Raw genomic sequence first — 144,179 nt, 5'->3', positions numbered from 1 at the left:
TAAAGGTGCTTATACATCTAACCATATATGGGCAAATTTGACCAAGAGACAGTAAAGGCTCGTACACATGCTTGATAGTCTGGAATGACGGGTCCGTCGGACCCTCCCGCTGGGTGGGCGTTCCAGCGATAGTAGAGCGTGTGTACAGTCTGTCAGCAGACTGATAAGGCTGTTTCTGAGCGATCCGCCTTAAGAGATCTGTTCACTGCTTATACACTGCAGACTGATTACCGATCCGATCGATTTCAGCATTAACCACTTGAGGATTGCGGTGATAACCACCCCCCCCCCTCCCAAGTCCGCAGCGATGTACATAGTTATTAGATGGCGGTTTTGCCGTCTAACAATCTCCGACCGGTGATCGCCATTAGGAGACTTAAGGCGGAGCTCCGTCAGAGCAGAGATCCTGCAAGCCCCGCAGGAAGCCAATCACACCAATCGGCGTGGAGTGGTCCTGGGGCTGCCGCCGCGTTCACGCCGATTGGCGTGGATCAGTCAGCAGTTAGTTACATTTCTCGGGAATCGGCCTTGTGGTGATGCATCATCAGTCGCTGCCCCCTAATGTAAATGTGCATCCATGCACATGCATTAAAATACTTTACCTGCCCACTGTTGCCCCGCCACGGTGTCCATCCGTCTTCTGCTTCCACATTGCTACTGGCATATAGCACTAGGGATGCGTGATGTCACACACTCTCCATGTGCTATACACCTGCAGGCACAAATCCGGAAGTGTCCAAGATTTCTCATCATGTGCGATCTATACATTCGATGATTGAGCTGACACCGATTGCCATCCAATTCGATAATTATAGAAACTGACAGTCGATCGGCCACCAAATCGCCAGATGTATGGCCACTTTAACTGACCAGATTAGTTGGAGGGCAGTTTAGGTCCCTTCACATATTTCATCTTACCTACAAAATACCTTTTCAGCACCTAAGGAAGTACTAAGTAGCTAAAAAAACAAAAAAAAACCCTAAATTAATTTGTTACAGCTTATTTCGAGTACTTTTATAGTTTGGTGGAATCTAAAAAAACATTTACTGGTAAAGCGTAGAAAAAGAAAGCATATGCTTTAATGTAAGAGCTGGCTCATAGTAAATGCGTAGTTTTAGGCAGAAAACAATAGCGTCATTTGAAAGGGATCTACCACCATTCCATTCAATTGAATGTAAGCAGGTTTTAAACGACAGTGACAGCTGTTGGACTTGTCCGGGTAAATGATGTAGTAGATCTTGACCTCTTGGATGCTACCTGTACCGTCCAGTGTTGACTGCCTTTCGGAGTTTCCGTGTCCCCTGTAGGGCTTAAAATGTGGCGTGATGGTGGAACTCTAGGAACCGATGCCCAAATTATTTTATTTTTTTACTCTGTAGCAGAAATTATTTTGTATCGGCTAAGTGAGCCGCTGCCAGCCATCCCACAGAAGCCTGGGTGAACCAGTCCTCATATAGCCGATGCAAATGTTAGGGGCCAACTCTGCCAGGAAACTAGCGTATGTACAGTTGTAGCACACAGGGTCTTTTAATGTTGAGAGAAGAATGAGCATATTGTTCTTCTCCTTATCCCGCCTACCATCATCCCTTCTTCATAGCAACAGTACATGACGCTCAGCTGTAGCTGATGCCATAGTAATCTGTTGCCATGGGGATTGGGCCCCGATCCCTATAGCGCCCAATCCCCATAGGCAACAGTTATTGTCCAACTTAAAGAGGAACTCCAGTGAAAATAATCTAATAAAAAAAAAAGTGCTGCGTTTTTACAATTGTAAAATCTTACCTCTCCCTGATTTACATTCTGACCTTTATCACGTGGTGACATTTTTACTGCTGGCAGGTGATGTCACTGGAAGGAGATGCTGCTTGCTTTTTTGGCAGTTAGAAACAGCAGTTATTTCTCACAATGCAACAAGGCTTCCACAGTGTGATGTCAGAACCATGGGCCTGACATCACACTGTGTGTGTGTGTGTGTGGGGGGGGGGGGGGGTTCACCACAATATCAGCCATACAGAGCCACCTGATGATCCTTTTGTGAAAAGGAAAAGATTTCTCATGGGAAAGGGGGTATCGGCTACTGATTGGGATGAAGCTCAATTCTTGGTTACGGTTTCTCTTTAAGGAGAAGAATTGATTGACTCAGGACCATGGCATTCTTTATTTGTTGTTGCTTCTTCTACAGCAAAACGTTTTGCTGTTACGTTTAAAGTGAGTATTGAAGTAAACTTGAGCAATATGAACAAAGTGCATTGTGATAAACTACATAATGAGAATTTAACTATAATCAAAAGTACTTCACAAAACAATATATTTTGTTGTGGAGCTACACCCTGGAAAAGTACTTATCAAGAGCGAGTACCACTCCCTTCGACCTCTGAAGCTTCCTTATTGGTAGTTGGTTATGATAAATGGCTTTATTGAATAACATGGAAGCTCAGCTTATTCTCCTCTGATTTTCCACTTGCATCTGTTTAAATCCCTGAAAATGTAGCCATGCAGTTCTCCCTCAAGGTATACGCCGATTATCTAGTGTTCCATCACATGCTCTTTTTACATTGCCCAAGTCTACTTCTGATTCACTTTAAGGGTGTGTGTGAAATTGTTTCAACTGCTAATTTTTCCATTTTTGCATGCTCATTATGTAAACACCACATAAAAAGAATATTTAAAGGAAACCTAAACTAATTCAAAAAAGCCAGTTAAACTTACCTGGGGCTTCTACAAGCCCCCTGCAGCTGCCCTGTGCCCGTGCCAAACCGATCCTTCGGTCCCCCACAGCGTCCCACTTTAGTTTTCAGTGACTCAGCCACTGGATGGGCACTGGCTGCGTGGGTCCTCGATCATGCTCCTGTTGCTGGGAGCGTCCTGCGCATGCACAATACGCTCCTGTCAACGGGAGCGTGAACGAGGAATGCGTGTTGCCAGGGCTTACTCGGCCACAGTTGCCATCGACTGACTGAGTCACTGAAAACGAAAGTGGGTTGCTGCGGGGGACCGGAGGAACGGTTTGTCCTGGTGTGAGCTCAGGGCGGCTGCATGGGCCGGTAGAAGCCCCAGGTAAGTTAAACTGTCTTTTTTTTTAAATTGGTTTAGGATTCCTTTAACCTCCTTAGCGATAATCCCGAGTCAGGCTCAGAACGGAAACTCGCGACTCAGAGCGGTAATCGTGTGCCTGAGTGAGTTATATGCAGGAGCTGCTGCAGATCTCTGTGGTATATTTGTATTCTTGTTTTTAGAGTCTAAAAGCTTGTGAAAAAATTGCACGGCTTTTACACTAAGTCTGGAAATAATCATAACGCCAAGGAGGTTAAACTATGCCTGTCAAAAGAGAACCACTGAGTCTACCATTGCGAACGACCTCCTACACAATGCTAGTCTTCTGTCTCTGGATACCTAGTTACATGTAACTCTCTTACCAGTAGCATAGCAATAAGGGATGCAGAGGTTGCAACTGCACTGGGGGCCCCTGGGATAGAGGGGGCCCAGTAGAGGCTCATTTTCATCCATCGTGTTAAATTTGAATTGGTGCTATGCTGGTAATGAACACCTCTATGTGCTGTATATAGCGGTAATCCTTAACTGTTTCCTCACACTGATTACACCTCCCTGACGCTGCAGTTGTCCTTGGTAGATTTCTAGGCTCCATATCAATAGAGTGCTTGGGGTACCATGTAAAACTCGCACTTGGGCCCCATGCTCTTTAGTTTTTTTTTTTTTAATAGTAATGTTTTTTGTTTTTTTTTATTAAACATTTTATGTGGGCATTTTTGGGAGGGTGGGATATAAATAGTGTTTTATTTGGGGAAATATTTGTGTATTGTACTGTTTTTTTACTTTTACTTGTAGTTTTACTTTTTGGCCACAAGATGGCAATCTTGATTTTGTTTACATGACGTCACTCTATAGAGGGACATAGCTTCAGAAAAAGCGTAGCTTTCGAGAGAAGCTGTCGCTTTTTCAGCGGGGGAGAGGAATCCGTGATCGGGCACCATAGCCCGATACATTGATTCCTGGGCTAACGAATCCGCGGCCGGGAGTGCGCATGCACACGCGCGATCGGCTGCGGGAGCGCGCCTGTCCTCCTTGACATTTTTATACGTCAAGGAGGACAAAGTGGATAAGAACACAAAATCCTTAGGTTAATGTGTTGTTATTAGTGTGAACTGCAATGGAGACTGGCCATAGACTTCAATACAAAGCCTGCGTGCAGCCAGTTAGAGTAACACGATCATTCACAACACAGTACTCTGAACAGGCCCATAGAATTGTATGGGCAGTGTGTTGACATGCAGAAATATTCTGCAACACAACTGACCACTGCAAACAGGGCCTCAGCCTACAAATTTACACACACAAAAAAGTTTAAATTAAATTAGACACACAAAGAGCAATCAAACTGGCCTTTTAGAATATTGATGCCCTTCAATTTGTTGCCACTATACAAACTGGCATTCACTAATATTCTAGACAGACACACAAAGGCTAATCCATATGGCCAATTTTATTTATTTTTTCTATAGAAAATGTTTAGGTTAAAGCTTTTTGTTTTGTTTTTTTCTTAAGTGTTTTAAAATCTCATTTCTCACACAATTGGGGGGGACGATGACCCTCTTTTAAAGTAACGGGCAGCCATGATGTGATCAGTGAGGAAGTATACAGTTGGTCTCAGTACCATTAATTTTTGTAATGAGTGCAAAATCTGTCACGTCCTTTAGATCCACTGCAGGGTGAGTGGGACTAGTCTGAAGCCTCCTAAAATGCCCATTTTTTTAGCCAGTCTTAATAAGCATTAATGGATTAGCTGAAACGCCACCCACTGGAAAAAGTGGCTTTAATCACCCTTAAATACTGGAGCAAAAATACACGACTTTCAAAAGTTGTGGATTTTGCTGCCCGGGGAGGCAGAGCTTTGAGCTGTAGCTCTACCTCCATTACCGTCAATCTCCCCCGGATCTCAGCCTCCTCCCGCCCCTCTCAGTGAAAGAAGACTGGGAGGAGGCGGAGATCCGCGGGAGATTGACTGGAATGGAGGCAGAGCTACAGCTCAATGCTCTGCCCCAACAGGAAGGAGCCCCGCAATTTGCCACAGGCATTTCGGGGTGATTAAAACCTCCTTTTGCTGCGGGATAGCGGCGGTTCAGCTAATCTAATGCTTAAGAAGCCTGTCTGAAAAAAGGGGCATTTTAGGAGGCTACAGATTTTTTTTTTATGGGGATTACAGTGGAAATAGTCACCAGACATAAATGATACAGGACCATATGCAATTCATTTTTTTTTTCTCCTAAGTTTTCTCCTGGGGGATCATTTTTAATCGTCTCTTTAAACTTTTCAGCAATTAAAAAAAAAAGTATCAAAGTATCTTGAAAGGCATTTTGACAAGTTGAGAAAATATCACCTAGCAGAAAACTCAGGAGAAAAAGTGAATTGCATATGGGCCACAGTGTCTACAGCGAACACCCTGGATCTGGAACAATGTCCAAACTCCCTGTATTCCCAGTACCATTTATACAACATTTTAAAATGAAAATCAAACTGATGAGAAAAGCAGTCTCTATAGAACTCATCCTTTGTACAACTTGTCAAGTCTCATTAATAGTTCGGTTTGAAGCTTTAAAGATCTAGGTAGGAAGAGTAAAGCAGATTGACCGTCTCACGGACATGCTTTTAACTAACAGATATACAGTCCATGTTTATTAACCATTACGGTGTGACTGTGATGGGTTCAAAGTGCATCAGAAATGCAGCTTTAATGAAAAAAATCAGGTCAGTTTGCATTAACCTTTAGTTAGTGCAGTGGTTGGGGTAAGATTAGGCTGGGTTTACACTCAATCAAATGAGAAGGAATTTTACATGTTTCCCTACGGGTCAGTTTACATCTGTTATAATGCACAGACAGTAACTGGTTGAGTGTAAATCCAGTGTTCGTGCTATTGGGTTAGGTTAGTTTACAGCTTTCGAAGGGGATTAAGGCCAGGTTTAGCATTGCTTTAAGGGGAAGGGTAAAAGGTGTTTTTTTTGTTTGTTTGTTTGTTTGTTTTTTGTTTGTTTAGCTAAACTGGAGTTGAAGGGCCAATATGTCGGATTAAAGCTGGCATAATCCGGGTAAGTGGTTATGCTTGGGCTTCAGGCAGGGATGAAAACTAATACTGAACATGATCCCAGCCACCCTTAACAAATCAACAGTATAGTAAGATTTAATTTGAGCTGCATAAATATGAAATGTTTATTGCACCCCATCTGCATTCCCTAAATGAGTAAGAATCTTAGCAGAAACTGTGCATTCCAAGCTTCACAAACCTGGAATTTGACATCAGTTTTTCAAGTACTGCATACAACCTCCTCCCCTGCAGAAAATAAGAATGTGATCTGATCAGTCATATTTCACCCTATTTCATGCAATTGGATGTTTGCATATAGGCAAAGTATACCTTTATCCCACAATGTCTGTTGGAAATGGTCAGGAATTCATAATGGATTGGAAGTCCTAAGGTCCAGTAGCATGCTGTTTGTGGTTGCATTGCCCCGCAGAGTATACTGCAAACCCCAATGGGTGCTGTGTTTTGTGTGTTGGTGGCCACAGCTGGTGCTGAATGGTAAACCCTAGCCTCCTTCTGTAATCCCCTGCAAGGCCTATATGTGGTAAGGCCCAACACTGCTGGAGTCTCAGTATTCCAGCAGGGAAATTCCAATACTGGTTCTTTATGCCCTCTTACTGGTGAGAAGAATGAAATGTAAATTATACCGAGACACAGAAACTTGAGGACACAGGTACGTGAAATATTAGTAACTATTCTAGTTAATCAAACGGTCCAGGTAGACAATAAAACACTGAGCAAATACATTTTGCAGGAGTCCTCCTTCAATGTAGAGTTGTACAGAGAAACTTGAAAGAAAAGTCCATTGTGAATTGAACAATGGCATTTTTCTTGCCAATGAATTGTGTGAACTGGAGGTATGGCAGATGGCATGGCTAGTGGCACTAGTAAGTCCATGGGTCTGTTTTGGCCAAATATTCTCATTTAAAAAGGTATTCCATTATTTCAAGCTGGAAAATTGTGAGGCATGTTGAAGAAAGACCAGCATATTTTGTTTGTGAACATGGAGTGATTTTCTTGAGAAATTGGCCTCAACTCACTAAGCTTTATCAAACGTTTGATAATTTACCTCATGGGTAAAATCTAATTTTGAATTCACTAAGGTGTTCTAGATTTATTGAAAGTTTTATCGATAAAACATTCGATAACTATATGACACCTTAGTGAATTCAAAATTAGATTTTACCCATGAGGTAAATTCTCAAACGTTTGATAAAGCTTAGTAAATTGAGGCAAAATGTGTGCAGTGCAATGTCATACATTTCCACTGTTAAGGCTTAAATAATTTTATCAGTTGTATATCATTTAAAATGATTTATGATGTTTTGCGGCAATATGACTAGGCAGCAGTTCCTACATGGTGTTGCTATATGAGCATACATTTCCTGCCCTGCATTCCACCAGCAATTTACAGTGATCCTGCTGCAAGGCTAGGCACCCATCTGCCCACCTGTCTCTTTTGGAAGCTCTGCCTGTACAGGACGTATGCTGTGATGTCATTATACCAGAGCCCTTGGTCCCAGATCTTTGCACAGATGGCTAAATGTATAGATTTGACCCTTGAGAGAAGCATACTGACACGTTCTTCCCACAGAGCAGGAGAGATGTGTAGGAGAATGTCTGGTCCTGAAGTAGGCCAAGCAGCATACATTGGTGTGAGAAGGCTGTACAGCCATATGATATTAGGGGATTGGTGCACAGTGATATTTCAACTGAAGGAAGAGTGTCACTTCAATTCCCAGCTAAACCCCACTTTTTGGTCTGTTTTAGATAAGTGGGATATAGTTAGACACCTTGTTGAGAAGGGGTGGAGTGTTATCTGTGTCACAAATGGGGAGCTTTTCTCTCTTTTATGATACTCTAGAGTGGCTCTGGAAGTGTGTAAAATGTATCCAACAGGGTCACAGATGGCAATAAATATGCAACAAAGTTCCAAACCCATACACATTGTAAAGAAAAAAAAAATGTTTTCGTCCTGTCAAAGGCCTGTTCTTACTTCCCGTTTGATACTTGTTAGAAAAGGGCCTGGTTCACACAGGTGACTGTCAAGGGTGTGGTTAGCCAAAGCTAAACACTTTTCTGCAGCCAAGCAGAAAAGTGTTTGGCATTGGCTCCCCTTGTTCCAGTTTGAGACTCCAGGGGGACATGGAACTGCTCAACGCAACAGCTTTCTCATTTTTTTTTGTTTTTGTTTTTTTTTATGTGTTGGTGTAAACACTTCCTTGTTTTACTGAATCCGGAAAAAACGTTTGGGATTTAAATACAACAATAAGAACCTCTTTGTTCCTGATTGGCTGGCTGGGGGATGAGAAATGCTAAATTGATAATCTCTGCACACTACCTATGGAGGCACAACCCAACAGTCTTTCCATGGTTATGTTTAGATGTTCCACCATTTTTATTTTCTATATAATACAAACAAGGACTTGAGCTTGTTGAGCCTCTTGCCTGTTTAATAAAAGTAGGGCAGGGCATGTAACCAGACTTTCTAAAAACTGTTTATAAAATGGTTGACAGTCATTGTCACTACTAATACTACATATACACAGCACAGATTAATAATTTTACTGCAGAGCAGCCCATAGTCTGTCTTTGAATTTCTCAAGGTCGCATCTTTTCATCAGGAAAGCTTTATGTGGCTTCTTCCACTTATGTTCTCTGTCCAGAACCATCATTCCCCTGGCATATCTACCATGAAGTTCCACACTCACAGCACATTCAAGGTACTCTGTTACAATGCTTTCGTCAATCGCTGCAGCCATAGCATAAGAGTCATAAGAGACAAAACCGTGTTTCTGTAGCCACCTGGCTGTGATCTTCTTCATAAACTTGGCTTTGGCAGTGTCTTGGTCTACCCACTTTTTGAAATATTCCTAAAACAAGGGAAAATGTACAAGATAATTAGCAAATAAAAGACAAGACGCAGAACATTTATAACATGCCTTTCTCCTGGTGGACTCAAAGTGCCAGTGCTGCATCCACTAAGATGTGCTCTATAGGTAGTAGCAGTGTTAAGTCGTCTTGCCCAAGGTCTCCTACTAAAATAGGTGCTGACTTACTGAACAGGAAGAGCTGAAATTTGAACCCAGGTCTCCTGATTCAGAGCCCTTAAAGGGAACCTAAACTGAGAAGGATATGGATTTTTTCCTTTAAAAATAATACCAGTTGCCTGATCCTGTGTCTCTAATACTTTTAGCCATAGCCCCTGAACAAGCATGCAGATCAGGTGTTCTGACTGAAGTCAGACTGGATTAGCTGCATGCTTGTTTCTGGTGTGTGATTCAGCCACTGCTGCAGCCACAGAGATCAGCAGTGCTGCCAGGCAACTGGTATTGTTTAAAAGGAAACATTCATATCCCTCTCAGTTAAGGTTCCCTTTAACCACTTGAGGACCTAGGGCTTTCTACCCCTTAAGGACCGGCCACTTTTTTTCCATTCAGACCACTGCAGCTTTCACGGTTTATTGCTCGCTCATACAACCTACCACCTAAATGAATTTTGGCTCCTTTTCTTGTCACTAATACAGCTTTCTTTTGGGGCTATTTGATTGCTCCTGCGATTTTTACTTTTTATTATATTCATCAAAAAAGACATGAATTTTGGCAAAAAAATGATTTTTTTAACTTTCTGTGCTGACATTTTTCAAATAAAGTAAAATTTCTGTATACATGCAGCGCGAAAAATGTGGACAAACATGTTTTTGATTAAAAAAAACCCATTCAGTGTATATTTATTGGTTTGGGTAAAAGTTATAGCGTTTACAAACTATGGTGCAAAAAGTGAATTTTCCCATTTTCAAGCATCTCTGACTTTTCTGACCCCCTGTCATGTTTCATGAGGGGCTAGAATTCCAGGATAGTATAAATACCCCCCAAATGACCCCATTTTGGAAAGAAGACATCCCAAAGTATTCACTGAGAGGCATAGTGAGTTCATAGAAGATATTATTTTTTGTCACAAGTAAGCGGAAAATGACACTTTGTGAGAAAAAAAAAAAAAAAAAAAAGTTTTCATTTCTTCTAACTTGCGACAAAAAAAAAATGAAATCTGCCACGGACTCACCATGCCCCTCTCTGAATACCTTGAAGGGTCTACTTTCCAAAATGGGATCATTTGTGGGGTGTGTTTACTGTCCTGACATTTTGGGGGGTGCTAAATTGTAAGCACCCCTGTAAAGCCTAAAGGTGCTCATTGGACTTTGGACCCCTTAGCGCAGTTAGGCTGCAAAAAAGTGCCACACATGTGGTATTGCCATACTCAGGAGAAGTAGTATAATGTGTTTTGGGGTGTATTTTTACACATACCCATGCTGGGTGGGAGAAATATCTCTGTAAATGACAATTTGTTAATTTTTTTTACACACAATTGTCCATTTACAGAGATATTTCTCCCACTCAGCATGGGTATGTGTAAAAATACACCACAAAACACATTATACTACTTCTCCTGAGTACGGCGATACCACATGTGTGGCACTTTTTTGCACCCTAACTGCGCTAAAGGGCCCAAAGTCCAATGAGTACCTTTAAGATTTCACAGGTCATTTTGAGAAATTTCGTTTCAAGACTACTCCTCACGGTTTAGGGCCCCTAAAATGCCAGGGCAGTATAGGAACCCCACAAATGACCCCATTTTAGAAAGAAGACACCCCAAGGTATTCCGTTAGTAGTATGGCGAGTTCATAGAAGATTTTATTTTTTGTCACAAGTTAGCGGAAAATGACACTTTGTGAAAAAACACAATTAAAATCAATTTCCGCTAACTTTTGACAAAAAATAAAAACTTCTATGAACTCACCATACTCCTAACGGAATACCTTGGGGTGTCTTCTTTCTAAAATGGGGTCATTTGTGGGGTTCCTATACTGCCCTGGCATTTTAGGGGCCCTAAACCGTGAGGAGTAGTCTTGAAACGAAATTTCTCAAAATGACCTGTGAAATCCTAAAGGTACTCATTGGACTTTGGGCCCTTTAGCGCAGTTAGGGTGCAAAAAAGTGCCACACATGTGGTATCGCCATACTCGGGAGAAGCAGTACAATGTGTTTTGAGGTGTATTTTTACACATACCCATGCTGGGTGGGAGAAATACCTCTGTAAATGGACAATTGTGTGTAAAAAAATCAAAAGATTGTCATTTACAGAGGTATTCCTCCCACCCAGCATGGGTATGTGTAAAAATACACCTCAAAACACATTGTACTACTTCTCCCGAGTACGGCGATACCACATGTGTGGCACTTTTTTGCACCCTAACTGCACTAAGGGGCATAAAGTCCAATGAGTACCTTTAGGATTTCACAGGTCATTTTTGTTTCAAGACTACTCCTCACGGTTTAGGGCCCCTAAAATGCCAGGGCAGTATAGGAACCCCACTAATGACCCCATTTTAGAAAGAAGACACCCCAAGGTATTCCGTTAGGAGTATGGTGAGTTCATAGAAGTTTTTATTTTTTTGTCACAAGTTAGCGGAAATTGATTTTAATAGTTTTTTTTCACAAAGTGTCATTTTCCGCTAACTTGTGACAAAAAATAAAATCTTCTATGAACTCACCATACTCCTAACGGAATACCTTGGGGTGTCTTCTTTCTAAAATGGGGTCATTTGTGGGGTTCCTATACTGCCCTGGCATTTTAGGGGCCCTAAACCGTGAGGAGTAGTCTTGAAACGAAATTTCTCAAAATGACCTGTGAAATCCTAAAGGTACTCATTGGACTTTGGGCCCTTTAGCGCAGTTAGGGTGCAAAAAAGTGCCACACATGTGGTATCGCCATACTCGGGAGAAGCAGTACAATGTGTTTTGAGGTGTATTTTTACACATACCCATGCTGGGTGGGAGAAATACCTCTGTAAATGACAATTGTTTGATTTTTTTACACACAATTGTCCATTTACATAGAAATTTCTCCCACCCAGCATGGGTATGTGTAAAAATACACCCCAAAACACATTATACTACTTTTCCTGAGTACGGCGGTACCACATGTGTGACACTTTTTTGCAGCCTAGGTGCGCTAAGGGGCCCAACGTCCTATTCACAGGTCATTTTGAAGCATTTGTTTTCTAGACTACTCCTCGCGGTTTAGGGCCCCTAAAATGCCAGGGCAGTATAGGAACCCCACAAGTGACCCCATTTTAGAAAGAAGACACCCCAAGGTATTCTGTTAGGTGTATGGCAAGTTCATAGAAGATTTTATTTTTTGTCACAAGTTAGTGAAAAATGACACTTTGTGAAAAAAAAACAATAAAAATTATTTTCCGCTAACTTTTGACAAAAAATAAAATCTTCTATGAACTCGTCATACACCTAACATAATACCTTGGGGTGTCTTTTTTTTCTAAAATGGGGTCACTTGTGGGGTTCCTATACCGCCCTGGCATTTTACAGGCCCAAAACCGTGAGTAGTCTGGAAACCAAATGTCTCAAAATGACTGTTCAGGGGTATAAGCATCTGCAAATTTTGATGACAGGTGGTCTATGAGGGGGTGAATTTTGTGGAACCGGTCATAAGCAGGGTGGCCTTTTAGATGACAGGTTGTATTGGGCCTGATCTGATGGATAGGAGTGCTAGGGGGGTGACAGGAGGTGATTGATGGGTGTCTCAGGGGGTGGTTAGAGGGGAAAATAGATGCAATCAATGCACTGGGGAGGTGATCGGAAGGGGGTCTGAGGGTTTGGCCGAGTGATCAGGAGCCCACACGGGGCAAATTGGGGCCTGATCTGATGGGTAGGTGTGCTAGGGGGTGACAGGAGGTGATTGATGGGTGTCTCAAGGTGTGATTAGAGGGGAGAATAGATGCAAGCAATGCACTGGCGAGGTGATCAGGGCTGGGGTCTGAGGGCATTCTGAGGGTGTGGGCGGGTGATTGAGTGCCCTAGGGGCAGATAGGGGTCTAATCTGATAGGTAGCAGTGACAGGGGGTGATTGATGGGTAATTAGTGGGTGTTTAGGGTAGAGAATAGATGGAAACACTGCGCTTGGGTGGTGATCTGTTGTCGGATCTGCGGGCGATCTATTGGTGTGGGTGGGTGATCAGTTTGCCCACAAGGGGCAGGTTAGGGGCTGATTGATGGGTGTCAGTGACAGCGGGTGATTGATGGGTGTCAGTGACAGGGGGTGATTGATTGGTGATTGATAGGTGATTGACAGGTAATCAGTGGGTTATTACAGGGGAGAACAGATGTAAATATTGCACTGGCGAATTGATAAGGGGGGGTCTGAGGGCAATCTGAGATTGTAGGCGGGCGATTGGGTGCCCGCAAGGGGCAGATTAGGGTCTGATCTGATGGGTAACAGTGACAGGTGGTGATAGGGGGTGATTGATAGGTGATTGATGGGTAATTAGTGGGTGTTTAGAGGAGAGAATAGATGGAAACACTGCGCTTGGGTGGTGATCTGATGTCGGATCTGCGGGCGATCTATTGGTGTGGGTGGGTGATCAGTTTGCCCGCAAGGGGCAGGTTAGGGGCTGATTGTTGAGTGGCAGTGACAGGGGGTGATTGATGGGTGATAGGTGATTGGCAGGTGATTGACAGGTGATCAGTGGGTTATTACAGGGAAGGACAGATGTAATTAATGCACTGGCGAATTGATAAGGGGGGGGGGGGTCAGAGGGCAATCTGAGCGTGTGGGCGGGTGATTGGGTGCCCGCAAGGGGCAGATTAGGGTCTGATCTGATAGGTAACAGTGACAGGTGGTGATAGGGGGTGATTGATGGGTGATTGATGGGTAATTAGTGGGTGTTTAGAGAAGATAACAGATGTAAACGATACATTTGGGAGGTAATCTGACGGCGGGTTTGCGGGCGATCTAATGGTGTGGGTGGGTGATCAGATTGCCCGCAAGGGGCAGGTTAGGGGCTGATTGATGGGTGGCAGTGACAGGGGGTGATTGATGGGTGATAGGTGATTGGCAGGTGATTGACAGGTGATCAGTGGGTTATTACAGGGAAGAACAGATGTAATTAATGCACTGGCGAATTGATAAGGGGGGGTCTGAGGGCAATCTGAGCGTGTAGGCAGGTGATTGGGTGCCCGCAAGGGGCAGATTAGGGTCTGATCTGATAGGTAACAGTGACAGGTGGTGATAGGGGGTGATTGATGGGTAATTAGTGGGTGTTTAGAGGAGAGAATAGATGTAAACAATGGATTTGGGAGGTGATCTGATGTCGGATCTGTGGGCGATCTATTGGTGTGGGGGGTGATCAGATTGCCCGCAAGGGGCAGGTTAGGGGCTGATTGATGGGTGGCAGTGACAGGGGGTGATTGACGGGTGATTGACGGGTGATTGACAGGTGATTGACAGGTGATCAGGGGGATAGATGCATACAGTAAACAGGGGGGGGGGGTCTGGGGAGAATCTGAGGGGTGGGGGGTGATCAGGAGGGGGCAGGGAGCAGGGGGGGGGATAAAAAAAAAAATAGCGTTGACAGATAGTGACAGGGAGTGATTGATGGGTGATTAGGGGGGTGATTGGGTGCAAACAGGGGTCTGTGGGGTGGGCAGGGGGGGGTCTGATGGGTGCTGTGGGCGATCTGGGGCAGGGGAGGGAGAAATCAGTGTGCTTGGGTGCAGACTAGGGTGGCTGCAGCCTGCCCTGGTGGTCCCTCGGACACTGGGACCACCAGGGCAGGAGGCAGCCTGTATAATACACTTTGTAAACATTACAAAGTGTATTATACACTTTGTATGCGGCGATCGCGGGGTTAACATCCCGCCGGCGCTTCCGTATAGCCGGCGGGATGTTGCGGCGAGCGAGCGGTGACAGGCGCCGGCGGAGGATCGCGTCACGGATGACGCGATCGCTCCGCCCATGCCCTTAAATGGACCGCCGCCTCTGTGGGTGAGGCCGTCCTGCAGGGCTCCACTTCCCCGCCGCCCCTGTGTAGTGGGCGGTCGGGAAGTGGTTAATCAGTACACTAGTAGTATATTTTACACAAATTACATGGCAACCCACCACACATTACTTTGTGTCATACACATTGTGTGTGATATAATTTGAGGGTGAACACCCTAATCCTATTTTGGTTTAAAAAAAAATATATATATGGAAGAATAATCTGCACAAGAACATTGCACACATTATGCATGAATGTCATCGGTGCTGGACCCAGCAGCCATCAAATACAGTACTTCAAAGAATAGGCAGTACTCAGTTTGCAGGAACGCACAGGTTTATTGTTTCATTAGGCACACAACGTGCCATCTGACCGTGTTATCCAACAATCATTTCGGGGCCACTAAGGCCCGGTTCACATTAGCGGTCGCCGTCCGGAATCGCCGGACCGCATGCAGAACGGACGGAACGGACGCACGGCATAGCAATGAAGGCCTATGCGTCCGTTCACATGCGTCCGTTTCGTCCGGACCGGATCCGGACTCCGGCATAAGACCCAACATGCACTATTTTTTGGTCCGGCAGCCGTATCCGGAGCGGAGCCGGACTGCACCATCCGGACAATACAAACCAATGAGAACCGGAGAGCGCACAACACACTGGCTAAAAATCTGGATGTTCTACCCCACTTCCTATGCGTATTGTAGCGGCGATTTTGGATGGGGACACATGGGCAAGCATTTTGGAGTGGAGCAGCAGTGACTTTAAACGTGCTGGAGATGTTGGCAGTATGTCGGAGGTGGAGGTGAGTGCTAAACAGCGGAGGGCCTGATTCCACAGGTCCACCTTCTGCTGACCTCCCAGACCAACATTTTTATTCGGTTTCTACTATCTTTTGCCAAACTGATCCGGATCGCATCCTGATGAACACCTGATGCAACCTATCCGGATCAGAACCGTACGGTTCCGATCCGGTCAGGTCATCCGGTCCGTTTGGCAGGGAACCGCAAGTGTGAATCCGGCCCTAAGGGTCCACTCTGTCAAGGCACAGGACAGACTCGTGAGTTCCTGCATACTGTGCAGACCCTTCTTTGGAATATTGTATTTGACAGAGGATTGATCACAGGCCTAGATTAGTTGTTTTGACACAAAAGAACAGGTGAAGTTAATGAGATTGGTCAATGAAAAGCAAGAAATTGTGAGTTGATGCAGATTTATGCAAATTTTATGCAGCTTAGAAATGAATCGATTATGATAAATCTCGCAGAAACTTAATTCCATAGGTCTGTTTTCCAGCTGCATAAAATCTACATCAGCCTGAAATATTTTCATCTCACTGACTATTCCTAGCTGTTGATCTCCCACTCAGTGATTCTGTGTCTGCACAGCAATTGTTCCTAAATTATTAAAGGATACCCAAATTGACATGTGACATGATGAGATAGACATGTGTATGTACAGTGCCTAACACACACATAACTATGCTGTGTTCCTTTTTTTCTTTCTCTGTCTGAAAGAGTTAAATATCAGGTATGTAAGTGGCTGACTCAGTCCTTACACAGACAGGAAGTGACTACAGTGTGACCCTCACTGATAAGAAATTCCCCTTTTTATTTTTATCTTGCTCTCAGAAGCCATTTTCTGCTAGGAAAGTGTTTTATAGTTGGAATTTCTTATCAGTGAGGGTCACACTGTAGTCACTTCCTGTCTGAGTCAGGACTGAGTCAGCCACTTACATAGCTGATATTTAACTCTTTCAGAAAAAGAAAAAAAGGAACATAGCATAGTTATTTGTGTGTTAGGCACTGTACATACACATGTCTATCTCATCATGTCACTTCGGGTATCCTTTAACCAAAGCAATCGCCAAGAAGCATTTCAGTAGATAACAATTGAGTATCTGTATATGCCTTTAGGCTTCTTTCCCACTAAGACGTTGTGTTAGATGCCACGTTAAGGTCGCATAACGTGCCCCTAACACAATGCATAGTGGGGTTGAAGCTGGACGTTACATTGAGCCGAGTTCATATAAATCTCGCTTCAGAGCTCATAGTTTGCTAAACCGCCGCAATAGCGCCGCTAAACGGGGGTCCCTTGACCCCCAAACCCACCACTGCGACACTTGGTCGCTCCTGGAGGCAGGTCTAACGGCTGCAGCCCTGCCTCCAGTCGCGTCTGTCAGCGGCGCATCGCTGCCTTTCCCCTGCCCCTCTCAGTGAAGGAAGACAGGGGCGGGGGAGAGGCGGAGATACGCGCTGACACGCGCCTGGGGCAGGGCTGCGGCGGTTAGCCCTGCCCCAACCAGGCAGCGCTCCCCCGCATTACGGAGGGGATTTGGGGGGACAGAGACCCTCGTTTAGCCGCGGGATAGCGGCGGTTTAGCAGGGGCACACGTGCCCCTGCTATCTATGAGGTCTGAAGCGAGATTTATTCTCGCTTCAGACTCTTTAAGGCAGCCATACACTGGTCGATTGCCACCAGATCGACCAACAGATAGATCCCTCTCTGATCTAATCTGATCACAGAGGGATCTATTGGCTGTCCATACACTGCACACAGATTGTGAATCGATTTCAGCATGATGTCCGCACTGGGCATCTTCTCTTTACTTCCTGTCACGTGCTGTGACCAGCAGAAGTTCAAACAGTAGTGGGTGCTCTACTATTTGAACTTCCCCTGGCAGGACGGGGAGGGAGTGAAGAGAAGATACCCAGTGCAGACAGAAGGAACAGCGGGGACTCACGCCGGCAGGGAGGTAATGTATTGCTTTGTTGACCATCAGCCAATTGAACCCCTCTATCAACGCACTCCTGACCTGCCGGCGACCAAGAGAAATGTTCCGCCGGGACAGATCAATGGGGTTGATCGATGTCGGATGGAAATCAGCCGATCGGTCAGCGTTATCGATTTAACAGCAGATTCAATCACAGTGATCGAATCTGCTGTATATCGGCGGGAATTCAACGCAGTGTATGGGCACCTTTAAGGTCCATACACAATTAAACCTGCTAAGTGGAAACAGACGCTAGGATTCTGATTCAGTTAGTTAAAGTATCTCAAAACAAGATAGCGAAATAATGTGAAGAAAAATCTGTACCATTGTCAGACAGTTTTCCAGTGTGAATTCCAGGGCAGCTATGAAGATGGGGCAGGTGAATTCACTGGTTACAACAAAAGCAGCTTCTGGATCCAAGAAGAAGTTAAATTCTGCACATACAGTCCGATTTCCACTACCTGAAGAATAATAATAATAATGACAAATTTCTTCAGGAAAATCTTTATTTTGTATAAATATTTTGTTAAACATAATTAAAATTCTGGCACAACTGATTCAGAAAAGATACTGTATTTCAATTGATTGGTATATTCAGCTTTATATTTCACGTTTTATAGAGTACTTTGTTTAGGAACACTATTACATTTTGTAGAATTTTGATGCAGTACAGCATTTCTATTGCAGTGCAGATGCCATTCATTTGACTTAAAGGCAAAAAAAAAAGATTTAAACTTACCTGGGGCTTCTTTCAGTCCCCTGGACTCATCCTGTGCCCACGACTTCCCCCAGATCTTCTCCGGCCAGCAGGGACGACCCCCGCAAAGCTGGCCGGTCGCTGTCAGGCACTGTGCACACGCTGCCCTCAGCCACGCACATCCTGATCGTACTCCCACGGCTGTGAGCATTCTGCACATGCGCAGTAGTGATTTCCGTGTACTGTGGGTGCGCACGGCTCGGGACCGCACAAATGGAGGCGACAGGCCAGCTTTGCAGGGGTCGTCGTTGATGGCCGTAGAAGATCAGGAGCACGTTGTGGGCACAGTACGAGTCTCGGGGGCTGGAAGAAGCCCTGGGTAAGTTAAAATCATTTTTTTCCTTAAGGTTCCGTTTAAGGTGCCTATTAACGGTGCAATTTCCTGTTCTGGTCGATCTATCAATCAGATAATAGCAATTGGGAAGAAAGGATCGTAAATCATTGATCGTCCTCTTAAATGGGATTTAAACTAAAACCAATTTGAAAAATTTCAGATAGAATCGATCTGCAGATTGGATCGACAATTCAATCTATAATGAGTGTTTTGACAATCGACAACATCAGTGCCCTTGAATGTGAACCTATCCGATCGCAGTTATCGGGTCAGAAAGTTGATCTTTAACTAAGATTAAGTTAATGGGCCCTTTAGGTTGTGTCACATTATGCTGAAGCAGCTGATGCAGGTAGCCCACTATACGCTGTTCTCACGCCCACAGCCTGCTGGAGGTGCTTACACTAATTGTATGGCAGAAGCATGGCATATCTTCAGATATTGCACGTGTCCACTAATAGGGATGGTCAGTGAGATGCAAATAATCCCAAATTGATGCAGGATTAAGCAAAATGTGCATGCAAATGTATGCATCTTGAAAATGGACAAATGGAATTCCACCTTGGCCGGGATTCGATTGGTTAATTTGCATGCTGCAAAATACTGCATGTGCTCGGAAATATTTGTGTTTCATTGACCATTTTGTCCCAGTAATCATGCAGGTGGGTAATGTCTGTTGCCATATGGTGCAAATTAACTGTGTAAACTGGCCGATAGGAAAGCATGGATCCATTCAGCACTATGCTGCAGCCTGTTCCAGGAAACTGTCCTGCAGCAAAGCTAGTATGACCAGCTGAGACTAGCAGTGCATTTGCAGTCTACTAAAAAGCATAATTGTGTGTGATGCAGTGCAATGTGCATAGTTTGTATGGAGCATATGCTTTTTCATATGTGTACTAAGAAAAAAAAAAAAATTACCTTCCAAATTTCCTCCCATGATGTATAGCTTGTTTAGCTTCTCTGGCAAAGTTGGATCTATTTTCACTGCCAAAGCCAGATTGGTCAAGGGCCCCAATGCTACTACGCTGACCTTTTTTTATACAAAACATAAACATAAACAGAAAAAAGTAATGAATGGTTAAGGTTAGATTTGCATGCCTGTTATGTGTTCTTTCTACCCCAGTCAGGTATTTGTTGACACTTTGTAAATTAAAATAGGGTACTTTTCCATTAGCCGGGCACATCCAATAGGTGACGATAAAACTCCACCAGAATTACATTCCCTACTATCCATGGCGGGCTGGAGGGGGAATAGTAATTAAGCTACCTAGTGGATGCGCCCGGATAACGGAAAAGTACCGAAAATAGTTGCAGGTTAGGGATGGTGTGACAATCCAGCCCCGCGATCCCGTCGAGATCAGCTCCCGTTAGCGTACGCAGGAAGTACGGGTGCAGACGGACAACGAGACCGGTTGCTGGATCGTCAGAGGGAAGCAAGCAAAGGAAAAGGCGACAGAGCGTGCCAATCCCGTCTAATCTGCTCCCGTTAGCATACGCAGGAAGTACGGTGAACAGACAGACAAAGATTGGTCGCGCAGCTGCCGACAATATGTAATGGGACAAACATCCACCAATCCCGTATTACTAGGCCACTGTTGCCATGCAGGTCTCATGCACTAGAGACTGCTGGAGGCAAATTCACTGTGTGCGTAGTAAACGGTTAAGATCGGTTGGAGGTGCCCATACATGTACAATCCGGATTGCATATACAATCGGTAAACTAAAAATATCGATTTCGCGCTGGAAATCGGGTAAGTACACTGCCACCACTCTCTCACATTCTGTAGGGAGGAAAGAGACTCCCGCAGTCACAATACGGTAGCCAGCCCAATCACATTCAACACGCTCCAATCACCGTTCGGGGAATAGTCACTTCCGACGGCTTAAAGACTGTGAGCAATGTGACGTTAAAGAAAGGTTACTGGGTCCCTATATGCTGCAATCTCAAATTATGTTTACAATTGAGAAACTAAAGTTATCGATTTCGCACAGGAAATCTGGTACTAGCTAATCCTAGAAGGAAGAAAAGGTTATTTACAACCTAGCTAGCAAATCAACAATTTATAAGCAAATCATAAAACAATGCGGTAGTATGACTGACTCTTCAGAGGGCAGATTCGTTATAGCAGCAATCAGATGACCAGAAAAGGCACACAACTGAATGATAAAAATCGTTAGTTTATTTCTAAACTACATACACACAGCTTATTTTAGAACAGATTGATTGACAGAGAGAAGAGAGGAAAAGGAACAGAATGTCTTAATATACAGTTCAAATACCGTTATTGGTAGTCCATGCGGCAATCGCAAGTCTTTGGCGAAAGTCCCAAAATGGCGGTTGCCATGCGGCCAACAGGCCTTTGTTAGAAAGTTCCAAGATGGAGGTTTTGGCCCGTGTCCTTGCGGGCTGCCAGGATGTTACTAGGCATCAGATTGAAGGTAAAGGACGCAGAGCTTTCTGGGCTTTCTGTGGTTATAGCCCCCACTCCAGCAAGGAGGGGTTAGGGGGCATGGATCACACACCTCTTTGCAGCAGGAGGTCTCTGCCCCTCTCATGGAGACAAGAAATTACCTGAATCATGATAAGTGTGCTCATCTGCAAACCGTACAAGTTATGTTAAATCTAATAACATTTTTACGTTTGTCAGAATTAATCAAGAACGTTGATACCAAACTTGGGGGGTTTAGAGTGAACGGTGACCCCAAAATGCATATCTCTGCTTTGGCAGGGCTTACCTTGAATTCAGAAACATCCAATCGTGTGGTTGGTTCCGAATTTCAGAATAAGCGGGTTCTAAAGGCCTTTGCCTATTCGGGAAGTCATCTTTATGATAAAAGATGGATTTCATATTTGTGAGGTCACAGATAGGTTTCCTACTAGTCGCTGAGAAAGCCAGCTGTAGTCTCTAAGTGGCTTCTGCAGGATGTTAGCAGGACCTCCTGTGGCTGCTCTTTTCATGTACGGAGCTGAGAAGCCACCAAGTCTGGGTTAGGCAGTGGAGGTGTGAGATTTCCCTCTTTCTGCCTGGTTGGGGGTCCCTGAATGCCCAGGACCCTTGGTCACATGGAGGTGCGGAAAAACTAGGTAACGAGCATTTGCTACAGTTGACCAGGGAGAGGAACTGTTAACCCCTGGCTTTCCTGATCTTTTTGTAAACCAAGCCTTTCCCTCTGCTGTCACTTTTTAATAGTGGCGACAGGGAATATTTTATAAGGCTCTAACTACTTTTTTTAGGACGAATAAACGTTGATTCGTCACACCTCCCCCTTTTAAGAGATTCGCGGGGGAGGAGTCAGCAAGACTGAGTAAAGCAATTCACTGTCTGCTGGGTCTGGTATGCCACATCCGGAAAGGCTGGGTTGCGCCTGCCCTTGGGGGGTTGCCTTTTACCCATTGCATTGGTCAGTGGGTTAGTCAGGAGGCTACAGCCAGGGCTTAGCAAACGTCCTGTAGTATCCCGCTGTTCCCAGAGAGGCCTGTACCTCTGTCATGACAATCTGATCTGCGTCTGGTTCAACGGTCAGATTGTCAGCTGACAGCTGTCCTAGTACCAGGGACGAGTGATCGCAGTGTTGCTCCCAAGTCAGGGGGAACACAGGGATGTCATCCGGGTACGTGACTGTACAACCGTGCTTGCTCTTCCACAGGTCGTTCCACGCCTGGGGAAAGGTGGCTTGGGCATTCATCATACCAAAAGACATCCGCATCGAGGCGTTTAAGTCCAAGGGCAGGGTGAATGTGGATTCCAGGCGCGCCTCCGGCACGGTTGGAATCTGCCAGTATCCGTTGCTCCAATCCATGATCGTTAGGTAGTTGGCGGATGCCAGCCAATCCAACAGATCACCGAGGGGAGTCACAGGATACGCAACAGTTACTGGGATGTCGTCCGGCATCCTATAGGCCTCACAGAAACTGGTGGCCTGTGAGCTAGAGGATTTGCGGAGGACAGCCATCTGTAACATCTCCTCATACTTCATCTTTACTTTTGCTTGCACCTCCGGAGAGGCGCGGTAGGGGATCTGCCGTAAGGGCTTGTGAGTCCCCGGGTCCCTTCTGTGAGCTGTTGTATCCTGCCCAGGGTTTTTGCGAAGATTTCGCTGTGGGGGCGCAGTGCGCTTCAGCGAGGCCTTCTGGGAGTACGAGAGGTGGGGGGTGACTTTCACATCATCCGCCAATTCTCGTGTGGGAGCTATCAAGCCTGACAGGGGACCTGTGTCTTCCTGTTCTAAGTGGCCGTACTCTCCTAGAACTACCTGCGTTCTGTCTGACTGGGCTTCTAACAGATCCACATGGACCGTGCTTTCACTTGGGGTGTCGGTAACACGGGGAATGGGTTCACTGGAGTAGTTACCATTCTCCCTGTACACCCGTAGTGGAACTTCCGCTGCTGGTGGCTTAGTGGGCTGGCCACTAAGTACACGCAGGTTGGAGTCGCTCTGTAGTATCCTCACGGATGTGGGACTACAAATCTCAGCCAGCTGCCTAGTGCGATCTGAGGTCAGCTGCTGAAAATCAAACTCTCTGGGGTCAGAGCTGACAGGAATGCCTGCAGGCTCTGAGCTCAGGTTACCACCAGTACTGTGTGTGTCTGTCTGCACAGGTAAACCACAATAAACATCACCTTTTGTGTAAATTACATCAATATTGACATTGGTCTGGGGGTCAGAGATATCAGGGAAAGTCGAGACTTCTCCAGATAGTCCTGAGTCCAGACTACCGGTGACACTGAAGGCATCATCCAGCGTACTCTCACAAACATGCACAACATTATCAAACGCATTTGCATAACATGATATGTCATTTTTAGCATGAGTGTCACCCGCCTGAAAGTCAGAATTGTCAGAGGGAATCCCTGCTGTCAGCTCTGAGTTCATGCGGCTGGCCATAGAGCCTGTAATGGCCAAAGAATGTACAGCGTTTCTATCACAATTATCACTGACACATGCAATTTCATTAGTAATAACAGGTGCAGAAAGGGATAAAAGACAGTCAGTTGCTGGTACATATAAATCTGAGGGTACCTCCCGCCCAGTGGCGTTAGGTACAGTAGCAATAGCAGGTAAGGGGTTGACATCTCCCTGTTTTCCCAAAGGCTTGTACCGTACCTGGTGGTCAGGGAGTCCTGCTGGGAACTCCTGCATATCAGCAGAAAATTCCGAAGGGCACACAAGCGTGCCTAGATCAGTGCCAAGCACAGGAGGAGAGGGAAACTCAGCAACAGCCCACTCTGGAAAACCCACCCCCCATCCGGCCTTCTCGGGACCTGGGATAACAGGGTTGTGGTGGTTGGGCCTGACTTCAGTCAGGGTGGGGAGCTTTTGTGGGAGAATATCTTCCTCTGTGGCAAGGTCGGAACAGACCAAGGAAACATCTGCTTCTGGAGCACTGGAGCAAAAGATGATCTGGTCGTCCACTGGAGCACTGTGAAGATTTCCGGAACCGTAGAGCATCTCTGACACGCTGACAGGCAGTGCAGAGGGTGATGCAGGTGACGGATCAGGGTTGCTAGCCATCTTTGGGCTAGGGACGGTCGTTCTCTCCCTCTTGGGACAGAAGAACTTTATGTGGCCGGTTGCGCCACAAAGATTACACGTGCGAATGGCAGGTGTGTCAGACTGGGATGCAGTAATAGCAGCAGCTGCAGGTCTCAGTGGCACAAAGCTCACCGGACCAGGAGGAGCGAATGCAGTAGGCTTACCTCCCAAGTCTTGGGACAGTGTTCTGTGACTGTCCAGCACCAGGGTTCTCTGGCTGTCAGGTACAGGAACCTGATGGTACGCCCTCTCAGAGGTGCATACAGGAAAGTCTCGTTCCGTGCCCTCTTCCACGGCAGGAAGTTTTGCTGTGGGGGTCACGGGTAGAGGTTCGCATCTCTCCACCGAAACGCATAGTGAAGAGTGCAGATTCGATTGGGTTAGCTGGGCCAACTCCAATTCATGTGGGAGCCGTGGCTCTTTGATCTGAAGCTTGATCTGGCGCAGTCGCTCTTGGTGCTCTGCTTTTAGCCGGAGCATCTCTGCCTCATGCTGGAGTCGTCGCTCCTGACGTTTTCTCTGGAACTCCTGGTACATGCGCAGATCCTCGCCGGTCAGGTTTGCCAACCACTCCGGGGGTATCAGGACTGCAGGGAATAGAGGCATCAAGCAAGGTGGCGACAAGGATTCCATCTCTGGGGTAATGCCACCAGCTCAGCCTTGTTTGTGCTGCAAGCAGCAATGCCGTGCAATTTGCAGAGGGCTTGCAAGTCAGGAACAGACCAATTCTGGTGAACCTGAACTGAATCAGACATTCAGAAGAGAAGAGTACAAGAAAGAATAGGATATAGCAAAGAAAAAGTTAAGAAATGTAGACCAATCTATTCGCTATCAATGTGTACCGTTTTGTGCCCAGAACTTCGGTTCTGCAAGACAGGATACTTAGCGACCACTGTCTTATTATTCTGGTTGCAAAGACTGAGTCTGTCAGATCTTTGCGCTCTGATTTCCCAAAAGCTGGCTATGCCTGGTTTTGGGGTGTGCTATCACCACCACTGCCAACCAATGTGACAATCCAGCCCCGCGATCCCGTCGAGATCTGCTCCCGTTAGCGTATGCAGGAATTACGGGCGCAGACGGACAACGAGTCCGGTTGCTGGATCATCAGAGGTAAGAAAGCCAAGAGGAAAAGGCGACAGAGCGTGCCAATCCCGTCCAATCTGCTCCTGTTAGCATACGCAGGAAGTACAGTGAACAGACTGACAATAAAGATTGGTCGCGCAACTGCCGACAATATGTAATGGGACAAACATCCACCAATCCCGTATTACTAGGCCACTGTTGCCATGCAGGTCTCATGCACTAGAGACTGCTGGAGGCAAATTCACTGTGTGCGTAGTAAACGGTTAAGATCGGTTGGAGGTGCCCATACATGTACAATCCGGATTGTATATACAATCGGTAAACTAAAAATATCGATTTCGCGCTGGAAATCGGGTAAGTACACTGCCACCACTCTCTCACGTTCTGTAGGGAGGAAAGAGACTCCCGCAGTCACAATACGGTAGCCAGCCCAATCATGTTCAACACGCTCCAATCACCGTTCGGGGAATAGTCACTTCCGTCGGCTTAAAGACTGTGAGCAATGTGACGTTAAAGAAAGGTTACTGGGTCCCTATATGCTGCAATCTCGAATTGTGTTTACAATTGAGAAACGAAAGTTATCGATTTCGCACAGGAAATCTGGTACTAGCTAATCCTAAAAGGAAGAAACGGTTAATTACAACCTAGCTAGCAAATCAACAATTTATAAGCAAATCATAAAACAATGCGGTAGTATGACTGACTCTTCAGAGGGCAGATTCGTTATAGCAGCAATCAGATGACCAGAAAAGGCACACAACTGAACGATAAAAATCGTTAGTTTATTTCTAAACTACATACACACAGCTTATTTTAGAACAGATTGATTGACAGAGAGAAGAGAGGAAAAGGAACAGAATGTCTTAATATACAGTTCAAATACCGTTATTGGTAGTCCATGCGGCAATCGCAAGTCTTTGGCGAAAGTCCCAAAATGGCGGTTGCCATGCGGCCAACAGGCCTTTGTTAGAAAGTTCCAAGATGGAGGTTTTGGCCCGTGTCCTTGCGGGCTGCCAGGATGTTACTAGGCATCAGATTGAAGGTAAAGGACGCAGAGCTTTCTGGGCTCTCTGTGGTTATAGCCCCCACTCCAGCAAGGAGGGGTTAGGGGGCATGGATCACACACCTCTTTGCAGCAGGAGGTCTCTGCCCCTCTCATAGAGACAAGAATTTACCTGAATCATGATAAGTGTGCTCATCTGCAAACCGTACAAGTTATGTTAAATCTAATAACATTTTTAGGTTTGTCAGAATTAATCAAGAACGTTGATACCAAACTTGGGGGGTTTAGAGTAAACGGTGACCCCAAAATGCATATCTCTGCTTTGGCAGGGCTTACCTTGAATTCAGAAACATCCAATCGTGTGGTTGGTTCCGAATTTCAGAATAAGCGGGTTCTAAAGGCCGTTGCCTATTCGGGAAGTCATCTTTATGATAAAAGATGGATTTCATATTTGTGAGGTCACAGATAGGTTTCCTACTAGTCGCTGAGAAAGCCAGCTGTAGTCTCTAAGTGGCTTCTGCAGGATGTTAGAAGGACCTCCTGTGGCTGCTCTTTTCATGTACGGAGCTGAGAAGCCACCAAGTCTGGGTTAGGCAGTGGAGGTGTGAGATTTCCCTCTTTCTGCCTGGTTGGGGGTCCCTGAATGCCCAGGACCCTTGGTCACATGGAGGTGCGGAAAAACTAGGTAACAAGAGCATTTACTACAGTTGACCAGGGAGAGGAACTGTTAACCCCTGGCTTCCCTGATCTTTTTGTAAACCAAGCCTTTCCCTCTGCTGTCACTTTTTAATAGTGGCGACAGGGAATATTTTATAAGGCTCTAACTACTTTTTTAGGACGAATAAACGTTGATTCTTTACAGATGGTCAATGAAAAACACACATACACACACTCACTCACTCTTACATTGGAAAAGTGTTTTTGTGAAACAACGGTGATTGTCCACAATCTCAAAACACTGCCAAAATGCCCTAGCAGTGGGTTCCTAGCCTCAATCTGTAGTGTTTTTGACTAGTAAGGAACAGGTCACAGAAGGATATTAAGATTTAGGTAATAATAATTAAAGACTTAACCCTTTCTGTACCAGCACCCTCTGCCCCCTTAACCACTTGAGGACCTAGGGCTTTCTACCCCTTAAGGACCGGCCACTTTTTTTCCATTCAGACCACTGCAGCTTTCACGGTTTATTGCTCGCTCATACAACCTACCACCTAAATGAATTTTGGCTCCTTTTCTTGTCACTAATAAAGCTTTCTTTTGGTGCTATTTAATTGCTCCTGCGATTTTTACTTTTTATTATATTCAGCAAAAAAGACATGAATTTTGGCAAAAAAATGATTTTTTTAACTTTCTGTGCTGACAGTTTTCAAATAAAGTAAAATTTCTGTATACATGCAGCGCGAAAAATGTGGACAAACATGTTTTTGATTAAAAAAAAACCATTCAGCGTATATTTATTGGTTTGGGTAAAAGTTATAGCGTTTACAAACTATGGTGCAAAAAGTGAATTTTCCCATTTTCAAGCATCTCTGACTTTTCTGACCCCCTGTCATGTTTCATGAGGGGCTAGAATTCCAGGATAGTATAAATACCCCCCAAATTACCCCATTTTGGAAAGAAGACATCCCAAAGTATTCACTGAGAGGCATAGTGAGTTCATAGAAGATATTAATTTTTGTCACAAGTAAGCGGAAAATGACACTTTGTGACACGAAAAAAAAAAAAAAAAGTTTCCATTTCTTCTAACTTGCACCAAAAAAAAATGAAATCTGCCACGGACTCACCATGCCCCTCTCTGAATACCTTGAAGGGTCTACTTTCCAAAATGGGGTCATTTGTGGGGTGTGTTTACTGTCCTGACATTTTGGGGGGTGCTAAATTGTAAGCACCCCTGTAAAGCCTAAAGGTGCTCATTGGACTTTGGACCCCTTAGCGCAGTTAGGCTGCAAAAAAGTGCCACATATGTGGTATTGCCGTACTCAGGAGAAGTAGTATAATGTGTTTTGGGGTGTATTTTTACACATACCCATGCTGGGTGGGAGAAATATCTCTGTAAATGACAATTTGTTAATTTTTTTTACACACAATTGTCCATTTACAGAGTTATTTCTCCCACCCAGCATGGGTATGTGTAAAAATACACCCCAAAACACATTGTACTACTTCTCCTGAGTACGGCGATACCACATGTGTGGCACTTTTTTGCACCCTAACTGCGCTAAAGGGCCCAAAGTCCAATGAGTACCTTTAGGATTTCACAGGTCATTTTGCGGAATTTGATTTCCAGACTACTCCTCACGGTTTAGGGCCCCTAAAATGCCAGGGCAGTATAGGAACCCCACAAATGACCCCATTTTAGAAAGAAGACACCCCAATGTATTCCGTTAGTAGCATAGCGAGTTCATAGAAGATTTTATTTTTTGTCAAAAGTTAGCGGAAAATTGATTTTTATTGTTTTTTTCACAAAGTGTCATTTTCCACTAACTTTTGACAAAAAATAAAATCTTCTATGAACTCACTATACTCCTAACGGAATACCTTGGGGTGTCTTCTTTCTAAAATGGGGTCATTTGTGGGGTTCCTATACTGCCCTGGCATTTTAGGGGCCCTAAACCGCGAGGAGTAGTCTGGAAATCAAATTCCGCAAAATGACCTGTGAAAGCCTAAAGGTGCTCATTGGACTTTGGGCCCTTTAGCGCAGTTAGGGTGCAAAAAAGTGCCACACATGTGGTATCGCCGTACTCGGGAGAAGTAGTACAATGTGTTTTGGGGTGTATTTTTACACATACCCATGCTGCATGGGAGAAATATCTCTGTAAATGGACAATTGTGTGTAAAAAAATCAAAAGATTGTCATTTGCAGAGGTATTTCTCCCACCCAGCATGGGTATGTGTAAAAATACACCCCAAAACACATTGTACTACTTCTCCCGAGTACGGCAATACCACATGTGTGGCACTTTTTTACACCCTAACTGCGCTAAAGGGCCCAAAGTCCAATGAGCACCTTTAGGCTTTCACAGGTCATTTTGCGGAATTTGATTTCCAGACTACTCCTCACGGTTTAGGGCCCCTAAAATGCCAGGGCAGTATAGGAACCCCACAAATGACCCCATTTTAGAAAGAAGACACCCCAAGGTATTCCGTTAGGAGTATGGTGAGTTCATAGAAAATTTTATTTTTTGTCACAAGTTAGCGGAAAATGACACTTTGTGAAAAAAACAATACAAATCAATTTTCCGCTAACTTTTGACAAAAAATAAAATCTTCTATGAACTCACCATACTCCTAACGGAATACCTTGGGGTGTCTTCTTTCTAAAATGGGGTCATTTGTGGGGTTCCTATACTGCCCTGGCATTTTAGGGGCCCTAAACCGTGAGGAGGAGTCTGGAAATCAAATTCCGCAAAATGACCTGTGAAATCCTAAAGGTACTCATTGGACTTTGGGCCCTTTAGCGCAGTTAGGGTGCAAAAAAGTGCCACACATGTGGTATCGCCGTACTCGGGAGAAGTAGTACAATGTGTTTTGGGGTGTATTTTTACACATACCCATGCTGGGTGGGAGAAATATCTCTGTAAATGGACAATTGTGTGTAAAAAAATCAAAAGATTGTCATTTGCAGAGGTATTTCTCCCACCCAGCATGGGTATGTGTAAAAATACACCCCAAAACACATTGTACTACTTCTCCCGAGTACGGCAATACCACATGTGTGGCACTTTTTTGCACCCTAACTGCGCTAAAGGGCCCAAAGTCCAATGAGCACCTTTAGGCTTTCACAGGTCATTTTGCGGAATTTGATTTCCAGACTACTCCTCACGGTTTAGGGCCCCTAAAATGCCAGGGCAGTATAGGAACCCCACAAATGACCCCATTTTAGAAAGAAGACACCCCAAGGTATTCCGTTAGGAGTATGGTGAGTTCATAGAAGATTTTATTTTTTGTCACAAGTTAGCGGAAAATGACACTTTGTGAAAAAAACAATACAAATCAATTTTCCGCTAACTTTTGACAAAAAATAAAATCTTCTATGAACTCACCATACTCCTAACGGAATACCTTGGGGTGTCTTCTTTCTAAAATGGGGTCATTTGTGGGGTTCCTATACTGCCCTGGCATTTTAGGGGCCCTAAACCGTGAGGAGGAGTCTGGAAATCAAATTCCGCAAAATGACCTGTGAAAGCCTAAAGGTACTCATTGGACTTTGGGCCCTTTAGCGCAGTTAGGGTGCAAAAAAGTGCCACACATGTGGTATCGCCGTACTCGGGAGAAGTAGTACAATGTGTTTTGGGGTGTATTTTTACACATACCCATGCTGGGTGGGAGAAATAACTCTGTAAATGGACAATTGTGTGTAAAAAAATCAAAAGTTTGTCATTTACAGAGGTATTTCTCCCACCCAGCATGGGTATGTGTAAAAATACACCCCAAAACACATTGTACTACTTCTCCCGAGTACGGCGATACCACATGTGTGGCACCTTTTTGCACCCTAACTGCGCTAAGGGGTCCAGAGTCCAATGAGTACCTTTAGGCTTTACAGGGGTGCTCAAAATTTAGCACCCCGCCCACTTGCCAGGACAGTTAACAAACCCCACAAATGACTCCATTTTGGAAAGAATACACAACAAGGTATTCCATGAGGGGAATGGTGAGGTCATTGAAAATTTTATTTTTTGTCACAAGTTAACGGAAAATGACACTTTGTTAAAAAAAAAATAAAAAAAAAAATTCTGCTAACTTGTGACAAAAACTAAAATCTTTTATGAACTCACCGTGCACCTCACATAATACTTTAGGGTGTCCTCTTTCCAAAATGGGGTCATTTGTGGAGTCTGTCCTGGCATTTTAGGGTCTCTGCAATCATTACATGTATGGCCAGTATTAGGAGTTTCTGCTATACTCCTTATATTGGGTATACAAGTAATGCACTCTGGGCTGAAAGGAAAAATGAACGGCAAACATACCTTGCTCCACATCAATGGCAGATCTTCCTCCACATCAATGGCAGTGATAACCTCAGGAGAGAGACACCCCGTGCCACCCTGCACTCAGGGTGAGCCACCAACTTATGTGACTGGGCCTCAGAACTTTAGTATACAGCATTATGCCTGTAGGATACAGCAATATGCCTGCCAATAGAGATGACTCTGTGTGGCATTAAAGCATCATCATAGGCCCAAATCACATATAAACTGGGGGTGTCCACACTCAAGGGAAATTCAAACATGCCGTCTTATATCGCCAACCCAGGACAGATCAGCAATATCAAGCATGGAAACCGATCCTTCTTCCCATTTTTATGCTTACCCGTTTGGTCTTCAAGCTTACCTCTCCTCTCCCTGCGACAATGTGCGAAAGACCACTGAGTGTGTGCCTACTCCTGTGTCTGGAGTTCCCTAGGTTCTAATAGTGTACCTGCTCGTGGTACCTCTCAAAACACGGCCCTACGCATAGACCAGGCTGGTCAGGACAGCGGGGACAATAATAAACGGTGTCACTCCTTGTTCCAGCCCTGCTGCAGACACGGCAACGTTTTCTTCGGATGCGTTGACCTGGGGCACACGGAAGCTGATAGGCGTAATGCCTTCCATGCAGTCGGCTAGTTGCATCTGGGGGGGGGGGCCTGGCACCTCCTGGATACAGGATGTCCATAATGATCTCTTCCTGAAATTGGAGGAAAGATCCAGTTCTCCCAGCCTTACTGTAGAGAACAAAGCTGTTGTAAACTGCCAATTGAATCAGATAAAAAGACACTTTCTTATACCAGCGTCTTGTTTTCCGGGTAACTAAATAGGGCGCTAACCTCTGGTCATTGAAGTCCACCCCTCCCATGTTGACATTATATTCGTGGACGACAAGGGGCTTTTCAATGACCGCAGTTGCCCGTTGAATTTGGACTGTCGTGTCTGTGTGAATGGTGGACAGAAAGTAAACGTCCCTCTTGTCCCTCCATTTCACCGCGAGCAGGTCTTCAGTACGCAAGGCGACCCTCTGCCCCCGTAAAAGTCTGGTGGTAACGAGCCGTTGGGGGAAGCCCTGGCGACTAGGCCGCGCAGTGCCACAGCATCGGATTCCTTCTAACTTTAAGTGCTGAAAGAGGGCCACACTTGTGTAATAATTGTCCACAAAAAGATGGTACCCCTTCTGGAACAAGGGTGACACCAAGTCCCACACAACCTTTTCACTGCTCCCCAGGTAGTCAGGGCATCCGACCGGCTCCAATTTTGAGTCTTTTCCCTCATAGACCCTAAAACGACATGTATAGCCTGTGGCCCTTTCACAGAGCTTATACAGTTTCACCCCATACCGGGCGCGCTTGCTTGGGATGTACTGTTTGATGCCAAGGCGCCATATAAGCATCTGCAAATGTTGATGACTGGTGGTCTATGAGGGGCCGAATTTTGTGGAGCCGGTCATAAGCAGGGTGGCCCTTTTCATGACAGGTTTTGTCGTCGTTGAAGTGCAGGAAGCGCAGGATGGACTCAAATCGTGTCCTGGACATGGCAGCAGGGTACAAGGGAACATGATTTACTGGGTTCGTAGACCAATACGACCGCAGTACATTCTGTTTCATTAGTCCCAAGTGAAGGATAAGGGCCAAAAAGATTTTAATGTCGGAAACTTGGACTGGTTTCCACCCGAAAGGCTGGGCATACATGCTCTCCGGGTGCTCGGTGATGAATTGTGGGGCTTTACGGTTGGTCTCAACCACAATTAAGTCCAAGAGAACCTGGGTGATGAACAGCTGCAAAAAGTCTAGGGCCGTTCCTAGATGAGCTGTCGCCACCTGGACTCCAGACTGGGCGGTGAAAGGGGGCACTACGGGTGCGGCGGAATCAGGGGATTGCCAATCTGGTTGTGCCAGCACCTCTGGGAGTCTATGGGTACTACGGGCCCGTCTTCTTGTTGGTGGCTGCGACGGGGGTACTACTGCACTTGCCACCGTACCAGTTTCAACTTCCATGCTGACGCTCACCACTTCGTCAGGGTCTACGGAAGCACTGGCACTAAGTCCAGGAGATGCTGCGCTGCTGGTGCCTGCCTCACCAAGAAAACTATCAACAGCGCTAGCACCACCCTGCTGCCCTTGAGGCGGATCCTGCGCCACCTGCGGTCTAACGACTTGGGGTCTGGTACGCCTGGCTCTAGCCGGGACCATAGCCCCGTCATCAGTATCGGTCAGGGAACCACTGCTTTCTACAGGTTCAAAATCGGACCCGGAAGATTCGACGGATGATTCTTCCCAAAAGAACTCATCCGACTGGTCCATGTACCTGTATACCTCGTCATCGGAAAGCCCCCTTCTTGCCATTTTGGATTGCTAAATTTATGGGGTTTTCCTCCGAGACTACCCAGAAAAAAAGAGCACCTACCTAGCAAAAAGGGAGTATTTGAGAGGTATTGGGGTTGGTGGGGAGTGGGGTCTCAGAGGCAATCAAACAATCACGGGACAATCAAATCCAATTACAGCACAATCGACTCCAATCACAGCACAAGCAGATCTGATGCACTCGGAAGGTGATGGGGGGAGGGTGGGATTGGGTGTGGCGGGAAGTGGGGTCTCAGGCAATCAAACAATCACGGGGCAATCGAAGCCGATCACGGGACAATCAAATACAATTACAGCACAATCGACTCCAATCACAGCACAAGCAAATCTGATGCACTCGGAAGGTGGTGGTTGGAGGTGGTGGGGGGTGGGGGGGTGGGGTTGGGTGTGGTGGGGGGGAGGGTGGGGTTGGGTGTGGCGGGAAGTGGGGTCTCAGGCAATCAAACAATCACGGGGCAATCGAAGCCGATCACGGGACAATCAAATACAATTACAGCACAATCGACTCCAATCACAGCCCAATCAAATCTGATGCACTCGGAAGGTGATGGGGGAGGGTGGGATTGGGTGTGGTGGGAAGTGGGGTCTCAGGCAATCAAACAATCACGGGGCAATCGAAGTCGATCACGGGACAATCAAATACAATTACAGCACAATCGACTCCAATCACAGCACAAGCAAATCTGATGCACTCGGAAGGTGGTGGTTGGAGGTGGGGGGGGGGGGGGGGTTGGGTGTGGTGGGGGGGAGGGTGGGGTTGGGTGTGGCGGGAAGTGGGGTCTCAGGCAATCAAACAATCACGGGGCAATCGAAGCCGATCACGGGACAATCAAATACAATTACACCACAATTGAATACAAGCGCAGCACAATCGAATACAAGCGCAGCACAGTCAAATACAATGCACTTGGACGGTGATTAGGGGGGGGGTCTGAGGGCGATTTGAGGGGATGGGGGGTTGATCAGGAGCCTGCACGGGGCAGACTGAGTCCTGATCTGATGAGAGGCAGACACAGGGGGTTACTGATCAAAGATCAGTTAGTGATTGCTGGGGAGGACAGATGTAAACAAACAGCAGGGGATGTAATCAGAAGGGGGGTACGAGGGCAATCGAGGGCCTGGGCAGGTGATCGGTTACCCCCGCGGGGCAGTTAGGGTCTGCTCTGATGGGTGGGGGTGCTGAGGGCTGATGGACAGGTGATAGACAGGTGATCAGAGGGGGATCAGAGGGGGATCAGAGGGTAATGTAGCTGTATACAAATGTATACAGTATACAGGGGGGTAGTCTGGGATGGGGTGTGGGGGTGATCTAAAGGTAGGGAGGGGGGATCAGGGGTGACTAGGAGGCAGTTAGGGACCTAAACTAAGGGGCAGCGTCGCTAGTTAGTGGCAGGTGGGGGGGGTGGGGGTTTTGCAGGGGTGCAAGGGTGCTGGGCAGGGGTCTGCTGGGGTGATCAGGGGGGGTATGAGGCCTGGGGTGGGTGATCAGGGAGGCTGTGGGCAAAATCAAGCTGCGTGCAGTGTCACTTACAAAGTGCTTCCTCCTCGCTGGTGGTCTCTGGAACAATGAGACCACGAGGCGAGGAGGAAGCACGTATAAGGCACTTTGTTTACCTAACAAAGTGCCTTATACATCCTGATTGGTGGATCCTGCGGATTCCTCCGCTCGCCGGCTCTGCTAAGTGGCCGGCGAGCGGAGACAAAATGCCCGTGCTTCGATCCCGGGCGGAGGATCGCGTCACGGATGACGCGATCGCTCCGCCCATGCCCTTAAATGGACTGCCGCCTCTGTGGGTGAGGCCGTCCTGCAGGGCTCCACTTCCCCGCCGCCCCTGTGTAGTGGGCGGTCGGGAAGTGGTTAAGGACCAGAGGGTGCTGGTCCAGCAAACCGCCGCTTCCTGACGAATCGCTGCAAGTTACCGTCACTCCCGCCGGACACGCCGCTCTGTCCCCACCGCAGGCTGCTCTCTCTGCCGTCGCTATGATGGCAGAGCGCTGTGCGCCGGTCAGGAGCCGCTTTCATTGGCTCCTGACCCTGTCAATCCATGTTAGCAAATAAATAAATAAGTGCCATCACTCTGCAGGTTATGAAAAATAGAAAAACCCTTTATTTGTGAAATTGACACGAAATGGGAAACCTTAAAACCAATTAAAAACTCTGGAGCGCTCCAAAAACAGACATACCGCAAACCCACTCTCAAACTGCCAGCCTCACAGGGGTACCGGTACCACCACTGAATAACTACCCTGCGGGAGGGGGGAGCAGAGCGGGGATGCAGACCGTCTGTGAAGTGTCAACTTCCTGCTGTAGGGAATCAATATGGCTGTGTAATAAAAGGTACTGACAAAGGGCAAGTGTGTAATCTTCACCCGCTGCCGCGGGACTTACCACTCTTCATCCAAATGTCGTCCTATAATTGTTGCTGTGCGCACAGAGGACACTGTAGATTTTTCGCCGGGCCTCAATCCGTAAGGAGAGGTATCCGGCCACATGAATCCAAGGGCAAGCCAGCAATGCCTCTATCCATGTAAGCCAATGGGAAAGGCTTACATGAAAGACAGGGCCAGGAGCCAATGAAAACGGCTCCTGCCCGGCTCACAGTGCTCTGCCGTCATAGAGGCGGCAGGGCATCACATTGCGGCAGGGGCAGAGCGGACCGAGCGACGTGGACGGGCTGGGGCGCGCGGTCAATGGGACGTAGAGTTTACGTCCGGTCAGGACCGCAGCGCCCCCTGCCCGATGTAGATTCATACTCGCTCGGTCCGAAAGTAGTTAAGGACCACTATACATATTAAGCGTCCTGTTGGCCCCTATTAATGGCAAACTGGGGTTTTAATACGACACTCGCAGATGCTGCCACTGTACATGCACCTGCGCGCTCCTGCCGAGACTGACACATCTGTGATTGGCACAGGCTGGCTTCATACTGCAGATTGGTGGTGCGGCGCGGCCACTGCACCGCCAAAAACAGGGGATTGCTGTGTTAGTACGTGGTAATCCCCGCCAGGCATCCAGCCAAGCAGGAAGTGACGCTCACTTCCTGTTGGGCATTTGATGTGCACAAAAGCATTTTGTTAAAATACGCTTCTGTGCATGCATGACGCAGAAACTTGCGGTGGTTTTTTTAAATGCACACGTGTTACCATAGACTTACTTGAATTACGGTACGACACAGATCGCCGCAGAAGCTGTGCATGGGTAATGAAGGTATGGCGTGCGTTACGGCACTTCTGGCACAGCATACCGCAATGTGGTGAGTGTGAACTCCCATAAAGAATTTACTGCACCACCTCAGTGTGAAAGGGCCCCCAGGTAACACATGTTCCTGTTCACCAAACAAAGTTCCTGTGAGGGAATGATCATGGCTGCAATGAGAAGCCCATGATCTTTCTTGTAACAACTACACTGCCTGTGTACTTTGAACTTTGTTCAGAGCAGACAAAATATTGTGTGTGGGCATATATCTAGTGGTAACAAAAAAAAAAAAACCTTTTAAAATACACATTTTACACTATAAATACTTTATAAATTAAAATAGATGAATCCCTTCTCCTCCCCCCACCTCCCATAGTTGCTAAAATAAAATCCATGTAAAAAAAAATAAAGTGACAGCATTTTAAAAGAAATATGTAAATAGTAACATTAGGAACTCAATCTGGTGTTGGAGAGAGAGGAGAGATAGACCCATATTAGTTGTTTCAACATAAAACAATAGTCTTTTTAAAGACTGTATATAAACCAAAAAAGTCTTTTTAAAGACTGTGTGAGATAGTTAGATTGGTGTGAGCTATATTAGTAGTAGTAGTAGCTAGCTATGTGTATTTGTGAGAGAGTGACAGACAGATTGTAAGTGTGAGTGATAGAGTGTAGCGTAGTGTGTTAGTAGTTGCTGTGTGGAGAGAGGGTTAAGCTGGCCACTAACGGTCCAATTTCTAGCGAAAAATCATTTGAGCGATCAGAAATTCTGATCGGATTGGTTGTAAATAATCTCCATTGGTGGACACAATCGATTATGAACGAGTGAAAAAAATGTCGCCCGAATTAATTTTCGTCGAACGAAAATTTGGATTTTCTTGGTGGTCGTGATAGATAGGAAGCAACGATTGGTTAGTTGATGGTGTAGTGAACGATCTTTCATCCGATCAGAATTTCTGATCACTCGAACGATTTTTCGCTAGAAATTGGACCGTTAGTGGCCACCTTTAGACAGAACCAGCCAAGCTTAGTTGAGTGTAGTGCAAGTTTTTTTTGTTTTGTAAGTTCATTTTGTTTGTTTTTGTTTTCTTCATTTTGTTTTTTTTGATGTATTTTCTTTATTTCACCCCCTTACTTTATCTGTTCTGTCGCTCATACCCCTTCCCCAATAAAGTTTGTGGCCCCAAAACAATGGAGCGAGAGCATCAGCAATTTCCTGCCACTCCTAAAAGAAAATGGAGTGATGGTGGTGTTGGTGGATCACGTGAAGTACGTGATCAGGTTGAGGGTGGCAGCAGCAGGAAGCGCTCCCCCCTGGTCAGAGATCTCTTCCCCGTGTTTGCACGCAGGAAAACATTGACAGAGCAGCAGGCGAAGAGAGTTGTCGAATCCTCCAGAAGTAAAGCACAACTACGTCGATGAGAGAGATGTGCAGAAGGATTGGGAGAGGGCATTGGAGGAGTTAATGGGACCAAGCTCCCAAGAAGTGGTGGGTTCTGTGGTGACAGAAATGGCCCCTGTGTTTTCTTCATCCAGTGTCACCAGTCAACATCACCACCAGTCAACTACAGAGGTGTTTGGTGGCCAGGTGCAGGGTCTAGAAGAGTCACTTATGGGTTCCAGTGATTTGGTTGAACTGGATATTTTGGATGATGAGGCGGCTGATCCAACATGGTCGCCATCTGGTGGGTTAGGCACTAGCAGGCGTAAGCAGCATGGAGAAACAGAGCAGATGGTTGGCCAGCAGCCTGCAAGTGCTTTCCCGTCAGTACCCAGCAGTCCAATGCTGAGCATGGACATGCTAGAACAGGTCGCACCACTGCTCCACTTGCACGCACGTCCCCATCATGGAATTTTACTGTTTTGGAAGAGGATGAATCCAGGGTACTCTGTTCTGTGTGCCGTAAATCGGTGAGCAGAGGCAAATCGGGCACCGGGTTTGGCACTTCAGGGCTGATAAGCCATCTGCGCAACCACCACAGACGTGAGTTCGAATATGTAAAAAATTACAATAAGATGGGTGAAGGAAAAGCAGCAGCACCAGGCCCCTCCTCTTCTTTTTCTACTTGTCCTGTCCCATTCCAGTTCAAATCCCTCTGCATGCCAGGCTGGAAGAGGACTCCAGACCTCGGCAAGCACCTCATCACCCTTGTTGGTTTCCAGTGTCCAGAGTCACCAGTGCTCCAGTGTCAGGCCTCTGTGCCAGAAATGTTGCAGAGGAAGCGGATGCTCCCTGCAAGCGATCCGTTTGTTGTTAAAAATAATGCGCTCCTGGCAAGGCTGTTGGGCCAACAGCTGCTGCCTTAACAGTTTTGGACTGTGCCCCCTTCCGCAGACTGATGAACAGTGTTGCTCCACAATGGCGTATCCCCAGCCGCCATTATTTTGCCAGGAATGCTATCCCTGCCCTTCACCAGCACATTGTGGAGTGTGTCGGCTGGTCTATGGTTCACGCTGTCGGTGCCAAGCAGTGCTGAAACTGGAATCCATTGACAAGAACAGGCAAACCGGATTGTAATCCTTGCAGCCTTACAGGATCAGATTCGGCAGTGGCTGACCCCCCGAAAACTGGAGACAGGTGTAGTGGTGTCTGAAAATGGTGCCATCATGCTGGCCACCATTTCGCAAGGTGGCTACACTCATTTACCTTGCTTGGCCCATGTCTTCAACCTTGTAGTGCATAAATTTTTACGCAATTTTGATGGGTTGAAGGACGCTGTGGCCTCAGCACGGAAAGTGTCAGCCCACATCCGTCGCTCTGCAACCGCCACCGCGGCCTTGAAACTGCTGCAGCGCCGCCATAGCCTGCCGCAGCACAGGCTTATTTCCGATGGTCCGACGCCATGGAACTCCACCCTCCACATGCTGGAGAGGTTGTGGGAGCAGCGAGTGGCGTTCAGGCTATACCTGTCTCAGACATCTTCCTTCAGAACAGGGCCAATGGACTACATTACTGGGGACCAGTGGCAGCTGATTGGACAGGTGTGCAAAGTGTTGGAGCCGTTTGAGCAGGCAACAAAAGTGGTCAGTGAGGGGCACTGCAGCATATCAGAAGTGCTCCCTCTTGCCTTCATGCTGGACAAGGCTCTTGACAAACTGCTCGAACAGGGGGAGGAAGCCCTAGCCCTACTGAACAGTGGTGATCACGAGTCAAGTGGGGGAGTGAGTGAGCATGCTCAAGTCCTGGATGAGGAGGCAGAGCTTGTGGAAGTAGAAGAGCCCATTGTCCGGGGGTGGGAAGAAGATGGTGATGATGTGGAGCTGGAGCATGACGACAGTTCTGACAGCCAGGAAGACCAGGAAGAGGTGATTAATGGCAGACATCTCTTCCCTATGGCTGCCCATATGCTCCAGTGCCTCCGTAAGGACCCCCGGATTAAAACTCTAAAATCAAGGCTCGACATGTGGGTGGCCAACATCTTAAATCCCCAGTGCAAGGGGAAAATGTGGCAGATCATACCCCCCCCTCCTCAGCAGACGCCAGGATGAGCCAGATCCGGGATGCCCTTCTTCGTTGGGTAGAAGATGCGTTTCCTGCACCTGTATCCCGGGCCCAAGCTACCAAGCCTCATACTCAGCAAAGGTCTTGTGGTCCCACTCCCCGCAGCAGCACCAATAGCCAATCTGTGAACCTGCTGAGTATGTTGAAGGAATTTTATCAGCCAATGCCAGATACTCCTTCTAGCAGCAGCACCACCAGCGGACAAAGTGGTCACCGCCAGCAGCTGGCCCGTATGGTGAATGATTACTTGGGGTCGGCCAGTGCTCCAGACAATATGGAGACTAATGATGACCCCATGGACTATTGGACAAAACAACTGGACACCTGGCCTGAACTCGCTTAGTATGCACTGGAGGTTATGGCAGACATTTGCGCAGGGCGCTGCCAGTGTTCTTTCGGAACGAGTATTTAGTGCTGAAGGTGGGGTGGTCACCGACCAATGGACCCGTCTGTCCACAGACAATGTGGACATACTAACGTTCATAAAAATGAACGAGCCCTGGATCAGTGACAATTACAAGGCCCCTCTCACTGACTAAATTACAATGTGCTGTTTTTCAAGCCTCAAAGGCTCTCCCTCTCAAACTCTGCTGCCTATCACTACCATCGCATATTTTTGCATTCTAAGATAAGAAAAAAATTCTGTTTTTACAGCAATCTGACGTAATATCACTAACCCTATGCTTTTGGCCAACGACTACACCTGCAGCTTTAAAAAAAAAAAAATTATAATGACCGCCGTGGAACCCCCTCTAGGTCCCATGGCCTACGACAACTCCTGCTGCTCCCCCCCAAAATTGTGATGACCGCCGTGGAACCACCTCTAGGTCCCATGGCCTACAACAACTCCTGCTGCTTCCAAAAAAATTGTAATGACCGCAATGGAACCCCCTCTAGGTCCCATGGCCTACGACAAATCCTGCTACTCCCAAAAAAATTGTGATGACCGCCGTGGAACCCCCTCTAGGTCCCATGGCCTACGACAACTCCTGCTGCTCCCCCCAAAAACATTGTGGTGACCACCGTGGACCCACCTCTAGGTCCCATGGCCTACGACAACTCCTGCTGCTCCAAAAAAAAATTGTGATGACCGCCATGGAACCACCTCTAGGTCCCATGGCCTATGACAACTCCTGCTGCTCAAAAAAAAAAAAAAGGCGTTAGAGAAAGGCAGGGTGGGTTATGGGTGTTATAAGCCTATCTGAGTGGTGTGCGTGTAGCATGGGTGAAAGTCCTTGCTTTTCTGCTTATTGCTATAAGTCTATTTTGAGTGGATGTGCGTATAGTATGGGTGAAAGTCCCCGCTTTTTGTTTGTTTGTTTTTTTTGCTTATTGTTTTCTGCTTATTTGTTTCTGTTTGGATTTTATTGAGATTTAAAATTAAAAGCAAAGCAAACTATGATGCATATTCCTTCCCAACATCAGGAGGTTTCTGATAAAGCTTGTTCTTTGGTTGGGATAAAGCGCTTAGGCGCGGCTGATTGTTTGCGAAAATTTTAAAAAAAATGTATTTCAATGGGATGGTGCACACTAGAGGTTTGAGGTTTTTAGCAAACCGCAAACGTGGGTTCTGCAGCACTTTTGCAGTTTGCAGAAGCGTTTCTGCCTCAATGTAAAGTATAAGGGCTCTTTCACACTAGAGGCTGCGGTAGAAAAGGCTGAAAGTCAGCCTTTTGCTTAACGCCAATACATAGCGTTTTCAAAGCGTTTTACAGCTCATATGAAAACGTCCTTTTTTTTTTTCTATAAAAATAAGTGAACAAGTCAGCTGTAAAATGCTTTGAAAACGCTTTGAAAATGCTGAAGTTGGCGTTTCCCATTGACTATCATTGAAACGCCAACAGCCAACTTCGGCTGTAAACAGCCCTGAAAAAGCTCCTGGGAGCGTTGAAACGCAACGCTCCAAAATGCCGAGTTAGATGTGAAAGGTAAAATGAAAGTCTATGGACTTTCATTTTACCTTAGAAAACGCCAACTTCGGCTGTGGCGTTAAAACGCCGAAAAAGTCCTCTGGTGTGAAAGGGCCCTTAGAAAACGCCAACTTCGGCTATGGCGTTAAAACGCCGATAAAGTCCTCTGGTGTGAAAGGGCCCTAAGAAAAGCTCAAACTGCTAGATCAGAGCTGTTTTCCGGGCGTTTTTGTTACATTAGCTCAGTAACAGCTTCACTGTAACAATATTTGTAATCTGCTACACAAAAACGTCTCTAAACATGCCTAGAATGGCTCAGAAATCTGCTTCAGGCCCAGTGCACACCGATCGGTTTTAGCAGCGATCCGCCAACCGCATCCGCCTGTGAAAACACTTGGCTAATGTATTTCAATGGCATGGTGCACACCAGCGGTTTGAGGTTTTTAGCAAACCGCTAACGTGCCTCCTGCTGCACGCTTGCGGTTTGCAGAAGCGTTTCTGCCTCAATGTAAAGTATAGGAAAAACACAAACCGCTCTGGAAAATGCTACATCAGAGCGGTTTTCCAGGCGTTTGTTACAGAAGCTGTTCAGTAACCGCTTTTACTGTAACAAGATTTGTAATCTGCTACACAAAAACGCTCCCAAAACGCTAGGCATGTTTAGAGAACGTCTCTAAACATGCCTAGAATCGCTCTGAAATCTGCTCCAAAAACCGCTAGCGTTTTGCAGATCTGCTAGAGGTTTTTGGTGTGCACTGGGCCTTTGGCTGAAAAACTGCATAAAAGTCCCAGCTTTGTATGGATTTGCTAGTTTGATGCTTTTCTTTTCCATTGGTTTCCTCTATTTTGGTTTATTCAAACAGATCTCTGGTCAAATATAGTATAAAAGTCAAACTGAATAAACTCTTTGTGCATGGATTAAAAAGTGGATCTGAGACAAACTTTTGCTGCCCTAATTTTTCTGCCCGATACATATAGTTTATTGGGCATTCTTCCCCCCAAATGCTTTTTTTTAATGGCTGCTTTGATTTTATCATAGAAATAAGAAATAATCAAATATTGTTGAAGTGGTTTGCAGCTAGATTTACTGTGTAAACCATCTAAACTTTAGATAAGATATAGGCAAGTTACTTGCTATAGTTAGTTTTTCATCTCGGATCCGCTTTAAGACTGTAGACACACTTAGTTCACATCTGAGCGTTTTGCCGGCGATTTCGGCAAAACGCTTAAGCGCTAGTGCTTTTTAAAGCACTAGTGCCATAATACCCTATGGGCCCATTCTCACTTGTGCGATTTGCGTTAATCGCCAAATGCAAATTTTTATCCTGCACCATTTTCAGGCGTTTTCCTGACTGGAAAAAAAATAGGCAAGTGTGAATGGCGATTTTTTTTTTTGCGTTAATCGCCAAAAAACATCAGAGCAAAACGCTAGCAAAAGCGCTAGTGTTTTGCAAGTGTGAATGGGTGGTGGCTGGATAGTGTCATGGTTAAAGGCTCTGCCTCTGGCAAAGGAGACCAGAGTTTGAATCTCGGCTCTGCCTGTTCAGTAAGCCAGCACCTATTCAGTAGGAGACCTTGGGCAAGACTCCCTAACACTGCTGCTGCCTATAGAGTCCGCCCTAGTGGCTGCAGCTCTGGCGCTTTGAGTCCGCCAGGAGAAAAGCGCGATATAAATTTTCTGTGTCTGTCTGTGTTCTAAGACACATTATAAACGCTTTCAAAAGTAAACTAAGTTTTTTTTTGTTTGTTTTTTTTAAATGCTCCCATTGACTTGCATTAAAATCCCAGTAAAATTGCTGCAATCATGATTTTATCACAATTTTAATGCAAGTCAATGGGAGCATTTTTTAAAAGAAATGCTCAGAAAGTGCTGATGTTCAGAAAGCACTTATAGTGTGCCTACAGCCTTGGTAATATTGAAGGAAAAACAATCAACACCCTTGTCACCTATATGAAGAAAATTACTGAAATTACAAAGTATTTCCTTTTTTCATTCATTTTTAATTTATTAAAGAAGTTGCGGGGTGAAAATAAACATGTAGTTTTACTTACCTGGGGCTTCTTCCAGCCTCTAGAAGTCATTTATATCCCTCTCCACAGCTCCAGTCTTCTCCGGAGTCCTGCTGTCAGCCTCTGAAGAACTGGTGACCCCCGATGGGTCGGCATCTTCTGCACGGGTGTGTGCCTGCCCCACCCAAGAATGTGCTCATATCACTGGGAGTGCTCCAGATGATGCGGGGGCACACAGACACACACACAGACACACACACACACACACACAGTACACTCACACACACACACACACACAACACACACACGTGTATGCGATCTCCAGAGGCACTGGGCCACGCGCTATGTGCACTGCAGCTACAAACTGCAGGCACAAAGTTTGTCGATTTAATCTGATTCATCCCGGGGTTTAAGGTTAGGCGCCCGTGGGGGGTAGTTGTTAAGGTTAGTTGCCCGGGGGGTGTTTAAAGAGGAACTCCAGTGAAAATAATGTAATAAAAAAAAGTGCTTCATTTTTACAATAATTATGTATAAATGATTTAGTCAGTGTTTGCCCATTGTAAAATCTTTTAAATCCCTGATTTACATTCTGACATTTATTACATGGTGACAGTTTTACTGTTGGCAGGTGATGTAGCTGCTGCATGTTTTTTTGGCAGTTGGAAACAGCTGTAAAAAGCTATTTCCCACAATGCAGCAAGGTTCACAGACAGGAAACTGCCAAGAGTACGTACTCCGTTTCTTGTGGGAGGGGTTTCACCACAATATCAGTCTTACAGTGCCCCCTGAGGGTCTGTTTGTCAAAAGGAATAGATTTCTTATGTAAAAGGGGGTATCAGCTACCGATTGGGATCAAGTACAATTCTTGGTCGGAGTTTCTCTTTAAGGGGGGTTAAGGTTAGGTGCCCACCAGGGTGGGGTTAGGCAACACCATGGGAATGTTCTGTGTGAGCGTAGGGAAAGGTTAGGTCATAGTAAAATATTGGTAAATATTACGGATATTTTACTATATGAATGAAATCTACTACGCTATCCTGCACCATTTTAAAATATATGCAGTGCTGTTATATTTACAGAGTCCTTGATGTCTCTGGTATGTTGTTCTTGCCGGGAGCCCTCCGCTCTAGGCTGACATTCTGAGGCTACTGATCGTGTCATGCATCAGGAGCCAGAAGCATATAGCATAGTGCCCAGGGCTCATGGCAAGAAGAGCAGGCCGAAGACAGTGTGGACTCTAAATATAATAGCACACCCGGTGTTATGCTGGGAATACACGTTTCGTTTTTGCCTTCGTTTTAGCCTTCGTTTCGATTGTGCCTTTTGTCCTTTTCGATCCCGAAATAATCGATCGTACGGTTAATATCACCACCCACGGTTTCGTTTTTTTTTTTTCGATTCTGATGGTTTCGTTTTTCCAATGATCGAAGGCTGCAAAGAAACGAAACGTAGTACAGGGACGGATGGCATAAACGAATATATAATCGATCTGAACAGCCATCAAGCCTACCAATGGTTCGATTAGATGGATAAAGAGAGATAATATCAAAGATGTTCGATCACTAGTCGTTCGTTTTTGGGGTCTATTAATCGAAACTATAATGAGATTATGACTATTTTCACATACGTTTTCAACACTCGATTCGTTTAGCAAACGAATCGAAGGCTAAAACGAAGGCAAAAACGAAACGTGTATTCCCAGCATTACTCTGCACTAGAGGGAGGAGTACAAAATATTGGAAAGGAGGAAAAGCGGGCACCTATTCGTCGTCCCCCCCACGATCGTGGAGACCACAGCGGCTATTGTTATGCCACCGGGTGCATGAGTGACTGTTCCTTCTATTGATAAGTCTGACTCCTTACAATCTTCTTATGCCAAATCCCCTTTTTTCTTTTACCAATATTGTACAGTTTATGTAAACACAAAAATAACACCAACAGATAAGTTGTTAGGAAAAATGATTATTGCTATAATATAATATTACCTGGCCTGGATGCTGATTGGTTATTCTGATGAGAGCATGCACTGCATCCTCTTCTTGTAAGTGCTCCAGTCCTGGGCTGCTTGAGTCCGCTGCATCACCCAGTCCATCACCTCCAAAATGGGCATAATCTGGATTGTTTCCTCCTAAAATTGACTGAGATGCGCCACGGAACACGGGTATCTGGTGGTTACAGATTAGTCAGTCCCTCACTATTCCACCATCAGCACAGATGTATCCTGTCCTACTCTCTACTTTATAGTTTCCCATACAGCGGACCTGAACTAACAACTCCCTCTCTGCTCTAAAAGATAAACAGCATAATAACATTTAAAGAAAAACATTTCTTTGTTGCAGCTGATAGAAATCCTGCACCATGTGTCTACTTCCTGCTTCTATGGAAGCAGACAAAGGGTTTACAAATTACAAAGGGTTTAATCTGCTTTACAAATTAGCTGCTCTGCCAAGGCATCCAGCTGGCACAACTGAGAGATCAAATTACACTTGTGGATAGTCACAGAGGAGGGGGAATTAGACAGGCTGAACTCTCTAAATACAGGGATCATTTCTCTATGTTTTTCTTCTGTCCTGTGAAAGACTTCCAATCCACTTTAGCTATAAAGGTTACGCACACTAATAATTTAGTTTATCTTTGAAATCAAAGTGAGGTAAAATTCTAGTATGTTATTGTAATACATAGTGAAAGGGAAAATAGTGTTGATAGGATGGATGGTGACTGGTGCATCAATAGTTATTAAGCATAGACACAAATTATGTCTGATAATATGGCAGCAGATGTGGCAGTCACTGGCAGTTCCAGAAAGAAGCTCTAGTCTGTAGCATTCCACAGTTCCAGAAAAATATTATTTGAGGCAGAAGCGCTGTGTGATGCCTACACGCAAAAAGGGGGCCCGAAAATTTGGCCAGCTGAAATATTGACTAGTAGAATATCTGTAAATTTACAGATATTCTACTATTATGAAGTGCAAATTACAATAATAAATTATCTGTAAACAATATTGATATTTTACTACAGCTAAACTCAACCCTATTCTCAAACAGAACACTCCCACTACCGATGCCCAACCCTAACTACCCCCCCTCTAGTGCCTAATCCTAACCACCACACCATCCGGTGCCTAATCCTAACCACTCCCCCTCCGATGCCTAACCTTAACCCCACCATCAACCCCCACACTTCACACCTAACTTTAACTGTCCCCCCTAAGATGCCTGTCCTTAACCACACCCCTGCATGTCTCCCGCCGCCTCCGTGCACTGTCCTTCATCCAAACATGTGCCCCACGTGGTTGCCGGAAGTAACGCGAGTGTGTGTAACGTCACATACGTGCCCGTGTTACTTCGGCAACCAAACCACATGGGGTGCATGTATGGCCGAAGGACAGAGCCGGGAGGCAGCGGAGGACAAGCGGTAGCCACAGTCAGACAGGTGATATGTAGTGCACGGGGGGTGGGGGGGGGGGGGGGGGGAGTGTTACATTGAACATTAGGGGGACAGCGGAGAGGTGGAAGATGCGGCATCACAAGGCTGATTGCGGATCAATTTCAGTATGAAACTGATCGGGGATCGGCCCGCGGTGTATGGGCAGCCAACAGCTCTCTCTCTAATCAGATTCCAATGGAGCTCTCTCCATTGGAATCTGATTAGAGAGAGAGCTGTTGGCTGCCCATACACCATGGGCCGATCCCCGATCAGTTTCATACTGAAATTGATTGTCTCTTGGTTGAATCTACCCATCATCGGTAGATGTATGGCTACCTTGACTATATTATTTATAATCAGGGCCCTGTGTATAGGATACTGTAACTGGTGTAATTTCAGTGTTGGCATTTCTTTTTACCACTACTATTGAAATTGCTGTTACATTTGTTTATTTACAAGTAACATTGCTACAAAACTCATTATTGATAGGATTGGTTTGGACTGGTATGGGAGAGGTCCATGGGAGAAGTGATGGGCCACACCACTCTTCACAATGGTTAATCTCATTGAAGCTTGTAAAGGGAAAGCTGGGATGGTTCACTATGAAGAATTCTGGTGTCCTGTAAAGTGTATTACCTCCATCCTGTTACACACTTGGAGAACACGCAATACATTCCTGCAGACGTTGTCAATGGTTGTGTTACCAAAACAGCAGGTTATGCCAAGGATGTCAACCTCGGGAGCAGCCAGAGCCATCAGCAAAGCCTGAGCATCGTCCAGCCCACAGTCCACATCCACCAGCAGCAACTTCTTAGACATTCTTCTGCAGAACATGAAAACCTTATATTGGTAAACAGTTCCGTTTTCAATCTGAACTCTCATTCTTATTCAAAGCAGAGCTTCTGCAAACAACCCGAGAACAAATAAACCATTCTGCTGTGTACAGAGCTTAAGATAACAAAAGTGGGGAACCCAATCACTGGTGACATGTATCCGTGTCTATGGCGATAGCTGTCAGCAAACAGTGTCTGTAAAAGGTGATGGAGATCTAGAGTGCAGGTTTGTTTTGTACTATTGCAACTATAATGGTAATACTGTACAAAATACAAATACAACACTACCTTAAAGCCATGTGAAGTAATATGAACATTGCTGATGCTTCTTTATCAAGATTAGTAAAACTGCTGAACTTAAGTCTGGTACACAATCTGTTCAATGACAAACACATGGTAGGTACAGTAGTCTAAAAATAGGCCTGGCTAATACAGTACTATACCCCACTCTATATACATACCATGAACTCTGTATTAAAAGTTAAAATACGGTAATTTAAAGTACATTAACCTTGGGGGAGCCGCAGAGCTATGGAGTCGGTTCAAAAATCATCTAACTCCAACTCTGACTGCTTAGTTTATAAAGCCACTCCAGGTACCCAAAAATTGCACCGAATCTTTAGAGACTCTGAAGCGAAAAGAAAAATTATGATATAATGATTAGTATGTGTAGTGCAGCTAAGAAATAAAACATTAGCAGCAGATATATGAGTCTCTAATATTGTTTCCAGTACACGAAGAGTTAAGAAACTCCAGTTGTTATCTCTGCAAAAAAAAGCCATTGAGCTCCATGACTTTCAAAGTTGCAGAGAGCTCTGTCTTCTGAAGCTTGTCATCTCAACTGTCATTCATTGTAATTTCTTTTTCTCTGCAGAGAAGGGGTTCAAAAGTTCACTGCTGCTCTGTAAAATCATTTAGAATGCTGAGTAGTGTATAAACTGCAAATATTAGAGCATGATTTAATGTTATATAAAAAGAAAAACCTAAACAATGCTATCCTATCAAGGATAATGCCCAGCACAGCTGGTAAAGACAGGAATAGGGCCTGCGGGGGGGGGGGGGGGGGGGAATAAATGTACAGTTGCATAAAAACCTCCTCATATATGGTGGTTTTTATGCGACTGTACATTTCTGCTTTCTGTCTTATTCATAGTTGAGGCTACTACAACACGTTACTAACTGTCCTCAAAGGAGCTCTCAGTCTAATCCCTAATACTGTATAGCCATAGTCTAATGTACTATCTTAGTATTATCACCATGTATTTATGTAGCACTGACATCTTCTGCAGCGCTTTACAGAGTACATAATCATGCCACTGACCCTCCCTTAGGGCTTGTTCACACTTTTTTAAAATGCTGGTGATTTTGTAAATCGCCCTAAAAGCGCCAGTGTAATGTTTTTTCTGTGACAGTGTTCACATGTAAGCGTTTTTGATTTTATTGAAATCGCACAGGTGCTACCTGTACCTTACTCTGAGCACTTTGGCTCATTGGACGGTATAGGGAAATCACAAAGCGCTTGAAAAAGCGCGATTTCCAGAGTGCTTTTATGAATAATTACATTGTATTTATTCATTTCCGGGTTAAAGAGCTCACTTCCTGACTGACGTCAGGAAGTGAAAATAAATCGTCACTGAGCAAAAGTGCTTTTCTAAGCGCAAAGCGCAGGGAATAGCTCTTAAAAAAAATCACAGTATAAATAGCTTAGCGCTTGCGATATCACTGGCGATTTATAATGTGAACAAAGCCTTATGCTGGGCATACACGGTTAGTTTTTGCGCAGGTATCGAGCCAGCAGCTCCATGCCAGCGCGTCACTGCTCGTCCGCACGGGGATCGAGCGGGGAATCTATCCGGCGGGTCATCGGACCTGTCGAATATTATCAATCGAGCCATCAGCGGCTCGATTGATAAGGAACAATCTAACCGTGTATGTTTAGCATAAGAGTAGCTCAAAATCTACTCCCTGCCATAGTCTAATAACAAAATGACTTACTATGCTATGTCACCTCACCTATTCCCCCTACACACTGATCTCATCTCCAAGATGGGTTATGCACCCCTCAGCTATTCTACCACCTCACTATGTGCCTGATTAGGGGCGGCTTCGGGTCCCACCCTGGGTGTGTCTGCGTAGTTTATACATTGAGGTGCCTGCCATGCTTTACCATGAGGACGCCAGTGTATGAATCCGGTAGGGCTGGCAATTGCATGGCACCTTAAATACCCTGCTCAGGATCTCATCTTTATAAAGCACTTTGTTACTCCAGGGCACCCTGTGATTCGGGTCCCTGTTTGTAAGTTGATTTTATCATTTTAATTCTTGTATTGATTGTGTATTAGCCCATTTGGAATAAAGATTCTACACTTATATCCCTCTATTCCCTTTATTCATTGTTCACACATCAGCCATGTGCAAGGATTCGTGGGGAGTGTGGAATTGCCATTCCACGACTATAAACAGTGGAGAGCCAAGGAATCAATCTAGACGCAACATCAGGAGATCGGGAGGATACAACACTTACAACCTTATAATGTGGGTTGTCATCAGCTGGTAAGACTAATGTGTTCCTACCTGATTGCCAATATATGAATTAGAGGGATTGAACAAAAAGTCAGCACCGAAATTGAAAGAGATATGTTGAAGTGGACATTGGGACTTCTCTAATTTTTGGCTGCAGGTTATACCACTAATAACTTTGTCTGTGTTTCTGGTTTATCTCACATAGCTTTGTACAATGCTCTAATTCGGCCCTGCTAATTACAGTTCTTGTAGAGCAAAAAATATGCTAAAAAGTAGAATTTAATGTAATCTCTGATCAGGTGGTACAAGAATTGGTAGTGAATACTGCATTTATTAGTCTTTGACATGGATCACAAATGCTAATGGACAGCGATCAATTGCACATATATTATATCATATATAGATGGATGATCAATCGACACCCTGTGATAGTAACAGGAACTTGTTTGGGAACAAATGATCAGACTAAGTGATCGTACACGTGGACAATGATATGGCAATCCTATCTGATGAATCACTAACTGAGAAATTGATTGATGGAAAAGCAGTTGCAAGGTCGGCCATAGGTCTGATCATGTGTGTGAAGCCTCAACTTTACATATAGAGGAAGTATCACAACTTTCATAAGCAGCGAATAAACACCATACCTGCTCTCAGCTTCTGTCCGCTCACATCTATCAGGAAATTACCTTTGTGCTTTCTTTAGTTTAATCATGGGCTAGCAACTCCCACTTTCATATGTGGTCACAGTGCCAGGAAAAGGGTGGCAAAGTGCAGCTGTGGATACAATATCCTGGATGGCTATTACAGTCCACAGAAAGGACAACAGCAACACCTAATGAAACACTAGTTCTGAGGTGCACAATTCCAATCCCTGCTATTACAAAGAGAGACAAAATACACTGCATTACTGAAGTACACTTCAGTTAGGCCTCATTCACACCTAACATTGAAAACGCAAGTGTTTTGCGTTTTTGTTCGCTTATTTTCCCCCTCCGGCGCTCCACTGCGTTCTGCGTTTCTGGTAAAAACGCTTTTCTAAGTGCTTTTCCAGAGTGGTTTTGTAATTCACTTCCAGACGCAAGTCAGGAAGTGAACTCTTTGAGCCAGAAAATAATAAATACAATGTATTTATTCTTAAAAACACGAACGCAATTGCTGCACAAAGCGATTTTATGAGCGTTTTGCATTTTTCCTACACCTTCCATTACAGCACAAATGCCCCAAAAATTGCTGACCGCAAAGCGGGCGCAACACGCTGAAATTAACCTTCTCATAGAGATTCATTGCACAAGCGTTTTATGGGCAATTTTGAAAATCACAAACACTGGTCCACATGACAGCCCAGGGGCCCCAGGTCTCTCTCACTCGCTGGGGCCCCCAAACCACCATGCGACACCTAGAGGGAAGTGTGGGCAAGCCCTGGACCTCTCACCTCCAGGGAACTCACCCCACCACCGCTAAACTGAATGCCAACCGCAACAAACACAATTGCTAACTTCCAGCTAGAGCAATATCCTGCCTCTATCTGGCCAGCAGATGCCAGTCAGCCAATCAGGTGTACTGTCATACACCCTTTGTCTGCTGTACCAAATCTAGCATGAATTACATAAGTTAGCATTCAGGTGGGAGGCTTCGGTTGGATGCAATCGTGAATTGCATCGTTTACAGGGATGCCCCGTGTAGGCACATCTCCCACACGGTCCCCTCCCTAACCACTCACCTGTCAACCGCATCCTAGAAGCTGCAAAAAAGAAATTTAAAATCACAAACACTGGTCCACATGACAGCCCGGGGGTCCCAGGTCCCAGGGAGATGTGCCTACACGGGGCGTCCCTGTAAACGATGCAATTCACGATTGCATCCAACCGAAGCCTCCCACCTGAATGCTTATTTATGTAATTCCTGCTAGATTTGGTACAGCAGACAAAGGGTGTATGACAGTACACCTGATTGGCTGACTAGCGTCTGCTGGCCAGATAGAGGCAGGATATTGCTCTAGCTGGAAGTTAGCAATTGTGTTTGTTGCAATTTTGAAAATCACCTGCGCTTGAAAAAAGCGCAAAAACGCCCTTAGTGTGAATGAGCCCTAAAGGTGGCCACCCACTAGGCCGATTCCCCGCCGATCGACAGCAGATTCGATCACTGGGATCGAATCTGCTGTCAAATCGTTAACGCTAAATTTCGATCTATTTTGTCTTGAAATAGATCGATCCCGTCGATCGCTCCGTGCGGGAAATTACCGTCGATCGCCCGTGGGTAGGGAGCGCGTCGCTAGCAGCGTTCGAGTGCCCGACGACCGACGCAATACAGCTGCAATACATTACCTGCTCCGCCGGCGCGAACCCCTGCTCTCCGCTGCTCCATCTCCGCGCTGGTCTCCGGGTCTAGCAGGCTTCACTTCTTCCTGTCCCGGCAGGAAGTTTAAACAGTAGAGGGCGCTCTACTGTTTAAACTTCCACCAGACAGGAAGAAGTAAAGCCTGCTGGATCCGGAGACCAGACCAGAGCGGAGAAGACAGCAGAGACCTGGGGAGTCGTGCCGGCGGTGCAGGTAATGTACTGTGATTGTGAACGGTTTTAGGCTGAAATCGATTCACAATCTATTTGCAGTAAAGGCAGCCATATGATCCCTCTCTGATCAGATTCGATCAGAGAGGGATCTATCTGTTGGTCGATCTGATGGCAAATCGACCAGTGTATGGCCACCTTAAGACTTTGAAGATGGACTTCGGGCCATTATTGAGTATGCAAGCATGGGCAGAGAAATCAGCCCTGCCATTGCAGGGGGGCCAGGGGCTTTGGGGGCCTCTCCTGCTCCATCTACCCAATCACAAGTGCAGACAATTAGAAAACGAAAAACCTCCTCATTTACTTACAAAAACTGTGTGCAGGGCAGGGTTGCCACCTCATCCCTTTAAATTCCTGGCACATATGAATTAAAGGTTCTGGGGCTACTCACACATAATCAGTGCCTAAACTGCATCTAACTATTATTATTTATTTATTTATAAAGCCCCAACATATTCCGTGGCGCTGTACAATGTAAGAAGACAAACAAGGGATACATAATGATACAGACAATGATATGCATCAAATATGAACACTGATACAAAATACAGCACTGCTGATTACAATTTAATTTAACATGATGACTAAAATGTATAAATGTCTAAGGCTGCTTGCACACCAAGACGTTACAGGCGCACGTTAGTGCGCCTGTAACGCTCCCCCAACGCACAGCAATGTAACACAAGTGGGCTGTTCACACAGCCCACGTTGCGTTACATGTAACGCTGCACGTTCTGTGCAAAGTGCAGCATGCTACGGCGTTGGAGCGGCTATAGCCGCGTTAGACTGTTTGCACATGCGCAGTGGGGGGCGGAGGAGGCGGGGAGAGCCAGCTACAGTAGCCGCGCACATGGCTACTTAATATTCACTGCACTGGCGGGCGCTGATTGGCCGGCGGGACCACGTGATGCGGAGTGTCTCGCTCCGCATCACGTGGTCCCGCTGGCCAATCAGCGCCACTCTGGGAGATATTATGGGCATCGAGCAGCCTAACGCGGCTCACTCTACCGTCGGCTTTTGCAGCACCATACGTTGTGTTAGGTGCACGTTATGCGACCTTAACGTGCCACCTAACACAACGTCTTGGTGTGCAAGAAGCCTAACAGAGTGCAAGTAATTAAATTAATAACATTCCATGACACAAAAGGGTGAGAGCCCTGCCCTTGCGAGCTTACAATCTAAAGGAATGGGGTGGAAACAAGAGGTGGGGGAAGTATACAGTATATGTACAGGCAGTGCGAAATTAGGTTATTTAGTGGGTACATGGCCTAAGCTAGAGAATATGCTTGTCGGAAAAGGTGGGTTTTGAGGGAGCGTTTAAAGATTTCAAAGGTGGGAGAGTGGCGGATGTGCTGTGGAAGGGCATTCCACAGGATGGGTGAGGCACATGAGAAACTAGCCACAAGGCATGTATAATTCATGTGTGCTGGTATTTAAAGGGATGAGGTGGCAACCCTAGTGCAGGAGTGTGTGTCATTTTTTCCTGCTTACAGACACTACTTCATAGCAGAACACTCTGCTGCCATTCGCCAGCTCATGATCACGTGACCCGCATGGTGTTCTGGGACCAACGGGGCCTTATGATATCATGTTTGTAGGGGAGCCCTACTAAGTCTAGCTATGCCCCTGTATGCAAGTCACAGCTAATTCATTAAAATATAAAAACTTTGTCCTGACAAAAGCTCTTTTATTTGAGAAAGTGGTAAGTGGGATGATCTACCCATTTGGTAAGTTTCAGTGCTGGCCCCAACTGCACAGTGTATGTATGTACTCCCCGTCACCATATCTCGTGAGTTTCCTCTGGGCAGTCCGGTTTCCTCACACATCCCAAAAACATACGTAAGTTAATTGTCTTCCCCCTAAATTAGCCATAAACTTTGATACATACAATCCATACATACATGACTACGATACGTGCACTCCATGAGACAGACATATAACTACGGTAGGGATTAGATTGTGAACCCCTCTGAGGGAGAGTTAAGTGACAAGACTATGTACTCTGTACAGTGCTGCGGAAGATGTAGGTGCTATACAAATACTGAATAATAATAATGTAGCACACAATTGCAGGGATATAACCTCGGGTATAGCACTCACTGCAGTATACTTAGGTTGTGTTCACACTATGGGCCGTATGCAATTAACTTTTTCTTAATGAGTTGTCCCCTAGGTGTTATTTTCACAACTTGTAAATAAAATGCCATTTAAACCACAAGCAAAAAAACACTCAAAATAATTTTGCTAGCACCATTTCACTTAGTACAATATAGTACAAGATGAAAAATTATCTCCTAGGAGAAAGCGCAGGAAAAAAAGTTAATTGCATATGGGCCTATGTTATGTGTATTGCCGCATGCTGCGTTGCTGAACGACAACACACTGCCCATACAACTGCATTGTAACTGATAGCATTATCCAAACAACCTTTCTACAGTGTTTCTGAATGTCATATGTGAAAACAAGTATGTAAGGCCCAGTGCACACCAAAACCGCTAGCAGATCCACAAAACGCTAGCGGTTTTTGGAGCTGGTTTCAGAGCGATTCTAGGTATGTTTAGAGATGTTTTCTAAACACACCTAGCGGTTTTGGGTGCGGTTTTGGGTAGCAGATTACACATATTGTTACAGTAAAAGCTGTTACTGAACAGCTTCTGTAACAAAAAACGTCTGGCAAACCGCTCTGAAGTAGCGTTTTTCAGAGCGGTTTGTGTTTTTCCTATACTTTACATTGGGGACGAAACGCTTCCAAAAACCGCAAACGTGCAGCAGGAGGCGCGTTTGCGGCTTGGCAAAAACCTCAAACCGCTGGTGTGCACTATCCCATTGCAATACATTAGCCAAGCGTTTTTACAGGCGGATCACTCCAAAAACCGCTCGGTGTGCACTAGGCCTTACATAGCTACTCTTCATTAAGGTGCAGAGTGTGCGTTAAATTATGCTCTCATTGTAACGCTAGCTTTATGCGAAGCAGATATCAGATAGTGTGATAGTGTGTCACATCGACTGATACATTAAATACTACCTAGATCAAGAATCTGCATATGTAATTGTTCGTAAGGATACCATACACTGGGTTGCCTGCACTACAATAGTGCAATCAATTTGGTATCTCATTTAACACTACTGTTGAATTTAATTTTCATAGCTACAGTAAAATGGTATGGTTGACTATGATTGACCTTCGATTAGAGAAGACTATGCAAAACAACAATTCCCTTATATCGATCCTAAGAACATAGATGAACATAGTCGACCGAATACAGTTATTACACCATCAAGCCTTGTTGACTCCATGATGAGAAAGTGACATTTGTATAAAAAAAAAAATTACATTTTGGTTCCTTCTCAAGTTCAATTTTAGGCTGGGAACGAACTAGGCAGTGCAGTAAACGTAGCGTTCTGCTGCATAGGCGTTTGTGCATTTTTAGTGTTTTATGTGCGTTTTAATGCGTTTTTTAGCATATGCATTTTTGTGTTTTGCGTGCATTTTAATGCGTTTGTGCTTCGCATATATAGATCGCATATGCGTTTTGTATGCCTTTTATGCAAATCATTAGGAAGTCAACAGGAAGCGGAAATTCATCATCAAACTTGTTTTTTTTTTTGTTTTTTTTAAAGCATATAAAATGTATACAAAACGTACTAAAGCGCAATACCTCTGCATCACCGTTGACTTTCATCATGTGCGCTTTTGATGCATTTTTAAAAACATGCAACAAAACCAGCGTTTCTTAAAAACACACATTGCAGAACGCAAGCATATGCGTTTTTTTTCATGTGGCCCATTGACTTGCGATATGTGCGTTTTCTGCATCGCTAGCGTTTCTGCCTAGTGTGTTCCTAGCCTTATGGTGCCCATACACGGTACAAAAACGTTCAATTTTCCTGTTTATTCGACCTAAATGATCAAATCGAATTAAAGTTTAAAATAATTTTTTTTTTCGATCAAGAAAAAATTGATTATGCAGTTTTTTCAATAAAAATCTGATTGTACATATTGGAAAAATCTTTATATTCGATCGGAATAATTGAACAAAATTGTCTAACCGAAAAGAAAAATCGAAATATTGTACCATGTATGAGCACCTTTAGTGTGTTTTATCAATCAGATTAATACAAGGAATACAAGTTTTTTTTTACATCAATTACATTACACTTCAACTAGGCATCTTGCCTGCTCAAACATATCAAACATCTACTAGTGTATTGGCACCAGGTGAAATGTACATTTCAATAATAAACTATGCAGTGCCTGCTTGTTAACCAGTTTCTGTTTTCTGTGTCAGCAGCCACAAAGTTTCTGGCCTGCATCAAGAAGTGAAGCCTGGTTTTCTTAATGAGCTGGTGCTCTGTCTTGCAGAAAATAGTTAAACATTACACTTACAGTCCAATCCAGCATCTCCTGACCCATCAACACTATAGACTACTTTGGAATGCTGCTCACCTGTTTTCACCTGCAGCTGATTGAATAACATCCACGGTTCTCAATTTATAAAGGTAGAATTTCAAACCTAAGTCCACATAACTTGTTATTGTTGTTCAGGGGAAAGATATATTTTGCAATGCTGCCATCTGTTGACTATTGTTGGGACTGCTACTCAAAAGGTAGTTCAGTGTTTTGAATTTCTTTTCCAAAATGCTGCGCTCCCATGTATCTCAAATCTTCTTAAAGAGACTCCGTAACAAAAATTGCATCCTGTTTTTTATCATCCTACAAGTTCCAAAAGCTATTCTAATATGCTCTGGCTTACTGCAGCACGTTCTACTATCACCATCTCTGTAATAAATCAACTTATCTCTCTCTTGTCAGACTTGTCAGCCTGTCTGGAAGGCTGCCAAGTTCTTCAGTGTTGTGGTTCTGTGATGCATCTCCCCCCTCCTGGCCCCTCTCTGCACACTGCCTGTGTATTATTTAGATTAGGGAAGCTTCTCTCTTCTCTCTTATCTTTTACAAGCTGGATAAATCCTCCTCTGAGCTAGCTGGGCTTTCACATACTGAGGAATTACATACAGGCAGAGCTGTCTGCACTTTGCAGGAAGAAACAGCCTGACACTTCAGTGGAAGATAGCTGCAGGGGGAAAGAAACACACAAATGATCTCTTGAGGTTCAAAAGGAAGGGTGTATACAGCCTGCTTGTGTATGAATGTATTTTCTACGTGTGGACATACTGTACATCAACCTACTTCCTGTTTTGGTGGCCATTTTGTTTGTTTATAAACAAACTTTTTAAAACTGTTTTTAACCACTTTTAATGCGTCGAGGAGCGGCGAAATTGTGACAGAGGGTAATAGGAGATGTCCCCTAACGCACTGGTATGTTTACTTTTGTGCGATTTTAACAATACAGATTCTCTTTAAAGTGAATCGCTCAAAGAAATAGAAAAAAAGACAAAGAAACAAAACATAGGGCTCTATTCTCAAAGAGCCAAAAGTACCGCAAAATTTTAGCGCTAAATTCCCGCCAGCGGTAAACTCCGCATTTTTTCAGCATTCACTAACATTTTCCGCATGTTTTCCGCATGCGGGAAAAAAGATGCGGAAACAGGCATTATTCATGCGGGAATCATGCGGTAAAAAGGTCGCATGAAAAAGTGTTTAAAAAAAAAAAGTTAAAGTCCACCAAGCACAGCCCTTAAGCCTCCACACTTCATTAAAGTCAATGGGATGCGGAATATATCACCTACTACTTGTAGGTGATAAAAATTCGGTAATTAACGAAGAAATGATGCGCCTGAACATCTTTGAGAATTGATCTTTTATTGCGGAAAATACCGACTTTTGCGGAAATTTTACCGCATGAATCCCGCACTTTTATCACACTTTTTCCGCATGCGGAAAAAACATGCAGAACATTTTGAGAATCCCAACTTGCCGGTATTTTGGGTGCAAACTTCCCGCATGTACTTTACCGCATGCGGGAAGTCTTTGAGAATAGAGCCCAATGTGTGATACTGCTTCAACCAGTTTTCTCTTTCACACCACCCAGTGCTGTGGCCTTTATCTAGAGTGACCAGATTTTTGTGGGTCCAACCTGGGACGGGGAGGGGGGCGTGGGGAGGACTGAGGAGCGCGCCGAAGACCGGGGGCGGGGGGCTGCGGCGAAAAATGGGCGTGTCCATGACGTATGGGCGGAGCTAACGTAATGATGTAACAGCGAGGCATAAGAAAGCAGTGTTTACGCCATGATGTGGACAAACGAGACTTTGCATCATGGGTGTGCAGAAACTGTGTGATGCTAATAGTATACCGTAACCACAAAGCAGCAAACATAGGAAAAAATTGGGACCTACCATACCACCCCCACCATCCAAGTAAGTCATTGTGAACTGGGGGCCAGGAGGTAGGCACCTCCCCCACACACATGGCAGGAGGCGCACACATCCCGTACCCACAGACCACACGACTCCCCAGAAAACCCCACTCCCCCCCCCCCCCACACACACACACACTCCCAACCAGAAAAAAGGTGAAGAAAAAAGGGTCCAAAATTATTCCTAATGCAGGCATTGTTGAAAAAAGGACCTCAAAACTAAATGGCCCCCATCCCCACAGGGGGGGGCAGTATCAATCATTGGATATAAAGCAGTTGAGGTCGAACTCAACATTGAGCCCTCTGGGGTGCATCGTTTTCATCTCATATATCCATCGTGACTCCATTCTTGACAATTCCCTCATCTTATTGCACCCCCTCCAATTACCCCTTAGCCTGTCTATCCCACAAAATTTCATGCCCATCGGATCCCGACCATGTTTCTCGGCAAAATGCTTCGACATATTATGCCCAACATTCCCTTTCTTTATATTTCTGACGTGTTCACCTATCCGTTCCTTTAATTTCCTAGTTGTTCTCCCAATGTATTGTTGCCCACAAGGACACCAGCACATGTAGACAACATGAGTGGTATTGCACGTAATACAATCTTTAATGGCATACTGTTTGTTATTAACTTTACCCACAAACCTATCCCCCCTCTGTGCCCGTGCCTCTCTACACCCCACACAATCCCGACATGGATAGAAACCTTTGTTATGTGGATGGGCGGTGCAGGAGGCTCGGACACCCATGGTTGGCTGTGTAACAGTCACTATGGTGATGGACAATGATGGGCGTCCTCCGGGGCACCGCCCCCTCTGACATGGCTGGTTAGGATAGGAGGACAGAGCGGTAGATGAGGGCGGAAGTGGTCGAGCGGCCATCTTGGATGAGGGAAATCGTGGTGATAGGTCTAATTTGCGGAGGAGTTTGGATAAATGCGCCAGCCAACCAGACGCCACTAGCCCCTGATGAGTGCGCATGCACGAAACGCGTAGGGCAGAGCTACAGGCGTACGAGGCTGGCGAGAAAGAGCTCTGTTTGATACATGCTTGATTTTACTTTTTACATGTGAGTGCACTACTTTTATATTCTTAATAAATGGTAATGGTTTTACGCTATGTTAAGTCCTTTAGTTGATAGGCTGACATGAGGAACCTGCTCTAGTGGAGTAATATCGTTTGGGAGAGCTGCTGGGGACGTTCTGTTTGAGACATTGAGCGCTGTTGCTGTCTTATAATCTGGACAGCTAGGAATGAGGTGAGAGGCCACGCATGATCTGGAGGATACCTGCATGCTCTGGGAGAGTGTTTATGGTGCTGGTTTACTGTCTGTGATTTGGCAGTCTATTCACATGGTGAGGATCTGCATAACCCTATGAGTCGTGGTAAATGTGCATGGGATAAAGGCCACAGCACTGGGTGGTGTGAAAGAGAAAACTGGTTGAAGCAGTATCACACTATGGGCCTGATTCACAAAGCGGTGCTAACAGTTAGCACCCTGGTGAAAAGCCCTTTATCACGCCTAAACTCAGTTTAGGCATGATAAGTTTAGGTGTGATAAGTTTAGGTGTGATAAGTTTAGGCATGATAAGTTTAGGTGTGATAAGTTTAGGCATGATAAGTTTAAGCACCAACTGCGTTAGCACCGCAGTGCACAGCTGGTCAAAAGTTTTGCGCTAGCAAAGTCTGGTGCACTTCGCATAGAGTTTAATGGCGCTGCTTTGCGTGCGGGACTTTGCACGCTATCTACACTTGTCTAAACTTAGCATGCCTAAACTTATCACACCTAAACTTATCACACCTAAACTTATCACGCCTAAACTGGCTTTTCATCATATGCTTGGTGACTGATGCAGCGATCCATGGACACATAAGTAACCTGTTTGGACTTTTGGTGTATGGACTATTCCCATATGTATGTTTAGTCTAAGTATATGTTGAGAAGTGAGCGCACAGTACAATGTTTTTTAAGTGTTTTGAATTTCAACATTCTAAGGGCCCTTTTCCACTAGCGGCGTTTGCGATGCTAAATCGCAAAATCGCAAACTGCTAGTGATTTTGAAATCGATACGGTTTGCTTTTTAACATAGGAATCGCGGTAGGTCATTTCCACTACCGCAATTCGTTTTTGACTCAAACGCGATCGTAAAAGAGATGTAAAATATTTTGTAAACTTGTAATGGTTTGAAATATGTGTAATGCTAAAATCCAGAAAATTTCTGCCAGCAATCTCCCAGGTCTTATTCTGTGAAATTAGGTTACTCTTTGCTTCATGCAGGTGCCATTTCACATGCCATGCATCATGAGCTCTAAGGGCCCTTTTCCACTTGCAGAAATTGCGATGCTAAATCGCAAATTGCTAGCAATTTTTAAATCGCTAGGGTTTGCTAAATAACAGGAATTTCGGTAGGTATTTTCCACTACCGCGATTCGATTTTTACCAAAGCGCAATCACGATGCGGAGCGATTTTTACCGCGCTTTTGCTATGCTATGAATTGCATAGCAAAATCGCAACTTGCTGAATCGCAATCGCTAGTGTTTAGCACAATTGTTAGCCATTGCTAGTGGAAAAGGGCCCTAAGAGTTGATGGTACGCTGCCACGCATCATGTGGCTGTAAAGAGGTGAGAATATTATCTGGTGTTGGAAGCTGGTACCACTGCGAGATGGGGGAAAGAGACAAGCTGGTCCCTCAGGGGCTATTAATGCACCCTAGTGGCAGAGGCGGCCTTAGAGTACGTGAGGCCTGGGGTGAATGTCGTATGCTGGCCCTAGAGCCATAAGTGTAAACCACCTTCCATGCCACGGGCTTGTCCCCTTCTAATGCAGTACGCCTTATTATTGTTTAAAAACAATTAAGTTTGTTAAAGGCCACTAAGCCAACCAATAAACTGGAGATGGGTACTAAGCTGGCTGGGGAGCTAGGGATGGGTACCAGGCTGGCTGGGGAGCTAAGGATAGGTAGAGGCTGGCTGGGGAGCTTGGGATAGATACAGGCTGGCAGGGGAGCTAGGGATGGGTACTAGGCTAGCTGGGGTGCTACGGATGGGCACCAGGCTGGCTGGGGAGCTAAGGATAGGTAGAGGCTGGCTGGGGAGCTTGGGGATTGATACAGGCTGGCTGTGGAGCTAGGGGTGTGTACCAGACTGTCTGGGATGGGTGCTAGGCTGAATGAGGAACACCCTGTGCCTTTGCTGCACCACCACCAGAGAACATAGTAATATGTGTTGTGTCTGTTGGCCTGACTTTGCTGGCTGACTCTGAATCTGTTGGTGGTATTGTAGAGTCTTTACCTGTTTAGCAAATTTCAAAATATCATGCTACTGAGTCCTGTGAGAGATTGATTGTCGCAGACTCGCAGTGGTCGGCGCTGGGTCGTCGTATTTTGCGTGCCCATGGCCGATAGTACTATGCGCATGACGTAAATCAGCGGGTCAGCACCTGATCATGAGCGGACCAGAAAGAACAGGGCTCTCAGTGCGAGCGCAGTGGGCATGACTGCGGGGCCCTCTTCAGGTGTGGGGCCTGGGGAGATCACCCCACTTGCCCAAAGGCCGCCTCTGCTAGGGGTAATGAGGATCTAAAAATAAGGAAGATGGTTGCATTTGACTCAATAAGAACATACCTCTTAACTTTTTGAGATAAAAACGAGGGACACTTAAGCCACACTCCTGCCACACCCCTTAGCACGCCCCAGCTGGAAGCCGGCGAAACTGCGGTAGGGAGCCGCTCCCTCTCATGGGCCGCCATGCCGCCACATAGCAGCGCTCCACGGAGGTACCAATTGATTCCAACTACCACCCTTTCGGTGGCCCGCACGGACAGACTCACCATCAATCTGCCCCAGCACCCTCCGGGTTCCAAGCTGATACCTCTACACATCATGGGCAATATTACTTCAGGATGTTGAACTCTATGCTCCTGCTAGACATGGGACACACATGAATATGCCCCTTGGACTGGTCACATCGTGGATTGGGTGAGGTACCAATACACAAACCTTCAACTGCTTGCTATATGCTTTGAGCACGGCTGATACAAGGTACAAGGAGATCCTGTCTGCCATTCATTGTTTGGAAGCTGCTTTGCTGGAATTGAGGTGGCAATCTGGCTTGTGCTTGCTGTGAACGTTCATGCTGCATCAATGGGCTTATGCTACCAAAAGCGATATGTGCTCTGCTGCATATGCTACAGTGGCTTGCAAAAGTATTCGGCCCCCTTGAAGTTTTCCACATTTTGTCATACCGGAATCAATTTTATTGGAATTCCACATGAAAGACCAACACAAAGTGGTGTACATTTGAGACGTGGAACGAAAATCATACATGATTCCAAACATTTTTTACAAATAAATAACTGCAAAGTCGTGTGTGCATAATTATTCGGCCCCCTTTGACCTGAGTGCAGTCAGTTGCCTATAGACATTGCCTGATGAGTGCTAATGACTAAATAGAGTGCACCTGTGTGTAATCTAATGCCTTGTAAGGGTTTTTTCGCCTTCCTCTGGATCAACAGGGATGTGTGAGGGAGCAGGCTGGTGTTGTACTTTATACTGGTTGAACTCGATTAACGTATGTCTTTTTTCAACCAAAATAACTATGTAACTATGTAACTATGTAATGTCAGTACAAATACAGCTGCTCTGTGAGGGCCTCAGAGGTTGTCTAAGAGAATATTGGGAGCAACAACACCGTGAAGTCCAAAGAACACACAAGACAGGTCAGGGATAAAGTTATTGAGAAATTTAAAACAGACTTGGGCTACAAAAAAGATTTCTAAAGCCTTGAACATCCCACGGAGCACTGTTCAAGCGATCATTCAGAAATGGAAGGAATATGGCATAACTGTAAACCTACCAAGACAAGGCCATCCACCTAAACTCACAGGCCGAACAAGGAGAGCGCTGATCAGAAATGCAGTCAAGAGGCCCATGGTGAGTCTGGACGAGCTGCAGAGATCTACAGCTCAGGTGGGAGACTCTGTCCATAGGACAACTATTAGTCATGCACTGTACAAAGTTGGCCTTTATGGAAGAGTGGCAAGAAGAAAGGCATTGTTAACAGAAAGCATAAGAAGTCCCGTTTGCAGTTTGCCACAAGCCATGTGGGGGACACAGCAACCACGTGGAAGAAGGTGCTCTGGTCAGATGAGACCAAAATTGAACTTTTTGGCCAAAATGCAAAACTCTATGTGTGGCGGAAAACTAACACTGCACATCACTCTGAACGCACCATCCCCACTGTTAAATATGGTGGTGGCAGCATCATGCTCGGGGGGTGCATCTCTTCAGCAGGGACAGGGAAGCTGGTCAGAGTTGATGGGAAAATGGATGGAGCCAAATACAGGGCAAACTTGGAAGAAAACCTCTTGGAGACTGCAAAAGACTTGAGACTGGGGCGGAGGTTCAACTTCCAGCAGGACAACGACCCTAAAGATAAATCCAGAGCAACAATGGAATGGTTTAAAACAAAACATATCCATGTGTTAGAATGGCCCAGTCAAAGTCCAGATCTAAATCCAATCAAGAATCTGTGGCAAGATTCACAAACGCTGTCCATCTAATCTGACTGAGCTGGAGCTGTTTTGCAAAGAAGAATGGGCAAGTGTTTCAGTCTCTAGATGTGCAAAGCTGGTAGAGACATACCCTAAAAGACTGGCAGCTGTAATTGCAGCAAAAGGTGGTTCTACAAAGTATTGACTCAGGGGGCCGAATAATTACGCACACCCCACTTTGCAGTTATTGATTTGTAAAAAATTTTTGGAATCATGTATGATTTTCGATCCACTTCTCACATGTACACCACTTTGTATTGGTCTTTCACGTGGAATTCCAATAAAATTGATGCATGTTTGTGGCAGTAATGTGACAAAATGTGGAAAACTTCAAGGGGGCCGAATACTTTTGCAACCCACTGTATGTATTGTGCGGTTTGGCTATTTCTCCCCCAGGCTGTTGTCCTAAACTAGGCATCAAAACAGATTAAAAATAAGTCTACCTGCTGACAACTCCCTGTCCAAATTGGGACAATATCTGGTCCTTACTAATCCCTAATTGGGAGCTCCGCACTCTCCTTCACTCCCCACATCCAAAACCTCACAAAGTCCTGCAACTTCCACCTTTGTAACATCTGTAAGATTCGCCCTTTCCTGACCTCTGCCACCACCAAACTCCTCATCCATGCCCTCATAATTTCCCGCCTTGACTACTGCAATGCCCTTCTGTCTGGTCTCCCTTGACCCGAATTTCCCCGCTGCAGTCCATCATGAATGCGGCAGCCAGAATTATCCACTCCTCCCATCGCTCCACCAGGGCAGCTCCCCTCCATGAATCCCTCCACTGGCTTCCTATCCAGTCCAAAATCAGATTCAAGATACTGTGTCTGACCTACAAATCCATCCACAAAACCTGTCCAACCTACATTTCCGATCTTACTCAGAGGTACACACCTAGCCGCTCATCCGCTCCTCCAATGAACTTCGCCTGACCGCCCCCCGCATCACCCAGTCCCATGCACGCCTCCAGGACTTCTCAAGAGCTGCTCCAACACTATGGAACTTCCTACCTCCACCCATTAGGGCAGCCCCCTCCTTCAACATCTTCAAGAAAGCCCTCAAAACTCACCTTTTCACTCTGGCCTACTACACCTCACAAGTGCTCGAAACCCACAGCTGAACTCTGGTCCCCTACCTTTCGTGTCCTTACCTCTCCCTCTAGATTATAAGCCTTTTGGCAGGGTCCTCCTCCTTTTGTGTCCTACCTGATCATGCACCTTCATTACTGTGAACCCATGCTATGCATCTGAGTGAACCTAACTTGCCTAATCTCCATGCTCTCCTCCAGTGACTAAGCATTACCTTGTACTCATACTGTGCTGCATGATCTGGTCTTTCTTGTATTCAGGTACTGTCATTTTGCTGTATGTCACCCCTAAATATTGTCTGTAACCTGAACTAATGTCCAGTGCTGCGTAATATGTTGGTGCTTTATAAATACAATTATTAATAATGATAATAATAACAATAACAATAATATTTATGTAGCGCTTTTCTCCCTGGGGACTCAAAGCGCTGTGACCCTGCATTATGCAGTCTCAAAGGCTAGGGAAAAGAGGTGAGTTTTTAGCCTTTTTTTAAAGCTGTCCAGAGAGGGAGCCTCTCGTACTGATTGTGGAAGTGAGTTCCATAGAGTAGGGGCTGCGTAGGAAAAGGACCGAGCACCAAATGTTAAGTGTATCCTGGGAATAATCAGCTTCATCTTGTTGGCAGAGCGGAGGGTGCGTGGAGGAGCATAAAGTTCCAATAGATCCGCTATGTATTTGGGTCCCATGTGGTGTAGAGCCTTGAATGTCAGCAGGCAGATCTTAAAATGGATTCTGCATTTTACTGGCAACCAGTGAAGAGTTTGCAGTACTGGGGTGATGTGTGAGCTGCGGGGGGCATTGGCTAGGAGTCTGGCTGCAGCATTCTGTACTAGCTGTAAGGGGCGCAGAACCTTTTCTGTAGATCCGATGAACAGGGCGTTGCAGTAGTCTAGGCGGGAGGATACAAATGCATGAACCAGGGCAGGTAGGTCTTCAGCTGGGATAAGGTGTTTGATTTTCGCTATATTTCTTAGATGGAAGAAGGAAGACTTGACGACAGCTGATATCTGCTGTTTGAGTTTTAGATTTCCATCCAGGATCACCCCAAGGTTTCGCACAGAGTCTTTATACTATACAGTATCTCCCCCAATTGCTAGTTTGAGGTGGTGAGCGTTTTGAACTTTATCCATCATGTGTGGACCACCTACCACCAACACCTCTGTTTTATCAGAGTTCAGCCTCAGCCAGCTGGTGTTCATCCAATTTTTTAAATCCACTAGACACGCATTTATGGATGCTGATGGGTCTTGGGTGCCAGGCTTGAAGGACAGATACAGTTGTGTGTCATCTGCATAACAATGGTATCCTAGGCCATAGTTCTGGATTATTTTGCCCAGTGGGAGCATGCAGACTGCAAAGAGTAATGGTGATAGTACAGAACCCTATAATAATAATAATAATAATAATAAATAATTATATGGAAGGGTAGCATTAAGCCTTGCCTCCTCCTGCCTTTACAGTGTGCGTTCTGTGCCCCTCTGGACAGGGACAGGAGACTCCAGCAGGTCCCAAGGTAAAAGATATAATATACTTTGCGTCTCTTTTCATGTTGACTATGTGGATAGGGAGTAGTGTACTTCTAGAATTATGTCTCTACTATCCTGGTTCCTGTTGGTAAAGACTGGGACTATGCTGAACTGAATCAATGTCAAACTGCTATCTACTTAAAGGGAAACTTCCACATAAACAAACATACTGTCATTACATTAAATTAGTTATGTTAATTAGGTAATATAATCACCCTGTAAAGAACAGGCAAATGTTTGTGATTTCATGGGGCAGCTATCTTTTTGGTTGAAAGGAGGTGACAAGGAGCATGGGACACAGTTCCAACTGTCCTGTGTCCAGATCACCCCTCCCAGCTGTGCGCGCTAGGCTTCAAATCTCAAATTCAAAATTTAATTTGCGCCAAAACAGCAGAAGGAGAACAACACCATCAGAAATCCCATCATGCTTTGCACAGCATCAGGGGAAAGATGTCTGGGCAGATTTCTTTGATGGGGTGGAACTTAGCTTCTGTGCAGCTAAAAATGAGGCTTGGGTAAGAAAAACAAAGTTCTGATGCTGTGAAACTGTTAAAGAAACACCAGGCCTTTTCAGTGCTGCTGAGTAGATTTTTAGTCTGGAGGTTCACTTTAAGCTATGGGCACACTTTTTATTGCTGTCACCCACAGGCGTTAGGACTCAATCCCTAGGGCAAGAGCTTGGGGCCGATTTCTGTACAGCCCTCTCTGTTACCATGGAGGTGGATGGAGGGTCAACTTATGACAAATTGGGTGGGGTAAGGAGGGAAAACAATAGTGTTGGCCTGTACTCAATTAAGATCATCTGGCAGGCTAGAACTCTTGCTGACACATTCGGCAGGGTCAAGGGCTGCTGTACGCACGCTAGATTCTTGCCCACCTCTGCCAAGAAGAATGTAAGGTGGGTGACGTTACCAGGCCCAGATTTATATCACAGGAGCCTATAGCACAGATGTCATGGCACCCTAGACTTCACCCTCCACTAACCCACAAACCCCTGCTGAACCGCACCACAAGTGTGTTGGCTTGGCCAGCTTCTCTCTTACTTCCCCTGCCCAGTGTAGGTAGCTACAGGTGCCCCTTAGTATTAGGTAGCCACAGCTATCCTCAGTATTAAGTAGCTAGAGGTGCCCCCATGTATTGGATAGCTAGAGGTACCCCTAGCTGAAGATAGATCTGGTCAGTGGAATACAGAGACCCGGGTGAGACCTCTCGTTTACACTCTGCTTGGGAGGTAGGTGAGTGAGCTGTTTTTCCATCTTCAGACGCCTGTAGGCACTAGGCACGTGCCTATAGTGCCTTATGGTAAATCCGACCCTGGGCTTTATAGTTAGATCATCTCTGCCAGGCATACACATCTAAGTTAATAGTGGAAGACCCTGCACCTTCATGCAAGAAGGTTAGCAGGCATTTAAAAATGAAGTTATTACCACTTAAGTTCAAGTCTATGTTACAAGAATCCAAACCCTCTGGATCCAGTACATCTAGCCATCAAGTGAAAAAACCCAGGTGGTAAAGTAAGGAGGAATAATCCTTACTCGGATGAGAAAAAGGGAAGCCCAAAAGCGGGTTCACTCAAGTCCCCTATATCCAAAGTTACATTTCCTATTAAGGATATGGAGAGTCTTGTTAGAGCATTATAGTGGGTATGATGAGGGAAGGCATACCTTGTTCAGAATGTAAAGCGCAGTACAGACACTCTGCTTTGCTAAAGCTGATTGGCTCATACTATTCAATGGAGAGGGGAGGAGGGAGCAGCTTCTGTTGGAGCAGGTAAGTGTGAAAATGATGCGCCAGAGTGCTAAACAGCCTGTACACCTGCTGGATTCTTGGCAGAGACCTCACAGAACAACTGTCTTAGCTGAGTCTTCTCTAGCGTCTTGACAGGGTTTTAGTCTAAACAATAAGTTGCTTAAAATTCTAATTTGTTAACCCCAACCACCACTGACTGATTTCACCTGGACCTGACCTTTGCCCCTCCCTATTTGGCTACTTTTTCTCAAGCAAGGTTTACTCAACTCCCAATAAATCGTCCTCCATACCCCAATGATGTGTTGTTACATGGGATTTAGCTACATACGCACTTTAGGTTTTCCCCTGCTGTAACTATTGTTAAACTGTTATTATTCCTGTGGAACTTAAAAAGAAGTTCCAACTCCTCGCCCCTCTCGATAGATCAAAAAATTCTGCTTGGGTGGGAGTAAAGCAGCACGCCTGTACAGAGCTCAGCCTGAAATGATCCTGAACAATTGTTTTGGTAGACAACTGTTTAAAGTGTGTATCTAGTTTTGGAGTCCACTTCTTCCAGCAGACATTTAAAACGGTTGGTATCAGCAGTTTCAGCTGACTAAAGTATCATAGTCTATGAATACTTCTAGTTATACTTTAACTACTCTGAAATTTACTACAGCAATGTCACCGCTGATGCTGGAAAAATATGTGTAAACATTCCGAGAGACCAGAGTGACTAGAAAGTATGCTGTGTTGTTGGTTTATTATTAACTGCAAACTCTGATGTGCTCATTACAAATGTACATGTTATTAAAATCTGTAAAAATAATTAAAAAAGGAAAAGAAAAAAAGCATTTGTTTAATATAAACTATAAAATGTGTGGAAACACAAACGCTAATTTAAAGGATGATAAACATGCCTCCATTTTATTGCAGTTTAGAGCATTTTGCAAATGAAACTAGTCAATATAGTAATTCATACTGCTGAAATGTGCAGCAAAGTGGGAGAAAAGAAGCATTCACCAGCCAGTAACTGTGGATCATGTGACTGTACACTACACTATGTGCCACTGACAGAGGAGACCATCCTGACCTCTCACTAGAAACAGCAGCAGTGGTAGGGGGACTGAAGGGAGCAGATGTGAGTCTCTGAGTCTGCTCTTGTGCTGAGTGTCTCTATTGTTTTTGTGAAATTCAACATGGTATCAATTTCAACCACTTGTCTTAAAGTGAACCTCCGGACTAAAAATCTACTCAGCAGAACTGAAAAGGCTTGGTGTTTCTTTAACAGTTTCACAGCATCAGAACTTTGTTTTTCTTACCAAAGCATCATTTTTAGCTGCATTTTTAGCTAGCTCCACCCATTAAAGAAAAAAAGCCCGGGCTTTTTTTCCCTGATGCTGTGCAGAGCCTGATGGGATTTCCTATGTTGTTATTCACGTTGCCTAGCAACTGGGAGAGGAGCTCAGGACACAGGACAGTTGGAACTGTGTCTCATGCTCCCTGTCACCTTCTTTCAACCAAAAAGATGGCTGCCATCATGAAATCAAACATTTGCCTGTTCTTTTAAAACAGTGTGGGTAAGAGATTATATTACCTATCTATTTTAATTAACATAACTAATGTAACTTAATGACAGTATGTTTGTTTAGGCTGGAGTTCCTCTTTAACCAACAGATCTCCCCTCTGAAAATTGGGAGTGGTGTTGTGGACAGGGGCTTAACTAGTGGAGAGCAGACCCTGTCACTGCAGGGGGCCCAGAGGTGTGGGAGGGCCCCAACGAATAACCTTCCCTTTCTCTGTGGGAATGGGTGTGAAAATCCTGCTGGCCACACTTGTTTTATGACCCTTGTATGATGGGCCCCCAGGCTGTGAGAGCCAACAAGGTGAGGCAAGGGTAGAGTTGTGAACATTAACAGGATTTGTAGCTAAACCCCTTGGGTGTGAAGGAAGCGAAAGGGAAGGGAAGGGGCCGGGGGAGAGCACAGGCAGCATGGGTGGGAAAAGAGACAAGAGTGAATCCATTATAAGTTCTATGGGTTGGGATCTAGAGGGATAGTAGGAATGAATTAAGATGGGTTGGAATATGTACTAGGCTATGCAGGGTTGGAAATACAAGAAGGATGTTGTAAAATAAGGAGGAAAAAAAGGCAGTATAGTTGACTGATTCACACAATTTTAAGTTTATTTTGTTAGCAGTCTTTCATGCCTGACGCCATGGCAGCATGCTCCAGCGGTCACGTATGTCTCAGCCTTTTTATTGGGCTCATAACATAAGTTCTTCCATTCGATGTATGCTGTTTACTTCCTGTAACCAGTCACTCATCGAAGGAGACTGCTGTGATCTTCAAAATCTCGGAATTAGGGTGGTGCCAAAGTTTTAGGCAGGTGTGAAAACAATGCTGTAAACTAATTTAATTGAAAAACAATGTTTGCTGAGTACACTAAACCTATGATATTTTCTCAAGTAAAACATGTCCCATGTGTAATAAACCATGCTTCATATAATATGTGCTGTCATCATGTTCCCTACAGTGTGCAGCTCAAAAGATAAAATATGTTGTGTGCATTGGGACATGGTCACAAATAGCAAGTATAATTACAACTACTTAAATTTTGCAAGGAATACATTTTATATTTCGCAAAATTTCAATCATATGCACATAGATTTGCAAATAATACCACAATATGCATTTTCACGCATCCCCTTACCAGAAAGTGCCAATGTGAACCAGCCCTTAGATAGCAAAATACATTTTACACTTTATTGTACTAACCTTCTGGAGTACTGTATGCTCTTCAGTCTTCCAACACAATGATATCGAAGTCTTACAATGACTCTATATATATCAACTTAAAGTTTATGTAAACATTAAACACATTTCAACATGTTCCATAAATGCCTAACCAAAGTCAACAAGATGAATTAGAGGCTTAAACGGTCACATATTATTCACAACAGTCAGTTAAACGTAGGGATTAATATATGGAGTAGTTACAGATTATTAGTGTACCGGTACTTGCACTTGTGAACATCTATTATGATGTTGCTGTTATTATTTCTGGACATCCTCTGTTGACAATTGCTCTCATCGGGCACGGCCACCTAAATCATGATGATGTTAATTTACTTTGATTTATGTAACTAATATAGCTGAAGCTCATATCTGCAAACATTCCCTAAGATCAGCGCACACATCATACCACTCACCATTGCCTAGAGGGGCCAGTTTTGTACAGAAGACAACTGCCTAGAATTTTGTTCTTGGACTGTGTGGGAGTAACTAGAGGCCCCAGAGGAAATCCATGCAAGCATCATGAGCTCTATTTATAAAAGGTCACGGAGGAGGTGAACTGCTTAGTTTGTCTTTTCTGCTTGTTTGTGCCAAACTGTATTCATAAGCCCAAACAGAGCAGTATTCCTCACACACAAATAGGGATGAAATGCGTCTAGCCATTCATTCACTGGTTGCTCTCTCTCTCTCAAGATGCTTGGACTATCAGAATAAATAGTTGAAATGTGATTAATGTATGCAGCTCTTACTGGCCCTCCCGTAACCTCAGCTCTTTGCTGTCTCCTGGCTCTCTATTCCTGGCTTCCTGCTTCTGCTCATACCTAATTCACAGGCAGCTCAATCAACAGACCAGGCCTTCAGACTATGGGCCTATTAAAGCTGCAACAAAACTTTTTTTTGTGTTGGTAGATTTTCAACTGCTTCACTTACTATTTTAACCGAAGAGAAACCGTAGCCAATAACTGAACTTCATCCCAATTGTTATAAATCACCTTTTTCTCCGGCACCAGCAAACTCGTCATCAGCAAGAGTTGCAAACACGACTTATCACAGCAAGCAGGAGATAGACTTTCTTAGGCGTCTTCAAAGTTTGATGGAGTTTATTAAGTACACAGATATACAGATACTCATCTCTACATGTCGTTACAGCTTAGCGAAGCAATCGTTCTTTAAGTCCATTTGCGTTACAAGCTCTTGACTAACCTTCCTCCTGAATGTTAGTCAGTTATCTTCTTTCTAGACTACGTTACATCTTCTAGACTACCTATGTACAGCATACATCATATCAGAACAGAAATGGATTATATAAAGGTTTAAGCCAGCAGGGACAGGTAGCAAGACAGAAAAGAGAGTGCTACTCCCTACTCCGGCTGTGGGTTTTATATGAACCAGAAAGAGTTAAATGTGACCCCATCTGATCCATCTATGATTGGTTCAGATCCCTTGTGATGTCAGGACACACACCTACTCGATTAATATTCCATAAGATATTATGCCCTAGTTGCCAGAATGTTATATTTTATAAATATGGCCCATGTTGATTGTTCCCGTAGTCCTTTTGTCTGGGGCAGTGTAGGCCTAAGACCTTGGACTAGGAACATCTTCTCAGTATCTGCTTGTATCATCTGCTTCAAGCAGACACTGAGATGCTTCTGCCTGCATCACGAAAACCTCTATTTAAAGGTATACTCTGCGAACAAGCCTTTTACCTAAAACTCAGTCCAAATAACTGAGGCCTACTTAAATTATAACACCAATCAGTAGCTGATACCAGTGGCGTAGCTAAGGAACTATGGGCCCCTGTGCAAGTTTTACATTGGGCCCCCCAAGAACTCTATACCTAACAAATTATACGGTGCACCAAAATCTGCTAAGGATAACCACAGCGTCAGAGGTGCAAGGATGGGATGGGGAACAGATTGTTTATGATTACTACCATTCAGAGCATCTATAGAAGTGATTATTACAAGCATAGGACCAATAAATTGCTAATACTGTGGTTGAGTGGTGGCCCCTCTGGCCCAAGGGCCCTGATGCGGTCACAACCTCTGCAAACCCTATTGCTGCGCCACTGGCTGATACCCCCTTTCCCATGAGAAATCTTTACCTTTTCACAAACGGATCATCAGGGGGCTCTGTATGGCTGATATTGTAGTGAAACCTCTCCCACAGTGTGATGTCAGGACCATAGTTGTGTCAGAGAACAGAGCCTTTACTTTGCTCAGTTCACAGTTCAGAAGTTTAGACCCCCCTCCCTTCAGTAAATGGTTCAGCCCTTGTGAGAGGGGTGCGCTCTGTGCTCTTGAGCTGTAGCATTCTGTTGCTAGGCTGCAGTCTGGAGTCTATCCACACACTACATAGAGCGCCCCTCCTCCCCTTAGCATCCTGGTTGTAAGGAGGGGCTTGAGAGAAGTGCAGGCACAAATCAATTGAGGAGAAAAGACAGCATGGTGCAGGTCAGTGGTGGACATACGGCCACGCGGGAACCCAAGTTCTGTTTCTTGAGGGCCCCGTTAAGATCTGCCATCGATTAAAAACATTTATTTTTTACTTTTTTTCCCCTCCGGGGGCCCAACTCCAATCCCTCCCTCACCTAGGGGGCCCCCGTCCTGTCAAGTGCGGCAGTGGTAGATTCAGCTACTGTCTCCGGGCTCCAGCAGATGATAGAGCTCCAGCCGCCTGGTCCACGCTGTCTCCTCCTCTGCACAGTCTGCAATGCTGCTCATACTACTTTCTTATTCAGTGCGAGCGGCAGAGGAGAAGACAGGATGAGGCGGCTGGAGCTCTATCATCTGCTGGAGCCTGGAGACAGTAGCTGACTCTTCTGCCACCGGCGCACTCGACAGGAGGGGGCCTCTTAGGTGAGGGAGAGAGGAAAGAGATCAGGACTCCCCCCCCCCCCCCCAACACCAGGTAATTGAATTTAACCCACCCCCACCACCCACCAGGTAATTGAATTTAGCCCACCCCCACCACCCACCAGGTAATTGAATTTAGCCCACCACCAGGTAATTAAATTTAGCCTGCCCACCCACCCACCAGGTAATTTAATTTATGTCCTACCATATTATTACCATGTATTTATATAGCACTGACATTTTCTGCAGCACTTTACAGAGTACATAGTCATGTCCTCAGATGAGCTCACAATCTAACCACACCAAAGTCATAATCTAATGTTTTACCATATTATTATTATGAATTTATATAGCACTGACATCTTCCACAGCACTTTACAGAGTACATAGTCATGTTACTGACTGTCCTCAGAGGAGCTCACAAACAACACCAAAGTCATAATCTAATGTCTTACCATATTATTATTATGAATTTATATAGCACTGACATCTTCCGCAGCACTTTACAGAGTACATAGTCATGTTACTGACTGTATTCAGAGGAGCTCAGAGTCTAATCCTTCCATAGTCATAGTGTAATGTCCTACCATATTATTATTATTATGTATTTACATAGCACTGCCATATTTTGCAGCACTTTACAAAGTACCACTGGCGTACCAATAGGGGATGCAACCCCTGCCGTCGCGGGGGGGGGGGGGGCCCTAGGGCCCGCGGGCCCGCTCAGAGACTTTTGGGGGCAGGAGGGGTCGCAGCATAAGAGGAGAGTGTGGCAGATCGGTTGGGAGGGGGGAAATTCCCCCCCCCCCCTCCCTCACCTCGGGCTCTCCTCTCAGCGCTCCCCCTCCTGCAATCATTGGTGGCAGCTGGCAGGCAGCAGCAGCAGCAGCGGTGGTGGCGGCAGGATGAATACATTACCTCCTTCTCGCTGGAGGACTTCCGTTCTAAGAGCTTCTTGCAACTTCCTGTGTAAACAGGAAGTTGCTCTTAGAGAACGGAAGTCCTCCAGTGAGAAGGAGGTAATGTATTCAGCCTGCCACCGCCGCTGCTGCCTGCCCGCTGCCACCAATGATTGCAGGAGGGGGAGCGCTAAGAGGAGAGACCGAGGTGACGGGGGGGGGGGGTAAGGCCCCACCGATCTGCCACACTCTCCTCTTATGCTGCGACCCCTCCTGCCCCCCAAAAGCCCCAGAGCGGGCCCTGGGGGGGGGGGGGGGGATTTTTTTTTTTGCAGGGGGGCCCAGGGATTTCTAGGTACGCCCCTGCAAAGTACATAGTCATGTCACTGACTTTCCTCAAGGGAAGCTCCCAATCGAATCCTACTATAGTCAGTCTAATGTCCTACCATATTATTGTTACGCATTTATATAGCAGTGACATCTTCTAATGTCCTACCGTATTATTATTATTATGTACTTATATAGCACTGGTATCTTCTGCAGCACTTTGCAGAGAACATAATCATGTTACTGACTTTTCTCATAGGAGCTCACAATCTAATACCTACCACTATTTTGTGGGAGAGAACACTGGGTAATGTGCAGGGTTGCTCGCCAGTGATCTCGAATTCGAATTTACCCGTTCACAGGTAGTTTTTCATTAATCCTGGCTCGAATTCGAATTCGAAGATTGATACCGATCCCAAATTCGAATTCAAATGTATCTGGATAGTAACGCTCGAATTTGGTCATGATCACGGGTGTTAACCCGTGATCACGAATCCGGATTACGGTATCCAGGGGATGACGTCATCGGTCCAATCAGAAGGCCCCCAGCCGAGGCCCTAGCAACCAATCAGAGGAGGGGAGCCTGGCCCTCCCTCCTCTATATAAGGCGGCGGCCATTTAAGGAGCACGTCTTTGCTTGTAACTCTGGGGTACTGAGAGCATCTCCAGTGCTGCTGTTCGTCTGAGCAAGTGCTTTCTAAAGGGGCCCATACAACTAACGATTTTCCCACCGATATACAGCAGATTTGATCACTGTGATCGAATCTGCTGTGAAATCGTCGCGCAAACGCTGACAGAACGATCGATTTCCATCTGAAATCAATCATTCCCATCGATGCGTCCGTGCGGAAGATTTCTCTCCATCGCCGGCGGGTCGGGAGTGCGTTGATAGCAGCGTTTGAATGCCCGACGATTGACGCGATACAGCGGCAATACAATACCTGCTCCGGCCAGCGCGACTCCCCCGGTCTCTGCTGTCTTCTTCTCCGCTCCAGGCTCCAGGGCTGCAGCTTCACTGAACTTCCTGCCCTAGAGCGCCCTCTACTGTTTAAACTTCCCCTGGACAGGAAGTTCTGTGAAGCCAGCCGGAACCCGGAGCCCAGCGCGGAGAAGAAGACAGCGGAGACCAGGGGAGTCGCGCCGGCCGGAGCAGGTAATGTATGCGGGGGGGAGGGCGGCAGCTCCACAGATTGTGATCGGTTTCATGCTGAAATCGATTCACAATCTGTTTGCAGTAAAGGCAGCCATACGATCCCTCTCTGATCAGATTCGATCAGAAAGCGATCTATCTGTTGGTCGATCTGATGGCAAATCGACCAGTGCACGGCCACCTTTACTGTTAAACACAGCGTTTTTGCTAATTTACACCTCCTGAACACATTGATTGTATTGATTTATAGATAGATAGTGATTTGATTGTTACAGTTCAGTGAGCTAGTGTAGTGTACTGTATACTGTGCTAGGCTAGTGTTAGGTCTGTGTGCAGGCTAGGGTCTGCTAGCCTAGGGTAGCCTTAGCCTTCTAGCTGTAGGTAGGTTAGGGAGTAGTAGGGAGTATAGTTAGAAGTAGTTATGTTACCTATGTACTAGTTTACTTAATTTGTACTGCTAGTCTGTGAGTTTATTTAGTGCTGCAGCTTCACTACTGTCTGTGTAATAGTGACTTTACAGGCCAGCCTCTGTTGTGATCTGTGACTGCCATCTGTCTGACCCTACTGATTGCGTCCGTGTGTGACAGACATTTATTGTCACTGTCTGTCACACTAGTTAGTTCTCGACTACTGTAGACTGCACTACTACTAGGTATTATAGTTAGTAGTAATTGTGTTACCTATGTACTAGTTTACTTAATTTGTACTGCTAGTCTGTGAGTTTATTTAGTGTCGCAGCTACACTACTGTCTGTGTAATAGTGACTTTACAGGCCAGCATCTGTTGTGATCTGTGACTGCCATCTGCCTGACCCTATTGATTGCGCCGTGTGTGACAGACTTTTATTGTTAGTTATCGACTACTGTAGACTACAATACTAGTAGTAGTACTTTATTTTTATTTAAATAAAAAACTCATTTTTTTTGTCACTCACCACCAACCCATACTCTTTATTAAAGTTTACAGCCTTTCCCGCCCTTTATATATTTATTTATTTTTTCTTATTGTATTTCTATATTATTGCACAATGACTGGCAGAGGTAGAGGGCGAGGCACTACCAGGAGAGGCAGCGCCATTGCTGCAGCCACTGCCAGCACCAGCAGGTCTGTGACTGGTGCGCCTCCAGCCACTGACCGCAGAGTTGTGGAGGAGGGAGCAGAGGCGCAGCAGCAGCGTGTTGCGCCCATCTTTGAGACGGGTCGTCGCCCCGGGCCTATTGCGGAGAGTCAGGCTCAGGCTCAAAGTCGTGGAAATGATGGCGGAGCAGCAAGCCACCGTTTCCAGCCAGACCTCCAGGAGGTGGAGGAGGTTTTTTTTGGCGCAGAACAACCACAATTTCAGGGGGAGGAGGAGTGGCCTGATGCAGGGGATGTTGGGACAGAAGAGTTGGTTGGTGGCTCAGAGGAGATGTTTGGGGATGATGATGATGAGGTGCAGGACCGTCCCTATGTGCCACCACCACAGTTGGTTGAAAGCAGCTCGTCATTGGAGGAGGAGGCGTCTCAGGCATAGAGGCGCGGCAGCAGCATGGCGGCCTGCACAGGGTGTGGAAGGCAGGAGCCACAGCCTGCAGCTTCAGCCGCTACCACCACCCACACCAAAGCTCCCCAAGCAAAGGGGGAAAAAACAGCCCTCCAAAGGCAAAAAAACTCCTCAGCCCTCAATCTTGAAGGGGCAAGTTCAAATCCCCAGTCTGGCGGTACTTCACTGTGTGCGTTGACCATGAGACCCGTGCCATTTGCCACAGTTGCGGTGCCAGCCTGAGCAGAGGTCGCGATCTGAACAAGTTGGGTATCTTGTGCCTACAGACCCACTTGGAGACCAAACATTTTAAGGACTACAGGGAGTTTCTGAGGCTGAGAGACAGTGGCGCAGGCAGTGGTCAGAGTCAGAGAGCCACTGCACAGCCTTCAGCAGCAGCAGCAGCATCCCACCCTCCTGCCCATCCAGCATCAGCAGCAGAAGCACGGAAAGGCACTGCTCCCCCCCCCCTCCCGGGCAGCCAGTCCTCAGTGGCCTCATCTGCTCCTTCCACAGTTGCCTCCTCTTCCTCCCGTGCAGACAAATGCTGCCAGACCCTTCTCAGCGAGTCATTTCCCCGTGTGACCAAGATTCTGCCTCCCACCAACAGGTGCATCCGGGTGCTGAACGGGTTGCTTGCACAGGCCATGTGCTCCCAGCTCCTGCCATACTCCTTTGTGCAGGAGGGGAGTGATATGACAGCGCTCCTGCAGTATGGGATCCCGGAGTGGCAAATTCCAAGCCGCCACTACTTCTCCCGCATGGCAATCCCAGCACTGCACCGGTTCGCTTTGGCAAATGTGGGCCGCTCGCTCGATCACGCAGTGAGTGAGCGGATCCACATTACAATGGACTCCTAGAACAACCGTTTTGGGACAGACCGCTACCTGTCCTTCACTGCTCACTGGGCCAGCCTGGTGGAATGCGCCAACGAGGAAGCAGCAGGTCCATCCTCAGGCACATCAACAGCAGCAGCAGCACCAGTAGTCCACTATGTGGTGCCACCACGCGGGGTCAGGGAAGAAAAAGCAGCGCCTACCGCCAGCGACCCCGCCTCAGCAGCAGTCTGAAGGCCCGCCAATGCCAAGCGCTGCTGGAGATGGTCAGTCTGGGGAAAAACAGCTTGACTGCACCCAATGTGCTCTGCTACCTGAGGGAACAGGAGAAGACGTGGCTGACCCCAGAGGCCTCAAGGTCGGATTGGTGGTGCCCCACAATGCGGCCAAACTGCTGGCTGCCATCACCAGGGGACACTTACATAGTTACATAGTTATTTTGGTTGAAAAAAGACATACGTCTATCGAGTTCAACCAGTACAAAGTACAACTCCAGCCCGTCCCCCACATACCCCTGTTGATCCAGAGGAAGGCGAAAAAACCCCCACAAGGCATGGTCCAATTAGCCCCAAAAGGGAAAAATTCCTTCCTGACTCCAGATGGCAATCAGATAAAATCCCTGGATCAACATCACTATGCATAACCTAGTAATTGTAGCCATGGATGTCTTTCAACGCAAGGAAAGCATCTAAGCCCATTTTAAATGCAGGTATAGAGTTTGCCATAACGACTTCCTGTGGCAATGCATTCCACATCTTAATCACTCTTACTGTAAAGAACCCTTTCCTAAATAAATGGCTAAAACGTTTTTCCTTCATGCGCAGATCATGTCCTCTAGTCCTTTGAGAAGGCCTAGGGACAAAAAGCTCATCCACCAAGCTATTATATTGCCCTCTGATGTATTTATACATGTTAATTAGATCCCCTCTAAGGCGTCTTTTCTCTAGACTAAATAAACCCAGTTTATCTAACCTTTCTTGGTAAGCGAGACCTTCCATCCCACGTATTAATTTTGTAGCTCGTCTCTGCACCTGTTTTAAAACTGCAATATCTTTTTTTGTAATGTGGTGCCCAGAACTGAATTCCATATTCCAGATGTGGCCTTACTAGAGAGTTAAACAGGGGCAATATTATGCTAGCATCTCGAGTTTTTATTTCCCTTTTAATGCATCCCAAAATTTTGTTCGCTTTAGCTGCAGCAGCTTGGCATTGAGTACGATTATTTAACTTGTTGTCGATGAGTACTCCTAAGTCCTTCTCCAAGTTTGATGTCCCCAACTGTATCCTATTTATTTTGTATGGTGCTAGACCATTGGTACGACCAAAATGCATGACTTTACATTTGTTAACATTGAACTTCATCTGCCATGTATGTGCCCATATAGCCATCCTATCCAGATCCTGTTGCAATATGACACTATCTTCCTGAGAGTTGACGATTCTGCACAATTTTGTATCATCTGCAAAAATAGCAACATTGCTCACTACTGCATCTACTAGGTCATTAATAAATAAATTGAAGAGCACTGGACCCAGTACAGACCCCTGTGGGACCCCACTGCTAACAGTCTCCCATTTTGAGTACGATCCATTGACCACAACTCTTTGTTTTCTGTCCATTAGCCAGTTTCCTATCCATGCACACAAACTCTTCCCCAGTCCTTGCATTCTCAACTTTTGCACCAGACTTCTGTGGGGAACAGTGTCGAAGGCCTTAGTCCAAGTATATCACATCTACAGCATTCCCAATATCCATATTAGCATTCACTACCTCATAAAAGCTGAGCATGTTAGTCAAACAGGACCTGTCTTTAGTAAACCCATGTTGATGCTGAGAAATAAGATTATTTTCTACTATGAAGTCATGTATAGTATCTCTTAGTAACCCCTCAAATAGTTTGCATACAACTGATGTTAAGCTTGCAGGTCTATAATTTCCTGGATCAGATTTTTTGCCCTTCTTAAATAATGGGAAAACGTGGGCTGTACGCCAATCCACTGGGATTCTGCCAGTTGCAAGAGAGTCACAAAAGATAAGATAAAGGGGCTTAGCTATAACGGAACTTAATTCCCTTAGGACCCGAGGATGCATGCCATCCGGGCCAGGTGCCTTGTCTATTTTTAATTTATTTAGTCTTGCCTTTACTTCTTCCTGCGTTAAGTATTTTTATATTACAGTTAGAAGATTGAGACTCTTCTGCCTCTGTAATTTGCAACAGTGCTGTTTCCTTTGTGAAGACAGAAGCAAAGAAAGCATTTAATAACTCTGCCTTACCTTGGTCATCCACCATTGAGTTCCAACCCTCATCCTTTAGGAGTCCTATACAGTCAACCTTTCTTTTTTTAGAGTTGATGTACTTGTAAAACTTTTTTGGGTTAGATTTGATATCCCTAGCGATTTGATTTTCAGCTTCGATCTTTGCCACCCTAATTTCTTTTTTACAATTTTTATTGCACTCCTTATAATTGCTTAGTGCAGCCTCGGTCCCCTCCTGTTTTAGGACCTTATAGGCATTCCTTTTCCTCTATATTTTATCCCTAACCTTTCTATTCATCCATAGAGGCCTTTTTTTATTCCTAGACATTTTGTTTCCATATGGGATATACATACTACAATATTGATTGAGAATAAGTTTAAAAGCTTGCCATTTCCCTTCAGCATGCCCGTTTCTACAGGCGTGCGGACAGTGCCACCGCACGGGGCGTGGTGAGGGACTGAGGAGAAGGGGGGCGCGGGCAGAAGGACGGGACTGACAGAGAGAGGGTGATGCGCGCAGCGTGCTGAAGAGGAAAGAGAAGCAGAGCTACGATCACCTCTCTGTCACGTCTGACTCCTCTTGGGCGTCCTGTTGCCTTGGCTGCCGACGTCAAGTAATCACCACGTGACCACCGAGTGGTGACACTGACGTCCTGCAGCGGCACTACTGCAGAAGCCATCAGGACAATGACGGAGTTTAGCTTGCTGCTGATGTGTTCCTGCATGTGGTAAGGAGTGGGGCAGGAGAAGGAACTGACAGACAGCTGGGGGCAGAGGCTGATTTGTCACTGTGCTGGGGTCAGGTCCATGGTGGCTACAAGCAGCTATCACCATGCTGTCCCCTTTTGGGACATTTAGACGAGGTTTCCCGGCCGCCATAAGCCCCGCCCCCGACCGCAGAAGCCCCGCCCCCCGCATGGGACACGGATAGTTAGAGTGGCTGGCTAATGTGAGCCCTGCCTCCGTATGCAGGAAAGGCCATCTGCAGCCCCTGGAAGCCCATTTAAGAGCAGGTGTCTGGAAGGAGGAAGTGTGCCAGGACAAAGCCCCATCTCATGTCCAGAGGGGAGAGGTCACCCCCAGCCTCCTGTGCACTAAGGAGTGCTTGACAGGATGAAGACCAGCCCTGAGTAAGCCTTGCTTCCTTGGGACAATGGAGGAATGGACACCTGCAGCCAGAATTTTGTAAGTATGAATCTACCTTCCCCCACTGTCCTTCAGTGACCTTTCTCCTCCACCCGCTAGCTCCGGTGACCTTCTTCCTCCCCCCACTAACCCCAGTGACCTTTGTCCTGTCCCTGCTAGCCCCAGTGATGGTGACCTCTTCCCTCCCTCCACTAGCTCCAGTGACCTCCTCCCTCCCCCCACCAGCCCCAGTGACCTTGTGCCCCCCAACTCCAGTGACCTTCTCCCAAGCCAGTTTTTAGGGCCGTGCGGCCCGTGCGTGTGCCCTGGGCGCCGAAGGAGTTGTGGACGCTGCAATGGAGGGGGGAGTCAGCAGCGGGGAGGGCAGCCCGACCTCTCCCTCCCTTCCTCGCCGCGGGCGCCCTCCGTGGTCCCCCCTCCAAGTCTGACTGAAGGGAAGCGCTGTCACCGCTGTGTAGGGAGGGGCAACTCACCTCCCTGGATCCAATCGCAGCCGGTCTCCTCTTCTGTCTTCTCTTCATACTAGCCGCTGATACACACGCTGCTTCCGGCTACAGGGAGCAGCGTGTGTATCAGCGGCTAGTATGAAGAGAAGACAGAAGAGGGGACCGGCTGCGATTGGATGCCATACTGGGGGGCACCTACCTAATCTAACCTATACTGGGGGGCACCTACCTAATCTAACCTATACTGGGGGGCACCTACCTAATCTAACCACACTGAGGGGCACCTACCTAATCTAACCACACTGGAGGCACCTACCTAATCTAACCACACTGGGGGGCACCTACCTAATCTAACCTATACTGGAGGGCCCCTACCTATCTAACCTGTATTGGGGGCACCTACCTACCTAGCCTATACTGGCTACCTATATTGGAGGCACCTACCTAACTAACCTATACTGGGGGCACCTACCTATCTAACCTATACTGGGGGCAACTATACCGGCTACCTATACTGGAGGCACCTACCTGGCTAACCTATACTGGGGGCAACTATACTGGGGCACCTATGCCTGGCTACCTATCCCATGCCTGGCTACCTATACTGGGGGGACCTATAGCTGGCTACCTGTACTGAGTGCAACTAGACCTGGCTAACCTATACTGCGGGCAGGTATACCTGGCTCCGCGGGGGGGGGGGGGCGCAATTTTAACACCCTCGCCCTGGGTGCATTTTAGCCTAGAAACTGCCCTGCCCTTCAGTGTCCTCCCCTTGTAGTACATTATCCCAGTTCACCAAACTTAGTGCCTGCCTAATTTGATTGAACTTTGCTTTTCTAAAATTCATAGTTTTAGTGGTCCCGCTGCCCCGTGGCCTATCAGTCACCAGATCAAACGTTATCATGTTGTGATCACTATTTCCCAAATGTTCTTGAACCTACACATTTGATACATTATCTGGTCTATTAGAAATGATCAGATCCAGTAACGCATTCCCCCTAGTTGGTTACGTTATCATTTGAGTCAAGTAATTGTCCTGTAGTGCTGCCAGAAATCTGCTGCTTTTACCAGAATGGGTAGCCTCAATACCCCAGTCAATGTCTGGAAAGTTGAAGTCGCCCATAATTATGACCTCATTTTTACTTGCAGCTTTTTCAATCTGCTGTAGTAATCGCAGTTCTGCAGCTTCATTAATAAGAGGTGGTCTGTAGCATACCCCAATAAGCAATTGGCAACTTTTATTTCCACCATGAATATTTACCCAAACGGACTCCACATCTTCGCAATCTTCCTCCATCTGATCGTTGAGGACAGCTGTAAAAGAATTCTTAACAAAGAGACAAACCCCTTCACCTTTTTTCCCTGTTCTATCCTTCCTAAACACATTGTATCCTTTTAAAGTAGCTATCCAGTCATGGCTTTCATCCATCCATGTCTCGGTTATTCCCACAATGTCATAGCCTTTGTCATTCAGAATGAACTCTAGTTCGTCTATTTTATTTGCAAGGCTCCGAGCATTGGTTACCATGCACTTTATATTTTTACCACGACATTTACCAATTTTGTTTACACGAAATGGGCTACTTGAAGTTTTACTAACCTCCTTAATCTTTACACTGTCCCCACCCCCCACCCCACTTGACCAACATCACCTGCTTGGCCCATGTCCTGAACCTGGTGGTGCAGAAGTTCCTGCGCACCTACCAGGGGATGGACAATCTTTTGGAAGCGGCTCGGAAAATTGTGTGCACTTTCTGCTGCTCAGCCGCTACCGCTGCAAACCTGACCGACATGCAGCAGCGCGAGGGCCTGCCATGACACCGGCTTGTCATTGATGTGCCGACTCGATGGAACTCCACCCTGGCAATGTTGGAGCGGCTGCTTGAGCAGAGGAGGACTGTCGACCACCATATTGTTGAGGTCACTCTCGCCGGCACCACCAAACTCCAGCTCCTCTCCGACTCACCGTGGGGGCAGATGCAGCAGGTCTGCTTGGTGTTGGCTCCCTTCCTGCAGGGAACCAACCTGGTGAGCGAGGAATGGGCATCCCTCTGCCAGTGGGTACCCATTGTTTGTCTGCTGGACAGGGCACTGTGTGATCTGATGGATGTGGGAGAGGAGGCTCTGATCCAGCTGAAACAGCAGCTGCCTGCGCAGTCCACTTCTGCGCAGGATTTTGAGTTGTTGGAGGAGGAGGAGGAGTTGGAGGTCCTGGACACTGCTGTTGAGGGGGAACAGCGGAGCGCAGCTGCAGTGGTGGAGAGAGGAGAAAGAGGCTCAGGGGCCAGAGGAGGAGGAGGACAGCATTGTAGCCACTGACCCTGATGTCTCTGCTGCATGGTCCACCCTGTTCCTCATGCATGCGCAAAGACCCCAGGGTTACGCAGATGCAAGCTCGGGAGGATGCCTGCATCAGCATGATCCTGGACCCATGGCTGAAGGGGAAGGTGGGTATGTTTCTGCCTGCTGGAGACACTGAGCAGCAAACAAGGGAGTTGCAGCAGATCCTTGTTTGGTGATTGGAGGAAGCCTTCCCCCAGCCTTCCACCCCTCTGTCCCTGTCCAGCCAGCACAGCAGCCGGTGCCTGCAACCAGCAGCAGCAGGCGCCCAGGAGACCTGCTGTCATTGACTACTGGCTGAAACTAAATGCAGACAAAACTGAAGTCCTTCTGATTGGAGGGCAGAGCATGATAACAAAACAACTTAACTTGCAGTCTTCACCACTGGGAATAGGAGGCACGGATCTACGCAGCTCTGATCATGTGCGTGGCCTAGGAGTTCTAATTGATGGGGATTTACACTTCAGAACTCAAATCTCTGCTGTGGTGAAATCATCCTATTTTCACCTGAAGAACATTGCAAAAATCAAGCACCTCATACCCCCAGAAGATCTGCCAACCTTAGTCCATGCCTTCATCACGTCCCGACTGGACTACTGCAATGCTCTCTACACTGGCCTTCCAAAAAAGGTCTTGTACCGCCTACAGCTGATACAGAATACTGCTGCCAGACTGCTAACCAACCAACCCCCGTCACTGCCACATAACGCCAGTCCTGCATTCCCTTCACTGGCTACCTATAGAATGGTGGGTCCTATTCAAGATCGGCCTACTGACATTTAAATCCCTGGATAATCTAGGCCCTGGATACATGAAAGATATGTCACAGCTGCGTAGCAATCCCCGCATTCTCAGATCCACAGGTTCTAATAATCTAGTCACACCCAGAGTCCACTTGGAAACTTTTGGTCCCAGAGCCTTCTGTCATGCTGCCCCTACGTTTTGGAACTCCTTACCTCAACAGATCAGGACAGCCCCATTCCTGGACGTGTTTAAATCCAGACTGAAAACCCACCTGTTCAGTCTGGCATTTGCAGAAATATAACTTTTGTTGTGTGAATACTTCATCCTACTAATTACTAAATCTGAGAGAGCCTAAGCGCTTTGAGTCCTATGGGAGAAAAGCGCTATAGAAATGTTATTGTATTGTAATGACTAAGGCACTCTACATGACGGTTGAGCAGCCGATAGGGTAGGTGCGTGCAGCAGCATCCTCCTCTCAAAGTCACAGCCAGCGCCTGACCCAAATGGTGGCCTTCAGCGGGCTTTACACTGGCGAGGAGCCTGTGGACCCCTTGGAGTAGTGGGTCGAGCGCTTGCAGATCTGGAGTAAGCTGGCGCAGTATGCCCTGGAAGTCCTGTTCCAGCGTGCTGTCCGAGAGGTGCTTCAGTGCGGCCGGTGGGGTGGTCACCGAGAAGCGCTCTTGTCTGTCCCCAGAGTCCGTGGACAGACTCACATTTTTGAAGGTCAACCAGGCCTGGATTGAAGGCACGTTCCAGGCCCCTGTTGTCGGTGAGAGGAGGACATAAGGTATTTTTTCACAACATCAACCTTCAGTCCCCTGCTAATTTGGCCTGGTTTTTCTGTAGGTGCTGTGGTACCACCGCTAGGTGCCATAGCCTGTTACATTGCCTGCTGCCACACGTCACTCCTCCTCCTCCTGCTGCTGTATTTAACTTCCTGTTGTCTGTGTTCCCACTAGTATATTGCTTTAAAAAAAGGACTTATATAGTTGATGCAATCTTGAAACTACAATAAGAATTCCATATAGGAAGAAAGCTTTATTGACACATATACAAAAAGGGTATATCAAAAAAGACAGGGATAAAAACATAGTTCTTCAATATCAAACAGTAGATCCTCATAGAGCCAAAAATGCAGAAACGACATCTAATTTGTCTTGATGGATAATTATAGTTTTACGGGTATTTAATTTTCAAGGCAACGACACATGTTCGTTTCGGGCTTTTTGTATAAAAGTATGTATGCCCTTCATCAGGCCAAGATACCCGGCTGTAGCTCAGTCAGTCCCTGCACGGTTTTTGTAAGGATTACAACTCACCTGTCTTGGGGCGTTGCTTCATCCATTCTTCCTGTTTTTGCTGCCTGCCTCATCTCAGTGACCTGGCACATGTTATTACACAATAACTTGCAACGGGTCTGAAGAAGATAAAGGCAGTGGGGATGAAGACGGGAAGCACAGACAGAGAAGCGCTGGGGCATGTGAGTTTTTATCCTTACACAAATCATGCAGGGGCCCCAGGGAGCGGTCAAGAGGAGACCTTTGGAGGGGGCCTAGCAGTGATTAAAGGACTTACGAGGTGAAGATTAACTTCTGAGAAAAACAAATATATCTATCCTACTTCTCATAAAAATGACTTTTTTAAATATCCCACAGTTTTATTTTATATTTAAATCTAGTTTTTAAGTTTTTACTGTTTCATTGTCTCTGCTCAGTGACACCTTCATTGAAGTATGCCAGAGCTCAGATCTATGAATTATTGACCCCTTTTATCTATTTTCTGCTCTTAAAAGCCATTTACTGACAGAAAAATGTTTTATGGCTGTAATTACTTATCAGTGAGGGTTATGCTATAGTCTGACCCGGTCTTGACCCGGTCCCGACCCAGACAGAAATTGTCACTTGCATACTTGATGTTTAACTTTTTCAGGCAGAGAAAGAAAAAAAGGAACACTGCATAGTTATTTGTGTGCTTGGCACTATACATACACATGTCTATCTCATCATGTCACATGCCAACTCGTAAGTCCTTTAAGGACCCTGGGCAATTGCCCCCTTTGCTTGACTGATAGCGCTGGCCCTGTGTGTCCTTGACATTTGACAAGGGTGCTTTGCTAGGGACATGATTCACTTAATTGCCAGTAGTTCAGCGTGTTGTTGAAGGTCTCAGTTGTGGAAAGCTTCATCAACTCCAATCTGCAAGAAAAGCAGGAACAGGAAGGCCATAAGAAATTCCTAATTTTTTGTATCTTTAATGGTATACTCAGTGAGAGTGGCTTTTGTGGAACTTTAAGATCAGGCCCCCTGCGCACCGCAAATCCGATTTGTTATTTGAATTTTCCCTAGATGCTATCAAAACAAAAAAAACGCAGAAAAAAAAAACAGTATGCAGTACCGATTAAAAATGGGTACTGCAAATCAGAATCGCATGTAAAAAATCATCACAATCGCAAATCGGAATCACAGGTAGGGTGCAAGAGCCCTCATACAGCTGTCTTTTATGCACATGGTCATTGCCAACTTCCTCTCTTAGTTCTCCGGCTAGTATTGGCTGAGCCACAGCCCCAACAAAAAAAGCTAATGCCCTAGGTGGAGTAAACAAATAGTTTTACATAGTTAAGAAAAAATGGGGGGAAGGCTGCGCATCCCGAAACACATGCTGCAATTAAATGGTTAATGGCATAGGCATACAAGCCCTCTATTAGACTGACAAATGCATGCCCTGCATCCAAAACAAGTGCTAACATTTAATACACTAGGAGGAACTTTAGCTTCCAATATGGTTTGCATGCAAAGTATAATGTACTAGAAACTTGCGCCACCGTGAGGCAAACCTCCGGGCAAGTGACCTAACCTAAATTTAAAACCTTGGGAGCAGCTAAGCAATAAAAAGTGTACCTTACTGTGAGGAAACGCGGAAAAGCCGCCGCAAGGGCTCAGAGTGAGGCGGCTGTTTCTGCGTCCAACATGGCGGCACAACGCGGAGAAACCGCCGCATGCCGCATGGGCAGAGTGGTGGAGTCCGCGTTGGAGGCGGCAGATTGCACGGATGGCAGAGCTACTGACAGTGCAGCCGGACGCGGGGAAACCGCCGCTCCCTTAGAGAGCGGGGCGGTGGTCCCCGCGCTTGAATCAAGAGTCACATTGCAAGACATGTCTGGTGTGGCTGGGACTGCTAGTCCACACAGATTCAGAAGGACGCGCGCGCGCGCTCAGAGGCAGAGCTTATATGACAGCCAGAAAAGGGTCAGCTGACCAGGCCGGTCAGCTGACATTTTCACCACTTGCCATTGGTCCAGCACTTAGGGAGGCACTGGAGAGTACCTTACTATGTATACTGGGTGCTGGGCATTCTCTGGTTGTCTGCCTTTGCGATCACAACGTGGTAGCACTCAGACCTTGTTTGTATCTGTGTTCTAGCATAGTTTCCAAAGGTGTTGACATCAAGGCGTTCACACCTTAGCGTTAGGAACATTGCATTATATTATTTGTTATGACCTTCCGCCTGTCTGACTATCCCTCTGAACTCTGATCTTGTACCTTGCTATTTCTGATATCCTGTTGCCAAACCCTGCTCGTTCCTGGACTCTGTATTTGCATCCCGATTCTGTACCTTATCTGTCTGTGTGTTAACGACCTGGCTAGTAGTGTTGGGCGAACAGTGTTCGCCACTGTTCGGGTTCTGCAGAACATCACCCTGTTCGGGTGATGTTCGGGTTCGGCCGAACACCTGATGGTGTTCGGCCAAACTGTTCGGCCATATGGCCGAACTAAGAGCGCATGGCCGAACGTTACCCGAACGTTCGGCTAGCGCTGTGATTGGCCGAACGGGTCACGTGTAGTGTTGGGCGAACATCTAGATGTTCGGGTTCGGGCCGAACATGGCCGAACTCCGAACATAATGGAAGTCAATGGGGACCCGAACTTTCGTGCTTTGTAAAGCCTCCTTATATGCTACATACCCCAAATTTACAGGGTATGTGCACCTTGGGAGTGGGTACAAGAGGAAAAAAAATTAGCAAAAAGAGCTTATAGTTTTTGAGAAAATCGATTTTAAAGTTTCAAAGGGAAAACTGTCTTTTAAATGCGGGAAATGTCTGTTTTCTTTGCACAGGTAACATGCTTTTTGTCGGCATGCAGTCATAAATGTAATACATATAAGAGGTTCCAGGAAAAGGGACCGGTAACGCTAACCCAGCAGCAGCACACGTGATGGAACAGGAGGAGGGTGGCGCAGGAGGAGAAGGCCACGCTTTGAGACACAACAACCTAGGCCTTGCATGAGGACAAGAAGCGTGCGAATAGCAATTTGCATTTTGTCGCCATGCAGTCATAAATGTAATACAGATGAGAGGTTCAATAAGCAGGGACCGGAAACGCTAACCCATCACAGATATTCATTGTTCATGTTACTTGGTTGGGGTCCGGGAGTGTTGCGTAGTCGTTTCCAATCCAGGATTGATTCATTTTAATTTGAGTCAGACGGTCTGCATTTTCTGTGGAGAGGCGGATACGCCGCCGATCTGTGACGATGCCTCCGGCAGCACTGAAACAGCGTTCCGACATAACGCTGGCTGCCGGGCAAGCCAGCACCTCTATTGCGTACATTGCCAGTTTGTGCCAGGTGTCTAGCTTCGATACCCAATAGTTGAAGGGTGCAGATGGATTGTTCAACACAGCTACGCCATCTGACATGTAGTCCTTGACCATCTTCTCCAGGCGATCGGTGTTGGAGGTGGATCTGCACGCTTGCTGTTCTGTGTGCTGCTGCATGGGTGTCAGAAAATTTTCCCACTCCAAGGACACTGCCGATACCATTCCCTTTTGGGCACTAGCTGCGGCTTGTGTTGTTTGCTGCCCTCCTGGTCGTCCTGGGTTTGCGGAAGTCAGTCTGTCGGCGTACAACTGGCTAGAGGAGGGGGAGGATGTCAATCTCCTCTCTAAAGTCTCCACAAGGGCCTGCTGGTATTCTTCCATTTTGACCTGTCTGGCTCTTTCTTCAAGCAGTTTTGGAACATTGTGTTTGTACCGTGGATCCAGAAGGGTATAAACCCAGTAATTGGTGTTGTCCAGAATGCGCACAATGCGTGGGTCGCGTTCAATGCAGTCCTAGGCCGAAGAGGTCATAGCCTAGGGTCACAAAACCTGTTTATTTGGGCAATTTCAATGGTGGCGAGTCTGACGTACATAAATCGCAGCAATGGCCGTTAGCAACGTCTGAATCTCACAAAATGTCTCATGCAGGTAGAAGACATATTGTTAGACTTGGGCTCCAAAGATGGGTTCCCTACATCTCTGCAAACCAGAGTTACAGGGCTCCAAATTTGGTAAAATCCCCCATAGGCTTTCATTGGGCCTCCTATTTACAGTTCCAAAATCTCACATCTTTTCAAAGGGCAATTACTCAGCAGTGGCAAATTTTCTAGCATTGTATGGACCCTTAGGGGGAACATGACTGGTGAGTTTCGGGCCCCTAGGCCAAAGAGGTCATAGCCTAGGGTCACAAAAACCTGTTTATTTGGGCTATTTCAATGGTAGTGATGGTGACGTACATAAATCGCAGCAATGGCCGTTAGCAAAGTCTGAATCTCACGAAATGTCTCATGCAGGTAGAAGTCATATTGTTAGACTTGGATTCCAAAGATGGGGTCCCTACATCTCTGCAAACCAGAGTTACAGGGGTCCAAAATTGGTAAAATCCCCCATAGGATTTCATTGCCTCCCTATTTCACTTTACAAAATCTCACATCTTTTCAAAGGGCAATGGCTCAGCAGTACCAAATTTTCTAGCATTGTAGGGACCCTTAGGGGGATCATGACTGGTGAGTTTTGCCACTGCTGAGCCATTGCCCTTTGAAATGGTGTGAGATTTTGGAACGGTAAATAGGAGGCCCAATGAAAGCCTATGGGGGATTTTACCAATTTTGGACCCCTGTAACTCTGGTTTGCAGAGATGTAGGGACCCCATCTTTGGAATCCAAGTCTAACAATATGTCTTCTACCTGCATGAGACATTTCGTGAGATTCAGACGTTGCTAACGGCCATGGCTGAGATTTATGTACGCCACCATCACTACCATTGAAATAGCCCAAATAAACAGCTTTTTGTGACCCTAGGCTATGACCTCTTAGGCCTAGGGGCCCGAAACTCACCAGTCATGTTCCCCCTAAGGGTCCCTACAATGCTAGAAAATTTGGTACTGCTGAGCCATTGCCCTTTGAAAAGATGTGAGATTTTGGAAAGTGAAATAGGAAGGCAATGAAATCCTATGGGGGATTTTACCAATTTTGGACCCCTGTAACTCTGGTTTGCAGAGATGTAGGGACCCCATCTTTGGAATCCAAGTCTAACAATATGTCTTCTACCTGCATGAGACATTTCGTGAGATTTAGACTTTGCTAACGGCCATTGCTGCGATTTATGTACGTCACCATCACTACCATTCAAATAGCCCAAATAAACAGGTTTTTGTGACCCTAGGCTATGACCTCTTCGGCCTAGGGGCCCGAAACTCACCAGTCATGTTCCCCCTAAGGGTCCCTACAATGCTAGAAAATTTGGTACTGCTGAGCCATTGCCCTTTGAAAAGATGTGAGATTTTGGAAAGTGAAATAGGGAGGCAATGAAATCCTATGGGGGATTTTACCAATTTTGGACCCCTGTAACTCTGGTTTGCAGAGATGTAGGGACCCCATCTTTGGAATCCAAGTCTAACAATATGACTTCTACCTGCATGAGACATTTCGTGAGATTCAGACTTTGCTAACGGCCATTGCTGCGATTTATGTACGTCACCATCACTACCATTGAAATAGCCCAAATAAACAGGTTTTTGTGACCCTAGGCTATGACCTCTTTGGCCTAGGGGCCCGAAACTCACCAGTCATGTTCCCCCTAAGGGTCCATACAATGCTAGAAAATTTGCCACTGCTGAGTAATTGCCCTTTGAAAAGATGTGAGATTTTGGAACTGTAAATAGGAGGCCCAATGAAAGCCTATGAGGGATTTTACCAAATTTGGAGCCCTGTAACTCTGGTTTGCAGAGATGTAGGGAACCCATCTTTGGAGCCCAAGTCTAACAATATGTCTTCTACCTGCATGAGACATTTTGTGAGATTCAGACGTTGCTAACGGCCATTGCTGCGATTTATGTACGTCAGACTCGCCACCATTGAAATTGCCCAAATAAACAGGTTTTGTGACCCTAGGCTATGACCTCTTCGGCCTAGGACTGCATTGAACGCGACCCACGCATTGTGCGCATTCTGGACAACACCAATTACTGGGTTTATACCCTTCTGGATCCACGGTACAAACACAATGTTCCAAAACTGCTTGAAGAAAGAGCCAGACAGGTCAAAATGGAAGAATACCAGCAGGCCCTTGTGGAGACTTTAGAGAGGAGATTGACATCCTCCCCCTCCTCTAGCCAGTTGTACGCCGACAGACTGACTTCCGCAAACCCAGGACGACCAGGAGGGCAGCAAACAACACAAGCCGCAGCTAGTGCCCAAAAGGGAATGGTATCGGCAGTGTCCTTGGAGTGGGAAAATTTTCTGACACCCATGCAGCAGCACACAGAACAGCAAGCGTGCAGATCCACCTCCAACACCGATCGCCTGGAGAAGATGGTCAAGGACTACATGTCAGATGGCGTAGCTGTGTTGAACAATCCATCTGCACCCTTCAACTATTGGGTATCGAAGCTAGACACCTGGCACAAACTGGCAATGTACGCAATAGAGGTGCTGGCTTGCCCGGCAGCCAGCGTTATGTCGGAACGCTGTTTCAGTGCTGCCGGAGGCATCGTCACAGATCGGTGGCGTATCCGCCTCTCCACAGAAAATGCAGACCGTCTGACTCAAATTAAAATGAATCAATCCTGGATTGGAAACGACTACGCAACACTCCCGGACCCCAACCAAGTAACATGAACAATGAACATCTGTGATGGGTTAGCGTTTCCGGTCCCTGTTTATTGAACCTCTCATCTGTATTACATTTATGACTGCATGGCGACAAAATGCAAATTGCTATCCGCACGCTTCTTGTCCTCATGCAAGGCCTGGGTTGTTGTGTCTCAAAACGTGGCCTTCTCCTCCTGCGCCACCCTCCTCCTGTTCCATCACGTGTGCTGCTGCTGGGTTAGCGTTACCGGTCCCTTTTCCTGGAACCTCTTATATGTATTACATTTATGACTGCATGCCGACAAAAAGCATGTTACCTGTGCAAAGAAAACAGACATTTCCCGCATTTAAAAGACAGTTTTCCCTTTGAAACTTTAAAATCGATTTTCTCAAAAACTATAAGCTCTTTTTGCTAAAAAATGTTTCCTCTTGTACCCACTCCCAAGGTGCACATACCCTGTAAATTTGGGGTATGTAGCATGTAAGGAGGCTTTACAAAGCACAAAAGTTCGGGTCCCCATTGACTTCCATTATGTTCGGAGTTCGGGTCGAACACCCGAACATCGCGGCCATGTTCGGCCTGTTCGGCCCGAACCCGAACATCTAGATGTTCGCCCAACACTACTGGCTAGACGACCTCGAGAACTGGCCTTACTGTTAGAGGCAGTTCCCAGACCTGTTAGTGACACCCTTCCTCTCGGGTGTCACTCACGCTCTGACCTTTCTATCCATAGCCTAGCTCCTCCCTCCTGGAGAGTCTAGGCCATAGGAAGGAACATACTTCTGGAGAAGTACTCAAAGTATACTGTTGCATTAACACTCCCTTGTTCTCCCTGGTGTCCAGAGGTTAGTAGATATATCTGATTATCGGTGATACTGCAGATCACCAATAATCGGGTATATTCTGTATTCCTGGTGAGACTGCAGTTCACCGGTAATCAGACCCTCTCTGTGTTACACCGATTGTTACACTTACATTTTGTTGGAAAGCAAGAACGCCAGCGCATACCACTAAGGCTGCATCTGAAATGACAACCAGCTCATGTGTGCAGCATCTCTAATAGGCTTTCTGCACACTTCACATTCAATTCAGATGCAAATCATATGCAAAACTGCTACTACTTATCATGCAAACAGGAAACTCAGGAGGAGGGGCTGGGAGCAGCTAACCTGATAGTTATATACTTGCAGAGATAAGAAAAAGTTGGGGGAAGGCTGCCCATCCCTAAACACATGCTGCAATTGAATGGTTAATCGCATAGGCATACACCGCCTCTATTAGACTGAAAAATGCACGCCCTGCATCCAAAACAAGTGCTAACATTTATTACACTAGGAGGAACTTTAGCTTCCAATATGGTTTGCATGCAAAGTATAATGTACTAGACACTTGCGCCATGGTGAGGCAAACCTTCTGGCAAGTGACCTAACCTAAATTTAAAACCTTGGGAGCAGCTAAGCAAAAAAATGTGTAACTTACATTTTGTTGGACAGCGAGGAGAGCGCCAGCGCATACCACTAAGGCTGCATCTGAAATGACAACCAGCTCATGTGTGCAGCACCTCTAATAGGCTTTCTGCACACTTTGCATTCAATTCAGATGCAAATCATATGCAAAACTGCTACTACTTATCATGCAAACAGGAAACTCAGGAGGAGGGGCTGGGCGCTCTCCTCACTGTCCAACAAATAGTTTTACATGACTTAAAAAATATTTGCTAAAATCAAAAGTATGGAGGGAAGCGCAACAATGTGGGATGCCATACTGATGCCAGTGGCCAGAAGCCTTGCATCTGTTATGGTGGAAACCCTTACTAATAAGAATATGTGACTTGTCCATCAGAATAAGGTGTGTCATCATTAGGCAGTCTTGTCTTCTTGAGCTTATCACAACTTCAATTGTCAGAGTTGTGTGGTTATTTGTTTTCTTACTACAACTATGTTAAAAGACTTCCAAATTACATGAACAGCAAAGTAATATGTTCTATCCCAGAAACTCGCATTCACCATTATTATTGTAATACGCCTACATCTGCAAAATGGAAGTCAGAGTTTACAGATAAATTATTATATTTGTTATCTGTCCCTATAATGTGTTATACTGTATATGGAAAAAGCACATTGCAAAGACGTATTCATATATAGATTATTAATGGAACACATTTTGATTTATGACTGGTAATTGTGTAGCCTCAGGGTAAATATGGCTTATAGTTTTATTTTGATAATGCATTAAGGAGGAATGCCATTATACTCATAATAGAATATTCCCATAGTGCTCTATGTATATAGCACATATTAACCTAGTTTTGTTCAAAGGTCTTTTGTTTATTGGGGGGAAAAACAACATATGGAAGTTAAATAACAACATTAGATATCTGGCAGAGAACACATGAAGCCAGTCATGAGAACAAGAAAGTACACTCTCTGGCAATTCTACTGCTTTGCTCATAAGGACATGATAAAAAACAATTGCCTGGGTAACCGCAAATCCCCGCAGAATAGTGGACATCTTCACCACATTTCTATCAGACTTATATACCAATACTACCTCTACTTCAGATAAAGCCATCCACGATTTTCTAGATCAAATAAGTTTGCCTAAACTCACCGCAGACACAGCTGCCAACCTTAGCGCACCTATCACCCCTCTAGAAGTTCTTTCTGCCATAAAAACCCTTAAGGTCAATAAAACCACAGGTCCAGATGGCTTCACAGCACAATACTACAAAAAATTAGCAACCTCACTAGCTCCAACTTTAGCCGACTGTTACAATGAACTACGAGAAGGTAAATCGCCCCCTAGCTCCTTGCTATCCGCTCACATTTCCATGATCCCTAAAGTTGAACAGGACTGCCATGCACCCCACCAATTTCGCCCTATTTCTCTTATTAATGTGGATCTCAAGTTACTGGGGAAAATATTAGCTTTACGTCTAAATAGAGTCCTACCAGATCTAGTCCATCGTGACCAAGTAGGCTTCGTCCCAGGCCGCCAAGCGGAAGACAATACTAGACGTGCAGTTCTCCTGTCCCACTACTTACATTCCCAAAAAACCCCAAGTGTTGCCTTGTCCCTAGACATTTTTAAGGCCTTTGGTACCCTTTCGTGGAATTACCTCAAACATGCCTTAAGCAAATGGGGGCTAGATCCCCACTTCCTGAATTGGGTTGGGGGACTGTACTCCACTCCTACAGCTTCAGTGAGATTCTCAGGCCACACCTCACAAACTTTTCCTATAAAGAGAGGGACTCGCCAGGGCTGCCCACTCTCCCCTTTACTTTTCATTCTAGCCCTAGAGCCACTCGCCTGTTTCCTACGATACAACACTGACATCAAAGGAGTAGAGAGAGCCGGCCTGGCCCACAAACTACTTATGTTCGCGGATGACACTCTCTTGTTCCTCACACAACCTCACATTTCCATCCCTAATGCCCTTAAAGCCCTTGAACAATTTGCTCAAATTTCTGGTTTAGAAATTAATGTGGCAAAATCTAAAGCCCTGGGTATCGCCCTCACGCCACATCTCACTACTCAACTTCAAGAGTTTTGCCCTTTCCAATGGGTTCAATCTATACCTTATCTTGGTATCACCCTAACCCCTAACTACGCCTCCCTCTTCGCAGCTAACTACCCACCACTTCTTAAATCCCTATCTTCACTAACAGATAGATGGTCCACGCTTCCGATCTCTTGGCTAGGGAAGATTAATTCAATCAAGATGACATTCTTACCTAAGCTTCTCTATTACTTCCGGACCCTCCCTGTCAAAGTGCCCCCCCATTTCCTACGCACCTTCTAACATAAAATACAATCTTTTATCTGGGGTCGTAGGCACTCTAGAGTCAATAAGTCAACCCTTTTCGCTCATAAACTAGATGGTGGATTGGAGTCCCCCAGATTAGCTCTTATTACCGAGCAGCAACTATTACTCAACTAACACGGGTGTTCCAAACCCGTGACACTCCTCTATGGGTGTTTCTCGAGATCCCAGACAGTGCCCCTATGCTCCCAAGCACCCTCCTTTGGTTACCTCCAAAGATGCGGCCCCCCGCCCTTAGCCCTCCCATGCTCCACAGCCTCCAAGTATGGGACTCAGTCCGATACTCTTCTCATCTCCTTTCCCCTCACCTTCCCCTGCTACCTCTGGTTAATAACCCACTTTTCCCCCCAGGGCACAGTAATCCGGAAGCTTTTAAATGGTGGGCGGATAACGGCCTCACCAAGGTTATGCATTTTATCAATCCTAGAGGGGTGTACAGTTGGCCAGCCCTACAAGAAAACTTTCAAGTCCCACCAAGAGAATATTTTCGATTCTTACAAATAAGGCACTGGGTACAGTCCCTCACCCAAAATAGGGAACCCCCCTTTGACCTTACGCCATATGAAAACATATGCCTTCACCGCCCCAATTCTAAAGGGCTGATCTCCACAATCTATTATTTTCTAACTCGTCCAGCACTCCCACTCACCCATGCTTACACTACGAGATGGGAATCCGATCTGTCAGACACGAGGGATCGAGAAGACTGGGTAAATATATGGAGCAGGATTTCCTGCTGCTCATCAAATTTACATACTATAGAGGCGGCATATAAGATTATGACGCGCTGGTATCTTGTCCCGGCAAGAATAGCGAAAGTGTTTCCCTCTGCCAGTCCCTTCTGCTTTCGTGGCTGTAGATCACACAGAGACATGTTACATACTTGGTGGACCTGTCCTAGGCTCACTAGATTCTGGTGCCAAGTTTATAGGCTACTCTCAACCCTCTTCCATGTAACCATCCCCAGAAATCCCTGGCAAGCCCTTTTACATGAAAAAATAGACCTGCTAACTTTATCCCAGAACAAATTGGCTTCATTTGTTTTCTCGGCAGCTACAATGACAATTGCTAAAAACTGGAAAAAACCCTCTGTCACTATTGGTGAGGTAAAATCTAGAATCAATTCTTTCATGATCAATGAGAAACTGACCAGCATCTTGAGGGACACCCATAAAAAATTTGAGAAGACCTGGGACCCCTGGATTCAACTAGAACACCCCCTCATGGAGAGTTCCTTGATCAGGAGGCTATGAGACGGGTCGGCCCTCTTCTTTCTCTTCTTTTCCTTTTCCTTTTCCTTTCTTCCTCTCTTTTTCCTCTTTCTTTCTCTTTCCACTCTCTTCCTTCTGATTCTTCTTCTTCCACTCACACTCTCCAGCTGAGCTTACCATAGCGACCTCTTGGTTGCCCATCTATCGCTGGACGACGGGCACTAGGGTTCACAGTTTGCCCCAGCCCGAGGCTGGGACTACCCCCTCCCCCCACCCATATACTGATCCCAGATAGCTGGACATGGTCCTCTGGGTCACACTTCTATAAAGTTCTCCAATTATGTATTACCCCCTTGTTTACGTTGTGATTATGTCATCCTTCCTATCGCATGATATTTGACCAATGTTACATTTATCACCCCTTTTACTGTATGACATTTGATCAATGTTATGTTGTCTGTTATGATACTATTTGGCCATACTGTTAGCCTTAATGTATCTTTCAAAAATGAAAAATCCAATAAAAAAACTTTTGGAAAAAAAAACAACAATTGCCTGGTGCATAGCAGCGAGACCTGTGCAGCCACATGGCACCTGACCTGGGTGCCGCCATAGACATAATATTGTTACATCTATAGTGGTGCAGCGGGATTCCCAGCATAATTCAGGTACTGGCGATAGCTGGACCATAAATTACATCTCCTTCCGAGTCACGATGACTTGGAGGGGAAATAGTATTTAAAGTGAAGTCAAAACATGTTCTTACCCTGAATAGAGGGAAGCCTCAGGGCCCTATTTAGACTTCTGTCGCTGGTCTAAAGCCCACCGCCGCTGCTGAGCATGCGCCCCCCCCCCCCCCCCCCCCGCCACATCAGAGCCGAACAGCTCCTTTTTCCTGATTCATGGACTTGTCCCAGACATGTGGGCTCACATGTGCAGTAGCATGGAGCCCTCTACTACAGCTTCCTGCGAATGCGCGGGTGGTCCCATGCATCTACTGCGCGTCTATGAATCAGGAAGAGGCGTTGCGCGGCCCCGATATGATTAGCGACAAGTATCCCATTTTGAACCTGAGCTTTGGCTCAGGTGCACTTTTACTCCGCCCGGAATTTCAGCGGCAACAGGATGAGCCGTCATTCGACTCACCCTGCACCCAACTGACCGGGGATGGCCAGATAATGTGTACTCTTTAGCAAGCCTTAAAATTAGGTAAATACAACCTTCTATTAACAACAACATATTACACAATGGTCCCTATTCATTTAACTTTTCTCCAAAGTTTTCTCCCAGGAGCCAATTTTTTATCTTCTCTATGAAGTAACTTCTTAGTATTTAGCAGTTGAGAAAGTACTAAAAAGTAGGTAAAATATTAATGTCAAACTTATTTTTTTGACTTACTGTGGGCTCAAAAGATTTTATAGATAAGGGCCAATATGCAATTAACTTGTTTACCTGAGTTTTCTCTTAGGAGAAAATGTTTTATCTTCTATTTAAAATAACTTCCCAGCAGTTTTCAACTAAAAAAGTACTGAAATGTGGGTAAAAAGGTACTATCAAAATTATTTTGAGTATTTTCTTGCTTGCCAGTGGCTTAAAAGGCATTGTATTTAAAAGTTTAAAAAATATCGCCTTGGAGAAAACTTAGGAGAAAAAGGGAATTGCTTATGGGCCAAAGTGATAAAACTCTGTTAGTCAAGTTAATCAAATAAGGGCCTGTATCAGTATATAACAAAAACTAAAACTACATATACACTAGACCTAAGGCTAACCACAGACCAGAAACCACTATGCACCTCATGGTTTTTCCTCCTTTCCTCATAACAACAGAATGCATTGCACTGGTATATCAAAGCAACATGTCTATACAGAGCTCATATCCTGTACTGTGACCCACAGAATCTGGCTGGATCCTGACAGGCAATATTATAATGGTACAAGTGTATGCACCTTAACCCATTCAGGTTCCGTTGTTTTCACGTGAGAAATGTTCACCTCCCATTCATTAGCCTATAACTTTATCACTACTTATCACAATGCACTGATCTATATCTTGTTTTTTTCGCCACCAATTAGGCTTTCTTTGGGGGGTACATTTTGCTAAGAGCCACTTTACTGTAAATGCATTTTAACAGGAAGAATAAGAAAAAAATGGAAAAATTCATTATTTCTCAGTTTTCAGCCATTATAGTTTTAAAATAATACATGCCTCCATAATTAAAACTCACGTATTGTATATGCCCATATGTCCCGGTTATTACACCGTTAAAATTATGTCCCTATCACAATGTATGGCGACAATATTTTATTTGGAAATAAAGGTGCATTTTTTCCATTTTGCATCTATCACTATTTACAAGTTTAAAATAAAAAAATATAGAAATATTTCATCTTTAAAATTGATATTTAAAAAGTTTAGACCCTTAGGTAAATATTTACATGTTTTTTTTTTTATTGTAATGGTTTTTATATATATATATTATATATATATAATGGTTATACTAAAAATTTTATTAGGGTACTTTTGGGAGGGTGGGAGGTAAACAATAGATTTATAATGTAAATGTGTGTTAATTCTGTGTTTTTTTTTCCAGGTGTAGTATTACTTTTTGGCCACAAGATGGCGGCCATGAGTTTGTTTACATGACGTCACTCTAAGCGTAGCACGCGCTTAGAGTGACGCATCAGGAAGAAGACGGCCAGAAAAAGCTCAGCTTCCGAGAGAAGCTGTCGCTTTTTTAGCGGGGGAGAGGAATCAATGATCGGGCTCCGTAGCCTGATACATTGATTCCTTGGCTACCGAATCCGCGGCCGGGAGTGCGCGTGCACGCGCGTGCACGCGCACGATCGGCCGCGGGGGCGCGCGGTAGCGCGCATGGTTCCTGGACGTAGAAACTACGTCCAGGAACCAAAATAGGTTAAGTCAAAATAAAAAAATCAGTGTGTGAAAATTACAAATGAAATTATACTCTCAGGGCTCGTTTCCACTATCGCGAATCCGCATGCGTCCAACGCATACGGATTCGCACATGTAATGCAAGTGGATGGGCCTGTTTCCACTGTAGCGTTGTTGAGGTGCGTTTTTGTTCAGCGGTGAAAAACGCACAAAAGAGCCGCAGAATTCGCCTGCGAGTGGAATGCATGCGAATCACATGCAATGTATTTAATAGGGAAATCGCATGCGGTTTCCCCATGCGTTTTTTGCCACGAATTCGCATGCGAATTTGCATAGGTACCAATGTAAATTCACACAGGCAGTGACATGGTTAAAATTGCATATACCCTCACCTATGCGAATTCGCATGCAAATTTGCGGCAAAAACGCATGGGGAATCACATCCGCATGCGATTTAATCAGCGGTTGAATCCAGGCGATTCTGCACCGCAATAGTGGAAACGAGCCCTTACCACCTTCACAAGAGCTAAGAGAGTAAGTAGCAGCCAGGTGTTCCTAATGAAATTCACTTCATAAATTGATCGTATGCAAGTGTGACTACCTCTATAAAAGCAGACATTTGTCAGTTTAGTAGAATGAAGCATTCAGGTGGAATTGATTAACACAATGCCAAGGAGTGTATCCGTCAGCAATGTTCTTAAAGAAACAACTGTTGCTGCCCTTCGATCGGGAAAGGTTTTAAGTAATTTAAAGTCCATCATTCTACGGTGAGAAATAGTATCCACAAGCAGAAAACATTAAAGACAGTTGCCAATTTTCCCAAGAGTGGAGGTCCCAGCAAATTCACATCAAGATCAGACTGCACAGTGCTCAGCAAAAAAAAAAGCTAAATCTCAGACTCTACAGATCTTATGCTGGGCATACACGGCCCAGATTCTTCTTATCAATCGAGCCGCTGATTACTCGATTGATAATGTCCGATCACCGCGTGAATCGATACCCGGCTCGATCCCCACGGGCGGACAATAGGCAAAAACAAAGCGCTGATAAGCGCTGAGAAGGAAGTTCCCGCGGGGACAAGCGGGAATCGATCCGCGTGCACGCGCGGACGAGCGGTGACGTGCCGGCATTGAGCGGCTGGCTCGGCTTGTTAAATAAAGGACTAGATTGCCAGAAGAAAGCCTCTTCTTTCTAAAAGGAACATGGCAGCATGTCTTATGCCGGGCATACACGGCACGTTTATGCGCCGGAATCGAGCCAGCGCCTCGATGCCGGCACATCACTACTTCTCCGGGCGGATCGATTCCCGCTCATCCCGCAGGCACTTCCTTCTCAGAGCTTATCAGCGCTTCGTTTTTGCTTATTGTCTGCCCGTGGGGATCGAGCCGGGTATCGATCCACGCGGTGATCGGACATGTCGGAAATTATCAATCGAGCCACCAGCGGCTCGATAGATAAGAAGAATCTGGGCCGTGTATGCCCAGCATAAGGTTTGCAAAGTCCCATCTGAACAAACTACAAGACCTCTGGGGCAATGTCTTTTAGACAGATGACAGCAAAGAGGAGATGTTTGGCCATAATGCAGAGTGCCACTCTTGGCAAAAAACACAGCATATTAGCACAAACGCCTCATACCAATTGTCAGGCACAGTGGTGGAAGTGGAATGATTCAAGTAGTTGTTTTGCACCCCCAGGACCTGCAATCATTGAGGCCAACATGAACTCCTTTGTATCAGTGGTGCTCAGGTACCATTTTTCACTATCTGGAACTAATTTGGATCCGGATACCCAGATATCCGATCCGGGTCGGATATCGGAGTTCAAAAGAAAAACCGGAAGTGCCATTTAAATTGCTTTAAAAGGGTTTTTTAGGGTCAATGAGGCATGTATCATCATTATTTTGCAAAGGGGAACACTAATTGATGATGTGGGGACTTGAAATCCCCCCACCCCAAAAAATATGGCTGTCAACATCAGGCCTAGGTTCCAGACAGCGGTCGTGCAGCCCACATTGTGTCCAAAGTGCAAAGTGCCACGTGCAAACACGTGCAAAGTGCCATGTGCCAAGTGCAAAGTGCCACATGCAAACACATGCAAAGTGCTATGTGCAAAGTGCCAAGTGCAAAGAGCCACGTGTAAACACGTGCAAAGTGCCACTTGCAAAGTGCAAATGCCACGTGCAAACACGTGCAAAGTGCCACGTGCAAACACATGCAAAGTGCCACGTGCAAATACATGCCAAGTGCAAAGTGCCACGTGCAAACACGTGCAAAGTGCCATGTGCAAATGCAAATACATGCAAAGTGCCACGTGCAAACACGTGCAAAGTGCCACGTGCAAACACGTGCAAAGTACAAAGTGCCACGTGCAAAGTGCAAACACGTGCAAAGTGCCACGTGCAAACACGTGCAAAGTGCCACATGGCACTTTGCACGTGTTTGCACTTTGCACATGTCCCTTTGCATTTTGCACGTATTTGCATGTGGCACTTTGCACGTGTTTGCACATGGCACGTGGCACTTTGCACGTTTTTGCACTTTGCACGTGTCATTTTGCAGTTTACACGTGTTTGCACATGGCACTTTGCACTTTGCATGTGTTTGCACTTTGCACGTGGCACTTTGCACGTGTTTGCAGGTTGCACTTTGCACGTGTTTGCACTTTGCACGTGGCACTTTGCACTTTGCACGTGTTTGCACATGGCACTTTGTACTTTGCACGTGTTTGCACTTTGCACGTGGCACTTTTCACGTGTTTGCACTTTGCACGTGGCACTTTGCACTTTGCACATGTTTTCACTTTGCACGTGGCACTTTGCACGTGTTTGCATGTGGCACTTTGCACGTTTTTGCACTTTGCACGTGTTTGCACTTTGCACGTGGTACTTTGCACGTGTTTGCATGTGGCACTTTGCACGTGTTTGCACTTTGCACGTGTTTGCACTCTGCATGTGGCAATTTGCACCTTGCACGTGTTTGCACTTTGCACGTGTTTGCACTTTGCACTTTGCACGTGTTTGCACTTTGCACTTTGCACGTGTTTGCACGTTGCACGTGTTTGCACTTTGCACTTTGCCCTTTGCATGTGTTTACACTTTGCACTTTGCACGTGTTTGCACTTTGCACATGGCACTTTGCATGTGTTTGCACGTGGCAGGCAGCAGCTGGCCTGGTGTGTGCACAGCACACATACAGACACATAGCAGCTGCAGCAGCACTGCAGCACACACTCTAAATGTCACACTATGACATCAATCAAGCTAATGAACGATTTAAAGAGGAACTCCAGTGAAAATAATGTAATAAAAAAGTGCTTCATTTTTACAATAATTATGTATAAATGATTAGTCAGTGTTTGCCCATTGTAAAATATTTTAAATCACTGATTTATATTCTGACATTCATCACATGGTGACATTTTTACTGCTGGCAAGTGATGTAGCTGCTGCTTGCTGTTTTGGCAGTTGGAAACAGCTGTAAACAGCTATTTCACACTATGTAATGGTTCACAGACAGGAAACTGCCAGAAGTACCTTGGTACTCAGAGCTTCATGTGGGAGGGGTTTCACCACAATATCAGTCATACAGCGCCCCCTGATGGTCTGTTTGTGAAAAGGAATAGATTTCTCATGTAAAAGGGGGTATCCGCTACTGATTGGTATAAAGTTCAATTCTTCATCGGAGTTTCTTTTTAACTATAGTGTAGTAATAGTGAAGGGGTTAATCACTGAACAGCTTATCACTGTGTACAGCCCTTGGCCCAGCAGCACTGCAGCACAGACTCTAACTGTCACACTATGAGACATCAATCAAGCTAATTAACGATTTAACTGTAGAGTAGTGATAGTAGTGAAGGGGTTAATCAATGAACAGCTTTAGGTTTATAACTGTGTACAGCCCTTTGTAGGGCACCAGCACTGGAGCATGTCTCTCAGTGTGCATTCAGCAAGCCAGGACGATCTGTCTCATCATGGCAGCCCTCCTTATTATACAGGGGGGCTGGCCAGTGTTCCTTTCTGTGATTGGGTGCCAGGGCTTAGGCTGGGAGGCCTCTGATTGGCTTAATGAGGTCAGATGGTGCCGGCCAGGATTCCCCTCTGTGATTGGTTGCTAGGGCTCCTGCTGGGAGCCCTCTGATTGGCTCCAGGACGTCATCACCTTAGTTACAGTATTTCGGATCCGGATACCCGCAGATATCTATCCGGATTATGCGCCCAACTATCCGCAGATAGCTATCCGGATTTGGGCCCAGCTATCTGGAATCTGAATCCGGTCAGATAGGCCTAAAAAGTTTGGATATCCGGAATCCGGATTAGCAGCCCTGCTTTGTATATTTAAAAGGGAACCATAACAACATATAGGCTTCAATTCACTAAGCACTACTGCATTTGGTATTGCAGAAAACAGTTGATTTTACCAAACATCTTGCAAAGTGCCAATTCACTAAGGCCCCGTTCACACTTGCGGTTTAGTAAAAACCGCACCGGATGTCCGGACCGCACCGTATCCGGACCGGACCTGATTCGTACGGTTCCTATCCGGATCCGGTCCGTTTGCATCCGGTTTCCGTGCGGTGTGAACACGGTTGCGGTCCGGATCCGGTTTCTTAAGGAGATACACATCCTGTAAATACCTGGGGTCTGGGAGGTCAGCAGAAGGGTCTGGGGTCATTGTTGGAGACAAGTGGACGTGTGGAGACCATCCGTGGATACAGAGACTGCAGTTGGGACCATAGATCCAGGCATTTTTTACTCGTAAACCTGGGAATTCTCTCCTTCCTGTTGTTCGCCTCCTTGTCAGACATATCAGACATGTTGCTGCCAAAAAGAGCTCCAGCATGAAATCGCTGCTGCCCCACTCTTTGAACGCTGGGCCCATGTGGTCCCCATCCAAAATGCATAGGAAGTGGGGTAGAACGTCCGTTTTTTGTAGCCAGTGTGTTGTGCGCTCTCCGGCTCTCATTGCTTTGTATTGGCCGGATGGTGCAGTCCGGCTCCGCCCCGGATACGGCTGCCGGAGGAGCAGGACCAAAAAATAGCGCATGTTGGAACGGACGCCGGAGTCCGGATCCGGCCCGGATCCGGTCCGGCTCCGGTCCGGCAGAACGGACGCATGTGAACGGACGCATAGGCTTTCATTGCTATGCCGTGCGTCCGTTCCGTCCGTTCTGCAAGCGGTCCGGCTCCGGCACGGCGATTCCGGATGGCCACCGCTAATGTGAACCGGGCCTAAGGCTGTTACCACATGGAAAATGAAAATTACAGTGAGGTAAATTACCAACCTGTGTGGTAAATACCTCAATAAATGTCAATTAACAAAGATTAGAGCATTCAGTAAAGCAACTGAGATGTTCAGTATTTAAAGACCAGTCTGGAGCTGTCATAACATGGACAGACAAATTAAACCACCAATAGGAAGAGCCACCCCATTCTTCAAAATTTGATCCAAAGCACTACATCAAACAGTAAAATACCAGATGCAGGAGCAGGACACATTCATAGAAGCTTTTTTTGCATCCCTTTAGATGTGATAATCCATAGACTGATAGACAAAAGAGGGCCCTCTGGCATCATCATGCATGCACATCTAAAGGGATGCCAGCAATACCCTTTACTCTTGAAGCCCACTATTACCGAAGCAGAACACAGACAGTTTGCTACAGAGACCTACTCCACAGCTGGATACATTTGGAAGCAACACGTTTTGTTAAATTACCAAACTATTACTGTATGTGTGGAAATCTTAGTGAATTTCTGTATATTAGTATGTACAGTATACTGTATATAGTATGAATGTAGCCTCAGCCTAGCAGTTATGCTGAGCCTGGGTTATGAAGCCACACAGCCTTCTGCTCCAGTGAGTACCATTATAAAAAATATGCAATTTTATTCACTGTTATATTTAGTAAAGTTTCTCTTTAATAACTCTAAAGCCAAATATCAGGCCATTCAGCGCCAGCTCAAGCTTTGCAAATTTTGGGTCATGCAAGAGGACAATGATCCCAAGCACACTGGCAATTCTACAACAGAATGGATGGAAAGAAAAAGCTATTGCAATGGCCAAAATCAAAGTTCAGATTTCAATCTGTTCAAATGCTGTGATAGTAACTTAAAAGAGCTGAGCATAAATAAATCCCTGCAAACCTTAGTGAACTGAAGCAATGATGTGAAAGAATTTTGGCCTATCTTTTATAATGATATGAGATACTGATAAAGTCATATAGAAAACTACAAGTTGTTGCTAAGGATGATTCTATAATCAAATGAATCATGCGTGTACAGTGGGATGTGAAAGTTTGGGCAACCTTGTTAATCGTCATGATTTTCCAGTAAAAATTGTTGGTTGTTAGGATATAAAATGTCAGTTAAATATATCATGTAGGAGACACACACAGTGATATTTGAGAAGTGAAATGAAGTGTATTGGATTTACAGAAAGTGTGCAATAATTGTTTAAAAAAAAATAGGCAGGTGCATACATTTGTCATTTTATTGATTTCAAAACCTTTAGAACTAATTATTGGAACTCAAATTGGCTTGGTAAGCTCAGTGACCCCTGACCTACATACACAGGTGAATCCAAGTATGAGAAAGAGTATTTAAGGGGGTCCATTGTAAGTTTCCCTCCTGTTTTACTTTTCTCTGAAGAGTAGCAACATGGGGGTCTCAAAACAACTCCCAAATGACCTGAAGAGAAAGATTGTTCACCATCATGGTTTAGGGGAAGGATGCAGAAAGCTGCCTCAGAGATTTCAGCTGTCTGTTTCCACAGTTAGGAGCATATTGAGGATATGGAAGACTACAGACTCAGTTTAAGTTAAGGCTCGAAGTGGCAGACCAAGAAAAATATCGGATAGACAGAAGCGACGAATGGTGAGAACAGTCAGAGTCAACCCACAGACCAGCACCAAAGACCTACAACATCATCTTGCTGCAGATGAAATCACTGTGCATCGTTCAACCATTTGGCGCACTTTACACAAGGGGATGCTGTATGTGAGAGAGTGATGCAGAGGAAGCCTTTTCTCTGCCCACAGGACAAACAGAGCCGCTTGAGGTATGCTAAAGCACATTTGGACAAGCCAGCTTCATTTTGGAATAAGGTGCTGTGGAGTGATGAAACTAAAATTGAGTTATTTGGGCATAACAAGGGGCGTTATGCATGGAGGAAAAAGAACACAGCATTCCAAGAAAAACACCTGCTACCTACAGTAAAATATGGTGGTGGTTCTATCATGCTGTGGGGCTGTGTGGCCAGTGCAGGGACTGGGAATCTTGTCAAAGGACGCATGGATTCCACTCAGTATCAGCAGATTCTGGAGACCAATGTCCAGGAATCAGTGACAAAGCTAAAGCTGCGCCAGGGCTGGATCTTTCAACAAGACAATGACCATAAACACTGCTCAAAATCCACTAAGGCATTCATGCAGAGGAACAAGTACAACTTTCTTGAATAGCCATCTCAGTCCCCAGACCTGAATATAACTGAAAATCTGTGGTGTGAGTTAAATAGAGCTGTCCATGCTTGGAAGCCCTCAAACCTGAACGAACTAGAGATGTTTTGTAAAGAGGAATGGTCCAAAATACCTTCAACCAGAATCCAGACTCTCTGTAACGATCGGTGTCAGCACACAGAGAGAATCTGATTATTGGCGATTTGCAGTATCACCAAGAATACAGATATATACCTGATTATTGATGATCTGCAGAATCACCAATAATACAAGTATAACTAACCTCTGGACACCTGGTAAAGTGTAAGTGTTTGGTGCAACAGTATATGTTGCAACTAGACCACCTGAGGAGCAGGTGACCCTAGACCGTATAACGAGTATCTCCTAGTCAGGGTTGGAGATAACCAGAGAGCCAGTGATTCCCTGAACTGCTGGGAGTCAGACTCTACTGCAGTCAAAGAACTCTTATGAGATAGAGTCCCTGACTGGATTGCAGAGAGGTCCCTCTGAAGGACAGGGAGTCCCTGCAGCTACTGGACACCCCACCGGGGGGTGTCACAGGTAGTACAGATGAACTGAACACCCAAGAAGTGAGTGACAGCTAGAAGGGTCGGCCAGGCCGGGTCGGCAACACACGAGCAGATAAGGTACAGAGACAGAAGGGTGATTCGGTAACCAGGGACAGGCAGGGTTGGCAACAGGAAATCAGATATTCGTAGGTACTGAATCAGAGAGCAGGAGAAGGGTCAAGAGAGCAATAGGTCATAACAGATATCAAGCAGAGGCCTAGTCTAGAGTGTGAGGTCCGTGGTCTCAACACCCAGGAACTGGTCTAAAGAATAACACAGCAATGACACAGTATCCCTAATCTTGGGTGTGAGGTCCGTTGTCTCAACACCCTGGAACTGGTCTAAAGTATAACACAGCATTGACACAGTATCCCTAAGCTTGGGTGTGAGGTCCGTGGTCTCAACACCCTGGAACTGGTCTAAAGTATAACACAGTAATTACACAGTAATAACACAGTAATCTGGCTAAGTGTGAATTCCCAGGTCCACCTAGTTCTAACACACTGTGGGATCTGTCTATGGTCTGAGTGCTAACACATAAGCATTCGCAACGGCAGATAACCAGCAACTGACAGGCAAGAAGTATATATAGCAGAGCGCTCCTCAGCGCCGCCCAGTCCCATTCAGCCAATCACCTACTGCGCTGGGATCAGCTGATTGTCCTGATCAGCTGATCCCTCTCCTATTGGCATAAAGGGCCTGCCTGCCTGCTAGCGTGCACGCGTAGCTCTCCATCTGTGTGCACTACTAGGCTCAGACAAACCAGACGCATGCTGCTGCGGAGAAACCGCCAGTCTGAACGCGGAACCAGCCGCCTCGCTGTCAGACCGCGCGGCGGTGTCTCCGCAATCCATTATACTCTCATTGGAACCTACAGGAAGCGTTTAGAGGCTGTCATTTCTGAAAAAGGAGGATCTACTAAATATTGATTTCATTTCTTTTTTGTGCTGCCCAAATTTCTGTACCTGCCTAATTTTGTTTAAACAATTATTGCACAATTTCTGTAAAATCCAATAAACATCATTTCACTTCTCAAATATCACAGTGTGTGTCTCCTATATGATATATTTAACTGACATTTCTTATGGTAACAACCAACGATTTATACAGGAAAATCATGTTGATTAACGAGGTTGCCCAAACTTTTGCATCCCACTGTACTTCATTTTTCACTCAACTTCTTCATTTGAGCTTAATGTATGTTATATAAATAATGCTACTTTTGAATGTATTATGTTGTTCTATACCTGAGGTTGATTTTAAAATTTAAAAAATATAACATGCTTAGGCCTATTTTTTGTTTGTTTATTTTGTTTTGATACATAAAACTGTAGAACTAAAAGAGGATGTGCTTTATTTTCCTAATGCCTGTACACAGCAACTACAATATAAACAGTGATGAATATAGGTTAACCCCAAAGCTGATGTCAAGGCCAGTCTCTTTCTGGAGCCTCTACATTGGAAGGGCGATGGACCTCAGAATGATATTAGCATTGAAAGTTATTTTTGAATCCACCCCGAGTCATTTAAATGCACCAAAGATTATTTACTGCATTAAATGGCCAGTAAAGCTGATAACCAATTATTTGTTATCTGTCCCTTAGAAAGTAGCTTATAAGTAAATACCATAACTACAACTCATGGGGTTTCATAGTAACACTTATCCCATACCTCCCAACACTTGAAAATGAAAGATGGACAAACTGCAAGGACAAGAGAGATCAGATGAGAAGCTCTCCCTGATTTTCTCTGTGTCTGTCACTGAGATGTTCTGAAACAATTTGACCCTGTAGATGTCTGACCAGTGAGGTGAGTTATCACTGCGGGGAAGACCTGGAATGACAGACATCATGGACAAGAGTAGTGGTCAAGTGCACAGTGGTGAGTGTTGCTATGGCTACCACAGTGATTTCTATGGTGTTGCTCAGAATGTCTATGATGCACTTACATGCGTATGATGATTAAAGTCTTGTACACACACTAGAGCAGGGGTCTCAAACTCAATTTACCTGGGTGGCTGCAGGAGGCAAAGTCAGGATGAGGCTGGGCCGCATAAGGAATTTCACAATCGCGGCGCATCGCCGCCTCTGCCCGCCACTCTCACTCTTCCTTCACAGAGAGGGGCGGGGAGAGGCGGCGATCCGTGCGGCGACTGATGTCAGGAGGGGCAGTGCTGAAGCCGAAAGCTCTGCCCCTTCCAGGAAATGCCGGCGGATTGCCCCCCGGGCGATTTGGGGGCTCTGCAGCCCTCGTTTAGCGGCGGGGATGCGGCGGATTACTTGGGAGCACTGAAGCGAACTATAAGGAAGCTTTTGCCGGCGAGGGCCACAAAATATTGTATCGAGGGCCACAAATGGCCCGCGGGCCGCGAGTTTGAGACCCCTGGCCTAGATAGATCCCATGTCATCCGATGTGATCACAGTAGTATCGAAGTGCCATCTACAGGCAAGAAGTACTGTAAGAAAATTTTCGCAATCCTTCCCATACTCTTCCCTGTATGTTTATGTAAGCCATGTGTACCTCTCATTAATCTGCCCTGCCTGAGACAAGAAACAGCTGTACTTTCATGTAAGTTTTTGTAAAGGCATTAGGGAATATGTACAAAGAGTAAATCTTTTGTTCTTCACTGGGCAGGGACAAACACAACTTGAGAATGAAACTCTGCAGAGGTGTAATGTCAGTGCTGGCTGCAAAGACATCACCTTCCAGCAGCAGGGGAGGAGGTAAACAGCTTTTTTTCACAGTTAAATAGTGCCTCTCCAAGCTCCTACTTTCAGACTACCTTGAGTAGGTGATGACGGGATAGCAGAAAGAATTTGGAGAAAATTCTTAATGCTGTTTTGTCAGGCAAACAGCATCTGACATTGGCATAGGAAGACTCAACAAGCCAGATACATTAAAAATGCAAAATTAATTTGCACAGACACATACTATTCAGTAAAACAATGACCCTGGAGTAGGATTTAACTCTTTTATTTTAAAATGTTCAGCCTAAAGCTACATAGGAGCACCATTATATTTTTTGAACTGAGGTACTGAGAAAACATTTTATTAGTTACTCTAGTTGCACAGGGACAGATTATATTTATATTCCAAGAGAAAAGAAAAGAAAAAAAAATCATAGTTTCATATAAACTATTTGTATTTCAGTATTTTTGTCTTGAATAGAAAAGTGGCCTCTTATGGAAGTTTGGCCTGACATTCTGTAAAATGTCCAGGAGATGTCACTGTTTCCAAACATATTATTTGCTTCTATTGCATTTCTTGTATATGTATCTTATAGCATCAGCATGCTCTGTAGTGGTGTTCAATATCCTGTAACTATAATACATGGGTGCATAAGACACAGTACAACATAACCATATATGACAGTTAATATAAACTGTTCTACAACGAACAAACAACAGTAGCAAGAAACAACAAGGAGGGGATTCCTGCCCGTGAGCTTACCATATAAGGGACCTTTGGATATCTGTTTAAAACCTTTTCCCAATTTATACATTTCTGCAACCTTTTCTAGCAGGTCTTTTTACAATTACTTTGCTTTCCCTATGGCTTGGTATCCAGCAAAGTCAGTGCTAGGGATGGTCGCTTGATTCCACGGAATTACGAATTCCGTGATTCCGGCCAGAATTTGGTGATTCCGTTCCGTTGTCATGGAATGGAATCGCCAGATCACTATGGCGGAATTTCCGCGGATAAATGTGAAATTCCGCAGAATTTTACAGAATGCAAATTTTTTTCCCACCAAACTGATTTCTGCCTAATAAGAATTTCTGCTCAACGGACTTCTTTATCTCCTCCCTTCCTCCTTTCCTCACGGAGGGAGGAGAAGAGTCTTGTCTTCCAGGGAATTGTAGGATTTTAAAAGCCAGCTTACATACATTGGCCGGGAATCAAACCCAGGTCTAGTGCTTGGTAGGCAGCTCTCCTCACCACTATACCACCACCAACACTACATGCTGAAGCCAGCCTAGCATGTACCATTATGATATATCCAAGAGAAAAATTAGCTTGCTTAGGGATTTATAGGATGTCAAAAGCCAACTCACATACATAGGCCAGGAATCGAACCCAGGCCTACCACTTGGTAGGCTGCTATCCTAACCATTATACCACCAACACAACACACTACAATGCTACATGCTGAAGCCAGCCTAGCATGTACCATTATGATATATCCAAGAGAAAAATGAGCTTGCTTAGGGATTTGTAGGATGTCAAAAGCCAACTCACATACATTGGCCAGGAATCGAACCCAGGCCTACCGCTTGGTAGGCTACTATCCTAACCATTATACCACCAACACAACACACTACAATGCTACATGCTGAAGTCAGCCTAGCATGTACCATTATGATATATCCAAGAGAAAGATGAGCTTGCTTAGGGATTTGTAGGATGTCAAAAGCAAACTCACATACATTGGCCAGGAATCGAACCCAGGCCTATCATTTGGTAGGCAGCTATCCACACCATTATACCACCAACACTACATGCTGAAACTTCTTGGAGCAGACTTACTTCCTCCCTCCAAAAGACACACATACATCCCCATAAAATCATTCAACAGCAACTGCGTGCACAGTCTTTGTGGTACACAGTCTCTGTGGCACAATTGGATAGCGCGTTTGGCTGTTAACTGAAAGGTTGGTGGTTCAAGCAAAGGCCTTGCCTTTTGTGTTCAACAGTTGTCCGAAGAGAATCCCAGATAGCCATGTAGATTCATATCTCTCTCTCTCTCTCTCTCTCTCTCTCTCTCTCTCTCTCTCTCTCTCTCTCTCTCTCTCTCTCTCTCTCTCTCTCTCTCTCTCTCTCTCTCTCTCTCTCTCTCTCTCTCTCTCTCTCTCTCTCTCTCTCTCTCTCTCTCTCTCTCTCTCTCTCTCTCTCTCTCTCTCTCTCTCTCTCTCTCTCTCTCTCTCTCTCTCTCTCACTGCTTTCTGCGGAATTGTATTTTCTGCAATTTTGGGCGGAAATTGGTCATTCCGTTCTGTTTGGTCAGAACGGAATTGCTTTTTCAATCCGGCGGAATTCCGAAATTGCCTGTGAAATTCTGCCAGTATCCGTTGATGGTTTTAAGCTGAAAATTCAGTTCAATGGCATCAAGTCCTAGAGAGAGAGCGAGAAAGCTCATTTTTCTCTTGGGTATATCACATGGGTACATGCTAGGCTGGCTTCAGCATGTAGCAATGTAGTGTGTTGTGTTGGTGGTATAATGGTTAGGATAGCAGCCTACCAAGCGATAGGCCTGGGTTCGATTCCTGGCCAACGTATGTGAGTTGGCTTTTGACATCCTACAAATCCCTAAGCAAGCTCATTTTTCTCTTGGATATATCACAATGGTACATGCTAGGCTGGCTTCAGCATGTAGCATTGTAGTGTGTAGTGTTGGTGGTATAATGGTTAGGATAGCAGCCTACCAAGAGGTAGGCCTGGGTTCGATTCCTGGCCAATGTATGGGAGTTGGCTTTTGACATCCTACAAATCCCTAAGCAAGCTCATTTTTCTCTTGGATATATCATAATGGTACATGCTAGGCTGGCTTCAGCATGTAGTGTTGGTGGTGGTATAGTGGTGAGGAGAGTTGCCTACCAAGCACTAGACCTGGGTTCGATTCCTGGCCAATGTATGTAAGCTGGATTTTGAAATCCTACAATTCCCTGGAAGACAAGACCCTGGAAGAAAGAGTGAGGAGGAAGGGAGGAGGGAGAAAAAGGACTAAGGGAACGGTCTATGGGCTACTATTTAGCATAAAGAAGGTTCTATTTGCGATTACTTTAATTTTTCCGTCGGAACCCGGAATTCCGCGGAATTGCGCAAAAATCTGGTGGAATTTTCATAGCGACGGAATTAAGCGCTGGCGGAAGCCGCGAATTCCGGAGGAACGGAATTTGCTCTTTCCGATCATCCATAGTTAGTGCTTCTCTGAATGAATTTAAAGTGTACCAGAGATTAAGAATACTTACCGTTTTATACATACCAGGGGTTTCCTCCAGCCCCATGTGCACGGATCGCACCCATGCTGCTGTTCTCCGCTGTCTGCAGCTCTGGTACCGGGTCCTGTAACTCAGGGATCCCCAACCACTGGGCCGCGGCCCACTGCTGGTCCGTGGGCAGTTTCCAGCTGGGCCGCGGCGGGTCTGGCCTCTCGCCCCACTCCCCCCCGCGGCTGCCGCTCCTGTTACCTTATGAGATGGCGGCCGCTTCCTCTCTCAGATTCCCCCAGCCGCTCTCCTCTTTGCAGCATCTTCTATTTACAGCAGCGCGTCCCATGGCTGCTGTAAGGAGGGATGGAAGCGAGACAGCGGTTCCCATGGTAACGGCGCTCACCGCTACAGGAAGCCGCTGTCCTGCTTCCTTCCCTCCTTACAGCAGCCGTGGGACGTGCTGCTGTAAATAGAAGATGCTGCAAAGTGGAGAGTGGATTAAGGAATCTGAGAGAGGAAGCGTCCGCCATCTCATAAGGTAACAGGAGCGGCCGCGGGGAAGTGGGCTACCTGGCGGCAACTATACTAGCTATACAGGGAAAACTAGCTATACAGGGACAACTATACTAGCTATACAGGGGCAACTAGCTATGCAGGGGCAACTATACTAGCTATACAGGGGCAAATAGCTATGCAGGGGCAACTATACTAGGCAACTATACTAGCTACACAGGGGAAACTAGCTATACAGGGGCAACTATACTAGCTATACAGGGACAACTACAGTATACTAGCTATGCAGAGGCAACTATACTAGCTATACAGGGGCAACTATACTCCCTATACTAGGATACTGGGGGCAACTATACCTAAATACCCTATACAGGGGGCACTTATACCTGGCTACCTACCTATCTATCCACTCCAAATGGGGAGACTCCCGCTGCTAACCCCGACTCAACCACCCCTTCCCCGCTAACCCAGACTCCACCATGCAATCCGCCCCCCAGGGCCCCAGAGGAAAGTTTGGTCTGGTTAGCAGTCCCTGGGCTGAAAAAGGTTGGGGACCTCTGCTGTAACTTCCTCCAGCCGTGGCTAGTCTGCGCAAGAGGAAGCGCACGCTTTACTTATCTCTCCCACTGCCGCTGATTACACTGCATTGCATTGCAGCGGTTCTTTACATTACATTGGCAGACTGCCCGTCAGATAGTTGCCTTTCTGACCAACAGCTTGTCAGAGATACAGTACAGACCAAAAGTTTGGACACACCTTCTCATTCAAAGAGTTTTCTTTATTTTCATGACTATGAACATTGTAGATTCACACTGAAGGCATCCAAACTATAAATTAACACATGTGGAAGTATAGTACATAACCAAAACGTGTGAAACAAGTGAAAATATGTCATATTCTAGGTTCTTCAAATGGCTTACCTAGGTGAACCTAGGAGGAGACATACAGACACCTTTAAAGTGCCAAGTTTTGTTTTTGTTGTCTTTTATGGTCCTAAGCCACACTAGGGGTGTAGGGGTATTCACTAGAAATCCAAGAATAGAGCAAAAAGTGGTATAAAGGCCCTTTATAACATTTTTTGCTCTACTCTTTTGGTTTATAGTGAATAACCCTATAACCCTAGTGTGGCTTAGGTCAATAAACGACATAGGCCTGAAACACACCAGAGGAGTTTTTCTGAGCGTTTTGAGTTTTTAAATCTGCTGCTAAGGTTATCCTATGTGTCTGTGCACACTGGAGCAATGAGGTTTTGTAAAAAACCCCATAGCATTACATTGGGAAGAGCTTTTAGAGGTTTCAAAACCTCTTCCCAATGTAATGCTATGTTTTTTTTTTACAAAACCTCATTGCTCCAGTGTGCACAGACACATAGGATAACCTTAGCAGCAGATTTAAAAACTCAAAACGCTCAGAAAAACTCCTCTGGTGTGTTTCAGGCCATACTGTAGATTGTAAAAACATTTTTTAACCTCCCTGGCGTTCTATTAAGATCGCCAGGGCGGCTGCGGGAGGGTTTTTTTTAAATAAAAAAAAAAACTGTTTCATGCAGCCAACTGAAAGTTGGCTGCATGAAAGCCCACTAGAGGGCGCTCCGGAAGCGTCATTCTGATCGCCTCCGGCGACCAGAATAAACAAGGAAGGCCACAATGAGCAGCCACAATGAGCAGCCTATGAGTCGCCATAGCGATGAGCGGAGTGACGTCATGGACGTCAGCCGACGTCCTGACGTCAGCCGCCTCCGATCCAGCCCTTAGCGCTGGCCGGAACTTTTGTTCCGGCTGCGCAGGGCTCGGGCGGCTGGGGGGACCCTCTTTCGCCACTGCTCGCGGCGGATCGCCGCAGAGCGGCGGCGATCAGGCAGCACACGCGGCTGGCAAAGTGCCGGCTGCGTGTGCTGCTCTTTATTTCACAAAAATCGGCCCAGCAGGGCCTGAGCGGCGACCTCCGGCGGTGATGGACGTATATAGTCGTCCATACCGCTAAGGAGGTTTTTTAATGAGCATCAGAAAATAAAAGTTGATAACATAACATAAACAATATAGTTAAACATAAAATTTTCACTGGACGCTAAGATCCTAAGTGGCAACTAAATAACACTGCCGAATGCGTGTGATATTTAGGCCACTCAAGATAATTCTACAATCCCTGACAGAGGTTGCACAATATGTGTGGGTAGGAATGAATAGATTTAGGGCAGAATGCATCAATCATGTGCAATGGATTAAAGGATACATGCTACTTTAGCCACATTTGTGTACTTAGCACCTCATTAGGTAAACTGTACATGTATGTCACATATATGTTAATATTAATAGAGGGAAAGATAGAAAGCTTAAAGGGGAACTTCAGCCTAAACAAACATACCGTCATTAAGTTTCATTAGTTATGTTAATGAAAATAGATAGGTGATATAATCTCTTACCCACCCTGTTTTAAAAGAACAGGCAAATGTTTGTGATTTCATGGGGGTAGCCATATTTTTCATGGGGCAGACATCTTTTTGATTGAAAGGAGGTGACAGGGAGCATGAGACACAGTTCCAACTGTCCTGTGTCCTGATCACCCCTCCCAGTTGCGCGCACTAGGCTTCAAATCTCAAATTCAAAAATTAAAAAACAAATTTGCGCCAAAAGGAGAACAACATCAGAAATCCCATAATGCTTTGCACAGCATCAGAGGAAAAATGCCCGGGCAGTTTTCTTCTGTGCAGCTAAAAATGAGTCTTGGGTAAGAAAAACGAAGTTCTGATGCTGTGAAATGGTTAAAGAAACACCAAGCTTTTCTCAGTGCTGCTGAGTAGATTTTTAGTCTGGAGGTTAACTTTAAGGAAATGAGCAGAGGAAAGTGCCTCACGATTCTTATCATTTTAATTGTTTTTCATTGCGTAAAGGAGGAGGGTAAAGTGTAAAATGGCATAAATGAATATAATGTTAAATTTTACCATATGTAGGCTTCAGAAAACTATTAAAAGTGGGTCTACATGTCAAATCTACAAAAACGTTTCCATTTACTGTATATCTTTTCCATTTTAAACTTCCTCTTTCACTTATGATGGGCTGCTCCACCCCATCCCAATGCTCACCTAATTGGTTTCTTTCTTTTTTTTCTTGTTATTATCAGCAGTATGATTATAAATAATTGTTGCCTGAAATTTTTAAATAGAACACGTAAGTAGACTATGCAGACACACAAACAATGACGGACATACAAATGTTTAATAAATGATCCGCCCACATTGTGACCTGAGTATAAAAGTGGTGTGCATATACTCAGGGCCGGCGCTTCCATAGAGGCAAAGGGGGCAATTGCCCCAGGGGCCCAGAGCTTGTGGGGGCCCCCAAAAGTGTCCCTCTATTCATGCCTGCAGGGAATGAGGTAGAAATAAAGTCCAGAGCATAGAGCTTGGTACTGCCTCCTGTCTCCTGCCTGCATTAGATAAGCCTGTGTATACTCTGCATTTGTAGGGTAAAAGAGAAGAGGAATAATGCATTTGAGGACATATGATGGACACCTAATGATATTGTGTGACTGGAAGGTGGGGTGGATTGGGGCATGGCAGCCAGCTCGGGGGCCAAAGGTGGTGAATTTGCTGTGGGAGGTGGGGCTGTGCTAGAGGGGCCCCCAAGTTCCTTTTGCCCTAGGGCCCCATTGTAGCTAGAACCGGCCCTGCATATACTTACATACTTATACCGTATATACAGATTGACAGACAGAGCAGAAGGACAGTTGACGAAAGATGAAAATAAAGATGTTACTTATTATAACACATTATATGTTGAATTGATCTTAATGGTCAAAACATTATTAACAGAACTGAAGATCTATGAATATATTGGTAGAGGGAACTGCCATTCAGAGCTCTCGAGCATATTATGGTTCTTATAATTTTCATCACTTTTCATTGTGTGAAGGAGAAAGGTAAAAAAATGCAAAAGTAGAAATGAATACATTTTCAATTTCCTACATGTAAGGTTTTGAAAAGCACTGAAAATAGATGTGCATGTTAAAAGAGCATTACCTTTCTCTTTATGTCTCTTCTTTTTTTAGCTTCCTTTTTCACAATAATAGCCTCCTCCACCTCAATAGCCATCCCAATCTTCACCTAAAATACAATAATTTATACATCCAACAATCCCTGTGTTACCCAGCAGGCAAATGTACTAGTTTGAGAAAATCAAAGTAGTACTGAGATCAGTGGCATAGCTAAGGAACTGTGGTCCCCGATGCAAGTTTTACATTGGGCCCCCAAGCACTCTATACATAACAATTGAGACGGCGCACCAAAACCTGCCAATGGCAACTACAGTGTCAGAGGTGCAAGAAGGGTAACAGTTTGTTAATGATTATTACTATTCAAAGTATCTATAGAAGGGATTATTATGAGCACAGGACCAATAGAGAGCTAATACTGGAGTTGAGGGAGGGCCCTTCATGGACCCCTCTGGCCCAAGGGCCCTATGCGGTCGCAACCTCTGCAACCCCTATTGCTACACCCCTGACTGAGATGATGTAAGCCATTTACATTGAGAATACCTATGTGCTTATATTGGAAACTGCAGAAACACATCTAAACATTTCTAACCTGGAAACTTAATGTCATTTAGCAATGATTTTTTCTTTTTTATGGAAAAAGAGCAATTGTGTACAAATTGTTCTGTTCATGTTTATGTTACTGTATATCGCAAGAATATTCATTTACGGAACTGCTAAGCAGGTGTTAGGCACTGTCCTGCACTGCATATATCTTCACATCTGATATAATAGCGTAATAGCACTCTGGCCTTACAGCGCTACAATCCTGGACTAATTTCCAGGACTGTACACTATCTGTGTGGTGTGTGTATGTTCTCCCTCTGCTTATTTAGGTTTCCTCTGGGCACTGCCATTTCTCCGACATCCCAAAAACATACTAATAATTTAATTGATTTCCATGAAGCAATTGATTTGATTTCCAACAAATTACGTAAATGATGTAATGTGAAATATCATACACAATATTCTATCTATATTATTCAAGCACAAGATGGCACTCTGTGTCAATCAGGTTACTACTTCTTTTTGAACACTTGATGGTGGTTTTCCTTCATTGGTGCTCCTGTATGGCTGTCTGCTTTGGTTTTTACTACTACAGTTCATTAGACCTAATATAAGATACAAAACAACTGACTGGGGGAGGTGTGCCCTGGAGTGCAGTTACTTACTTGGTGATGGCACACGAGTGACATGTTTTACACATGGCTGGGTCTCTAGCATTTTTTAGTTTATAAGCAATAGCCTGCCCTTCTGTCATTAGCCCCGATGTAACTTCCAGCGAAACTAGTTGGGCAGAGTGCGGAGAGCGCAGCCTGGTCTATTTAGATCCATGCTTTATTACTTTCTAGGTAAGCTTTTTTATGACCTGGTGTTTCCTTGATCTCTCCCCCTCTCATCAGCAGCAGGTCTAGTTCACTGGTACTATTCCTCTAGCCTCCCTGTGCATGTCTTTTCACAATTGTTGCACCATTTGGTGGTTGTCACTGGTTTCCCTATTTTATCTTTTGTATTTCATTCAGGTTCTGTTTGTTTTTGCCTTGGCACTTTGATAGTACACATGGTAGTGTTCTTACAGATATGTACTCTGCATAGAATTGCACCTTTTTGTCAATTAATTTATTGTACAAGCACTTTCTTGTTCTAGGCAGTCATATCACACCGATTATTGTATTACAAAGCATCTTATTTTGATTGAGTACAAATTATTGCACTTGTACTTTATTTATCCTTGCTGCTGATATGATGTGGCTGTTGTTTGCCTGAAAGCTAATTGTGTAACTTCCCAAGTCTGCACCATATACACTGAGCATTCACGGTCCCATTTTTTCCCAATATTGATATTGTTGTCTGGGACCATGTGAATTTGCATGTTGGCCAGTGCGGTGTATTTTTTTTTAGAATGATCTTGTCATAATTGAAACTAGTACATAGTACTAGTACACCGTGGGTCTCTAGCATTTTTTAGTTTATAAGCAATAGCCTGCCCTTCTGTCATTAGCCCCGATGTAACTTCCAGCGAAACTAGGGCAGCACGGTGGCGTAGTGGTTAGTGTTATATCTTGTTCTAAATCACCTTGCTTCGACACCATCAACTTCTTCTAGTTGCGTCTCACAGACTGTGAGATAACTTGACTCTCAACACAGCAAGCAGGAGATAGACTTTTCTCAGGCTTCTTCAATGTTTACGGAGTTTATTCAGGAAACAGAAATACAGATAGATACAGATCATCATATCCTAGCCACGCCAATCTTCATGTTGCGTTACAAGCTTCTTGATTAGACTTCCTGCTGAAGTCAATCAGGTACTTCTTTCTAACCTACGTTACACTAAACTACCTATGTACAGCATACATTATATCAGATTACAGGAAAGAATGAAATACTTAGAGGTCCCAGTCAGCCTTGCGAGCTAGTGCGAAAGTAAGAAGCAGAGTGAGCTCCCATAGCTCACTCAGGTTTTAATACTGACTAGGAAAGAGTTAAATATGACATCATCTTCGCCATCCCCTAGATCAGACTATTGGTGGACCCACTCGTGGTGTCATCATACACCACTACTCGATAAATATTCGATGAGGCATTTGACATACATACAGGAATGTGGATATTTACAAAACATGGTTGATGTTTATTGTTCTAGTGGCGGTACATGCCCAGGTCAGGGAGACCTGTGGCCTTGTCCATAGAACAGCTTCTTGGTATGTTCTAGTTCTGCTGACAGAACTGCAGATTTTCTCTCTAAGAGAAAATCCCCTTAAAGGGCAGGGCTGCTCCTCAAGCCTTTTTGACTAACTCAGTCCAAATAACTGAGGCCTACTTAAATTATAACAATCCCCCCCTAAAAAGGCTTGACCCGCAAATCCCAGCTTCTGAACCTAACCGTACTTGGTTTCTTTCCTTTATGTTTCACTTTTCGATGTTCGTGCTCACACAGCTGCTCTGCTCTCGGCGGTTATCCCTGGAAGAGAGAGAGCAAGACCTCTTGGTCTTCCTGTAACCAGGCTCTCTGGGGAGGCCCTACTTCTAAATCCCTCTATACCACATGCTCAGCATTTGCGTCACTTGCGTATCACTCACAAACTTGCATGACCACAGAAAAGTGAAACTCGTTTGTTTGTTACTCAATGAAGCAGTGCCAGGTGCCTTCTAAAAGAGCGCCTTTATACAATCAGTTCCATCACCGGTACTACTAAACCTATACCCGTAACCCCGTATATCCCTTAATTTAAAAATATTGGTTCGTGAGATTGTTTATGAGTAGTGTTGGGCGAACACCTGGATGTTCGGGTTCGCGAACGTTCGCCGAACATGGCCGCGATGTTCGGGTGTTCGCGCCGAACTCCAAACATAATGGAAGTCAATGGGGACCCGAACTTTTGTGCTTTGTAAAGCTTCCTTACATGCTACATACCCCAAATTTGCAGGGTATGTGCACCTTGGGAGTGGGTACAAGAGGAAAAAAAATCTTTGAAAAAGAGCTTATAGTTTTTGAGAAAGTTGATTGTAAAGTTTCAAAGGAAAAAATGTCTTTTAAATGCGGAAAATGTCATTTTTCTTTGCACAGGTAACATGCTTTTTGTCACCATGCAGTCATAAATGTAATACAGATAAGAGGTTCCAGGAAAAGGGACCGGTAACGCTAACCCAGCAGCAGCACACGTGATGGAACAGGAGGAGGGCGGCGCAGGAGGAGAAGGCCACGCTTTGAGACACAACAACCCAGGCCTTGCATGAGGACAAGAAGCGTGCGGATAGCAATGCATTTTGTCGCCATGCAGTCATAAATGTAATACAGATGAGAGGTTCAATAAACAGGGACCGGAAACGCTAACCCATCACAGATGTTCATTGTTCATGTTACTTGGTTGGGGTCCGGGAGTGTTGCGTAGTCGTTTCCAATCCAGGATTGATTCATTTTAATTTGAGTCAGACGGTCTGCATTTTCTGTGGAGAGGCGGATACGCCGATCTGTGATGATGCCTCCGGCAGCACTGAAACAGCGTTCCGACATAACGCTGGCTGCCGGGCAAGCCAGCACCTCTATTGCGTACATTGCCAGTTCGTGCCAGGTGTCTAGCTTCGATACCCAATAGTTGAAGGGTGCAGATAGATTGTTCAACACAGCTACGCCATCTGACATGTAGTCCTTGACCATCTTCTCCAGGCGATCGGTGTTGGAGGTGGATCTGCACGCTTGCTGTTCTGTGGGCTGCTGCATGGGTGTCAGAAAATTTTCCCACTCCAAGCACACTGCCGATACCATTCCCTTTTGGGCACTAGCTGCGGCTTGTGTTGTTTGCTGCCCTCCTGGTCGTCCTGGGTTTGCGGAAGTCAGTCTGTCGGCGTACAACTGGCTAGAGGAGGGGGAGGATGTCAATCTCCTCTCTAAAGTCTCCACAAGGGCCTGCTGGTATTCTTCCATTTTGACCTGTCTGACTCTTTCTTCAAGCAGTTTTGGAACATTGTGTTTGTACCGTGGATCCAGAAGGGTATAAACCCAGTAATTGGTGTTGTCCAGAATGCGCACAATGCGTGGGTCGCGTTCAATGCAGTCTAGCATGAATTGAGCCATGTGTGCCAGAGTCCTGCCAGAATCCTCATCATCCTCTTGTGAGCGTTGTGATAGTTGTGATGCATCATAGTCGTCACCTTCTTCCTGGTCTGCTTCTGCTGACCATTCGCGCTGAATTGTCGAAGTCCAACGTGCACCGCTCTGGCCCTCGTCAGTGGTGGCATGAAATTCCTGCTCCAACTCCAGCTGTTCCTCCTCCTCTTCTTCGTCATAGCTGCTGGGGCCAGCGTTTCCTGAGGCAGATGGCCTGATGTTGGTATCATCACGCTGATCGTTTTCTCCTTCAGATTCCCCCAGTTGCATCATGACAGCTGTTTCCTTGATTTTCAACATTGACTTCTTCAGTAAACACAGCAGTGGTATGGTAATGCTGACTGAAGAGTTGTCACTGCTCACAAGCAATGTGGATTGCTCAAAATTTTGGAGGACTTGGCAGAGGTCCAACATGTTGGCCCAATCGGATCCACAGAAGCTTGGCAGCTGTCCAGATGCGCCTCGGTACTGCGCCGTCATGTACTGGACCACTGCACTCTTCTGCTCGCAAAAGCGTGCTAGCATGTGCAGCGTAGAATTCCAGCGCGTAGGGACATCACACAGCAAGCGATGGTGGGGGAGATTGAAGCGCTCCTGCATCTTGGCGAGTGCCCCCGAAGCAGTACTGGAATTTCTACAATGTTTGGCCACTCGTCGCACCTTCAACAGAAAATCGGCCACGCCTGGGTATGTCCTCAGGAACCGCTGAACTACTAGGTTCATCACGTGCGCCAGGCAAGGGATGTGTGTCAGCTTAGCCCACCTTAAAGCGTGAATGAGATTACTCCCATTATCACACACAACCATGCCCGGTTTCAGGTCCAGCGGTGCCAGCCACAAATCCGTCTGTTCCTTTATTCCCCTCCAAATTTCCTCCCCTGTGTGCTGCTTATCCCCAAGGCAGATCAGCTTCAGCAACGCTTGCTGACGCATGCCAACAGCTGTGCTGCACTGCTTCCACGATCCTACTGCTGCTGGGTTAGCGTTTCCGGATGAGGTACAGCTTTGAGATGCATTGGAGGAGAAGGAGTCAGAGAGGTAGGTGCTGCTGTCAGGGCCGGATTTACCATTAAGTATTGTAGGCACGTGCCTACAGGCGCCTTATAAGGGAAAGGCGCCTCCCCTCCGTGAACGACTGCCTCCTGCCTCCCGATGCAGAGATACTGCCGCTGCTACACAACTCTTCCCAGTCCTGCACATGTACCCAGCCAGCTCCGCTCTGCCCCCCTCCTCCCCATGGAGATCATATGCAGCAGGTACATGCTATGCAACTCACTCACGCTCTCACTGTGGCAATGGGGTGGGGGTGGGCCTGGCTGGGCTTGTGAGGGAATAGATTTCTTCCAGGCAACTTCCTCCAAATCTTTACAGCTCCGCGGCCGCTCGCGTCTAAGCCCTCCCCTTTACCGGACCCGTGAAGCTCCGCCCCTTCCGCTAAGCCCCACCTCCACTTGGGTACCGGGACTCCCAGCTTCGGTCCTCCGGATATAGATCAGAGGGCAGAAGTACTCGGTCAGCTGTAAGTTTTGGCCTTCTTTGTACCTCCTTCCTCCTGCCTGTCTTAACATGCAAGCCTGTTCTCTGCATTTTGTGAACAGTTGTTACACATTTATTATGCTTTGAGCTTAGTTTTCGGGGTGTCGGGTCTGATGGTTCTTGCACGACCTTGCATTGCATGCCATGTTTGACTGACTTGCAGCACTGGTCTTCCTTCAGTCTACACTGCAGCTATCAGTTTTGCATTCTCCTTATACTAGTGGTCTACTGCAGCCCACTGTAGTTATGCACACATGGGTGTTTATTATCAACAGGGCACCACTCAGACTCATACATCAGGTGATGTGTTGTCCGATCGACCATCCAATTCGATTATTATAATAGAATTGGATGAAAATCTGTGCCTCCAAGTGCTTCGAAATGGATGAAAATCTGTGCCGCCAAGTGCTTCGAATTGGATGAAAATCTGTGCCGCCAAGTGCATGCCCAATCGACGGTGCAACCAATTTTCAGGCTGGAATGTGTCGCATGTATCAATCGGACATGCTGCAAGATGTAGGGCTGACATGCTCGATTGGGTGCGTGGCGGTAATGGCGTGCGATATCAGGATAAGCGACGGACCCCCTGGCACTGTTTCTCCAATGTATAAATGTACTTGTACATATACATTACCTATTCTGTGTCGCAGCGCCATCCGTCTTCCAAATCCGCCACTTTTTCATTAGCCCCATACATGTTGCCGGCGCATAGCACACTGGCGTTTGACTTCACACGCCATGGCGGCAGCATGTATGGGGAATTGGGGATAATGGAAAGGCAGCAGATTCGGAAGACGGATGGGCATCGCCACACAGGACAGGTAATGTATAAACGCACACGTACATTTATACACTAGGGAGGCAGCGGCGGACGCAGCTGATTCCCGGGAGATTTCATGCTGAAATTGATCGAGAATCGGCCTGCAGTGTATGGGCAGCCAACAAATCTCTCTAATCAGACTCAATTAGAGAGGCCAGGGGCGTAGCAATAGGGGTTGCAGAGGTAGCCACCGCATCGGGGCCCTTCCGCCAGAGGGGCCCCGCAGAGCCCTCCCTCAACTACAGTATTAGCTCTCTATTGGTCCTGTGCTCATAATAATCACTTCTATAGATACTTTGAATAGTGGTAATTATTAACAAACTGTTCCCCATCCCCTTCTTGCTCCTCTGACACTGTAGTTGCCATTGACAAGTTTTGGTGCGCCGTATCAATTGCTATGTATAGAGTGCTTGGGGGGGGGGGGCCCCATTGTAATACTTGCATCGGGGCCCACAACTCCTTAGCTACGCCACTGAGAGAGGGATTTGTCTCTTGGTCGAATCTGCCCATCATTGCAAGATGTATGACTACCTTCAGGTTTTCTTGGTCATTTTAATGTGTCAGGTATTGCTCCCTGTTTACCTTGTTATCGCTACAAATTCCCCATGGAGGCTTTTTGTGCCTTGTGCTGCACTTTGTACACTGGCTGCAGTACTGGATTTAGCATTGTAGGCAGTAGGCACGAGCCTACAGGTGCCTTATGGAGCATAGGCAGTTTACTAAATGTCCCCCTTCACAATTGAAAAGCTGAAAGCGTGATCACTGACAGCCCCACATGCCATGCCCACTCAGATCACGATCGCGCCTTGTCCTCTGTAGCCAGCGTCACACACAGTGACAGCTAGGTTCAGTGTCGGACTGGGAGGTGGAAAGCTGAGGAAATCCACCTGCTGGCCAAGCAGCAGTAACCCTGTGTTATCACTCCCAATAGAAACCTGCAGCAAGTTTTCACTGTGAGCAGCAACAGCTAATTACTGCTGCTTGGCCAGCAAGAGGATTTTCTCAGCTTTTCCAGCTCCCAGTCCGACACTGGCTAGGTTAGTGTCCCACAGTCTACATCCCTGCTGCCTACAGACAGTACAACCATGATGAGCAATCAAATCTAAGGACCCTACCAGTACCAGATGGTCAGCGAAAAATCTTACTGACCGTCTGGTAGTGTCCTCAGATTTGATGACTCATGGCTGCCTCTGTGCTGTCTCTAGGCATGCAATTTGATAGCCTGCATGCGTCCAGAATTGTGGGTATCTCGCTGACCATCTACGGAGACTGAGTGGGGCGGACAAGCGAGTGTTAGCAGTTTGGGAGGTCGGAGTATGTCAACAAAGAGTGCCTGAAAATTTTAGCGCCCAGTTAGCCCGATAGTAAATATGAATATTGGTAAATTTACCAATATTTTACTATTAAACTGTAAAAATTTATAGTAATATACTGATATTTTATTATAGCGAAACCTAAGCCTATTCTCACACTGAACCCTCACACTACTGAAGGCTAACCTTAACCAACCCATGCCTAACCTAACCCATCCCTGCTGCCACATAACTCCCCCCGAACAGCAAACTTTAACCCTTCCTACCCCATGCCTAACCTTAACTATCCCCACCAACACAAAACCCTCCATGCATAACCTTAATCCTTCCTCCCCCATGCCTCACCTGAACCGTCCCCACCAGCAGAAAAAAAAACAAGCAAGTAAAAACAAAATGGGTGTGCATTGGGGGTGTGGCCTGTTATAGGCGGGGCTTAGGGCGCCAGAACCCCTGTGCCTACAGGCTCCTGAGTTGTAAATCCGGCCCTGGCTGCTGTTGTTATCCAGTGGGAGGGACGGCGGTGCAGCTGTTTGCGGCATGGGCAACACCCGCGCCGTAGCAGGTGAGGAATCGCTGCCAGGCTCCACAAGGTTCACCCAGTGCGCGGTAAGGGAGATGTATCGACCCTGGCCGAACGCACTCGTCCAGGTGTCAGTGGTGAGGTGAACCTTGCAGGCAACGGCATTCTTCAAGCTTCGGGGTATTTTGCTGACCACGTGCTCTTCCATTCAGGCACTGCAGAGCGCGCAAAGTGGTAGCGGCTGGGAACCACCTAACGTGGGATGGCCACTGACATCATGCCCTTGAAGCTGTTTGTCTCCACCACTCGATATGGCAGCATTTCGCAGGCCAGAAGCTTGGCTATGCTGGCTGTTAGTGCCACGGCCCGGGGGTCATTTGCTGGCAATTTCCTCTTGCGCTCAAACATCCCCGAGACAGACAACTGAACTGTAGGGCTGCACACTGAAGGGCTGTTGGTTGTTGTGTTTGATGAAGACTGGGAGACCTCAAGAGCACTATTCCGGAAAGTGACAGTGTCAGCGTCGTCTGATGTTTGTGAATGTTGTTGTGAACCACGCAATGGCTGGGCTACTGCTGCTGCTGAGGAGGGTCTGGTGGTGAGTCTGGTGACCCCAAGGGAGGCAGTATTGCTGGTACCCTGTCCCACAGAGAGGGATGTTTGGATACCATGTGGCGGGTCATGCTGATGGTGGAGAGGTTGTTAATATTTTTCCCCCTGCTCAGGCGGGTCTTGCACACCTTGCAAATCATCATGGTACCATCCTCACTGCAGTCTTCAAAGAAAGGCCAGACTTTGGAGCACCTGCCTTGCTGGCGATTTCTGTTTGCGCCTCTTTTGCGTCTCACTTGAACTTCCACGCTTGTGGTGCCTGAATTTTCGCGCCGCCTACCTTGTGGCACAAGGCGAACTCGTGCAGCAGTGGGTTCTTCAACAGACTCATCTGTGCTGCTACGACGGCGATGTTCTCCTTCACATACAAAATCTTGGTCTCTGTCCACATTGTCCAAACCCTCCTCTTCCATCTCCTCAAACTCGTCATATGTGATTGTAGGCCGCCGCCGTGGAGTAGAGCTCCCCAGAACAACCTCTGCGCAGCTCACTCCAACGTCGTCTTCCAGATCTTCTCGGCCGACCTCCTGCAATTGAAACCCCTCCTGCCCAACTTGCTCTGGGATTTGGGTTTCAAAGTCCTCGGACTCACCTTGCATTTCATTGCGCGGTGCATTTCCCACAGTAAATGGTTGTGAATCCGGGCACAACATTTCTGGCTGTTCCATTGACCTTTGAAAGGTGGAAGTTTGTTGGGCTGGGAATAGCTCCTGCGAATACCCCATTGTGTCCTGAGGAAATTCTTCGGACTGGTTATTTGGCAATTGTGTGCGTGGTGTCGCTGCCGGTTGTGTCAGCTTTGTGCCCACTGGCCCCTTGTAACTGGCTGAGGACTCGGACCTCGTGCGTGATGTGCTGGTGCTGCTTAACCCACTGCTGGACGCTTGAGAGGTCATCCAATTAATTATCTGGTCCTGTTCTTTTGGATTTGTGAGGGTTGATTTCCTGGACAACATGGGCGGTATTGAGTGGGTTTTCTTCGGTGCTCCACTGTGGCCTGTACGTGAACCGTCAGGGGAAACACCTCTTCCCTTGCCCCTCCCTCTTTCACAGGATTTCTTCTTCATTTCACTTATCCTTAAAGTACACGCTGACTGGCAGCAGTACAGTGGCAGTACAGAAATGCTATATAGTGGTGGGTGAGCGGTGTACTACTATTCCCAGCAGCGACACAGAGCACAATGCTATACAGTGGTGGGTGAGCGGTGTACTACTGTTCCCAGCAGCGACACAGAGCACAATGCTATACAGTGGTGGGTGAGCGGTGTACACAGAGTGGCAGTAAACACAATGCTATATAGTGTGAGTGAGCGGTGTACTACTGTTCCCAGCAGCGACACAATGACTGGGGGGACCCTGGCTAGCCTGGCTGGAGAGAGAACTACCCTGCCTGCCTACCCAAAGCTAAACCCACAGACAAATGGCGGAGAAATGACGTGGATCGGGTATTTATTTACCCGAACCACGTGACCCGTTCGGCCATTTAGAGCGCGTTCGGGTCCGAACCACGTGACCCGTTCGGCCAATCACAGCGCTAGCCGAACGTTCGGGGAACGTTCCGCCATGCACTCTTAGTTCGGCCATATGGCCGAACGGTTTGGCTGAACACCATCATGTGTTCGGTCGAACTCGAACATCACCCGAACAGGGTGATGTTCTGCAGAACCCGAACAGTGGCGAACACTGTTCGCCCAACACTATTTATGAGGCACCAATCTCTTGACCAGGTTAATTTGTTTTACGTAATTTTAACACGCAACCTCACCTGGATAATGATGCCTAAAGTTGTCATCCCCATCCAGACGACCAGTGGGTGTAGGAAGAACTTTTGAACTGCAGAGGCCCAGTCCGAGTGTCCCTGGAACATCACCGGAAACCTTTTCCACCAGGTCAGACTGGAACTCACCTGCTTATTTTTGTGTTCTACCTCGTTAAGATCACCTGGATCATGGTGAAATCTTCCCTCTAACTTAGTGTACTGTTTGTTTAACCGTTGTATCAAAGTGTGGTCGCCTTGGATCAAACCCTGTTCCCCTTTGTCCCATGTCGTGTTCTCTTTTAGGATGGGAACTACCCGTGAAACTTTGACCTTAAGAGTTCTCTTAACAATTTGAGAAATAACGGCATCAAACCTGGATGACTGGATCCATATGGGATCTCCGCTCACCCAATATGTTCCACTTGACAGATCCCTTAGACATGATGCTAAAAAAACAAACCTTTCCTTCAGCCACCGGAACTATCGGTTTGGCTTCAGGGTGGATCTTTTGAATGGTAGCCTCGCATTCTGCGTTATTGAGCCTGCAGGCTTCTTCACTAAATTTGACTTGCCCCGGCAAACACAGGTACCTCTGTGAGAATTGCCCGCATGAGGACAACTCTACTCGTTTCACCTCCCCGTCTAGCACCAAAAAAGGTTGACCTCTCAGGTCATGGTGTAAGACATGTGTTGAGGTGGGAACTAAGGAAGTGGCGGTGCCTAAAGGAATGTTGCACCGTTTCCATTGGTTCACCCAAACATCTTGAAGCTTCCATGCAAAAGATCCTTCTCCAGAAAAATCGATATACCTCCCCTTGTCCAATCTCAGTTGGACAGGATCTTTAAAGGAATACTTAAGGGAAAAAAAATGTTATTTACTCACCCGGGGCATCCCTCAGCCCCCTGAAGCTGGATGGTGCCCTCGCAGCCCCGCTCCGATCGTCCTGTCCCCGCCGGCGGCTACTTCCGGGTTCGGCGACAGCCGCCGACAGGCTGGGAACGCGGCTGATTTTCCGTGTTCCCACTCGCTATATGCTGCTATAGCGTATATAGCTACGCTATAGCAGCATATAGCGAGTGGGAACGCGGAAAATCAGCCGCGTTCCCGGCCTGTCGGCGGCTGTCGCCGAACCCGGAAGTAGCCGCCGGCGGGGACAGGACGATCAAAGCGGGGCTGCGAGGGCACCATCCAGCTTCAGGGGGCTGAGGGATGCCCCGGGTGAGTAAATGTCATTTTTTTTTCCCCTTAAGTATTCCTTTAAGCATCTCCCTGACAATATATGTCCCCAACTGTCCTGATTGGACCTCTTCCCCCCTTATGTCCTGAGGCACAATATGTACCAGAGGTTGGGAAGACTGTACTCTCTGCAATCTTTCAATTAAGAGTACCTCTTCACTTACCCCACTAGCATGAGGATAAGCGGCTGCATATGGACTGTGTAATATCGTCCCCTGTTGTGACCCGTGTAGTGTGGATGGGGTTCCCTGTGTTGGCTTTCCCTCCCCCGGGACCACTCTCCCCACCCTCTTTGACACCTGGAAATGTGGCTCGATCTCGATTTTTACTTCTTGTTTCGAGAACCACCACCCCTCGGCTTCCCAGCCTTTACGTGTGTATAGTTGTTTCAGAGGCACTCTCTGTTGGTATTTCCAGAGTGTGATGTTGTCCCCCGCGTCTCTCCGGCAGGAGAATTGACGCCTCCTGCTCGTTCCTCTCCAATCTGGAACCATCTCACTCTGGATAACCAAGACAAGGTACCTCTGAATCACACACTCCACCTTTTGCATGTACCCATTGTACTGCAATGTACCTTTTAACCAAACTTTGGATCGGTGCATCGATTCTGGGAGTGTGGCATTCAATAGCAGATTTACACTGCCATTCAATTCCCACTGCCCGCACACCTGACCCTTCAGACCTTTCACCCACCTTGTGCCATGAAATTTGTTTTCACCTGGCACAAGTGCTCTTTTCCTCCGTCCCTGCATGATCCATCTGTGCCAAGCGGAGGGAGGTGTGAAAGGATTAGTACCTTTTTCACCAAACATTAACATGCTTGGGCCTTGCATTCTCATTAACCCCTTATTATACATGAGAATGTCCTCTCTTCGTTCTCCTAGGACGAAATGGCAACCTAGGATCACCATCAGCACGGTACTCTTCATTATAAAAGCACCACCTTGGGAAAGAAAAACATTAGCAATTTGCACTATGCTTTGCTCAGTCAGTTTTTGTAGTCGTTTTACGATCTCAGGAATCTCGTGTTTTAGTCTCTTTCCAATTTCAGGAATCTCGTGTTTTAGTCTCCTTCCAATTTCAGGAATCTCGTGTTTTAGTCTCTTTCCAATTTCAGGAATCTCGCTGTTCTCCAACCTCAGATTGGCATCTGGAAATGGCTGCCTCCCTGTAGGAAGGAGCACTTTGCACTGAAACTACACAGGGTACAGGGTGCAGGGCTAAGCATTCCAGCATTAAATGCCTGTATGCAGATCCCTGAATGCCCACTTGGTAGGTAGTCGTATGGCAAACCTGTCCTGATACACTGGAAACTGTCACTCTGTAAATGGCAATTCTTTCATTTGTATAATTGCCCCATGAACTGCTGTCAGTTCTTGTTCTTTGTGCTACACTTGATAGGAGCTGGAAAAAAAAACACATTTGACCAATCAGTGGACGGAAAAAAATACACAAAAAAAACAGCCCCAGCCCAGCATAGACCTCTTAGTCACACTCTGAACCTGTCCCCGACAAAACCTGGAAAAAAAACGTTACCGCTCTGCAGCAGCGGCGACGGATACCTGGATTGGTCAACTCCCTTTTTTTTCCAACTCGGGCACCCCCTTGCTGCACTGTCCCCCCTTTTCTCTATTGGGAACTCATGCTGCAACACCCATTAAGGTGCCCCACTTACAGGAATAATCCCATAAGCAACTCAGTACAGACCCTTTCCCGATCTGCGCTGTTCCTTGTCTCCCTGCACCTAGCTGGGAAACATTTCCTATCCGTGACCATGCTAGTCTTACAGTAATAGCTTGGTTCACGTATTCTGGCATTCCTTTCCATGGACCCAGGCTATGGGGAAATACTTTGAGATCCGAGATACTCAGTAGAATGTCTCTGTATTTCTACCCCCCTCCCTTTCAGCTGCTCTGCCCGGAGCCGCGAGCACAGCCTGACGTGACGTGGATCCCCCAGCCCCTCCTCCCCCCTGCCATGACGTGTGGGAGCCAAGACTCTTGGGGGCGGGCCCTCTCCACTGCCGCCATTTTGAGTCCTGGACTGCCAGCTAAGATGGCTGCTCCCATAGCAACCTCTCGATCCTATAAACCTTAGGAGAAAAAACAAATTCACACAGAACAAACATTTTATGCATAGTTACACATAGCATCGATACATAGTGCCAAAAGAAAAGAAAATCAGCATTCCGCCACACACACTGTCTTCAAAACCGGAGAAAACTTTGTCCCAGCTGCAATTCTACATGGAAACCTCCCTCTCTACATAAATCATCTGCAGCTTATCTCAGCCATAACTCAGACCCACTAAAGCGCGCAGCATAACTCTAAACCGCATTAACTGACTAAACAACATTAAACATATGCAGACATTTTAGAAACATTTTAGCAGCACTGACTGGAAACGCACCGAAGAAAGACAAACAAAAAACAACTCACCCATTATCTCAGCTGTAGCTATAAACTTACTTACACAGCCACCCAGAGACAAGGGCTGTGCCTTCCTGTCTACCCAGCTCACCGAAAAAAGAGAAAAGAAAAAAAAAAAAACAACAGCTCACCACTGTCTCTCACTCGCTTCCCTCCCCTCTCTTTCTTCCCTTCTCCCCCCCATCCACTACTAACAGACTAAAACACTGTTGGTTTCCCTCTGCCGCGGGGGACCCCCCCCCCCCCCACATCTGGCATCCTTCCCAGTCTCTGGACAGGGAGAGAAAAACAAAAACAAAATACATAGAAGGAGGAAAAAAAATGAAGCACGCCGCCTCCAAGCTGCAATTAACACAGAATATACATATTAACAACTCCATTGTTATAACGCCAAATACAAAACAGATAACGCCATATAACAACGTAAATCATACATGCCTGATCTGCGGACTCTTCGCAATTCATCAGCTTTCCGCAACTTCTCCGCGAAACTGAGTGGACCCCGGAACTTTCTGAGCGTGTCATCTCTGTTATCTCCGTCCCCACACTGGACTGGCTCAGTGGATCGATATCTCCCACAGCAAGTTGCAAGCTGGCCCCGGAGTGTCCGGTTGCGATCCAATTTAGGCTGTGACCTGCAGTGCACATGCAGTCAAAGTTAAACGTCCAAGAGTTTCGCCGCTGATTCCTCGAATTGCAGCCCGTGTGCTCGGCTCCCGCACACCCACACCACTTATCAGCTTGATAAGCTTTTCCAGTCCGCGTCTACTCCGCTTGTTTTGCTGTGGAATATCTTGAAAACTTCTTCGGCCCCCGGCCCCTGTCTGCTTGTTCTGCTAGACAGTGTTTAATCAGGGTTTAATCGGCACCATTGTTATATCTTGTTCTAAATCACCTTGCTTCGACACCATCAACTTCTTCTAGTTGCGTCTCACAGACTGTGAGATAACTTGACTTCATGTTGCGTTACAAGCTTCTTGATTAGACTTCCTGCTGAAGTCAATCAGGTACTTCTTTCTAACCTACGTTACACTAAACTACCTATGTACAGCATACATTATATCAGATTACAGGAAAGAATGAAATACTTAGAGGTCCCAGTCAGCCTTGCGAGCTAGTGCGAAAGTGAGAAGCAGAGTGAGCTCCCATAGCTCACTCAGGTTTTAATACTGACTAGGAAAGAGTTAAATATGTCATCATCTTCGCCATCCCCTAGATCAGACTATTGGTGGACCCACTCGTGGTGTCATCATACACACCTACTCGATTAAAATTCAATGAGGCATTTGACATACATACAGGAATGTGGATATTTACAAAACATGGTTGATGTTTATTGTTCTAGTGGCGGTACATGCCCAGGTCAGGGAGACTTGTGGCCTTGTCCATAGAACAGCTTCTTGGTATGTTCTAGTTCTGCTGACAGAACTGCAGATTTTCTCTCTAAGAGAAAACCCCCGTAAAGGGCAGGTCTGCTCCTCAAGCCTTTTTGACTAACTCAGTCCAAATAACTGAGGCCTAATTAAATTATAACAGTTAGCTCTCTCGCCTTGCAGCGCTGGGTCCCTGGTTCGAATCCCAGCCAGGGCACTATCTGCAAAGAGTTTGTATGTTCTCTCCGTGTCTGCGTGGGTTTCCTCCGGGCACTCCGGTTTCCTCCCACATTCCAAAAAAAAAATTATACAGATAAGTTAATTGGCTCCCTCTAAAATTGGCCATAGACTACAGTACTTACACTACATAATATACACATATGGCAATGGTAGGGATTAGATTGTGAGCTCCTTTGAGGGACAGTTAGTGACAAGATATATATATATATATATATATATATATATATATATATATATATATATATATATACACTGTACAGCGCTGCGTAATATGTCGGCGCTATATAAATACTAAAAAATAATAATAAATAATAATAATATATTTGTCTCTCACCTTCCCAGAGCGTATATCTATTATAGATATATTATTTGAAACCAAGAAATGGGTATTACTTTACTGACAATAATATAATATCACCTAGGAGAAAACTTAGGAAACTTAGGGAAAAAAAGGAGTTGATTAAGGGCAAATATGTGAAAATAATGATTTTAAAAGACAGTCTTTAAAGGGAAGGTTCAAGCAAAATAAAAACATGAGTTTCACTTACCTGGGGCTTCTACCAGCCCCATGCAGCCATCCTGTGCCCTCGTAGTCACTCACTGCTGCTCCAGTCCCCCGCTGGCAGCTTGCCGACCTCAGAGGTCAGCGGGCCGCATTGCATACATTTTTATGCATCCCCGCTAGTGCAGGAACATTAACACATACATTTTTACGCATTACTGGTTTAATGCGTGCATTTTTACGCATTGAACCAGTAATGCGTAAAAATGTATGTTAATGTTCCTGCACTAGCAGGAATGCGTAAAAATGTACGCAATGCGGCCCGCCGACCTCCGAGGTCGGCAAGGTGCCAGCGGGGGACTGGAGCAGCAGTGAGTGACTACGAGGGCACAGGATGGCTGCATGGGGCTGGTAGAAGCCCCAGGTAAGTGAAACTCATTTTTTTTTATTTTGCTTGAACCTTCCCTTTAAATGTTTGAATATTGTTACCATGACTATATTTGTCTTTTTTATTTTAAATCGGACTTTAGTTCTGCTTTGCATCAAATTTTTTGTTGTGTTTTGTTTCAGATAATGAAATAAGGAAACACCACTGAAGACCTTTAAAGACCTTTACTGACCTTCATTGTGTATAGCAGAACACATGTAATTGCACAAGTACCATGCATCCAGCATTTAACATATTAATATACACCTTTTATATTGCTTTTTCTGTCGGTAGTAAATGTGATTGATTTAGCTATTACATATCCAGAAGATAATAAACATCATACAAGCTGCAAACATTGTCTGCAGAGCGTGCCGATTGTTTCTCGGTTGCCATAGCAAGAAAACATAAATCCTTGAAATCCCGTTTCTTAAAAAGTAATAATGCACCATTGTATCCCTATGGGGACATCAAGAATATTTCTGCAGTAATGATGAAAAAAAAATTAACTTCTAAGTGTTGACATGCAGGTTCAAGGAAAGGTCTTTGTTGTTATTGTGTTAGGAAACACGTTTTTTTTTTCCTTGCTGTAGTTTTTTGTATTGGAGAAATGGATGGTGTAAATACTAGTACAGACTATAGAGATACATACACTTCTATCACAACAGATTTTATATATATATATATATATTTTTTTTTGTATTATATAATTGATGCATTATATTTATTGTGTCTGTATAGTCATCACCACACATGTACTATTTTTTATTTCCTTGTATAATGGAGCTTTGCCACATTTTGTATTGTCACCACTAGATGGGGTTATATATCTTTGACATTAATGTTCTCTTTATTTACGTTTTTATTTCATCATAATATTTCTCTACTTTCCCCCTTTTTGTTGATCTCATTGCTTCCCTGTATTGCTATTTCTGTTTTTAATCAATTTTACATATATATGTATATATGGCTATCAGTTTGTGCTGCCAGCGCTCTCAAACTTTATCACTTCCGCACTTTCCTGTCGACTTAGATTTATTATGCGCAGATGCGCCGCTCGCTCCAATGGAGAGGAGCGGCGTCACTGCGCACATGCGTGGCCACGCATGGAAGATAGGCAATGACTGTTTACAGGGACGTACGGCGTTACTATTTAGACGCGCAACCTTGCACCTTATCTGCACCTCTTGAAAAAGCGGCAGGAGCCGCGATACGTGTGGAGGGGGCTCTGGGGACTGTGTGCACGGGTACACTGACGGGCAGGTAACACTTTGCTCTTTTTTAATTCTTTCCACTGTCTCGCTGGGAGCGCTGACTGGCATTTAACATGTATAAGATTAACAGTTTATTGTCCATAGTGTGCAAGAGGTTTAGTATCTGATTCAATATCTGTATTATGCTATGTCTTTGCTGTCCAGAGAGTGTCGTAGCCATTTATGCTACTGAGTCTTTTTGATTTATATGGATTCAATTACAGTGAGACCGGTCACTTGATATATATTATTTCTTGTGACTGCATTTATGTAGACATATGTTACTGCCCAGCATTAGTCCAATTGGCTGACTCTTTTGAATCAACCACATCATATATAGTTATTTAGTGTTCCTACCAGAATCCCCAGGGCCTATGACCCATATTTTAAGTGTTTTTATTTATTGTTTGGTCTTGGTGTTTTGAATAAAGATTATGTTTTATAGTTGAACCTGGTAATGTGCATTGCCATTTTTTCCTCATGCCGATGATCTTTTCTTATTGGTTACACATACACTTCTATCAGTCCAAACAAGGTAGTTGTGTAGGTAAACTTAGGCCTTTTTACATGAGACTGGGTGCTTTGTAGAGATGGCTCGAACCTCTAAATTTCAGAACCTTGAACGCAAACCTCCACAAAAAGTTCGGTTCGTGCAAACTTTTCGAACCGCAATAGACTTCAATGGGGAGGCGAACTTTGAAAACTAGAAACATTTATGCTGGCCACAAAAGTGGTGGAAAATATATTTCAAGGGGTCTTACATCTGAGTTTTTGCATGGAGGAGTGAGATACACGCCAAAAATTTTGGTTCGCGAACTTCCGCAAAAGTTCGGTCCGCGCGAACTTTCGCGAACCGCAATAGACTTCAATGGGGAGGCGAACTTTGAAAACTAGAAACATTTATGCTGGCTACAAAAGTGATGGAAAAGGGGTTTCAAGGGGTCTAACACCTGGAGGGGGGCATGGCGGAGTGGGATAGACACCAAAAGTCCCGGGGAAAAATCTGAATTTGACGCACAGCAGTGTTTTAAGGGCAGAAATCACATTGCATGCTAAATTGGAGGCCTAAAGTGCTTTAAAAAGACTCTGTAACATTAAAAAATGCCCCTGGGGGGTACTCACCTCGGGTGGGGGAAGCCTCAGGATCCTAATGAGGCTTCCCACGCTGTCCTCTGTCCCACGGGGGTCTCGCTGCAGCCCTCCGAACAGTCGGCGACAGACCGGACTGTGACTTCAATATTTACCTTTGCAGGCTCCAGCGGGGGCGCTGTGGCTGCTGTCGGCTCCGAAGTAAACGGAAATACCCGATCTCAGTCGGGTCCGCTCTACTGCGCAGGCGCCAGAGACTTGCGCCTGCGCAGTAGATCGGCCCCGACGGCGATCGGGTATTTCTGCCTACTGCGGAGCCGACAGCCGTCAGAGCGCCTGCGCTGCAGCCGGGAAGGTAAATATTGATGTCACCGCTGTACGGAGGGCTGCAGCGAGACCCCCGAGGGACGGAGGATGGCGTGGGAAGCCTCGTTAGGATCCTGAGGCTTCCCACACCCGAGGTGAGTACCCCCCAGGGGACGTTTTCACGTTACAGTTCCTCTTTAAAACATCTTGCATGTGTATACATCAATCAGGTAGTGTAATTAGTGTACTGCTTCACACTGACAGACCAAACTCACTGTGTAACGCACCACAAACAGCTGTTTGTGAAGTGACGGCCGTGCTGGACTGGTGGCGAGAGTGCAGGCGATAACGGATTTCAAGCCCATATGGTCGCCGGGCTGAGGTAGCTCAATGACAGAACAACAGCGACAGTCCAGCTGATTGAATTTGGTTTGTCCACAATGAAGCAACAACCTTATTATCTTGGGTGTGCCCCCCCCGACACACTCATGTAGCCGGCGGTCATTGCTTCATTGTGATACGCAAGCCCCTTCACCGTGGCAAGGTAACGATCACGAAGGGGAATTGGCACATGTACATGCCTTTTGTTTTGTTGTTGCAGCTGCAGTGCAGCCAGAAAAATTAGGCAGGCATGTACACACACAGCGGCCTTAAAAATTCAGGAATCCGCCTGGAGTCCTGGACCCTGTTAGTGGTGGCGAAGAAGGCAGTCAAGCAGCCTGCAGGCAGAGATGATGTGTGGGGACCGACTTAGTCATGGGGCAGGCAGTCACACGGCGTGCAGGCAGAGATGCTGTGTGTGGGAACTGATTTAGTCTTCGGGCAAGCAGTAGCCCTCCGGGATCCATGCCTCATTCATTTTGATAAAGGTGAGGTACTGAACACTTTTGTGACTTAGGCGACTTCTCTTCTCAGTGACAATGCCTCCAGCTGCGCTGAAGGTCCTTTCTGACAGGAAGCTTGAGGCAGGGCAAGACAGAAGCTGGATGGCAAATTGGGACAGCTCTGGCAATAGGTCAAGCCTGCGCACCCAGTAGTCCAAGGGTTCATCGCTGCTCACAGTGTCTACATCCACACTTAAGGAGGAACTCCGGTGAAAATAATGTAGTAAAAAAAGTGCTTCATTTTTTACCATAATTATGTATAAATGATTTAGTCAGTGTTTGCTCATTGTAAAATCTGTCCTCTCCCCGATTTACATTCTAACATTTATTGCATGGTGACATTTTTACTATGGGCAGGTTATGTAACTGCTCCTAGCTGTTTTGGCTGTTAGAGACAGCTGTAAACAGCTATTTCCTGTCTGTGAACATTGTTACATTGTGGCAGTTTGTCCAGAGTACCGCGGTCCCAGAGCTTCTTGTGGGAGGGGTTTCAGCACAAAATCAGTCATACAGCGCCCCCTGATAGTCTGTTTGTGAAAAGTATTATATTTATCATGTAAAAGGGGGTATCAGCTACTGATTGGGATAAAGTTCAATTCTAGGTTGGAGTTTCTCTTTAAGGCCAGGTAGTCGGCTACCTGCCAGTCCAGGCATTGGTGGAGGGTGGATCCAGAAGGGCTAAGGCGAAACATTGGACTAAAGAATGTCCGCATGTATGTCTGCATGTAAGCGCGTGTGTATGCACTGGCGTACACACGCGCATACTGTCGGCTAAAGACCAGCGGACCCGTCGTTGCATTTAGTAGTGCATGTGTATGCACCTTAAGGTTCAACAGTTCATTAGCCCGCTCTGTGAAATAATTTAGAATGCTGAGTGTAGTGTGTAAATTGCAAATATTAGAGAATGATGCAATGTTATAAAAAACTATATAACTGAAAAGAAAAATATGAGACTATTTTCTTTGCTACTAATGTTCTATTAATTATCCGTACTACACATACAATTCATTATATCATATTTTTTTTTGCTTCGGTATCACTCCAACTATTTAACGACTGCTCCATGCCAACTGGCGTGGACGTGGTGGCAGCCCCAGAACTGCCTAACGCCAATCAGCATGCAATCCTGGGGGCGTGTTTTGCAGGAGATCACCCGCGCCTGATGGCCGCGATCATCATTAGGAGACTGTTAGATGGCGAAACCTCCATCTATTTACAGTGTACAGCGCTGCGATCTACAGCAGTGCTGTACTGGGGACAGCTGTGTGGCACGGCTGTCCCCCTGGGAGGCTCAGGGGGGATCGACTGTCATAGGCTGATATATGTGTTTTTTTTCTCTGAGACCCTATACCTAACAGCTCCTCTTTAAGAGGAACCTGAGTTATTCACAAGGAATAGCTCAAGAGCATGAAATGCTTAAAACGAACTACTACAGCTTGATTCCTTCGCTGAGGTAATGAGCATGTAACAAAGATAACTGATGCACACTCCTGTATATCTATCTTGTCAAATAAACTCCTTAAAGTTTGAAGATGCCTATCAGTTTCTTTGCCGCTGCTGTGACGAATGTCAATTTATGACAGGTTCTGTGATATGGTGCCGAACAAAGGTGTGGTGTTGTTGCCCATAGCAACCAACAAATATGTATTACACCAGCTAACTTGTCTGCATGTTTTTTGGTTTTGGGAGGAAAGC

At 45.7% G+C, this 144,179-nt stretch overlaps 1 protein-coding gene and 1 long non-coding RNA gene across 3 annotated transcripts; one reads left to right on the top strand and one right to left on the bottom strand.

Annotated features, from left to right (window-relative positions):
• Nucleotides 1-8,528: 8,528 nt before the first annotated feature.
• Nucleotides 8,529-58,248, bottom strand: LOC137546120 (uncharacterized). Of its 2 annotated transcripts, none has more exons than XM_068268155.1 (6): nt 58,164-58,248; nt 48,427-48,613; nt 46,350-46,529; nt 19,711-19,822; nt 18,029-18,165; nt 8,529-8,969 (listed from the first exon to the last, which is right to left on the bottom strand). In XM_068268155.1, exons 2-6 carry the CDS (start codon nt 48,607-48,609, stop codon nt 8,661-8,663), a joined length of 921 nt encoding a protein of 306 aa, XP_068124256.1. In that variant the 5' UTR covers nt 48,610-48,613; nt 58,164-58,248; the 3' UTR covers nt 8,529-8,660. The 2 variants fall into 2 exon arrangements, with proteins under 2 accessions (XP_068124256.1, XP_068124257.1); XM_068268156.1 differs by lacking the exon at nt 58,164-58,248 and adding an exon at nt 51,794-51,841.
• A 16,839-nt stretch (nt 58,249-75,087) lies between these two features.
• On the top strand, nt 75,088-139,295 carry LOC137546121 (uncharacterized). The gene is made up of 3 exons (XR_011026179.1): nt 75,088-75,181; nt 112,900-112,987; nt 139,096-139,295. It is a non-coding gene; the product is annotated as an uncharacterized lncRNA (long non-coding RNA).
• The last annotated feature ends 4,884 nt before the right edge of the window (nt 139,296-144,179 follow it).

This window comes from Hyperolius riggenbachi, chromosome 2, assembly GCF_040937935.1.
Source record: "Hyperolius riggenbachi isolate aHypRig1 chromosome 2, aHypRig1.pri, whole genome shotgun sequence".
Lineage (NCBI taxonomy): Eukaryota > Metazoa > Chordata > Amphibia > Anura > Hyperoliidae > Hyperolius > Hyperolius riggenbachi.
The sequence above is the reverse complement of the archived record's forward strand: the minus strand, read 5'-3'. Positions and strand labels throughout refer to the sequence as shown.

Bases quoted from the DNA above. Each gene is read 5' to 3' on its own strand.
- LOC137546120 (XM_068268155.1), bottom strand. From the start codon at position 48,609: ATGTCTAAGAAGTTGCTGCTGGTGGATGTGGACTGTGGGCTGGACGAT. The intron at 46,530-48,426 runs GTAATACACTTT...TGTAACCACCAG, and splicing joins AAGTGTGTAACAGGATGGAG to ATACCCGTGTTCCGTGGCGC. The intron at 19,823-46,349 runs GTAATATTATAT...GTATAAAAAAAG, and splicing joins CCAATCAGCATCCAGGCCAG to GTCAGCGTAGTAGCATTGGG.